This window comes from Carassius carassius, chromosome 18 (assembly GCF_963082965.1).
Source record: "Carassius carassius chromosome 18, fCarCar2.1, whole genome shotgun sequence".
NCBI lineage: Eukaryota > Metazoa > Chordata > Actinopteri > Cypriniformes > Cyprinidae > Carassius > Carassius carassius.
In genome coordinates this window covers 3,542,793-3,643,902 of record NC_081772.1, presented here as the reverse complement: position 1 = coordinate 3,643,902, position 101,110 = coordinate 3,542,793, and the positions used below count along the sequence as shown (strand labels likewise).

General features: G+C 37.5%; 2 protein-coding genes across 7 annotated transcripts in view; both read right to left on the bottom strand.

Annotated features, from left to right (window-relative positions):
- Positions 1–10,171: 10,171 nt before the first annotated feature.
- LOC132092129 (DNA (cytosine-5)-methyltransferase 3A-like) lies at positions 10,172–69,003 on the bottom strand. 3 transcript variants are annotated; one of them, XM_059498218.1, is made up of 23 exons: positions 68,761–69,003; positions 66,345–66,523; positions 54,584–54,691; positions 44,608–44,848; positions 44,195–44,238; positions 42,679–42,828; positions 34,246–34,479; positions 33,019–33,177; positions 32,834–32,941; positions 32,593–32,749; positions 18,302–18,451; positions 18,165–18,209; positions 16,949–17,028; positions 16,759–16,871; positions 16,508–16,691; positions 14,896–14,980; positions 13,376–13,521; positions 13,195–13,285; positions 12,930–13,078; positions 11,833–11,918; positions 11,618–11,687; positions 11,370–11,488; positions 10,172–10,634 (listed from the first exon to the last, which is right to left on the bottom strand). In XM_059498218.1, the coding sequence occupies exons 2-23, from the start codon at positions 66,453–66,455 to the stop codon at positions 10,493–10,495; spliced, it is 2,772 nt and encodes a 923-aa protein (XP_059354201.1). In that variant the 5' UTR covers positions 66,456–66,523; positions 68,761–69,003; the 3' UTR covers positions 10,172–10,492. The 3 variants fall into 3 exon arrangements, with proteins under 3 accessions (XP_059354201.1, XP_059354202.1, XP_059354203.1); XM_059498219.1 differs by lacking the exons at positions 54,584–54,691; positions 66,345–66,523; positions 68,761–69,003 and adding an exon at positions 50,041–50,112; XM_059498220.1 differs by lacking the exons at positions 42,679–42,828; positions 44,195–44,238; positions 44,608–44,848; ... (1 more) ...; positions 66,345–66,523; positions 68,761–69,003 and adding an exon at positions 40,211–40,275.
- A 7,128-nt stretch (positions 69,004–76,131) lies between these two features.
- Positions 76,132–101,110, bottom strand: part of LOC132092127 (dystrobrevin beta-like) — a 32,100-nt gene continuing 7,121 nt past the window's right edge. Inside the window, exons 2-21 of one of the 4 annotated variants that reach the window (XM_059498214.1) lie at positions 95,830–95,894; positions 95,648–95,728; positions 94,691–94,904; positions 94,331–94,416; positions 93,890–94,044; positions 92,391–92,496; positions 92,117–92,283; positions 89,868–89,992; positions 88,276–88,347; positions 85,403–85,489; positions 85,222–85,312; positions 84,891–84,964; positions 84,663–84,776; positions 83,965–84,061; positions 83,317–83,337; positions 81,914–82,085; positions 81,500–81,589; positions 80,560–80,613; positions 77,363–77,393; positions 76,132–77,268 (exon numbers count right to left, since the gene is read on the bottom strand). In XM_059498214.1, coding sequence (XP_059354197.1) covers positions 77,389–77,393; positions 80,560–80,613; positions 81,500–81,589; positions 81,914–82,085; positions 83,317–83,337; positions 83,965–84,061; positions 84,663–84,776; positions 84,891–84,964; positions 85,222–85,312; positions 85,403–85,489; positions 88,276–88,347; positions 89,868–89,992; positions 92,117–92,283; positions 92,391–92,496; positions 93,890–94,044; positions 94,331–94,416; positions 94,691–94,904; positions 95,648–95,728; positions 95,830–95,893 — 1,875 coding nt within the window. In that variant the 5' untranslated portion in view covers position 95,894 and the 3' untranslated portion in view covers positions 76,132–77,268; positions 77,363–77,388. Of the gene's footprint in view, positions 77,269–77,362; positions 77,394–80,559; positions 80,614–81,499; positions 81,590–81,913; positions 82,086–83,316; positions 83,338–83,964; positions 84,062–84,662; positions 84,777–84,890; positions 84,965–85,221; positions 85,313–85,402; positions 85,490–88,275; positions 88,348–89,867; positions 89,993–92,116; positions 92,284–92,390; positions 92,497–93,889; positions 94,045–94,330; positions 94,417–94,690; positions 94,905–95,643; positions 95,729–95,829; positions 95,895–101,110 lie in introns of those variants that run through there. The other 3 variants (XM_059498215.1, XM_059498216.1, XM_059498217.1) reach the window with 3 other exon arrangements.

Sequence of the window (101,110 nt, the reverse complement as noted above, 5' to 3'; positions counted from 1 at the left end):
TCTTTAGCGGAAGCAATACAATCGGGTTTAACATTCGGGGGAGAGGGAGAGGGAGCGCTTCAGAACTCCTGACCTGATATTTAGATACTATATTTCAATAAATATATTTGTTTGACAGGGAAGCTGTGTGCAAACAGAAATATATATTATTTTTCAAAAATAAAAAAAAGCATCCCAGAAAAAAGGGCACTTTCTTTTCAGGAATAAAAAGGGCAGGTGCTCAAGCCCCTTTTCATGTCTATGGCCGCGTCCGAAATCGCATACTTCCATACTATATAGTAGGCGAAAAACAGTATGCGAAGCAAGTAGTATGTCCGAATTCTTAGTATTCGAAAAACAGTAGGCGAAATGTACCCGGATGGCCTACTACTTCCGCCCGAATTCCGTAGCATGCATAGGATACTCTATCCCATGAGGCCACGGGAGAGGACTCGTCATACTCATATTCGAAAATAACGGAAAATCGTGACGTGGCTGTTTTGAAGTGTAAGTACCTTATGGATAAACGCTGTTCATTGTGGTTAAAGTGTACTTGTTTAACATAATCCAAGTAATCAACTGACTTGTTAAAGTTTTACACATTGTTTGTAAATTGAGTTTAAAAATATGTTTAATAATCATTATCGATCAGACGGCTCGTTAAGTAGGCTAATTTAATGAGATAAAGTTACAAAATTTTTAGTGTTAATTTACATTTTACTAGTGTTGATATTTTGATATAAAATTGTTGGATAACTTACATGGCAAACTATTGTTAATAGGTGCCTCAGTTGATCATAAATCATCAGTAATGTGTAAATCCTGTTCTGATGTTACAGATGAATACACTCTTGTTCTCATCCACTGATGAAACCCTACTCACTGGAAAGCATAAGTCAGTAAGTATATAAATTAAAATTAATCTTAACTACACACACTCTTTACATGTATTTATGTTAGGATCATCACTGATTTATGCTGTTTTTTTATTATAATATGAATTTCCAGGTATTTCCAGTTGCTATTTTGTCAGTTGCAAAGTGCTTAATAGCAAATAACTTTTGAAGCACTTGTATGCATGCACACTGATTTTGTAGCAGTTTCCAGTTGTTTTAAAACAAGCAACATCTTAACATCTGAAGAATGTTGTCTTGAGAATGGGTGCCACACTTTAGAGAAATACCCATACACCAGGTCACATTTAAATTATTTTCTTTATTTATTTATTTATTTTTCATTTCTACATGGATAAGAGCACAAAGCTTCAGACAAAACCACATTAACATTTTCATAAAGTAGTATACCTGTAATAGAGCTTAAAGCAACACCAAAAGGGAATTTCTTAAGACGTTTCTATAATAATGTCAGGAAAATAAACTTCAGCAGCTTCAGTTCAGTAACTGTATGTGTAGATGAGGACTTTACATTTGGGTATCAAAAATGAGTGAAAAACAGTGGAAATCTAAAATTTACCCCAGGGATAAAGTAATACATATTGTAAAATTAAACTTGTTGTAAATATGTTGGTATGATATGTTATGTGATATGTTGCTAGATTTTCAAATAACTGTAATATGATTTCCCAGTTATGAGTGTAATATACTTATGTGTATATATAAAAACACACGTTTAGATTTAAATATTTACATGTGTATTTATACATATTTATGTGATTTATAGTATATATATTTATATGTATATTTCTTAAGTAATATATGTATATCTCGATTTGACAGTCTTAAAATTACCTTCATAACTTACAGAAGCTTAAACAATAGCACTATGAGAACATGAAGTGATTTGCAGAGTCTTAACCTGTTCAATTGTCCTACAGGTAATCCTGCTCTTGAAGAGCTGCACACGGTCATCTGGTGTGACACAGCTGTGCTCAGATTGTCCCACACATGCTCTCCTGTGCTGGCTTCTGTGTTTTGGGGTTCCAGTGTATCATCGTCATGATCCTCTACAATTTGTGGTTCCGCAATGTCCTCATTCAGAAGACGGAGGTTGTGGAGCACTGCACAGCATGCAACAACATCTGGCACAAAGACAGGACTCACTTCCAGGGCCTTGAAGAAGATGGAGCACAGCTTGTCTTCATCATCCTGAAGGCTCTCTCAACAATGTTCTGTGCATGAGCATCATTGGTGTTGAATCGAACCTGTGCAGGATTCTGTTCTGGCTCTCGGTCTGCTGTGATGAGGCAGATGTGTGCACTCAAACAAGGACACACACCATCTCCCAGGATGTGTTTTCCTGCAGGTGGATACAGGCCTCCAGTGTAAATAGAGCTGTTCTTCAGCACCCTGGCATCATACACAGACCCGGGATACTCAACAAACATATCAAGGTACTTCCTCTGGTGGTGACCTGCAGCTGAACACAATGAAACCGCTTCCTGTTGAAAAAACATTGGGCTTCACTTGCTGGTGGTTCAGTTTGTATGTGACAGCCATCTATTGTGCCAGCTACCAGAAAAAAAGCTGCTTCCACTGCCTGTCATCTGTGGTAGTGAAGACAATCAGCCTCCTCAAAATCCCCATGACAGACCTGCTCATTCTGTGCACTATGTTATGCAGCTCTTGGATGTCAAAGGCCAGTGACAAAAGCCTGTATGATGCTGTTCACAGTCTGTAAATATGTAGTTTTTGTTTTTTAGAATAGAATTTCAATAGGTTACACATTTTTGCTGATATATCTATATATATATTTATATATGTGTGTATATTGTCTATAATGTATATATTATGTATGTATTTATGTATATATTGTATATATATATATATAAGTTCAACTCAATGATTCACTGATTCACAACGGCAAAGCTCACTGGAAGTAGAGACTACTCCGAAAGCTTCAGTAAATATATAAGATATTAAATCTACAGCGGTCATGAGGGTAAATTATAACAAAGATTTAATTCTTGAGTGAAATATCCCTTTAAGGAATTGTCAACTATGTTTTCAGAGGATGTAGTAGGCCTTATTTTTCCTCTGAAGTGATCAACAGTATTTATTCGTCCACTTGTCTTCTTTGTTCTTCTAATTCCTTTCTCTCTCTTCTGTTCTTTCTCCCATTCATCCAAAAAAAGCATTTTATTTTGGAGATAATGAGAAACAGCGCCGCCTGCAGGACGTGTCTGACAGCGACACAGAGTCGACAGAATCGGAGAGACTTCCAGAGTAAACACACTCCTTCCAGCAAATGAACAGAGGCTTTTATAAAACACCAAAAAAGATACCTTGTGCACTCCTAATTAGTACAATATATTGACGTGACGTGAATATATTGATTTGATAGCTGTATCAAAACCGTCAAAACATATTTTAATTAAATGATTCAAGTGTTGAGCGGCATGACACAGGTAAACTGCTGATAGTTTTTCCTGTTAATGAGAGAAAAAAAGTCACAAACAGACAAATACTGTAGGTATATTTGTCCTTATGTTTTTATTGATGCCTCGCCTCTGCCTGATAAACAATAAAAAATAATTATGAGATAGTAAAAATAAATAATAGTCACAATTGTGAGATATAAATGCACTTTTTACTCTGATGAATAGATTCTATTGCTCTTTCAAAATCCATCTGAAGTAAAAAATAATTCTAAAATACTTACCATCCACAAAAAAATGAATGACCACCATGCAGAATTCACATTTTGAAAGTTGACATTCTCAGACAAACATGAATGTGGAACTTAACAAACACCTTCACCACATCGCCACAGTACATTATCTCTTACATAAAGAGCAGTGTGATGATGAGGTCATCGTCTCAATGTCTCTTAAAAATGTGTCTCTTTACATTGTTAGTGTTTAAGGTTTTGTTGACTTTGGTGTAGTTTATTAGGCTTGTTTTAATTATGTTTAATCCAGTTTCAATCTAGTTTAATCTGGTATAACTACGTTTTATCTTCATTTATGAGAGCGATATTCCTGAAGATTCTTTGAATCTTCAAAACATCCAGTCTTTAATATATTTTAGATTTTTTTTTTTCCTTGGTTATGTGAACATTAAGGGAACATTCCATTTTATCATCAACTTACGAAAAGCATTTCAAATCATCATCTACCCAAAAAAGGTAAATGTTACAGCCCTGACCAAATTCAATCAAAATTGAGTTGATGTTAATGATCTTCACTCGCACCTTAAAAGAGACACACGACAAGATTGATTTTAGCACAAAAACAGTACATTTAATTCAAGTGTTCCCCAGCACAAGTGCACAGGAAAGGAGCCGCAGTGTTCGGCCATCTTTCCTTTCACTGCGTACAGAGAGAATTATGGAAGGATGAACTGCTACTATAACACTCCAAAGACCGTCGAAACACAACAGAACTACAGCCACACCGAGAGAGAGAAAGAGAGAGAGGTTGAGGATAAATGTGTTACAGTGGATGAAGAAAAAGTATAAGAGAGAGACCTGTGGACTGATCAGATGGACAAGGCTGTAGGGCAATAAATATTGAGGCAACGACAATCATAAAAAAAACATTACAGTCTGATCTTAGCAAGAGTACATGGAGGGAGTCAGTGGAAAGGAATATTGGGTAATGTAGTTTTGCCATCACTTCCAAGCAGTTACGTAACAGTGTACAGTAATGCTGCCTTCAAGTCCTCTGAGGAAGCTCCTACTTACGAGTTTGAAAGTCGATGCAAAGTGGTTGGAATAAAATGTATTTCATATTCCTCTTCCTAACAAACACAAGAAGCATTTCAGCAGAAAGAGTACAAGAGGTGCATTAGGTGCATTTTTTTTACACAACTGCAGTGATTAATGGGAAATGTAGTCCCACCCACCATTAACTGGTGACTTTAGTATTTTCCGATTTGCTAGCTTTCACACCATATGCATACAAACTAAATTATGCGGCCGGTCAGCTATTGCAATGAAAACCAAATTATGACCAATTAGAGCGGCAAACTGACACAAAACCCAAAAATGAAAGAAAACCCAGAGTTTCTCAATGGTAAGTGCTCGACTCGTAACTATAATTGTTCCGTTGGACCTGAAGGCAGCATGCGAATACAGTATGAATGAATGTTTCTTACTGAGAGGCACCCACTACAGTAATGTCTAAGCTTAAACACATGAATCTGTACATTTGATTTTGTCTTTTTTACTTTGACATTTTCATCAAGTACAAAGTTAAAATGTCTTTTGTTAATATATTCATAAAAGAGTAGAATAATATGCTTTTTCAAGACTACACAACATAAAAACAGTCCAAATCACTTCTCAATGATATATTTTCATGTCATTCTTTTCTAGTTTATCATTTAAGAATAAATTGTATAGCACCTTTTTGAAACAACCTTCTCCTATTCCCAATATATTCATAAAATAACCTCACGCAAGACCCCGCCTCCTTTAAAGCTGACAACAGGTTACTGGTCGGCTCTTGAGCGGATCACAAGTCAATCATCTTCTCCAATAAATAGAAAAGAGTTCTCTGGTAATTGCATTAATTGGCCACACCCATCACTAGCTCACAGCCCCGCCTTCGACCCATCCCCTTTATTATAACAGCCATGCATATAATCATACACTAGCCAATAATCACATCAGTATTACTTTAAATGAATTTTAAAAACACCCAGCACACAAAACGCAATCAATTTCTAAAAAAAGAGGCAAACTTATCAATGTACAGTTAATTTACCACTGAAGGCTTGACTAAAAACAATCAAACCTCACGCTGCGTTACGAGATTCACCAGCCTTCACCAAACAAATACAAACAGACTCTAAGGCTACGAGCGGTTCGACCCAGCACAGTGCCATGAAGATCCTGCTAAAGGAGTCAGATTCTACCAAGCCAACCTTAAAAGGAGAACATCCTGCATTTTAGATGTTCCTTTTCAACATCAGCCGAATGTTCTGCCTATAAATGATACTGGAGCGAAATTAAAAATCCGATATTATTGGGTTAGCATTAAAATAAAATTTCCTCACCCTCAGGCTTTCCAAGATGTAGATGAGTTTGTTTCCTCATCGGAACAGATTTGGATAAATGTAGCATCACTTGCTCACCAATGGATGCTCTGCAGTGAATGGGTGCCATCAGAATGAGAGTCCAAACAGCTGATAAAAACATCACAGTAATCCACAACCAATCCACACCGCTCCAGTCCATCAGTTAATGTCTTGTGAAAAGCTGCATGTTTGTAAAAAACAAAAGCTAAATTGAGTTTAGGGTAGATTTGTCTAAAAAACTAAAAAGACATCATGCTGGTCCTGGAAGTGCATGTTCCTCTGAGAGGTTTCTGGAGAGGGTTTTCATTTTTGACCAAAAAAATAAAAAATTATCGACTGTCTCTCTGTAAGTAATTTCTAGACATTATACACTGACTTGTTTTGCATTTAAACTTGTTAAATGGATCTGAGAGATCTCAAAACTTACTGTATTCTGAAATTAGATAAAAAAAATGCCTGAAATACGATAATGTATAATGCATCATGTTTGCCCAAAGTGAATTACTATCAAACAACAATCCAATCAAATGATTAAATAGCAGGATGTTCTCCTTTAAGTTCAGTTTCTTAGCAGAAGTTTATTATAAACTGTGGGCCATAAGCATATTTCAACATAGACTGTGATATAACCATTTAGATCTGAAATCTAAACTGCAAATAAAACCATCATTCAGGTAATGAGTTGGTTGACCAGCTTTCAACACATCAGTCAAAAGTTCGAAGAAATGAGCAACCCCCAAATAAGAAGTAGTCCAATGTGCTAGTTTGGTTAGAGAGAAACCAGAAAAGTTTTCTTTCACGGTTGAAATGTGATCTGTATAATCTCTTCCCTCCAGTGAGGGCCAACTGAATTATCAAATTCGTACAAAAGTCCTCGATTTTCGAAGCACATCTCCGTGAGCACCAGAGTCCTGTTTATTTCAGATGCAAAACAGGATTAGAAAACAGCACACATAGTAGAGTTTTACAGTAATCCAGTTTGCACGTAACCCAAGTGTGAACTCTCTGCTTGCACCACGAGGTCTCTGGATTCTGGGAGCACCATGTGACCAGCTTTTATGACATCACACAGATGGGCCACTTTCCCAGAATCCTGAGCGAAGGAGCCCTCAATATGTCAAGACTGTCAAAAACCAGAATGGCAGAAACACAATATTAGTCAGCCTGTAGATTAGCATGTAGGCTGATTCGTACGCAGTTCAGCATGAGAGAGAAAGGCCATGTTCGCATCGCAAGAGCCTGATTCAGAATCAGAAATATTTTTCAATTAATTTTGTAAAAAACTTTTTTTTTTCAAAATCCTAAAAATAAATCTGCTTATTTTCAAAATACACTTTGAATCCCAGATTTTCAGTGTGGCCCGACTTTAGGACAGCAGTTTTTCTATAAAGATATTTGAATATATTTCATTTATCTACATATTTTATGTAAATATTACAATCTCCTCATAGAATAGAACTGAAAAATTATTCAAATTTACACCAAGGTTAAATCAATCATCGCAATTCAAAGTTTGTGTTCGGGCAAATTCTTCTATCATTTTAAAAGTCTCTTATGCTTACTAATGCTGCATTTACTTTATCAAAAATACAGTAAAAACAGCAATAATGTAGACTAGCATTTACTTGAAATACTGTTTAAATCTTATGTAACGTTATAAATGTCTTTTTTGTCACATTTAATCAATTTAATTAATCCTTGTTGATTAAACATATTAATCTTAAAAAATATATATAATCTTATTGATCCCAAATGTTTGACCAGTAGTGATGTTAACAACTGGATGAACCACTGCATGTTTCCGTGATTAATTTCGACATATGATAGTGCCTCAAATGGAAGATGATAACATGATTCTTCATCAAAATCATTAAAAAACAGATCTGGGCCAATAATCACGCAACTGCGGTGTGAACGTAGCCGAGCTGAACCTGAAGCAGAACGCAAGGCAGGAGAGAGTGAGAGAGAGAAACAAGCACCATGAAGCTGCACCATGGAGTAAATGCGGCACCATTGAATTTCTGCACCAACAGTAGAAACACATGCAGGGGCTAAAAACGACACAACATCCCTGATACCTGACTGAACACATACAAACCCAAAATACAGTAAGAGTGGTGGAGCTGGACTGAAGTGTTGAGCAAAAATCTGTCTGAATCGGATGCAAGTAATTCTATTTCTACATGCTGAAGATCGGTGTGTTGCATCAGAGATGACAGCAAACAACATGATCTTATTAAGAAAATAAACTCCTCTCACAAAAGAGTAGTCCACCCAAAAATGAAACCTACGTCATCACTTATTCCCCCTCATCAAATTAATACTACAAAGTAATAGTTTGTCTAGTTGGATTAAACAACTGCCAACAGAGCAGTCGATGGAAGGCTAACTTGCAGATCACGCTCTTTAAGGGTTGTCCAATTATTATAAGCAATGCTTATTAAGCGTCTTTGGTCTTGTCTTCACTCATAAAGTGATTCAGATTGTAGAGTAAATAAAGCAGACAGGTGCATGTCACAATATCTTGGTATATGGCTTATTGACAAGATTTACAAGCATTTGTATGTGAGCTCATTACATTGTTATTTGCTGGTTTTCTAGGAAGATCTGGCAACATTAATGAGTCCAATTGTACCTCGTTCACTGTGATTTCTTGCATTACACATAAAGAAAATACACAGGTTTAAATACTTAATGAACAACTATTTGTTGAGTTTGGTTCTATAGCAGTGTTGCCAACAATGCAAGGAAAACCGCAGAAAAAAATGGGCCAACTGGCTTGATTTTACAAGACCTGACAACCCTACATAGAATTTTTGTAAATTCGGCTGAATTTTTCATGAGTTAATTTGGTTGTTAATGACTTAACTTTGTATGTAGAGAACAGGATTAAGCATTAAAATGTGAATTGACAACCAAATTTACCTGCAGCCGGAAAGTCAGGTTAGGAATGACATGAGGGTAAGTAAATGATGACAGAATTGTAATTTTTGGGTGAACTGTCCTCTTCAGGTGTATGAGTGTGTTACACAGCTCTCAGCTTGTGTGTCTGTGCGTGTACTGGGACACAGCTCTCTCATATGTGCCCGATAGGCTCCAGCAGAAAGGCATCATATGGGACTGTGTGCTGTGTGTGTATTGCTGAGAGCGAGACAGGGAGACTGAGAGACCACCACAGTGGAGTTAGTTGAGAGTGAATAGTTGTAGTAGTTTAGTAGTACCATATTAAGAGCACAGGCTGTAAACAGTGTATTGTTGATTCTTCAAGCACATCTTCTCTCTCAATGGAAATGTGTGTTTATGTTTGAAAATGATGTTTGTGTAGATGTTACAGACACGCATACTAAACCAGGCACAACATGACAAAGCAATAAGTGATGAACTGCATTTCTGCCATGTAAATCTGACACTTCATCCCAACTAGATGTGATTTACCTGACTTCTATTTGTGTAATAGTAGAAATAATGGGTAGCACTGCTTAATCAGTCTCATGAAAATACACCCTTAACCAAATTTCATCCAAAGAAGAAATTTCCTTTTTCCTTAGCCCATTTTAGGACCTTTATACTTTTATATCAGAGTAAAATATGACCTAGACATATTTTCTTTGAGATTCATTGTACATTAAACATTAACTATGATTTAATGATTTTAGCTCTTCACCACAGCATTTCAGGTTCACTGAAACCAGAAAAATGACTTGCTTCCATATCATACCTGGTTAGTTCATGGCGTAACACGTTTTAGGGTCGAGGGATGGGATTTGCTGAGAGCGCCTGCTTCTGTTTCACACCTGTTATCCAGCGCTTTGTGCTCTATATTTTCATGCTCGGACAAACATACACTTGCAAAGTGATGAATTGCACACACACACATTTAGTCTCTGTCATTTCTGTGAGAGAGAAAGAGTTGTCACAGTTGGAACATGACAAAAACAATTCTAAAATCCAAAAAAATCTGGAGCCAGTTACGTTTTAAAATAAATATCTGAAGTGTGGCTGTCTAGTGGGTTGAATAATAATATTAGGATAGCACCAGCCGTTCACAGGCCATGAGCAAAAATGAGGAACACAAGAAGGTGGAGCTTATTGGGTTAATCAGGAAAGGAAGAGGAGGGACGTCACGATTAGGGTTGGGCGATGTCTACCAAATTGGCATCAGATGATGTCTACAGTGAAACATCGCGATGGACGATGACATCGATGACGCTCAGGTATACTTCAGTTTCCATGTTCCGCTCTGTCCACGCAGCTCTTATAGTATGCTCAGCTGCTGATGAGCGAGGACGGATGAGCAGTGTCACCTACTTGATTCGCTCTGTCTCAACATTCACCTCGTGCCTGCGCTGTTGTACACGGACTGTCTGCGTGGTCACAAAAAATGGACTGCACGCAGAGGGGAGGGTGGGTGGGGGGGTGAATCACGATTCCGGCTCAACATTGTGATGTCTGTCAGTCATCGGTGATGGATGATGACATCGTCTATCGGCCCAACCCTAGTAACGACGCCATCACGTTGTATGGTGGGCCGAGCTTCAGTAACAGGCAAAGTATTCCTTCAGTGGAGCGAAGAGGTGGCGAATCACAGGAACACTCCACGACCTTCCCAGAAGCCTTTGCCTGGCGAGACGACTCATGTTGGACATGTCTGTGTAATGGACGGGGAAGCCGAAAACTCTGTAACACACACACAGCAGTGGATTTTACATATAAGTACTGTACATACAGCTGAATCTCATGAATTCAAAAGAAAACAACAAAAACCTAATAAAATAAATGGACTATTACCATTTTTTTTTGCATTGTGACGTTTATGATTTTTAATTATATTATTACTGTATAATATATTAAAATACATTAAGCATATTTTCTTTTAAAAAATCTGATTACTTTTTTTAACTATAATTTTTTTATTATTATTATATCTTTTTATTCATTTTATTATTAAACTACTTATTATTTCAATTATTTAACTTACTAAAATTATTGACATTTAAATTTACATTTTATATTTCCCATTATGCTCAATGGTAAGTGTAATACAGTATTTTTTTCTTTTACTGTATTAATGTAAAATGCACATTTCATTATTATTAAGTCCAACACGATACCACGACACTAAAATTTCACACATTTAAATTATTTTTACAGGATTCTTTAATGAAAAGAGCGATTAAAAAATTATTAAAATACAAAAATATATATATTTTTTTTAATTCATGTAGTAGGTTTAAAAATAGTTTTTATTGTTAATCATTTTATTATTTGTTTATAAATATTTAAAAATTCAAATTGTCTTTATGGTATTGAGAATTCAGGAGAAATGTGCATAAGTTTAATGAAAATTATTTGTCATTCTGAGAAAATCTCCCAAAAAATACATAAATATTAATACTATTCGAGGGCCCTCACCTCTCCATCTCCGTGCACCACAGGATATCCTCTTTATTGTTCATGTAGACAGGAAAGTGCTGGTCTTTGCCCTGTTTTATTGAGTTTGAGCGAGTTGTGATGGTTCGCACTTTAAAGAACTGAAAAATAAAGATGCATGTGAATTGAAGTCTGAATGGAGTCAACAACAACTTTCAAACAAAACATCAGGACAAGCTATCCCAAGACTTTTCCACACACAACAAAACCTCCAAAATGATCCCACACACCTTAGCTGTGCGTCCATGTTCCAGACATTCTTGCAGCTCGAGTTTATCATTTGCCATGGCAGTCAGCGGCCTGAGAGAAAGACAGAGAGAGAGTATGCTCCCTTGTTTTTCTGATGTTTTTCAAATCTGATGTTCACTCTTCAGGCCTGTTTCACATGTAACTCAAACTATAACATCTAATCTCACTCAAATAGCAGATTTCCAAGCAGTCGTACCGGTTCATTCCAGGTAAGTTTCCCCAGAAGTATCGAGCTCTGTGTGCGGCAGACACCTCCTTAGCGTCGATCATTACTGGATTACACTGAACACAGACAGACCCATTATATTCAGCATTATACTGTGATTATAATGTGATTACAAGTTAGAAGAACTGTTTTCTATATGAATATATTTTAAGATGTAATTAATTCCTGTAATCAAAGCTGTATTTTCAGCTTTCCAGTCGTCAGTGTCACATGATCCTTCAGAAATCATTCTGATATGCTGATTTGATGAACAAGAAACATCTATTATATATTTATAATTTTTATCAGTGTTAATAAACAGTTATAATATTTGAATGATATTTTTGTGGAAACCGTGATACATTTTTTTCAGGATTCTTTGATGAATAGAAAATTCAAAGGAACAGCATTTATTGTAAATAGAAATCTTCTGTAACATTATAAATGTCGTTACTTTCACCTTTGATCAATTCATGCATTCTTGCTGAATAAAAGTGATCTCTAACCTTTAAAAGATGTGTGTGTGTGTGTGTGTGTGTGTATATATATATATATATATATATATATATATATGCAGTGTGTGCAGAGACTCTAAAATGTATTTAGACAGTGCCTGAATGTCACTGCATTAGACAAAACTAACAAAATAATAAATACTAACATTAAAAATTTTTGTTAACTGACAAAATAAATGAATAAATTGTATATTTTTATACGGTATAATCATTAAATATGTATTATATTCTAAATAAATATAATAAATACAAACATTTAAGTGAGTTGATGAGAAGTTAAAATACACCTAATAAAATAAATATTAATATAAGTTGCATTAATATCATTTATGCGACACAAAGCAAAACATTTTACAAAAAAGCCTGGTTTTAAATGATAAAGCAATAAATGTTGTGTTGATAATGAAGAAAATAACTTTGTGTTTGTCAGATTTGAGTCGAATTCAGACATTTTTTAGTATCAAAATCCAATATATATGTTACACGTTGAACCACAAGAGGGCAGCACTGATAACAGCACGCATGATTTACTCTGTGCATGTGAGAGTGTGTTTGTCTTGTGTGTGTTCACACCTCCAGAAAGCGTGAGATGTCTCTCTTGTCACTGACTCCCATGGCGACAACATTTTCAAACAGCCAGAAAAACGGTCGTTCCTCTCCTTCTTTGGGTAGCGTTTCGTGAAGCAGCCGGTAGAACTCAAAGAACAGACGCCCGGTGCCCTCTACACGCGCACACACACACACACACACACACACACAAACACTTAATACAACAAACGAATGCATCAGAATGCACACATAATTTGTGGTTGTTGCTGCTGGAGAGTGAGTGTCGTACCATACAGGCCTTTCCTGGCAGGATTGACGATGGACAGATCGTTACAGGGGCTTCCACCGATCACGAGATCAAACGGCCCCCAATCCTCAATCTGCAGGGAAACGTGACGCAGACAGAGAGACGTCAGAAGTGTGTCAAAGAGAAAAGACACTGAGGGACAGAGAGAAAGACACAGACTCACGTTCTTGCGTGTGACGTTTCTGACGTCTCCCACATAACTGATCATTCCCTCGTGTCGCACCATCCCCACCGTGATGGAGTCCTCGCACACTTCTGACGCCACGTACCGCCCCACCTGAATGCCCAAATCCTTCAGCACCAGCAGCCCTGACAGCAAAACACACACACACACACACACACCTGGCTTAATTACACTGCCATGTGTGTTCAATTAAAGCGGTAGTTCACTAAAAAAATAAAATAAAATAGAAATAATGTTTATCAAAATTTAATAGATTTTTTATTAATACATTTATATATATATTTTCCATGTGTTGTTTTTATTTTAAAGGGATAGTTCACCCAAAAATGAAATCATAGTCATTTAGACCTTGGATGGTTTGAGGGTGAGTAAATCATGGGGTCATTTTCATTTTTGGGTGAACTATACATTTAATACTATTTTCAGAATTACTGCAAATTTCTGTTTCATTTGCTCAAATTACTCCATGATCATGCAAAAAAAATTACTAAATACTGACTGAATTATTTACTTATTTATATTAGTTAGCATGTTTCTTGCAGTCTTATTTTTCATTAACTTTAATATATAGTATATTTCAATTAGATGTTTTTAAAACAATTGTTTTCATCAATTCACTATCAATTCAATACTTTTATTGAGACACGTGACTCCATAATCATTTGAAAAAATTCATATTTATTTATTTATTTGTCAGTTAGTTTTAGCTTTCTGTAGTTTTAAAGTAATATTTATTTTACTTCAATTTACGAACAAGTAAAATAAACTGTGAAACTGTTATCATTAATTCGCTTTAGATGATTGTGACTACAAAACTATTTAAGTTACTTATAGATTTTAGTTTTTTATTTACTTTGATTCTTTTTTATTTCCTATTTTTTAAATCAACTGTTTTAATCAATTTACTTTAAATTTCTATCAATCTATCAATCTATCTATCTATCTATCTATCTATCTATCTATCTATCTATCGATCGATCTATCTATCTATCTATCTATCTATCTATCTATCTATCTATCTATCTATCTATCTATCTATCTATCTATCTATCTATCTATCTATCTATCTATCTATCTATCTATCTATCTATCTATCTATCTATCTCAATTAGTTATAGGTTCTTGTCTATTATTATATCTCATTTCTACTAATAAAACTTTTAAAATAGGGTTTTATCAATTCACTTTATGTGACTACAATGTGATTATTTATTTATTCCTTTAAAAAATTTATTTCAGTTAGCTGCTGAGGCAACTTTTCTAATTTTAGTTTAGTTTATCTTGAAGGACTAAAATAAATAAAACTAATAACAATTCATAAAAAAACTATGAAGACATACATTTTTAAAAAATGACAAAAAACACAACAGAATGACTCAAACTTTTAGCTAAAATGAAAAAGAATACAGAAAATACAAAAATAAAATCTAACTCAAAAGTATTAACAAAAACTATAACAGTATCTCAGTGATATTAAAATAAGACAGGTGTGATCTCACCTGTAGCGATGCCGTCAAATAAAGAGAGGACTCTGATTGGCTGCCTCCTCTCTGCTGCTACTGGTGAATACAGCTTCAGCGGTTCCTGAGGAAGAGAATGGACAGATTTTTCTTTTTACAGTGGTCAAGAAATGCACTTTTTTAATTATATTTTGTTTCCTGAGGTGCAGTTTTAATTTAGTTATAAATGGCCATTTTCTACCGTGAATTCAGCCTTTGATTTGGATGCTCTATAAGAAGGGGTGTGTCTGCTGTAAGACTGCTATAGTAATAATAATAATAATACGTTTTATTTATATTGTGCATTTCCAGTGTTCAAGGACACTTTACAGTAAAGATACAATTCAAAAAAGAAAAACAGCAATATGATAAACAAAAATGACATATTAGAATGAAGCACAATGAAAAAACAGGATGCAAAATACAAATGAAAACATTCAGAAAAGTGAGCAGGAGAATTTTGTATTTAATATAATATATATTTGGTATGGGGCAGATGGTTGTTTGTAGGTGTTGTTAGCAAGTATGCTATCCATGGTACCTGCGGTTTGGAACAGCTGGGTTGGACTCTGTAACAATGTTCATAGATCGAGAAGAAGGAGGCGGGAACCGACGAATATTTAAAGACAAAACTTTAACCCCTTAAGTGTCACGCTTTGGAATACAGACTTAAGGTTGGACTCTTTTTAAATAAGACAATCAGCATTTAATTGTAGAAGTGGAAATCATTTTAAAATATATAAAAGTATCAAACAATTATATGTTTAAATTAACTGTAAAAAAATGCTCTGTACAACTTTTATTTTATTTTATATAAAATAAATATTTTTCATAACAGGTTTGACTCTAAAAAATTAAAGCCTTATGTCTAAATAAGTCATGTTCCAAATTTGAAGGTGATATAAAAAAAAAACCAGTGGTATGTGAGATTGTTTTTATGGCATTATACCACAAACAGCCACTGTGTGACACCCGAACTCCATTTAATTTTTTTATGCATTTTATTTGATCTATATCTCTTTGTCTCTCTCTCTTTGTCTATATCCGTCAATATTACTTATATCACAAAATAACCACCAAATATTAAATCTTTAGACTCAGACATTTCCAACGATTTGTATTGTGTCAAAATTATAAAAAGATTTGATTGTAAAATACTGTTTTACATTTTAAATATGACACCACCCACTAAGGAGGATAAGACTGTCAAAAGATTTTAAAGTACCATTTCCATGGTAGAGCAATGTCCAGTAAGTTTAAGTTTGAATGAATGAATTATTTTAACTAGTTTATCTTAGATTATAGACCGACTGCAACCAGTTTATCCACTACCCCGCTACGAGCCCAACGGCAGATCACAAATACATGAGGGAATGAGCTCCAACACGTTCCCTTTTCAAAGTCTGTGGTTAAAGCACCACTTAGTGGTAAACGGCAGCAAAAACTCAATTCTAATAAAGTATTATTCTGGTAAGTAACATCCGTATGTGTAAACATCAAGATGACCTCTTTCACTTCCATTTGTGTTATTAGTTAGTCTTGATGATTGCAGCAGATCAAATCTTGTTGAATTTGCATCAAAACTGCTACGACACACACTAGATGCACTCACAAAGTCCTGGTCGTGGTTGTTGGCGAAGAACAGCTGCAGTCGTGAGGTCCAGTCATCTCTGCGTCTCAGGAGGCCGAAGACGTTCCTGCTGCAGCACATGTAGCAGTTCCAGGGGTCTTCACGAATAGCGGCCTGTGCGGATCCGGCCCCGACGAGCAGATCGACACACTCCACGCAGTAACACCTACACAAACATAGAGTTACAGCTCACAGATCTCTCTCAGATAGCGAAGGAGCCCGCACACACTCACCTGCAGCAGTTGTTGTTCCCACACATGAGCACTTCTCGTCCTCCGCAGCAGATGCTGCAGTACGACTGATAACCGTCATCGTCATACTGATACGCGCACTCCAGGAAACAGTTCTGTAGGGGAGGAGAACACCACCTCAAGCACCAATCAGAAGTCAGAACAGGTTTGATTGACAGGTGTGCATGTGTACCTTGCAGCTCTGGCACATGGCTCCGACAAACAGAGGATGCTCGAGCGATACATTTTGACTTCCACAGGAAATACAAATATCTGCACACAAAACAACTTCATGGTGATGTTTGGAATAGCATGTGACTTTACCATATTATTTATGCAGTATGCATACAGTGCACAGTATGCATGTTTTAAACTATGACACACTGACCTACTACACTTGCCAGAATGTGTGATATACTGTATCCCATAATGCAGTGTGCTCAATTTTACCTTTTAATAACAATTTAATAAAAAATGTTATAAAAAAAATAACAATTTAATAAAAAATATTTTAATAATTAACAAATAATAATATACAGTATAAAATTATATTTTAAATTTTATATATATATATATATATATATATATATATAATTGAAAATATAATTTTATATATATATATAAAAATATATATTTATATATATATATATATATATATATATATATATATATATATGTTCACAAACTTTCAAACAGCACTAGATATATATATATAAAATGATTTTAATAATAATATTAAAATATATTTAGTATTTAAAAAATTATATTTATGTTTTTTATATATATATATATATATATATATATATATATATATATATATATATATATATATATATGTATATATATTTGTATATTACAAATGTATATATTTAAATATCAAAATAAGTATATAATTATATATAAATATGTATGATTATAATATATGTGTGTAAATAAATATATTAAAAAGCTAATTATATTATTATTATTATATGTGACCCTGGAGCGCAAAAGCAGTCTTAAGTCGCTGGGGTATATTTTTAGCAATAGCCCAAAAAAAATTGTATGGGTCAAAATTATCGATTTTTCTTTTATGCCAAAAATCATTAGGATATTAGGTAAAGATCATGTTCCATTAAGATATTTTTTCAATTCATTTGGACAACTTGAAAGGTGATTTTCTCAGTATTTTATTTTTTAGCACCCTCAGATTCTAGATGTTTAAATATTTGTATCTCAGCAAAATATTGTCCGATCCTAATAAACCATACATCAATGGAAAGCGTATTTATTCAGCTTTCAGAAGATGTATACATCTAAATTTCGAAAGATTTACACTTAAGACTGGTTTTGTGCTCCAAGGTCACATTATTATATTTAATAGTACATTTTTTTTTTAATTCAAAGGTCAAATTCAACAGCAAACTCACCTTCAATATTGCGACACTTTTGTCTGACTTCATACACGAGTCTCTCTGAGCAAAACAAGACACAGCGTCAACGATCATGAGAAATATGAAGCTGGCTTGCTTTGGCACATATGTGTATGTGTGTTTGTTTGAGATACCTCGTGTTCCTTCATCTATAATCTCTTTGATTTTGGGTTTCTCGACACTGTTTTTCCTGGGTTTCTTGGCAGGGGGCGGAGCCGTGTACGCAGCGGCCTCAGGCTCCACCCACATCTCTGGATACACCTCAGTATACGGGTTCCGCTCCGCTAAAGGACACATAGAAAATACACAAACACATCTCTTTAATATCGCAGTTGTTTCTTTTAAACAGCAATGAAATTTACCGGAGATCAAAAGTATTTTGCTTGTTATGCTTCTATTGAGAATAGGACCTCAGATATTCATATTTTGTCTTCTACAAAGTTTTGGAAGAGACCTCAACAATGTCTCAACCTGTGCTCACATCTGTCTGCAATCCAAAAAATCTTTCAAAGCCAAATGATCAGGTCTATGCTATCCAAAAAAATAATTTGAGCAACAGAATAAATAATCAATGAAATTAAACCAAATAATTAAATTATTTTTAATTCTTTAAGATGTATGTGTGTGTGTGTGTGTGTGTATATATATATATATATATATATATATATATATTAAAAATGATAATATATTAATCTAAATTAATAATAAAAATGTATAATAATATAATAAAATGATAAAATAATAATAATAATAATAATATAATAAAATATGAAATAAAATACATAATTATTATTAATATAATAAAAATACTAAATAAAACACTAAATAAAATTATATATATATAAATACACACACACATATATAAATAACTTTTATTTATTAATAAATCTCATCAAATTCTTCCAAGGTCAAATTATCAGGTTTATGCTGTAAAAAAAATATCCAAAATAAGAATAATAAAGTATATTATATTATACTTAAGTATAATAAATACTTTATTAAATGAATTAAAATGAATTAAAATGAATTAAAATATCATTCATTTAAAAAAAAATAAAAAATTAAATGTATCAAAATGTAATTAAAATCATTAATTAAAACAATGCAAACTGATAAATTAGATGATAAACCAATGAACTGCACAATTAAATACATTTACATAATTATATTTGTAGTAGTATTTAATTATAGTGATAAATAATAAACAAACTCTCAATGAACAATAACAAAGATACAGTAGGAGGACAAGCTAAATGGGCTTTACCGCTGCGCATACCGCCGCGGCATTAACTGAATTCAGTCGCGTGTTAAAATAATTCGCTTAACTACCGCCAGGTGGCGCAAAGGGACGAATTTTGAACTGACTGTAATAATAAAATGACGGTTTGTTAACTAAGATGAAAGGACAAGTAAACATCAATAGCATTATATTATAACAGTTTAACATCCTTAAAAACCATTAAAGTAAGAGTTAATTTAAAATTGTGGGATAGTCTTAGGCTACAGTAACAATGTAAAAGAAAGACCTTTACACAAAGTCTTACTGTATGCTATTGTCATTAAACAGTCATTACTATATATATATAAACAAACCAGAATAAAAATATAAAATGTTCTAATCCATGTGTGTGTTCCTATATATATAAAAAAAAAAAAAAAAAATATATATATATATATATATATATATATATATATATATATATACAGTACAGACCAAAAGTTTGGAAACATTACTATTTTTAATGTTTTGAAAGAAGTTTCTTCTGCTCATCAAGCCTGCATTTATTTGATCAAAAATACAGAAAAAAATTTATTTTGTGATATATTATTACAATTTAAAATAATTGTTTTTAAATTTATTATACTTTAAATTATCATTTATTTCTGTGATGCAAAGCTGAATTTTTAGGATCATTATCACATGACCCTTTAGAAATCATTCTAATATGATGATTCATTATCAAAGTTGGAAACAGTTCTGCTGCTTAATATTTTTTCAGAACATGTGATACTTTTTTAGGATACTTTGATGAAAAAAAAGCAAAAAAAAAAAAAAAAGAAGCTATGTTTTTAAAATATAAATATTTTGTAATAACAATATACACTACTGGTCAGTAATTTGGGGTCAGTATTTTTTTTTCTTTTTTTTAAATAAAATCAATACTTTTATTCAGCAAGGATGTGTTAAATTGATAAAAAGTGATAGTAAAGAAAATATATTATTAGAATATATATTATTAGAATTTTTTTTTTTTTTTTTAATAAATGCAGTTATTTTTAACCTTTTATTCATCAAATATATTAGACAGCAGAACTGCTTCCAACACTCATAATAAATCAGAATATTAGAATGATTTCTAAATGATCATGTGATCGACTGGATGTTACATGTGACACTGAAGGCTCGAGTTGTCACACACCTGGACTCATTTTGTGTGTTTTTGCCCCTGTGACCCAGTTTCTGTCTCTATGTGGTTTGATTAGTTCCCAGGTGTGTCTAGTCATTTCCGCATGTGTTCCATGTCCCTGTTAATTTAGTCATTCCATCCACCTGTGTTTTCCCTATTATCCTTTGTATATAAGCCTTGTCCTTTCAGTTCTGTTTGGTCGGGTCTACTCGTCTACTCGTTACTAGTTACTTGTCCATTTGTCACTTGTCACTTGTCACTTGTTACTTGTTACTTGTTACTTGCAACTTGCCACTTGCCACCAGTTATTTGCTACTTACCTTGCCTATGTTTGATTTAATAAAGCCTTGTTTCGTTTATCCTTCGGCTCCGTGTTCCTTCCAGCAGCGTAAGCCGTGACAGAAGACCCGACCTAAAAAGTTAAAAAAACTGCGTGTTTTCCCTCCGTTTTGTTTTCCGTTTTTTCACAGTCTTTTTCTTTCCGTAGTGTGTCATGGATCCCCTCTATCGCCCCGAATACCTCCTCCTCCTGCTGGAGCAGGAGGGACTGTCTCTCGAGGACCATACCAGACGGTTTCTCTTGATAGCTAATGCCACCAGCTACCCGGACCACGCGCTCTGCACCTTTTATCACGCCAGCCTGAACTCCAGGTGCAGAGCGTTGTCGCCCGAAGATGGTCCTCGGGAGGATTTCGCCGCATTCATAGAGTGGAATCTGGTGAGAAATGGGTCACCTCTCACGGTCGGCCCAATGGAGGATCTCGCCAGGTCCACTCTGGACCCAGAGCCCAGCCTACAATCTCCCCACGGTACGAGGCATAAGCCCGAGCCCACCGATGACGGAGAGCCAGAGAGCAACCCGTCAGACCAGGTGCGAGAGCCGGCGACACTGCCCACCACGAGGGAGCAAAATGTGGAGCGCCAATTGGGTCAAAATGAGGGGGTTTCCAATTCACCTATGCCAGATCCTCTGTTAAGCCCAGGAAGGGCTCCTGATCTTCCGTTAAGCCCAGGACGGGCTCCTGATCCTCCTGTAAGCCCAGGACGGGCTCCTGATCCTCCTGTAAGCCCAGGACGGGCTCCTGATCCTCTGTTAAGCCCAGGAAGGGCTCCTGATTCCCCGTTAAGCCCAGGACGGGCTCCTGTTCCCCCGTTAAGCCCAGGACGGGCTCCTGTTCCCCCATTAAGCCCAGGACGGGCTCCTGATCCTCTGTTAAGCCCAGGACGGGCTCCTGTTCCCCCGTTAAGCCCAGGACGGGCTCCTGATCCTCTGTTAAGCCCAGGACGGGCTCCTGATCTTCCGTTAAGCCCAGGACGGGCTCCTGATCTTCCGTTAAGCCCAGGAAGGGCTCCTGATCTTCCATTAAGCCGAGGACGGGCTCCTGAACCCCCGTTAAGCCCAGGACGGGCTCCTGAACCCCCGTTAAGCCCAGGACGGGCTCCTGCTCCTCCGTTAAGCCCAGGACGGGCTCCTGATCCTCCGTTAAGCCCAGGAAGGGCTCCAGCCCCAGAGCTTACTCCAATGCCTGCTCCTCCAAAATTCCCACCCTCCCACCCACTCCTGCCTCCTCCTCCGCTGTCGTCTGGCTGCCCCTCTGCTCGCCCTCAGCCTACCATCATTGTGGTGCGAGCTCAGCGGGACCGCCATCCTCCAGCGACGCCTTGGTCGGCGTCTCCCTCACCTCCGCCTCCAGCCTCTGAGGCCTGGACTCCGCCTCGGTCCGTTGACCCGTCGGCTCCACCATGGCTCCTAGCTCCTTCCTCTCCGCCGTGGCCCGGCAGTCCGCAGGCTCTGCCTGGCTCCCTCGTCCCTCCGGCTCTGCCTTGGTCTGGCGTCGTCCATCCTATGCCTCGGGACTCCACTCCTCCGGCTTCGCCTCATCCCTCCGTCCCTCCGGCTCCGTCAGGCTCCTTCATCCCCTCGGCTACACCTCAGTCCTCGGTCACTCTGGCCTCGCCGCGGCCTTCCGGATCCACATCGCCGCGTCAGTCACCAGAGCCATCAGTTCCGCCTAGGACCTCCGGCTCCTCCCCGTCACCCTGGCTCTTCGGCTCTCCGTCTCCGCCTCGGGCTCCTCCTCCACTTGCGCCGTTGCCGTGGGTCGAGTCCCTGGAGTCGGTGACCATTCCTCCTCCATGGCTCCTTCCACCGTCGGCCCCACCTTGGGCCGTTATGGCTGTGGCCTGGGTCCTGCTGGGTACCTCCTGCTTCAGATCCTTCCTGTCTCCTCCCTGGCTCCTCCCTCCGTCATCTCCTCCCTGGCTCCTTCCTCTGTAGTCCCTGTCTGCTGGCCCCCTCCTGGGAGGCTGTCCTCCACCGGAACCTCCTCCCAAGTTCCCACCCACGCCTCCCTTTGTTGTTTCTACGGTGCGAGGACGCACCTACCGGGAGGGGGGAGTACTGTCACACACCTGGACTCATTTTGTGTGTTTTTGCCCCTGTGACCCAGTTTCTGTCTCTATGTGGTTTGATTAGTTCCCAGGTGTGTCTAGTCATTTCCGCATGTGTTCCATGTCCCTGTTAATTTAGTCATTCCATCCACCTGTGTTTTCCCTATTATCCTTTGTATATAAGCCTTGTCCTTTCAGTTCTGTTTGGTCCGGTCTACTCGTCTACTCGTTACTAGTTACTTGTCCACTTGTCCATTTGTTACTTGTCACTTGTCACTTGTTACTTGTTACTTGCAACTTGCCACTTGCCACTTGCCACCAGTTATTTGCTACTTACCTTGCCTATGTTTGATTTAATAAAGCCTTGTTTCGTTTATCCTTCGGCTCCGTGTTCCTTCCAGCAGCGTAAGCCGTGACACGAGTAAGGATGCTGAAAATTCAGCTTTGCATCACAGGAATAAATTTTTTTTTAAAGTATATTCAAATAGAAAACTATTATTTTAAGTTGTAATAATATTTCACAATATTTCTGTACTTTTGATCAAATAAATGCAGGCTTGATGAGCAGAAGAAACTTCTTTCAAAAACATTAAAAATAGTAATGTTTCCAAACTTTTGGTCTGTACTGTATATATATATATATATATATATATATATATATATATATATATATATATATATAGGAACACACACACACGGATTAAAAAAATATATATTTTCATTCTGGTTTGCTCTTAGCAAAAATAAATAAATAAAATCCTTCAAGTTCCATATGAGGAACGAAATGAGAACGGTCCAGCATTAAGACCCCACTAACAGCAATAATTCTTATTAACTGCTATTGTTCTTGATTTTTCAAACTGTCTCCAATTATGCCTTAACTGTGTGAGCAAAAATTGAGTATGGTATATTTCAGCTGTTTTATGCGCTGGTGCCTCACGCGCACATATTCATTGTAAACAGCGCAGTTCAGCATGAGCAGCGGTCTACTGTGGCATATTTTTGCTCATTATAATATTTTTCCGTCGATACTGAAACACACGTGAACCACAAAGCCTATTTTACCTAATAAATAATAGTTTAGCTGCAAATACGCAACATCACGAATATAGAAACATTTGGATGTGTCCAGAATGAGAGCGGTAAACCCAACAGGTAAGCTAAGTGGATATACTGTATATAAATTTATTTATTTTATTTAATTATTTATTTTGTGTTTATCCCATTTTTTTTATTGCATATTAAAATTTAAGAATAAAAAAATCCTCCTACCCCCTAAAATTCTCTTCACATTCACTTGTGCGCTCTTGCGCAATATACCTTCCTCTCGCGTTGCTCAGTTGTGGACGAAGTGTTTGATATAAAGGTTGCTGTCCCATTTTATACATGAATTGTTCATTTTAAAAAAATCGAATTATTTTGTTAGTTTCATGGTAACATGCAATCAAGGTCTTGTTATTTAGGCTATATTTAACATTCACTGTGGCATTTTCACCCGTTTAAACTTAAAATTCCATGAGATTTTAAATTCAGTTTAATAGTATTAAAAATTCAGATTTAAACTAGAATAAAAACACATTAAATTGCTTAAATTATTTCTATAAGTTAAAGTAGCCGACCTAAAAATGTGTTGTCATGACTTTTTCATCGTATTTTTTTACAATCTGATAACGAGCTGTATGCGTTTTCCTTTTTTGGTTTATTATTATTTTTGTTTCAGTTTATTGAAAATAAATTGGCTAAAATAGAAGCAGATAAGTTTAAATTAAAACAACCACAGAAACATGACTAAGTCTTGAGGGAAATATAGTTTTTATTATTTTTATAAATTGCAGATCTCACAGACGAACGTCTTAATATGATCGCACATTAGAAATGTTTAGTGAGATAAAATGTGCACGATAACATTAAGCAAATCTCTTCGCCATCGTCACTCTTTATTATTAAGCAGGAGTTTACGTACAGTTAATGCATGTGCGTGCGCCACGCTCGTTGTGGTGTGTGTGTGTGACTGACAGACAGCCTCTGCGGCGCGCATGAGAGATCTCGCAGATCTCACAGAAAAACGTCTTAATATAATCACACATTAGATATGTTTGGTGAGATAAGATGTGCACGATAACATTATTAAGCAAAAATACATAGTCCATTAATTTTTTTCCCTTCCAGTACCGAAAGCAGAACCGATAGCGTTAGATCTTACTGATACTATACGGTCTTTCATAATTTAGCACCGGGGCCAGTTTAATACCAGGTTTCGGTACACATCCCTATTTATACCTGACTTATATTTTTTCCTCTCACAAACTTTTTTAGCGTGTTTAAAAAAAAAAAAAACATGCAGCAAGCAGAAATTAGGTGATGAATCCGTAAAAATGCAACCTATAGACGACTTATATATTTTTTCCTCTGACAAACTTAATTTATTTTTTAGCATGTTCAAAAAATAAAAAATAAAGAAAACATGCAGCAAATGAAAATAGGCGATTAATCCGTTAAAATGTTATACTTCAGAGCAGAGCCTGGGCCTAATCTAGGCTATCCAGGGTTTTTTTTTTTTTTTTCATTGCATCTGAAAATGACTTTGTACATCACATTCACTTCACGTGCTCTGGCGCAGATCAGCCTCCCGCGATGCTCAGCTGTGGACGAATTATATTAGATTATATTGTTAGTTCTAATTATATTGTTAACACAAGTTCATTTAGACTATTTAACATGCACTGTGACATTTTATCCTTTTTTACTTATAAACTCCTTGAGAATTTAAAGTTAGTTTAATAGTATTTAAATTCAAGTTTTAAAATAAAGGTTTTAATTGCTTAAATTATTTTTATTAATTAATAATATGATATAATGTTTATTCTTGTAGAAAATACGTGTTTATTCTTTAAGAAAATAAGGGGAAAAATAAGTGACGATCCGAATATTTGTTTTGCTTCACCTATTTATGTAGGTTACAATTATTAAAATAATAATAATAATAATAATAATAATAAAATAATGTCATTAAAAAATACCATTGGCCTGAGTAATTTTGACCATTATAGAATTGTGACTTTAAAGATTAGTGATTTAGGTGGTAAAAATACTGTGAAATTACTAATGGCATGGATTTTAGAGCATAACAACTGAAGGTTTATGAAACATTAGCCAATAAAGCATTTTTTTAAACAACTGTCACGGTTGGTAAACCGTGATCTCTGGGTTTTGCACTTTGTGGGTGAAGTCTGTGTGTTACGCGTCAGCACTGATTAGTTTGTGGGCGTCTCCGTTAATTGTCATCAGCAACCGCTGTCACTCATTACTCATCCCTATATATTGGCTTGTCTAGCGTCTTGTGTTTGTGAGAGCGTTGTTTCATGTTTGTAACCTATGCCTTGCTTTCTTGTGTGTTTCTGCGTTGGATGTCCGTGTCTCCCCGGAACCCTGTCCACTCTACGCAACCCACGACCAAGCAACACCACTTACCTTCGGCTCGCTTCCCCGCAGTTCCTGTGTCACCCTCTCCTGCTGCCAACTCACCTCCGCCTTTCGGATTCGTCATTCCTCACCACCATCTTGGACTGTGCATTCCTTCCAGCGTTATTTGTGTCTCAGTTTTGTATTGTCTCATTGTCTTCATTAAATCTCATTAATCTCGCACTTGCTTCCTGCCACTCCTTCACCCAGTCGTTACAGAACGCTCTCACCCAAACATGGATGCAGCGAACACCACTTCACTGTCTGAATTCATTCACCACAGCGTCAACCGCATGGATCAGCAGCAGGAGAGCATCGTGAACACCGGACGCGCGATCCAAGCGCTGGTGACACAGGTGTCCGAGCTCACCCAGCGGATTCATACACTCACCTCTACCACTGCGCCCACCGCACCGCCTGCGCCGCCCGTCCCCCGGGAGACCTCCCAGGACTACATCCGGCCAGAGAGTTACTCCGGTGAGCCAAACTTTTGCAAGACTTTCCTTAACAAATGTTCCATGCATTTTGCACTGCAGCCCCGCACATTCGCGACAGAGAAGTCCAAGGTTGCGTTTGCTCTTACCCTACTCTCTGGCAGAGCTGCCTTATGGGGGACGGCGGTGTGGGAGAATCAACATCCGTGTTGGGCCTTGTTCCACTCCCTCTCCGAAGAGATGAAACGGATCTTCGATCGAGCCGCGCCCGGCAGGAAGGCCGCTCACCAGCTCTCGGACCTTAAACAAGGAAAATCATCAGTGGCGGACTATTCCATTCAGTTCCGCACCCTGGCGGCCGCGTACCAGTGGAACGAGGCGGCGCAGTGGGATCGATTCCTGCATGGGCTGGCCGACCATGTTCAGAATGAAATCTACCTCCTCGAGCTGCCCCCAGCGCTCAACAGCCTATTCGACCTGGCACTCCGGGTGGACGCTCGGATTAACCGCCTGGGTAGACAAGTCAGTCCTACACGCCATTATGTCTTTCAGGAAAGGGGCCGCTCGAGTCGAGATACATGGTCGGTCCCGTCTACGATCACGAACCCATGCAGGTGGGTAGAGCTCGGCTTTCCCGGAGGGAGAGAGAGCGGCGGAGGTCCCAAGGACTATGCTTATATTGCGGTGGCTCGGAGAATTCTATCCATTCCTGCCCGGTAAAAAGAGCCAGGTCGGTAGTAAGTTTGAGGCTACTATCGGGTGAGATCTCCGCCGGGATGTCCTCAACCACATCATTGACTCTCCTTCCGGTGAAACTGCAGTGGGAGAACCACACTCACGACTGTCACGCCCTTCTGGACTCTGGGGCCAAAGGTAATTTCATTGACTTTCTCCTTGCACGTCACCTGAACCTTCCAGTCCTTCCTGTGTCTCATCCCATTCATGTCACCACACTCAATGGCCAGGAACTGCCACAAGTCACCCACTACACTGAACCCATAACTCTGCTTACCTCAGGCAACCACAGTTAAACCATATCCTTTTACCTCATGGACTCCCCTGTAGCTCCCATTGTTTTAGGTCACCCCTGGTTAATCAAACATAATCCACAAGTGGATTGGGGTTCCAACACACTCACCTTGTGGAGTGAAAGTTGTCATGAGTCTTGTCTGGTTTCTGCTTGTCCTGTTGTGCCTGTTTCTGTCTTTCAGAAAGAGACCATGGTGTTATCAAACGTGCCCGTAGAGTACTTGGACCTGAAGGAGGTGTTTAGTAAGTCCCGTGCTGCTTCTCTTCCTCCGCATGGTCCCTACGACTGTGCTATAGATTTAGTGCCAGGTAAGTCTCCGCCTAAAGGCAAGCTTTACTCTCTTTCTATTCCGGAGAGGGAGGCCATGGAGAAATACATTTCTGATTCCTTGGCATCGAGGTTCATCCGCCCTTCCTCTTCTCCAGCGGGGGCGGGATTCTTTTTTGTGGGTAAGAAGGATGGTTCTTTGCAACCTTGTATTGACTACCGAGAGCTGAACAACATCACGATAAAGAACACCTATCCGTTACCATTGATGTCTTCAGCTTTCGAGAGGTTACAGGGAGCATCCGTATTCACAAAATTGGATTTACGTAATGCTTATCATTTGGTCCGCATCAGGAAGTGGGGTGAATGGAAAACCGCCTTTAACACCCCTACAGGGGACTTTGAATATTTGGTGATGTTGTTCGGGCTCTCCAACTCGCCAGGGGTTTTCCAAGCATTCGTTAATGACGTGTTGAGAGACATGGTAGATCAGTTTATATATGTTTACCTGGATGACATACTGATTTTTTCTTCATCTCTCCAGGAACATGTTCAACACGTCAGACGAGTGCTCCAGAGATTACTCGAGAATGGGCTTTTTGTCAAGGCGGAGAAATGCGTATTCCATGCACAGTCTGTCCCCTTCCTAGGGTATATCGTCTCGTCCGAGGGAATACGTATGGATCCTGATCTCCGCCTAAAGGCAAGCTTTACTCTCTTTCTATTCCGGAGAGGGAGGCCATGGAGAAATACATTTCTGATTCCTTGGCATCGAGGTTCATCCGCCCTTCCTCTTCTCCAGCGGGGGCGGGATTCTTTTTTGTGGGTAAAAAGGATGGTTCTTTGCAACCTTGTATTGACTACCGAGAGCTGAACAACATCACGATAAAGAACACCTATCCGTTACCATTGATGTCTTCAGCTTTCGAGAGGTTACAGGGAGCATCCGTATTCACAAAATTGGATTTACGTAATGCTTATCATTTGGTCCGCATCAAGAAGTGGGGTGAATGGAAAACCGCCTTTAACACCCCTACAGGGCACTTTGAATATTTGGTGATGTTGTTCGGGCTCTCCAACTCGCCAGGGGTTTTCCAAGCATTCGTTAATGACGTGTTGAGAGACATGGTAGATCAGTTTATATATGTTTACCTGGATGACATACTGATTTTTTCTTCATCTCTCCAGGAACATGTTCAACACGTCAGACGAGTGCTCCAGAGATTACTCGAGAATGGGCTTTTTGTCAAGGCGGAGAAATGCGTATTCCATGCACAGTCTGTCCCCTTCCTAGGGTATATCGTCTCGTCCGAGGGAATACGTATGGATCCTGACAAGGTTAAGGCTGTGATAGATTGGCCATCTCCAAATTTCCGTAAGGCCCTACAGCGGTTTCTGGGGTTCGCCAATTTTTATCGACGTTTCATTCGTAATTTAAGCCAACTAGTCTCACCTCTGACGGCCTTGACCTCCCCCAGTACTCCGTTCAGGTGGTCGGATGCAGCCGAGACTGCATTTACCAACCTCAAGAGCCGCTTCATTTCGGCTCCCATCCTTGTAGCCCCTGATCCCACACGGCAGTTCGTGGTGGAGGTCGACGCATCAGAGGTGGGGGTAGGAGCAGTTCTTTCCCAACGTGCTGCCTCGGACGATAAGATGCATCCCTGCGCATTTTTCTCTCATCGTTTATCTCCTGCTGAACGCAATTATGACATTGGTAACAGAGAATTGTTGGCCGTCAAATTAGCTTTAGAGGAGTGGCATCACTGGTTGGAAGGGTCAGGGGTACCTTTCATTGTTTGGACCGATCACAAGACTTTAGAGTACATTAGAACTGCCAAAAGACTCAATTCCAGGCAGGCTCGGTGGGCACTTTTTTTCGGCTGTTTTGATTTTACTCTGTCGTATCGCCTGGATTCCAAGAATGTCAAACCCGATTCTTTGTCACGTCTTTTTGATCCCTCCGCCCGCCCGGTGACTCCCAAATGTATTTGACCTGAGAAAAGTTGTCTCAGCACTCGTATGGGAGGTCGAATCGAAGGTCAAGACGGCCTTAGAAGGGGTAACGCCTCCGCCCGGTTGCCCACCGAATCGTTTATTTGTGCCGGAAGAGTTACGGTCCGAAGTTATTCAGTGGGGTCACTGCTCTAACGTTGCTTGTCATCCAGGGATAAGCCGAACCAAGGGGTTAGTTAAACAACGATTCTGGTGTCTAAAGTTATCTAACCGGCCTCCTGATGGGCTTCTTCAACCGCTGTCTGTCCCTTTCGAGACGCTGGTCACATATCGCACTAGATTTTGTTACCGCCCTCTAATGGCATGATGGTCGTTTTGACCGAAGTGGACCGGTTCTCGAAGGCGGCACATTTCATTCCCTTGCCCAAATTACCTACAGCCAAGGAGACAGCGGTCACTGTCCTAGATCACGTCTTTCGGTTACATGGCCTCCCGGTAGACGTGGTTTCTGACAGGGGATCCCAATTTATATCCAAATTTTGGAAGGAATTTTGTAAATTGCTAGGAGCGACGGTTAGTCTGTCTTCGGGTTATCATCCCCAGAGTAACGGGCAGTCTGAACGGGCCAACCAAGATTTAGAGAGAACGTTGCGATGTTTGGTCTCCAAGAATCCTTCTTCCTGGAGCCAACAACTCTCTATGGTGGAGTACGTCCACAATTCGTTACCAGTGTCAGCCACGGGCCTCTCTCCGTTTCAGTGCAGCTGAGGTTACCAGCCACCAGCTTTTCCTAGTCTGGAATCGGAAGTCGTGGTCCCCTCCGCTCACGCATTTGTCCAGAGGTGCCACCGCACCTGGATCAGAGCCCGTGAGACTCTGCTCCGGATGCGGGAGCGCACTAAGGCCAAGGCCGATCGCCACCAGTCAAAGCCTCCCGTTTACATCGTGGGTCAAAGGGTGTGGCTTTCTACGAACAATATTCCTCTCCGTGCCGTTTCTAACAAATTAGCTCCCAAATTCATTGGCCGTTTACTATCACCAAGATCATTACGTACAAGGAGCGTACAGGAGGATACATCCCGCCTTCCATGTGTCCAAAATTAAACCCGTGTTTAATTCATGTATTAATCCGCCTACCCCGGTTTCCCCGCCGCCGCGTCTCGTAGATGGGGAACCGACCTATTCGGTTAATCGTATTCTGGACTCGAGACGGAGCGGACGAGGATTCCAGTACTTGGTGGACTGGGAAGGTTACGGTCCGGAGGAGAGGAGTTGGGTACCTGCTATGGACATACTGGATCACTCACTTATTGATGATTACAATCAGCAGGTAGGCCCTTCTGGGAACTCCAGGAGGTGTTCTTATAGGGGGGGTTCTAAAATAAAAAAACAATCTGGGATTTTTTTTTTAGGCCATATGATATTGCCCAACTTTAAAAGCAAGTAAAGAAGGCTCCCTTTAAAATACTTAAGTTGTCAATTACTAAAGCTATTTTTTACATTGTGTGAATTTTGTTGATTACAATGAGAGAACTTGAGTTTAATCGTGAGGACAGTTTATTAATCCATCCATTTATTAGAGTTTCAAAGATTTAATCGTGCAGGTTTAATTTTATTCGTTTCTTGTTTTAGGCTAATTAGGCATAAATAATGGGAACGAAATTATACAGTGCTTCAAGTTTAAACATGCAACAATGTCTTAATCAGTTTACAGACAAATGTTTTTTCCCCAATAAGTTAAAGGACAGGTAACGAATAACAAAAATGCATGTTGTTTTATTAAAGGAAAAAATATATTTATATTGAAAATGTAAATTAAAATATAGGCATAATATATGAAAATATTGACATTTTGCATATTAATCCATGTAGCCTACCCCCCTAAAATAGGCTACCACTTTTAATGCTTCGATGCAAAGTAAACCACAATTTCTTTTGAATAATATAACGCATAATTAATATAATATAAATAATACTACACACCTTTTAAATGTGTCAAATCTAAAATATGGTTTAATACCATGTAGCTTAGAGAAAATATAAGCACAAGCACAGGCTTGACATTTATCCTGCTTGAATTCATTCTAAGAAATGCACATTACTTCATAAGTACCAAACTTTCGTCTGTGGATATTAAATATTAAATATATTAAATATTTTAACTACAGTGTTTTTCTTTCATTTTCCCTGACTGAAGCCATCAAATCTAACACATCAGTGAGGCAAAACTGACGTCTATTAGCGAAAATGTGCTTTGATGCGCTTGTTTGATAACTTGTGGTTAAAGCGCCACTCAGCGGTCAAAGGCTGCAAATGCACTTTATACCGCCACGGCGGCGGTACATGCGGTGGTAAAAAGGGCCTTTTGAATGTCTACTTAGTGTATTGCTTAAAACTTGTTATTTAATAAAAAATGGTTTCTGAAATAACAAAACTTTAATCTGGGCAGGTGGTTGTGAGTTTGTTCGATTCAGTACCTGGTGGCGGCTCCAGGCCTCTGGCACCAGAAGGGAGGAACCCAGAGTTGGCCCAATCAATCATCTGCTGCGTCTGCACTTCAACACTGTTCCCTGAGTCCGAGTCATCAGTGGACGCACACGCAGGGAACGGTTTCCCGGCACGCATACTCGCCGTCTGAACAGAGATCCACATAAACAACATGAGAAAATGCACACAGACGTATACAACAACACACGATAGAGAAATATCATGACTTGCCTGTAAAACTTCATAGATGGCTTTTCTGTACATGGGCTGTTTGTTGTAGGTGGGCTGATGAAAAGACGTGCAAAATGTACTCAAGGGCAACAGCTTTTCCACACACACCTGAAAGAGAAGAGGATGTTCATTATAATGTCTGTTATCAGCACTCATGAAGGATCCTGATTGGTCAGAAGACTCACCACTGAGAATTTGCCATCTCCAAACCACATGACCCAGCGGGTGCCTTCAGCGGCACGACTGCGGCTTGTCATCCACCACGACACGATCCGGCCGGGCCACCAGGAGAATCCCCGCAGCTTCCCCCAGACCAGCTCTCCGATCCCGAACCCACGGCCGTCCTGAGGAAGCCCACAGAAACATCAGCTTCAGTGTCAGTGAAAGTTAAAGGACAAGAAGAGGCACATAGCTGAATCTAACGTGCTGTAAGGGAACAAAATAAAGCCTGGAATTATAAGTCATTCATAAGTTATTCTTCTTTTTCAGCAAATAATCACTGAAAAAAAGCAGCTGCATAACCTTAAAACTAATAATCAAGCTCAGGAAGTCAAACTATATTTAAGTTTTAATTTTTATAATTTTCTATGAGGTTTGCAGCAGGACTGCAAATTAATAAGAAAAATTTAAATTAATCAATTGTAATCAATTTATTGTACAGTTTTCTGTGATTAATCGCAATATTTTTTCTTTAATTTAAATTTACAATTAATTAATATTGTAAAAATTATTATATTATAATATATAATATATATATTATAATAATATATATATATTATTAGTGAAACACAATATTAATTTTAATTCATGTGCATTAAATTCAATCATTACGCATAAAATAATAGTAAATAGTCAATATTATTTAATTTCTAACAGTACTGTTTAGCATGAAACATTAAATCCTGAAATTAATGTAGAATCAACAACTGAAGTATATTTTTAAACACTGCTTGTTTAATGGCAGCTTTTTAACCTAAACTTGAGATTATCCTGATAAATGCAGCCATCTACATCAGTTTGCATGTATTAGCTCTGGAACTGCACTGGCAATAAAGATTGAAACACGAAACCACACAAATTGGGGGAAAAAAAACATTTGTGTGTGTTTTAAAAATTTAAAAAAGATTTATCATTATTTTTTTTATTAATTTATCTAAAAAATAAAAAAAGTTAGAAATGTTTAACAGTTAATTCAACAGAAAAGTTGAACAGCCTTAGCTTCAGATGTTAAATGGAAAATGTACAACTTTAAATTAATCTACTTTTAATTTTGTTTTAAATATTAGTTAATCTTGCTTATCTAATAAAAACAAAAATAACTCATGTCAAGTCATAGAATACAAACGTGTACAGTATTTAAACCCATGAAGAGACATTATTTTTAGGAGTGATCCTTCAGGACAGGGATTCACCTCATACTCCAGATTCATCTCTGAGGATCTCGCCATCACTTTGTTGCCGCAGGCGACAGGAGGCGGCTCAGGCGTCGTGGCGACCGTTGGGGAGGCGGGGTCAGTGTGCTGCTGCTGAGTTGTGGGCATGGATAGGAGATTGATGGCTGGCTCCTCCCCCTCCTTTTGAGAGCTGACAGTTGATTGGTTGTCCATTATGTCACTCATGATGGTCACCAGTTGGGCCTTATCCTCCTTAAAGACACGGAGGCACACAAACACCGAGGTGAAATACAGACACAAACACACAGGGTCTCACAGGGATTTTTACTAATATTGCTCAAGCAGAAACATATTTTTTCCAGTAAGACAACAACCTAGTGTGTGTTCAGGTAAATATGGATTTGAAATCGCTGTGGAAATGGAGCCTGCAAGTTTTTACTGACATATGAGGACAAACTCTGAGTTAACACGAGACAGGATGTGTCTCTCGGTGTATTAGACTTCTAAACCCTCAAGAATTATTGGCATCCTGGCAGAAAAGTCAGTGTTTGATGTTTGTTTACATGGATTGTAGCAATCCAACAGTTCAGACTGTTCATAGAACCGCTTCATTCATATTCCATATACAAAATCTAATAATAGTCCTGGCACTGTGGATCATGAACGTTGTTGGCTCTTTGACAAACTGCACTGGATAAAAGCATCTGCTAAATGTATAAATTTAAGTGCAAACATATGATTCTGAGTGGATCACATCTTCATCACGTGGAGTTAGACTAGCATTCAAAAGCCTGCGGTCAGTACATTTTTTAATGTGAGAAAGAAGTCTCTTCTGCTCACCAAGGCTGCATTTATTTGATCAAAAACAGTTAAAACAGCTAAACCGAGAAATATTATATTGTTTAATTTTTTATTGAATTTTCAGCATCATTACTCCAATCGTAAGTGTCACACAATACTTTAGAAATCATTTTAATATGCTGATTTGCTGCTCAAGAAAACAGATGAAACCGTGATGCATTTTTTTTCAGGATTCATTAATGAATAAAAAGTCTTTCGAAACAATTTAAATCTTTATTGTAATTTTTTATCAATTTAATGCATCCTCGCTGAATAAAAGTATTAATTTCTTTCAAAAACATCTTACTGACCCCAAACTTTTTCAGTGGCAGTGTATATGTCTAGTCAAGATTCATTATGTGCAGATTTGAAGCAATGCTGTGGATTTGGCAGGAGACATCTACAGTATCCGATGAGACCACGATGTCAACAAGATTCACATGACTCCGAATACAACATTACAGATCCAGCACCGCTGCCTGCAGGAAAGGAAAGTTACAAACAACATCTCTTGAACAGCTTCCACTAGCCAGTCTTTATTAAGTGTTTATTAACTTTATTAACATTTGGAAAACATTATAGAGACACAGGGTTCTGCTCTTTTGAGTCGGTCAGACATTCAGTCTATTGTTTTCACCCTAGTAACTGTCTAGCAACACCCTAACAACCATTTACAGTAACCTAGCAGCCATTTGGCAGCATAAATAAACCTCATCTCAGCACCAGAATATCATATAGACACAGGGATTGGCTCTAGTGTGACACACATCCAGTCTCTAAGTTTTGCCATGGAAACCTTCTGGCCGTGCTCTTCAAATCTGAATGTCATAAGCCCCTTTCACACTGCACGTCGGACCCGGCATATTGCCGGAACATTGCCGGGTCGCCTTCTGTGTGAAAGCAACCACGTCCAGGGGAATCACTGGCAGTGTGAAAGTGCACAATATAGCGACCCGGGAACAATTGCCGTAACACTTTACCCGTGTATTTGCCGGAATGGCAGTGTGAAAGGGGCTCTAGAGAATGCGAGTTGGTTTATATTGTTCATACTAGCAAGCATAATTGCCAAACCAATACCTAACAACCAAACTAAGTACCCTTAGCAACCATTTAGCAATATCTCATCATCAGAACATCATACAGACATGGAACTTGGTTCTTTTGACTCATGCTGGCAAACAGGACTTCCAAAATGCTACACATGTTAGCAGTGAATAGCTACATGCTACCAGTGATTAGCCAAGTTTTAATACATTCTTAAAAATCCTAAATAATTGTTAAAACATTTAAAAAGACCCTAGTAACTGCCCAGTGCTGAGTTTTGCCATGGCATGCACCACACACAGAATGTACAAAAGAGTACAAAAAAGTAAATTTCTTCTTTTGATGATTAACATACTAAAGCACATCTAAAGTACTTGGACTGTAGTATGTTATTCGGTATTACATTTCAAATGTACTCAACTGCAACTTTATCATTAAAAATGTGTAATTATAAATTTATTTAAATGCATGACACATGTTTCAATAGAAGTGATGTCCAAGTATATTTCCTTAATAAAAGTATATTCTAAAGTGTAGTTTTTCACAAGGGTACACGATGTTCCTGACATTTGCACAGTTTCATTTTCAATGCTTCGGCTTCTTTTGTTACTACTGTATGTACTGTAAGACCGTGAAACCTTGATTCCTTCAAGCAGCTGTTAGTTTCTCTTGTGTGACCTTTTGCAGGAAGATCACAAGTGCCTCATATGACCTTCAACCCCACTAAACGGCCAACCGCAGAGCAGCTAATCACATGTAAAATACAGAAGACAGGCTTGTTTGACGGGTCAGTGGAGACACATAAACTCACTGCAGTCATACATATCACATGAGGGATGGAAACAGAAGATGGACATCCGTCTCCAGTGCTCAGTGCTAAATACAGGTTTAAACAGAATGCAAATAATTTAGCAAGCTAAACACAAAGCTCAAATAAATAAATCACCACATATGCAAATGTATGTCATGTTATTGGCGTCTGTTGTGCTGATTACAGACTTGTAGTTAGCTTTACAATTTTCAAGTTCAAGAACATTATCACACACACATACTCAAACACAAGTGAGCAATCTCACTGTTATTTATTTCTTTTTTTAAAGAAATCAATATCTTTATTTAGCAAAGATGCATTTAATTGATCAAAAGTGTCACATACTGTTAAAAATATATTTCAAATAAATTCTGCTCTTTTTAACTTTTGATTTAATAAGGAATCCTGCCAAAAAGTATCATCGTTTTCACAAAAATATGAAGCAGCATAACTGTTTTTCAGCATTGATGATAATAATAATAAAAGTTATTTGGCAGCAAATCAGCATATTAGAATGATTTCTGAAGGATCATGTGACACTGAAGACTGGAGTAATGATGCTGAAAATACAGCTTAGTATAACAGCAATGCATTAAATATTTCAATATATTAAAATAGAAAACAGTTATTTGAAATTGTAATGTTTCACAATGTTACTCTTTTCACTGTATTTTTGATCAAATAAATGCAGCCTTGAAAAGCAGAGAGACTCCTGATTTGGATTCAAATCAGCAATAACATCTGACAATGCAATAATAATTTTACGTCTCTATTACAAAGTCATGGCTTTAAGTCATATTGAGCATTATGATTTCTTTTATCCATTTTTATGTGATTGTTCTGTCTTCTTGAATCGTTTCTGATAAAAGAGTTTGGCATTAGCATGTTGCAACATAACACAATTATGATTGTGTTAAACACATAACACATACAAATATTGGTCAAAAGAACCCATTTTCAATTAAATTAATCTGTTTTTTTAATCAGAAATGTTCAATGAGCAATGCATTCTGGGAGTGCATCATTCATGATGAATACATGCGATGCTGCCTTAGAATTTGGCCAAAATTTTAGAAGGCAGCATAACTTTTTGGAACCTTTTCTTCATTCGAAACGGAAACCATCTTGAAATACTGCCTAAATTGGCAGCTCACTAGGTTTTGGAACAGATTTACTGTTTGAATCAGATTGTCTATTCTCTTCTAGCTGTGTCTCCATGACGTTATAGTGGTTGTGTTGGTGGTTACCCAGCATCTCTTTGGCAAATGGCCCAGTGCACCCTGGGAAATGCAGTCTTTACAGATTTACTAATTTCCTGCTGTAGTTCACTTCATTGGCATGTTATAAATGGCGACAGTGTTTCTATGTGCCGATACATAGAAACTGTTTCCAGTCTTCTCACGTAGTGTGAGATCGTCTCCCAGTTTGACCTGAATGCGCCCTCTGACCCCTCGGCCTCTGCGACGACCCTTAACTTTATGACAAGTTTCAAGAACTGAGAGCTTTATGATCATGAACGACCTCTGACTCTGACCTCACCGTGACCCTAAAATCTCTCAGGCTCATTTCTATACAAACTTCACTCCTTTTCGTAAAGCATTCATATAATTTATCAAACACAGTTTGGGGTCAGTTAGAGTTTTTAATGTTTCTGTAAGAATTCTCTTGTGCTTACAGGTTGCATTAACAAAAAAAAAAAAAAATACAGTTAAAATAGTAATATTGTGAAATTTGTACAATTTAAAATAAAAATTGTTTATTTGAAAACACTTTAAAATTAAATTTATTATGTCATGTAATTTATTTAAAATGTAATTTATTATGTAATATTTAAGAACAACATTTAATTAAAATTTTAATATTTAGTATTTAATTACAACATTATAACATTCTAAATGTTTTTTTCTGTCACTTTTGATCACTTTGAGGCATCCTTGCTGAATAAAAGTAGTAATTTCTTTCAAAGAATATAAAAATAAAATCTTACTGACCCCACAATTTTGAAGGTTTTTATAAAAATATGCGTATATTTCTAACTTACTCAATCCAATATAACGAGGTAACCAAAATTTATATATATATGATTTTTCCAGGAAGGAAGGTCCCTTGAGGTTTATTCATTACACACTGCAATACATTTTTATTGAAAATTCATTCCACCACCAAGAAGCACAGTAAGAGAAAGCTTATTTTCCATACTCTGAATATACCCCAGGTTCTTCTAATTGAATCCCGTTTGATGATCTGGTGATATATTTCTTTCTACGCAAGTATAAAAGACTAGCAATGTAACTTGGAAGCATACTCAGCAATGCCTTTACAGTATTCAATAGAATGTGATTTCTTTCTTTGATATAAAGAGGACCAACCTTCATTGTTGTACAATAACATTTATAACATGTAACATTGTATGTGAGCAAGTAATTGTTCTAAATCACAATGCAGCCTGATAAACACCATCCAACCTCTATAGTAAATATAAAGAAGAAGCATGTATGTAAATAACATTATAATACCACAGTACAAACAAAACCATGCAACCAGTGTATACAGATCTATATTTCACTCAAGTCCAATAACACACAACCTCTCTCTCTCTCTGTTCAGGATGGGATACTACTAATACTGTTTCTTAAGTATGCAGTTTATATACTGTACGCAGTATGCAATTTTTACTACCACATCCGTCAGTACACAGTACAAGTACACAGTATACAAAAGCATGCCATATCTTACAATGCAACATGTTCGACTTGACCTTCCATATCTATTGTGAAATGAATAGATTTTTGACATCTTGACACATTATTTGATCTGACTGCCAAAATGTATGATTATATGCAAAATTACATTCAAAATAAACATAGCAGCATGCTAGATAATATACTTAAGTCATTATTTAGCATATAACAGTACAGTTTAAAATATCTATCAGTGCTACATCCCTAAAAATAAAGGGTCTTTATTGGCTTTAAAGGTTCCATAAAGATCCTTTAACATCCATGGAAACTTTCCAAGACATAAAAGGTTCTTTATAGTGGTTCTTTATAAGGTTCTTAAGGTTTTAAAAATGTTTTTAAAACCTTTATTCCAATAGCACTGCACATGCTATTGTTTTTTTTAAATAATAGGCAGTATATAGTATACACACACATAAATGCAAACAGCCAAATCAGCATTTTCTACCTTCATTCTCTGTTACATACACACACACACACACACACACACACACACACACATACACAGAGACATCAGTAAATGTGTCTTTTCCACACAGTGCACACGTACCCACACACTCCGCTGTGTCTGATCAGCAGTCCCGCTCAGGTAGCTGTGTGTGTGCATGTGTTTTCTCAGGCTAAAAGACACTTTTAAAACAGAAAGGGGGGAGACACACACACACAATGTCTTTGTTTGGGAATTGCGAGTCACATGACTCCGTGCTGATTGGTCACAGAGTGTTTGCATATATAGGGACCAGAAGGGCATCCGCCATAAAACGAGATGCTAAACGAGAGCGAAAAGCGCCGACCAGAGAAAAGAGAGAAATATGAGTGTGTGCGTGTGTGTGTGTGTGTGTGTGTCGGGGTGGGGGGGGGGTAATGACTGAGAATAGGTAATGACTTTCTTCACCGGGAAGGATTTTCCTAGACATTTTGACTGTCATTGTTACTGAGAAACATGGAAAGGTTCAATTAAGCCACAATTTAAATCCTTAGAATGAATGAAATAGAGAGCAACACACACACACACACACACACACACACACAGAGGAAACTCCTTAAGCAAATTTAAAAGAAAACACTATTACAAATAATTACACCATCCTTTATAGTGTCTTCATAAACTAGCCTGCATCACACACCATGTGTGATTCTCTCAAACACACACACACACACGCACACAGTTGTAATCAGGTCTTTGTGAAGCGCCATAGCAGCGCTTCGCCAGAGTTTGATGAGATCCAGAGGCTGCAGTGGGCGGGATCTCTGCGACCCAAGAGAAACAGCCCTCGCTGGGTGAGCCGAGGACACGGCAGCCCCTGAAAACCCCCGAGGCCCCGGATAAACACACGCTTTTATGCTTCATCACACAAAACCCTCATTCAGACAAACTTTGTTTTGAGCTGTTTTGAGCTTTTGAACTAATATTACCCATTATCAGGCCACCATAACATGATGAAAACCGAGCTAAAAATAATACACTCTTTAAAACAAAGTGGTATTGATGGCTCCATGAGTAACCTTAAACATCCATGGAACGTTTCCAGTCCACAAAAGGTTTTTTTTTTTCATAAATAAAGGGTTCTTTAGAATTCTAAACTGTTCTTCACATTTAGAAAAAAGTGATTCTTTTTAGAACTGTTCACTGAAAGGTTCTTTAGGGTTCTTAAGGTTCTTTTTTTCTATAGCATCCACTGCAAAAACCCCATTTGAATACACATACCACTCAACATTGTACTAAATAGTTTTTCCATTCCTTATAAACACACTCATTTGTATCATTCAGCAGGTCTGACTGAACGATGTGAGTTTTCCATACGTCCTTAACTCAACTCGTATCAAACTTCAACAGCAGCCACTGAACACATTCCCTCTTTGTCTCTAAAGGAATGTTCTGGATTCAACACAAGCGTTTGTGGCATAACATCCATTACAACAGAAAATTATTTTGACTTGTTGCTTAAAAAAAAAAAAAAAAAAGCTAACTGTGGTTACACTAATGCACTTACAGTGGAAGTACATACTGCAATGCAAAAAAAAAAACTAACAAAAAAAAACATAAAAATATATATTTTTTCAAATCTATAAACACAAGGAGTGGGGGTTACAGTACAGCATACATCATTAGAGGGAAGTCAGAAAATCGAGTTATGATTTCGGAAGATTATAAGGTCAAAATCTAAAATCAAATTGAAACATGCACAGATGAATCTTTCATGATAAGATCTGTAGAAAATAGAGCGCATTTCCATAAATGCCGACTGATAAGGCTACCATGATAAAATCGCCTATTAACCCTTCCTGTTTCAAGTTACCTCATAAAGCAAGCAAATCTGTTAATGTTTGCACAATAGTCATGCAATACTTCAAGAAATACATTTCAGATAGCTAAACATGATTCAAACACACACATTATGTGACATATAACCAATTCATCCACTTGCTAAACGGATGATTTTCACAACCCTCCTCAAATAATACACCATTTTTAATTCAGAATTCATTCAAATACATAAAAAACCTCCATATTTCAGCATTTGAATGAGCTAGAAATAGTGCTAATTTGTTTCCTCACCGTTTAATTATTTCCTCCGATTTTTTTTCTTGAGGTACAACACATAGTCATTATTATTAATTATTTTCATATTTCTTCTCTAGTATTTTCTCTGGGGGTTGGGGGAAATAAAGTTGTAAAAGGGGAATATCATTTATCAACACATCTTCAGTGCTTCCTCCAATATAGATATTGAATATTTTAAAAAATCCTGAAGTGCACAGCTCTAATTGGCTTTCCCGCAAATGCTGTTGATAAGCTGTACATTTATATATTTATTAGTTAATTTTTACTGCCATTCCATCATCTATGGCTATTTTCATGGCAAGATCAATGTATTTTAAAATAAACTTATGCTAATAACATAGTAGTAATGAAAAACAACAATTGACGCCCAACTCAACATCAATGTAACAAACATTACATAAGATTCTGATAGAGTGTAAATAACTGTAGTGTACTTCTGGAGTCTCTCTAACCTTCTCTTTTTTCCAGCGGGCGAGCAACTCCTCTTTCTCTCTGCGGCTGATGTGGTAGGGGTCTCCGGCCTGGAAGGTCTCTCTTGGTACGGGACGTCTCCTCAGACTGATGTCCCAGCCCTGCCGGCCCCTCAGACGACCCCCGTCGCTCTACAAGACAAACACACACTCTCTGTGAATGCACACTGTGAAGAACAGACTCAAAGAGCACATGCTTTCATGACCTTTACATGTTTTTGAGGTGATCTGTAGGCTCAAGAGTGCTGAAGTGATACCGAAACTCATTTAATGGATAAGAAAATGCCACGATTTGCAGCATAAACCAGTTTGTAGGTGACTTTATTTATTCTTTATTTGTTTGTGAATTATAGTGCATACGTAGCCCTAATAAAACACCTGTAACATGTTTAACAGCCTGTTAACACATATTTTGGCATGTTATGTCTCTCACATAAACACAGCCTGAAACGTTCCATCAGCATGTTCTCATACGCTGAGCGGGAAAAGATTAATCAATCACAGATGGTCAATTCTGTGTGATGTATTAACTAGACCTTTCTGAACCACCCGAATGGTTCCAGATAACCCAATAGTTTAAGTTTAAACCAGTTCTCCAAGCAAGTCCTGCATACGAAATAAAACGAAATCGTGATATGACTTAGTTTGGTTTTCAAGTTGCAAAATATGCACTGCACGTATCAGAGGCAAGCGCAACACTGTGCTCATGATCCAGTCATTTCAGTTTCTCATTTCACAGTAAATTTGCTTTAAGAGTGCGGGTCAATTGTAACATTTGGGAACTCAATGTGCGCTAACAATCTTTCCAAACTTGTATTAAGAAACGCTTATATACTGTCTGTTGTCAGGAAGCTTTAAAGGCTTAATACTTTAACATTTGAAAGCAAAGAAATTAAGAAATATTAGTATATTACACACTTAAACACTCCTTTTTATTTCGCAGTGAAACATTATAATAGCAATATTTGTTATTTTGTTTCATATTTTTGTTTAGTAATAATAATGATAAGAATAATGATAAGAATTCTTATTAATATTATATTTTTATTACCATTTAATAGTAATATTGATAATTAAATCACAAATTTGCCAAAATTGTGCAACCCTATAGCCTTGCAAACTTGGAACAAATAAAAAGAATAAAAATTAATGAATAAATAAATGGGTTGGAATTTTTCTGCGGTACTGTAAATATAATTTTGCTAAAAATCCTTTTTATTTTTATATTATAATAGCAGTATTTTTATTTAGTAATAATAAAAATGATTATAATTATATAATCACATTGAGATATAAACCACAATTACTTGGCCAAATTACTGCAGAGCAAACTTGGAGCTTTTAAATAAATACCTAAAATTTTTCATAAATGTATTATATAAAATGCAATTAAATCTTTGCCTAAATGATGCAGCCCTATTCCTATACATTTTTGAAACGTGATTCTCAAAATGTATTATATTGTTTTTTTGACTAAATTTGTGTTTTGATCCCTCACCTCTCCTCTGCTGGTGTCGCTGCTGGTGTCGTCCTCGTCAACGTCTGAAAGACAAACACAGAGGTCATTTAGAAGAAAATGGTGCTAAAAGAAAAAAACGGGCACAGATGGAAAATACTTGGCCAACACACTGATGCAAACCTTCATTAATGTGGAGGTACTTAAGGGGGCGATATAGCTAATGTCAAATGTTTCTGCCATTAAACCAAATATTTATTATTCAGCTAGCTATTTATAAACGTTGACAGTTGAAGAGTGTTACTGCATTTACTAAATTGTTCCTGAAAGATGATTCTAAATGGAGAATTAATGTATGCACCTCGTGCCATTGCTTCATCGCATTCTGAATTGAATTTTCTGACACATTTCACACAAGTCAATAAGGCTGACTGAACTATAGACAGGTGACTCACGTAGCTCTGGCTGCTTGAGTTTCCGCCGCCCTCGTTTCTTCCGTGGAGTTGAAGGGGTGGAGTCTCCTTCCGCACTGGGGGGCGTGTCTGTGCCGTTCTGGTGGGTGGATTCAGGGGTGGAGTCAGGGGAGGAGTCTTTCTGCTCAAGGTTTTTCTGTGAAACCGGGCTCTCTGCTTCACCGTTACACCCCGCCTGTTTCATACAGGTCACGCCCTCAATCACACGCTCACAACTATCCTCCTGTCAGAAGACAGAGAGAGAAAATGACTCGGCGCATGAACAGAAATATACCTGTGTGAGATGTGTGTGTTATAGAGGAAATAAGAGTAATTATTACTATCCTTAATTATAACAATTATTTAATAATTATTAGTGGTAATATTATACATCATTGGCTTTCGTATCATAAAATGCATGATACATTTATGTTTAATGTAAATGTGCACAGGCACATATATTGAGATGCAATGAAACATTATTGCTAATGGAGTCACGGATCAGCTAAAGATCACGGTCTATGCTTTCTGCATTGCTCTTTAAAGATGCATTGCAAATGCTTCATAAGCATTTACTTCTTTATAAACACTTAATCAACATGAAACAGCATTCAAAACCATTTTACTGCCATAATGTGATGCAATTCTGAGTGAAACAGGATATTCAATGAGACAAAACATGATTTTATCTTACAGGAATTATTTCTTCAAACAGGGTTGTGGCTGATTTTATGTCGAATCTATTCATGAACAAATTAAGCAGGAAATCACTCAAATGTTTGGGGGCTGCTGGGACGTTCCTACATCGTGACGTTGTCTGTTAACTTTATGTCTGTGAGTTAATATAAGCCAAACACACTTGCATGCACATATGAATCAGTGGAGTCGCACACACATTAGTGCCTTCATTAGTTTGATTGGCGACTCTCTTTCAGAACCGCTTTAATCAAGAGGTGAGAAACTCTATAAATGGCAGGTGTTTCAAACCCAAGCGCACACACTTCCTGCACTCAATTTCATAGAATAAAGACTTCAAATAATATGCTTCTAGTCACAAAAGCTCAACCTCATGCATCCAAAATGGGTCAAAACGCAAACTGAGCAGGTTGCAAGCGTTCATCAAAGCATTCATTGCGCTTGCGTACTTGTGTGGAGTGTTTCTGCCTGAAGCAGAATATATTACACAACTAAAACTCCATGGTCAGGGAAAGATCCAGGAGATGAAATGGATCAAATCGTTCAGAGGAGCAACTGTTTACAAAGGAGTGTGTTCAGCATTCATTTACTGAATAAACACTGCAATTCCCATAAGCCTTCTGTGCATTTAGATCAAGATACGGCTATGATAGCTTTATTAGACATCTGTACATTTTATAGTGGCACTTTTTGTCCGGAACTTTCACAATTTTGTTATTAATTATAACATACAACCAGTCTGTTGATATGATAAATGCATATGTGAGTAGTATTGCATTCATCAAAACAAAGATAGTTTTTTATTAAAACAACAAATATCTGCAAATGGCATCAGAAAAATTACCTTTTCAATAGGAAAATAAGTTCATTTTCCTGACCCCGTTAGCAGATATTTGTTCTTAATGTAAGCATAAACTCTCAAATGATATATTATTAGGGGCCAAGCACCGAAGGTGCAAGGCACCTATTGTATCCGTTAGCGTCATTTTTTTCTTCCGCCGCAAGTCTATGGCAGCCCATAGAACCGATTGTGGGAAAGTTGTATAATTTGGCACACTGATAGAGGACAGTCCCATCATTAACTACAGCAAATTTGAAGTCCCTAACTCCAACTCTCTAGCGCCACCACTTGTCCAAAATTTCAATATTTTTATGCTAATATCTTTTGAACCGTAAGCCAGAAAATGGAAATTCCTCTGAATCCTTGGCTCATGCCAAGTCGAATGAACCCCAAAATTCAAAAATTGCAAGGTTTAGTTTTTTCGCTATTTTCGATTGTTTGAAAAACCTACTTTTTCGAACTCGTCCTAGACAGTCCGAATTTGACGAAAATTGGCTCAGACCATCTTCAGACAATGCTGGCTAAAAGTTATGGAATTCAGGTTGATTCGTCTAACAATTCTCGAATAACACGTGAACAAATTTGACGAAAAGCACGCAAATATGCATGTGAGGCTATATCTCAGCAACGGTTTGGTGTATTGAGACCAAACTTGGTGTCTGTTATAATAAGCATGACCTGAGCATACCTGCAGTGTTTCGACGCAGTGCCACCTAGTGGTCAGGAGATATGAAAAATGTATATTTTTGCTTATAACTTCAGAATGGTTTGGCCAAAAATCACAAAACTGGTCTTTTTAGATTCGGTGGGTCATGTTGAGTCGAATGATGTCCAATTTTCCCGTGTCAGCCATTTTAGGCGTCGGCCATTTTGAATTATGTTTTAAAATGCTGTATTTTTTGAACGCATTACCGTATCATTACGAAAATAATTACAAAAATATTCAGCTCCATGCCCTGAAGGTACTCAAAAAGTTGAGTGGCAGCGCCACCTTGTGGTCAAGAGTTATAATGAAATATCTAAAAAATGCTAATAACTTTTGAATAAATTAGACTATTGAAATGAAAATGGTATCCCTATATTCTTTGTGACCTGCCGAGAACATATAATCTAATTATTCTAAAATTGGCCATACTTCCTGTCCACTATTTTGAGTAATGTTGAAAATCTACTTTTTCGAACTCCTCCTAGACCGTTAGTCCGATTTTCACCAAATTTGAGGTGGATCATCTTCAGACGCCACTGGCCAAAAGTTATGGATTTCGTGTCGATATACGAAACGGTTCTCATTTAGAGCATCAACAAATTTGCAGGAAGGATGCCAAAATGCATTTGAGGCTGTATCTCAACAAAGCTTTGACATATTTGCACCAAACTTTGTATGTGTCATTGTCACCTCACACTGACCATGCCACATCAATTTGGTAACAGCGCCACCTATTGGCCAAGAGTAATTAACCATTCATTAACCTTCAATTATGAAATTTCCAAAAATGCTAATAACTTTTGATTGCATTAGGCTATTGTAATGAAACTGATCTCAAAATATTCCTTGGGCTCTGCCGACAATAGACATACCAATTTTTTAGTAGGAAATCTGAACGCCCTGTCCGCCATTTTGATTAACGTTAAAAATATACTTTTTCAAACTCCTCCTAGACTGTTAGTCCGATTTTCACTAATTTTGAAATGGATCATCTTCAGACCATGCTGGCAAAAAGTTATGGATTTCGTGTCGATATACGAAACGGTTCTCATTTAGCGCATCAACGAATTTGATGTAAGGGTGCCAAAATGCATTTGAGGCTGTATCTCTGCAATGCTTTGACATATTTGCACCAAACTTTGTATGTGTCATCCACACCTCACTCTGACCATGCCACATAAATTTGGTAACAGCGCCACCTATTGGTCAAGAGTAATAAACCATTCATTAACCATGAATAATTACACTTATAAAAATGCTAATAACCTTTTAATGCATTAGCCTATTGTAATAAAACTGGTCTCAAAATATTCCCTGGCTTATGCCGACAACATAGATATCAAATATGTCAGATTAAGCTGAACTTCCGGTCCGCCATTTTGATTTATGTTGAAAAGCTTCTTTTTCAAACTCCTCATCAACCGTAGGTCCGATTTTCACCAAATTTGAATCAAATGATCTTCAGACTGTGCTGACAAAATCTTATGGATTTTGTGTCGATAGACAAAACCGTTTTTGCATACCACAGCGACGAATTTGAGGCACAATGCCAAAATGACGCTTGAGGCTGTATCTCTGCAATGCTTTGGCATATTGACACCAAACTTTGTGTGTGTCATTGACAAGTCACACAGAGTACACCAAATTGATTTGATAACAGCGCCACCTGTTGGCCAAAAGTGATAGGCCATTTGATCTTATTAACTAGTGGTTGTATTTATGCTTTTTCAGCCATTTCAATTACAATCATCCTAAAACTGCTGTAACTGCTCACTGTTGCATTTGATGTGGTCCTCCATGCCATGTTACCTCCTAAATTTGCCGTTGGAGTGCTTGGCCCCGTAATTGCTGCTTGCAGCTATATTTATTATTATTATTATATAAACAAGACTTAATATCTTCATTTTGAATCTCAAGTAAATGTATCTTGACTGTTTAGATATTTGTACTGGAAAACAAGACAAAAATAATGGCAGACAAGCATTTTTACAGTGCATGCAATGTTTAATGATTTCATGAATGTAAGACTTTCTGTTCTGATTTTTGTGTAAAGGTTAATTAAGACCCTTTTAAGACCCACAGATATTCAGGTATTGAACAGCACATTCGTAATAGTACACAGCGCAACGTATGAGATGAAAACCAAGATGATCAGTCAAATGTGTGAAAACATCATGTGTCCTTCTGCAGCATCAGTGAGCGTTTGAACTTTTGCAGTTGCATTAAGTCCCTCAGTTGTCCTCAGTGTGAAAAGATGGATCTCAAAATCAGTCATAGTTGCAAAGGGTTCAAAAAACCAAAAAGAATGGAAACCCAAAGAATTTGTGGGTCCTGAAGGATTTTTATGAGGAACAGCAGGCAGTTTAATGGTTCAGGATAAACAAGGGACTCTAAAAAAAACTATAAAAAAAAACGGTGTCATTTTTATAAATTCAACTATTCTTTTATCTTGTGAACTATATGTAAACGTATTTTATCTGAAATATCTTATTCAGGTCAGTACTAAATAAAAAATGCAATGCATTTTGTATGATTCCTCTTATTTTTATCAAATAATTAACATTTGCAGATGCTGAAAGTCTATTTAAAATTTTGACACGAGGGTCAGTATATGAAGCTGATGAATTGAATGAAAAGTCCCTTTAAAGGTGACATAACACACAGCTTCTGCCAATCTCATGATACGCTTGAGTACCTATAGAGAATTACTACATTCTTCATATTTCCAAAAAGTCTTTAGTTTTATCAGATTTATAAAAGACAGATACAGCTTTATGTTTCCCTCCGAAAGCAGTCACGCTCCTGGAGGCATGCCATGGGCGGAGCTGAAGAATCAAAAAAAAAAAGTGTGCAAAACTTTTGCATAGCGATCGTCTGCAAGCTGTGACATCGACATAAATAAAACAGGAACAAAAAGTTTACAGAATCCCCAGCCCTTTATGATGTAATACAGGGCCATAAGTCAGAATGCATGAAATAGTATTGGACCTCCACTTTAAGATCAAGAGAAACAAACTCAAGCATATCTGCACGTTTGACTGGCCGTGTATGAGGATGTTTCCTTCCTATCAAACATTCAGCCTCTGTTTGACACATTAATGCTCAAGCCTCGCAGATCAAACCCTGATAGTTGTGATTATGATCACCGTGATATTCATTTAAAACAATTAGCAAGACATTGATGAGAACTTACCATCATCAGAGACCTGCAGGCTACAGCACCTCGTCTTTCTCTCTCTACCTCCCACTGAATCTGTCTCTGAAACTTCCGCCTGCTACAACTGTAGTTTCCTGTTCCTCAAAAGTCAGAAATAGCTTTATTGCCAAGTATGTTCATACATACATTGAATTTGTCTTGGTGACAGGAGCTTCCAGTGCAGAAGTGTACAGACACAGTGCAATCATACATGATAGTGCAGACATTCAAAGGAATTACACAGTAGACATGAAATATAACACTAATATAAGAAAAACTGAAATTTAAATAATGCAACATAATACAGAAGTAGAAATATAGAGAAAAACATATACAGGTGCATCTCAGTAAATTAAAATGTAGTGGAAAAGTTAATTTATTTCAGTAATTCAACTCAAATTGTGAAACTTGTCTATTAAATAATTCAGTGCACACAGACTGAAGTAGTTTAAATCTTTGTTTTTTTTAATTAATTTTTTTTTAATTAATATTTAATTTTGGCTCACATTTAACAAAAACCCACCAATTCACTATCTCAACAAATTTGAATACTTCATAAGACCAAATGTTGGCCTTCTTGAAAGTATGTTAATTTACTGTACATGTACTCAATACTTGGTAGGGGCTCCTTTTGCTTTAATTTCTGCCTCTATTCAGCGTGGCAGGGAGGTGATCAGTTTGTGGCACTGCTGAGGTGGAAGCCCAGGTTTCTTTGACAGTGCACGGCCTTCAGCTCATCTGCACTTTTTGGTCTCTTGTTTCTCATTTTCCTCTTGACAACAGCCCATAGATTCTCTCCGGGGTTCAGGTCTGGTGAGTTTTACTGGACAGTCAAGCACACAAACACCATGGTCATTTAACCAACTTTTGGTGCTTTTGGCAGTGTGGGCAGGTGCCAAATCCTGCTGGAAAATGAAATCAGCATCTTCAAAAAGCTGGTCAGCAGAAGGAAGCATGAAGTGCTCAAAATTTTTTGGTAAATGGGTGCAGTAATTTTGGTTTTCAAAAAACACAATGGACCAACACCAGCAGATGACATTGCACCCCAAATCATCACAGACTGTGAAAACTTAACACTGGACTTCAAGCAACTTGGGGGATGAGCTTCTCCACCTTCAAATTTGTTGAGATGGTGAATTGGTGGGTTTTTGTTCAATGTGAGCCAAAATCATCACAAATAAAAGAAACAAAGACTTAAACTACTTCAGTCTGTGTACTCTGAATTTATTTAATACATGAGTTTCACAATTTGAGTTGAATTACTGAAATGAACTTTTCCACGACATTCTAATCTACTGAGATGCAATTCTATAATTGTTTTAATGAATGTACAGATATGTACAGTAATTTACAAGTGTACTGTTTAATTAGTTTACAAATGTACAATTTTCAGATGGTATATATAATGTCAGTTTTAATAGACAATGTATAGTTATGGCCTGCAGGAAAAAAAACTTTTCTCATGCCTGGCTGTTCTGGTGGTTGGTGCTCTGTAGCGCCGACCAGAAGACAACAGTTCTAAGAGAGAGTGAGCTGGGTGTGTGGGGTCCAAAGGGATTTTCATATCAGTTTTCCTCACTCTGGAGGTGTAAAGATCTTGGAAGTTAGCAGTCCAGACTGTTCGCTGTTGTCTCCTGATGTCTGATTTGGTAGCTGAACCAAACCAGACAGCTTTGGATGAGCACAGGACAGACTCAATGATGGCAGAGTAGAACTGGTTCAGCAGCTCCTGTGGCAGGTTGAAATTCCTCAGCTGGTGAAGGAAGTACAGCCTTTGTTGGGCCTTTTTCACAATGGAGTCTATGTGAGTATCCCACTTTCAGGTCCTGAAAGATGCCCAGAAACCTGAATGACTGAATGCAGTTCATGATGATGAGTGGGGGGAGTGAAAGGGGGTCCACAATCATCTCCACAGCGTGTTGAGCTCCAGTTTGTTGTGACTGCACCAGGAAGCCAGCTCTTTAACTTCATGTCTCTGTTGTGTATAAGGCTGATGATGGTAGTGTCATCTGCAAATTTCAGGAGCTTGACAGAGGGGTCTTTTGCAGTGCATTCATTTGCATACAGGGAGAAGAGCAGTGGGGAGAGCACACATGCGTCGTGGTACTCTCATGAACGCGTGTTGAAGACTGACACGGAAAATAAATTGTTGGATAAAATACTAAAATCATTCAGCTATGTCTCTGACGATGCGCAAGCCCAAATTGAGTTCTCTTGCATCTAATTGCATCTAATTGCGCTTGAACAGACAAATATACACATTCAAGAGATTTTAAAGCATTCAAGTACAAGACGACATGAATATCCACTCCATTCAGTGATCTGTGTACAGCGCACACATAGAGGTGCATCACTTTAGGTTTATTCTGTTTTACGTCAGTGAAGAATATGCAATGTTATTTTCCAGTTGATTATTTAGTTTCTGTGCCTGAACACCTACAAACCCAAAAACCTAAAGCACTGTTTAATTTGTATCTTTGTTCTGTTTATTAATTTGTTCTTATTTACTGACTGTTCCCTTGTCTTTAATAATGTTTGAATTTGATATTTATTAGGCTAGTAGTTTTGGCTGTAGTATCAAAACTGGAATCTAAAAGTTTGGTATCAAAAACAACTTCCTTTTTTTTTTGTAGGGCAAGTGAAATTTTGAACCTCCAGCCCGAGAGATTCCATCTTTCCTTTTGTTGTTTGATTAACATCAATGGCGCAGCAGGTGTATTATATTAAGATCTAAATCACAGATCTAACATGATGTAAGACATACACATCTATGTTTACTCACCAAGACAGAAATATTTTGAAGTATTTCAGTGCATGCTGTCTGAGAGGAGGCTTTCCATGCGAGCGTTTTGGGAGGGTGTCAGACAGTGCGAGTAACACATTGAGATCTTTTTTTGTGGCTTAGCCTACTTTTAACATACAGCATTATTTTCTCATTCATGTAGTTCTTTTTGCTTGCTCAACTATGTTAAGAGTAAATTCCTTTATTAATTATAGTGTACTGTATTCAGATACTGCCAGGACTTGCATCTGCATCTTCTCCTAGGCCTGCATTAAAATATGCTGTGAGCTTATTTTTTCAACAAATTTAAACTGACTTTCCACTATGTATTTAGCAGTTTTCTCTTTTGTGATCTGCTTTCATGTTTGGGAGCATTTGACTGATCCTTCTCACGCAGGACGTGCAACACCTGCACGTGCATTCAAAGCAAAGCGATAGTGTACTTTTTTTTTTTTTTTTTTTTTTTTTTATAAAAGTCACAGTAACTGATTATAAAATGTGGTTACAATATTTTCTGGCATCACCGGGTGGGGCCCCCTCATCCTGTAAACTCGTGCATTAATGCAGCCCTAAGCATTGCAGGTTCAGTCATAGATAGAGACTGCACAGCTTTTGTGGGCAGAGGGACTGTCCCTGACACTTCTGAAAAAATGTCATGAGTTAATATGTGTTTTGTGTTGGGTATAACATAATTAACATCGTAACATGAATTAAATCGTCTGAATTAGTAGAATTAAAACAATTAAAACTTTTAACACTTATTATTAGTCAAATACATGATGTGTGTGTCTCTGGTTGCTTTGGAACTACTGTAGTGAAACAATACTCATGAAAATACTTAAAGGGATAGTTCACCGAAAAAATAAAATAAAAGAATTAAGATTAAATCTCATATAGGGGTGGAACAACTTGAGGGCGAGCAATAATTTTCACTTTAGAGTGAACTGTCCCTTTAAGACAAAGACAAGTCTTGCCATTAAGGGAACATTTCAGACAAAAATGGAAATTATTAATTGTCATGTCATTCGATACGTATGTGACTTTCTTTTTTCCGTTATAGACAAAAGGCGTTTAGAATAAATGATTTAAATGAAAGTAAAAAAGAACTCATAGTGACCAAACTCACACACACACACACACACACGGTGTATATATATATATATTGAAAACCATTGTGCTGCTTCATATTTTTTGTGGAAACATTTTTCAGGATTCTTTGAAGAGAAAGTTCAGAAGAACAGCATTTATTTGAAAAATACATTTTTGTAACATTAAAAATTTATTTACTGTTACTTTTGATCAATTTAATGTGTGCTTGCGGAACAAAAGTATTAATTTCTTAAAAATCATAATACATCATAATCATACTGGACCCAAATTTTAGAACCATAGTGTCTGGAAAAGAGCTTTGAAAAGACTCTTCAAAAATTTTCCATGGAAATATAACAACATGTAAGTTGAATGACATGAGGGTGAGTAAATGACTGGCTGAACTGTTCCTTTAAATCAGGACATGACGAGCACAGCCACATGAGACTAAAGCTGGTATCTCATGCAGTATTTGATCAGCTGCTCATTTTTCAATCATGTCCCATAGACATTAAAATCAGCTCAGAAGCACACCAATGAACTACTGCCATACAGAAGACAAGGCAATGAACGCTATGCAAATACATTATTTATCCACTGAACACGCAAGTTTTCTAAAGTTCATGTGTGTGCCACAGATGTGCATATAGTATGTACAGAAGTACTCACTCCTGGTGCTTTGCGTTTTCGAGCGGGTCGTCCAACTCTTCGTATTGGTGTGTCTGTCACTCTCTCTTCATGTGTGACCTCACACACTTCCTGTTCTGCCTCTGGACTCTAAAACAAACAAACAAACACACAAAAACATTTTTATTTTAAGGACTTTGATATATAAGTGATATATAAAATAATATTAAATAATAAAGGAATTTTACTTTAATCTATGAGCGTAAAATAAAATAAAACAAACAAAAATAATTTAACTAAATTAAATTGAAGGAATTATGTTTATAAGCATATAATAAAATAAAACAAAGGAATTTTTATACAAATGACTGATCTATGAGTGCATAATAAAATAAAATAAAATAAATTAAATTAAATCAACACATTTAAGGACTTTTTTTCAATGTCAAATTCACACACACACACACACACACACATGCATGCGTCCAGAGATGATCCGTCTGGACTCTCTCAGTGGGGATACAGTCGGATGAGAGCGGTTACTAAGGTGAAATTACTGCTTAGCAACTGTCTCCAGCAGGTCATGATGCTGCTCTCCTGAACAAAACCATGAGGTCATTTCCCTGGCAACAATCCTGGCAACAATGTGCCCACTAATGTTATTTATCCACTTCACACACCATGAACCATGACACCACAACACACATTGTGCAGATCTAATTCATGAACACTCCTGTCTCTCTCATAATTCGTTTGGTTGTAACCTTTGAAACAACATCAAGTTTAATCAGTCCCCACGGGTCAGGGGTCACCAGGGGAGTATTTCTGCAAACCAGCGTGTGTGAAACTGCCTGAGTAGATGTTAATAGTCATTAAACATTAACCTCAAGTCCATGAGAGATATGAAAACCACAGATAAACATGACATGAACTCTGATCTCTGCTGATCTGTGCTGAATCATATTAGTCGACTCAGAATGTTTTCAGCCTCGATCAAGAAAGACGTGATGAACCGTCTGTGAGACATGCAAAATCATGCAAATGTCAGCTAGATACCAAATATATCTGACGAAACAGTGTGAAAGCTAAAGGTAATTTTTTTTTTAATCGCTAGATTTTTTGTATTTATAATGTTATACAAGATTCCTGTTTCAAATAAATGCTGTTTTCTCTATTCATCAAAGAATCCTGAGAAAGATTTACTGTTTGTTACTGATTTTAAATATTGATAATATTAAGAAATGTTTATTAAGCATAAATTGTGCATATTAAAATGATTTCTGAAGGATCATGTGACACTGAAGACTGGAGTAATGATACTGAAAATACAGCTTTGCATCACAGGAATAAATTACATTTTAAAATATATTCAAAAAAATGTATAATATTGTAATATTTCACAATATTACAGTTTTTACTGTAGTTTTGATCAAATAAATGCAGCCTTGATTAGCAGAATTTATTTATTTATTTTTATACTGCAATGTATAACTGCAATTAATAATGACCACATGTTTTCAGTTTTTTTATTATATATATATTTTGATATATATATATATATATATATATATATATATATATATATATATATATATATATATAGTTAGTTAATAATTATTATATATATTTTTAATATATATTCTCCTGGGGAAAATGTATCTAGATTTTCACAGCTAAAAAATGTATTTCAATACTAAGCAACAAAAATGTATGATTCATTATATATATATATATATATATATATATATATATATCACAGAAATAGACCATATTTAACAATCATATGATTTATTGCAGTCTTTCGGTGCCTTATAATAATCTATAATAAAATATGGTAGTAACTGTACTAATGCAATAATTATTTGTAATTGTAGATGGTTGGTTGTATTGTAAAAGTACAGTATAAACACATGACTCAGTACATCAGTGTTTAACAGTATAGCAGAATATTACATCAGAACATCAGAGCGCAGAGACATTTTGTGTCTGCTTTTGTCATCTTCAGATTATTTCGGTCATCAGCAGGTTATTTTGGGCCACTGCTGTTGCCAAGCAACGTGACTGGGCCGAGAACAAGAGGAAGTTCCCTGGTGTAACGTTTCTGTTGGGTCCAGCACCTCTCTCTCTCTCTCAATCTCTCTCTCTCTCCGATCCACACACTCCACTCTCCATCTCCAGGTACAGTACACACTCACACATAGATAGATAGACAGAATATCTAATGTTCCATACAATACAGAACATACATGTTTAAATTAAATAATTAACCAGTATTAATATACAGTTCCCTTTCATAGGTCACTTCGATGCTGCGGTGACGTCACCACGTATGGGAACACCTTCGGTGTGACGAATGTCTGAAGCCCTATACCATCCCGCCAATCCTATTGGCCAAATAGCGCGTGGCACCGCCCAGCATGCGTAAGCATATATATACCTGGTGCCGCGCGCCATTTACCTCAGATTTCATTCCTTCATTACGAAGCGAATCTTCTGTGCCCTATTGTCTCGCGTTCTCAGCGATCATCTACGAGCAGTATACTCCTCTCCGCGGACGCGATGAGCTTCAGAAAGTGCAAAGACCCGTGTACCAGGTACATCGTTAAGGGGGACACTCATGACAGGTGCGTAGTTTGCCTAGTCTTACACCACGCACAGGAGGCGCTTAGCGGCCTTTCTTCATGCCCCCATTGCGATGGCCTGCGGCTCAGGGTGCTTCGCTCTAGGGTAGATATGTTCTCCGATGTCGCCGTGTCTAACCCCCGCCACACCACTTCTGCGACAGCCGAGGCACCGCACGAGGTGATAGCTTGGGGTGACACGTGTGACATGGAGTTTGAGGACAGTTCAGCGATGGAAAATTATTCTCCACATCGCTCGCTCTCCCCTACCCTAATACACAGAAAAACTTTTGAACCTGTCGTCTTTTCCTGTGAGGATTTACGGCCCACACCGGGGGCATGTAGTGCCATCTCCTTCGGTTGTGACCGCCATGATGATGACGTTGTTTCCACTGCGGCCTCGGCGTCCGAGGACTTCACGGCCGACGCGAGCCCTCTCCCTCCTAGTGGACAGGAGAGGCGTGTTTCCCCCTCCTACAGTGAGCTGTTGGAGGTGGTTTCCCGTGCAGTGGGTACATTGGGGCTGGAATGGGAGGTTGAGAAGGCCGAGGCCCAACCTTCTTCGAAGTTGGACGACCGTTTCCTAACTAGTCGGACACCTGCGCAGCCCCGGAGGCCTTTACCCTTTTTTCCGGATCTCCACCAGGAGGTTTCGAGGTCCTGGAAACAGCCGTTTGCGGCGCGCATCACGAACGCTGCGGCTGCGGATTTCGCCACCATTTCGGGCATGGCGGGCCATGGCTATACAGCGGTACCGCCGGTGGAAGAGACTCTCGCCGAACATCTTGCGCCTAATTCGGCCGCGGCGTGGAAGTCCCGCCCCCTCCTCCCCTCAAAGGCGTGTCGAGTCACGTCTAGTTTAGTGGGAAAATCCTATATGGCCGCTGGCCAAGCGGCTGCTTCGCTTCATTCTATGGCGGTCCTTCAGGCCTACCAAGCGGAGCTGTTAAAAGGATTGGACGGGGACGGCATTACACCTGAGGCGGTTAAGGAACTACGGCTAGCAACTGATTTGGCGCTTCGTGCTACCAAATATACTGCTCGAGCAGTGGGCCGTTCCATGGCTGGATTAATTACGGTTGAGCGCCACCTCTGGCTTAATCTCACCGATATAAAGGAAAAGGATAAATCTTTCCTCATGGATGCCCCTGTGTCTAAGGACGGGTTGTTTGGAGAGGCTGTCACTTCAGTGGTGGAGAAATTCAGAGCAGCGAAACAGCAATCAGCCGCTTTCCGCCAGCTGATTCCCCGCAGACCCAGGGAGGTTGAACGCCATCAGGCGCCCGCGCGTTCTCGCTCAACCTCCTCTCACCGCCAGCGAATTCCCTCTCGGGAAGAGCCTTCACCTATGGCGCCCCCTCGCAAGGATTGGGGCCCTAGGGTTGTTCCACCAGCTCAACAACGCCAACGAAAAAGGTTGAACCTGAGTTCGACGGCCAATGCCTCTCGTTCTCGGGCACCGAACAGCAGCTCCTGATTTTTTCGCTGCCTGCCAGGGACTGTGCCCTCCGCTAGAGAGCGCTGTTGGACCGCTTTCGCGCATCCAACACTCTCATTGCAGTCCCCACGCTCAAACCCTGACTGTTTCGCCGCAAACAGCGCCTCGATCAGCATTGGAACGAACTGTAACACCAATCGCGTCCTCAGACACTCTGCACGATCCAGTTTTCAGAGCTCGAGGAGCGCTTCAAAGGGTCGTCATCGAACGGCCCGTCATGACGGCTCGCACAGCCGCCGCTATTTCACTAGCGGCAGAGCCCGATGCTCAATCTGTTGGCCTAATTCCTGCCGTGGACACGTTTCAGGATTACGTACAACGAGATGCAACGGCTGCTATGCATATACTTCCCCTGTGCACGGACACCGTGAGTCTTTCGTGCCCGGACATCTCTATGTGTGCATCAGCGTTGCAGGAAACGAACATTTTGAAACCGCTAATATTGTTTCGGGCCGCGTGGGAACGCTTGCCCGGCATTTCTCAATGGGTGTTACGCACAATTTGTCACGGATACACCATTCAGTTTCGGAAAGGCCCGCCCCCTTTCCGCGGAATTCTCTCCACGGTGATGAAACCGATGGACATGGCGGTGCTGAGACAGGAAATGTTAGCTCTACTGAGCAAAGGGGCTTTGGAAGAAGTACACCCCTCTCAGATGGAGTCAGGGTTTTACAGCCGTTATTTTGTGGTACCAAAAAAGGACGGCGGATTACGACCCATTCTGGATTTACGCCGTCTGAATCTTGCACTCAGGTCGAGCAAATTCAAAATGTTGACGGTAAAGTCTATTTTGTCTCAGATTCAACCAAACGACTGGTTTGTCACGATTGATCTGAAGGATGCTTATTTTCATATTCAGATCATCGAGAGACACCGGAAGTTTCTCAGATTCGCTTTAGAGGGCAAAGCGTATCAGTACTGCGTTCTTCCCTTTGGCTTAGCGCTAGCTCCCCGTACGTTCTCAAAATGCATGGACGCAGCTCTGGCCCCGTTGCGGCTCTGGGGCGTCCGTGTGTTGAACTATTTGGACGATTGGCTGGTGTTAGCGCAATCTCAGACTCAAGCACACTCTCATCGAGATATTGTGCTGATTCATTTACACAGCCTGGGCTTACGCACGAACTTCCAGAAAAGTGTGTTAGTCCCCTCTCAACGGATTACTTTTCTGGGAATAGAATTGGACTCTCGCGCGATGACAGCAAAGCTTTCTGTCCCGCGCGCTCAGTCGATTACGTCATGCGTTCAGCACTTCAGGGCGGGTCACACAGCGACAGTGAGACTGTGCCTCAGACTGTTAGGTCTAATGGCGGCGGCGCTTCCCGTGATTCATCTGGGTTTGCTTTACATGCGCCCGTTTCAGTGGTGGACGAAACGACAGAATATTTCACCCCGTTGTCCTCCGCATCGAACGATCTCGGTGACGCGAAGGTGTGTGATGTCGTTAAGACAATGGACGTCAGCCGAATTTCTCCTCACCGGGGTTCGGCTGGGAATTTGTGCTTCCCGAGAGACTGTCATGACAGATGCGTCTTTGACCGGGTGGGGAGCTGTTTGTCATGGGCACCCAGCCCACGGAGTGTGGACAGCGGCACAACGCAGCTGGCACATAAACAAATTGGAATTACTGGCGGTTTTTCTGGCTCTCCAGTATTTTTCGAGTCTACTGATCGGCCGTCATGTGCTTCTCAGAATGGACAACACTGCGGTCGTGGCTTATCTGAACCATCAGGGAGGATTGCGTTCTCGCCCCCTGTGCAGGCTGACGAGGCGTATTCTTTTTTGGTCTCACGACAGATTTCTGTCAATCCGGGCTGTTCACATCCCCGGACGACTGAACTTCGGAGCGGATTTACTATCCAGACAGGCTCTGGAACAAGGGGAATGGAGATTACACCCCCAAACGGTGAATCACCTATGGCAAATTTTTGGGGAAGCGAAAGTGGATTTATTCGCGTCGAGCACGACTACGCATTGCCCGCTATGGTTCTCCCTATGTCCTCCATCACCCCTGGGTCTGGATGCGCTAGCTCACAGCTGGCCCAGGACCAGTTTGTATGCGTTTCCTCCGATTCGTCTGGTCCCAGCGGTATTATGCAGAATACGGCGGGACAGAGTGGGACAGCTGCTGCTGGTGGCTCCGCGATGGCACACACAGCCGTGGTTTGCGGATCTTATCAATCTGTTAGCGGGCTCTCCGTGGGAGATTCCCCTCAGACGGGATTTATTATCGCAAGCACAGGGACGGATCTGGCATCCGAGGCCAGATCTGTGGAACCTGTGGGCATGGCCTCTGAGCGGTGTGAGTTGATATGTCCCGGTCTTTCTGCTGAAACTACCGAGACCATACTGAATTCTAGAGCAGTTTCTACGAGACGCTTATATGCTTTCAAGTGGAAACTGTTTATGACATGGTGTGAAACTCATGATGTGGATCCAGTTTACTGCCCTATGGCTTCAGTACTGGAGTTTCTTCAGGACCGTTTTTCGGATGGATTGACACCAGCCAACCTGAAGGTTTATGTGGCAGCTATCTCAGCTCACCATGAGCATATAGGTGGTGTTTCAGTGGGTCGTCATCCACTGGTTTCTCGCTTTATACAGGTGCGCGACGGTTGAGACCTTTCCGCCCTGTGCGAGTTCCTTCATGGGATTTATCCATTGTGTTACTGGGTTTGTCAGGGCATCCGTTTGAGCCCCTGGAAACTGTTTCGGATAAGTTCCTGACTCTGAAAACACTTCTTCTCATGGCTTTATCCTCCCTTAAGAGAGTTGGGGATTTACAGGCTCTCTCTGTCTCACCCTCGTGCATGGAGTTTGCACCAGGCTCTGTGAAAGTGTTGTTGCGACCTAGGCCTAATTATGTTCCTAAGATCGCATCTAATCCTTTTCATTTTCAGCAGGTGGTCCTGGAGGCTTTTTCTCCTGCTGCGGCAGAGTCTGGAGATCTAAGTCTTTGCCCTGTGAGAGCGTTAAAGACTTATGTGGAGCGTACTGCCCCATGGCGTGAGTCTGACCAGCTGTTTGTCTGTTTTGGACATAAGAATAAAGGCCATGCAGTTACGAAACAGCGCATGTCCCATTGGCTGGTGGAGGCTATTTCCTTGGCCTATGAGGCGCGCGGGCTCACTTCGCCCTTAGGAGTAAAAGGTCATTCCACGAGAGCAGTGGCTTCTTCTCAAGCCTTTCTCAGTGGATCTTCTTTGGATGATATCTGTGCTGCGGCAGGCTGGTCCTCACCGAGCACTTTTATCAGGTCTTACAGTCTGGATGTGAGGATGGCTCCTGGCTCCCGGGTTCTCTCCGCTTGAGCAGATGCTTCCTTGGATCCAAGCTATCAGGTACGTCAGGCGTGATGGTATAGCGTTCCCATACGTGGTGACGTCACCGCAGCATCGAAGTGACCTATGAAAGGGAACATCTCGGTTACGTATGTAACCTTGGTTCCCTGAATAGGGAACGAGATGCTGCGGTTCTGGCCGTGCCATACCTTGATAGCTTTCTTCTCTTCTTCGTCATGAAATCTGAGGTAAATGGCGCGCGGCACCAGGTATATATATGCTTACGCATGCTGGGCGGTGCCACGCGCTATTTGGCCAATAGGATTGGCGGGATGGTATAGGGCTTCAGACATTCGTCACACCGAAGGTGTTCCCATACGTGGTGACGTCACCCCAGCATCTCGTTCCCTATTCAGGGAACCAAGGTTACATACGTAACCGAGATGACTTAAATATTGCACAAGGTCCCTTAGAGTCCAGTAATAAAAATAAAATTCAATAAATCAATAAAATAAAATAACTGAATATATAAAACATACAAAGCACATATAAAAAATATACAAAACACATAAAGGCTGAAATGACTGAAGAAAACACACCTGCACACTGTCCTATAGACACTAAATTAAATCAGTAAAAATATATTTACAAATATTCACAAATATAAAAAAAATTATAATATTTAGAAATGTATATTTGCTTTATCAAAAGAATCGAAGTACCATAATTAAACAATTCCACAATGTTAAACATCCAATTTATAAAGTGTTGATGGTCAGATCCATGCATAAGAAATCTTTTTAAAATTCTCATGTGAAAACTTCTTATTAGGATTCACAATAAGAACACAAATGTGTAAACTACATTTTTTCAATAATAAAGCATATCGAGGACATACACTGAATGCTTGTGTGTTCCTGTATGCAATCACAAGCATTTAAATGGGTCAATTTTCTCGGCCAAAGCAAACACTGATCTGATCACTGCCATAAATACTATATCAGCCAATAAACAACTTCAGCTGGGTTCACAGAGGACATCTGAATGAGTAAAGCAATAAAATTTATCACAAACAACACACACACACATCCAAGATCTCAAACACACCTTTTGCCCTGTTCAAGATCGATTACTAAAGCTCTAGTAACTGATTCACCTGCTCAACAGAGCAAAGTTGGTGCAAAGTTAATGAAAGCCAATGAAAACACTAGTTAACCAGCTCACCCTACTAACACAAGCAGTAATAAAATGATTTTCAGTACACATTAACACAGATTTTTAGGTTGGAAATAGCTCATATGAGCACTTTTGTCTAGATTTAGGTGTAAACTGACTTTCTTCACAACAAAATACACAGTAAAGAAAAAAAATTCACTCACTATGTTGCATTTAAATCTACCACTTGCCTCACCTCACATGACTTCCAGCTGCATACATCAGTTAGGCAAGGCTTTCTGAACACTGTAAGGCCAGCGTACATAAACTACCATACCAGTGTGCTGCTCCAATATCTGAAAACAGATTTATAATAACTGAACGGCCATTAAAGTGTAAGAGGAGCAGAGCAGGAAAATGAAGAGTTACGGAGAATTACTAGAGTGTTTCTACACACCCAAAGTCATAACCTCAATGATACTGCAGCGGTTCTCTTGAGATTCCTGAGTTCAGTAAGACTGTAAAATCTCTCTCTCGCTCTCTGATGGGCTCCAGGTTAATGCCCATCAGTGATTTTAACGAGTTTCACTAATCATCCATGTGGTTATTTCACCTACTATTGAGTCCAAAGATGGGCCATTTCAGTTAAAAAGAACATTTGACAAGCACAGAGGTGAGATTTGATGAGTTTAAATGTGTTAGTTCTGTCATTACAGGGCCCTACACAGGTTTAAAACAAACAAATGCTACAATAATATCAAATTAAAGAAATAACATTAGATTATACTATACTATACTGCTCTATAGGTCTCTGTGCCGCTGCAGGGAGCTCATATGGGTCGATATTTTGGATGCCTGAGAGCTTCTCCAAACACCGCTGTTTTGCGCTTGGTGTGAGCTGGTTCCTGTAAGGTCCCCTTTCTTTCGCCTCATGTTTTTGCAATGCTTTACTTTCTTCCTTTTCTTTCTCGTATTCGTAGATCCGTCTCGATCTGTTCCGCCGACAAAATAAATCCGCAAAAATTAAAGATCTCTGAAATGTTTAGTCGCGCCTCTGTGAAGTTCTGAAGGCATTGCCCCTGGCAACCGATAGCGTATCCTGGCATCATGGCCGACCGGCTCAGACCCCTCCCAAATCAACCCAAATCGGCACGTGACTCCTCATTCTCAATAGGCTAAATGAGTCTATACCTAGGGCTATTTAGAGTTCTGAGATGTTACGATGTCACAGAGGACTTATTTTATTTCTTTGTTCAAACCTCCAAGTGGCCTATTACGTTAGTCATGTATAAATTATGTTAAAACATGTATAAATGACTCATTCTTGACAAAAGGCAAAAGAGCTGTGTGCGTGCGTACATTTGAATAATGTCGGGCTGTAAATGGGTTCGGGCTTTTAAAAAGCAATCAATCAAAATGTACTTGTCTGGCTCGGGCCGAAATCTGTCGGGCTCGGGTCCTGTCGGGCCTAACTTTTAAGGCCCGATTACAGCTCTATTCTAGTGTCCGATTAACAAACGCCGTGGGCGCACCGCTTCACCATCTTGCTTGGAGTCAAAGTTTGTCGGAACTGCCTCACATAGTAACGGTTGCTATGATGTGTGATTGGACAATGGCCGTTTTGGGGGAGGGGCCGGCGAAAGGCTAATTATACATTGTAGCATTTTTCAGTTTTTTTGGTTCCTTTTCACACCACACTGATTGCTTTGGTCCGAACCAGTTGAAACGAACCAAAATGCAGTCACATGACAACATCCACATCACTCATTGGCCATGACATATTTCCTAAACTGCTTTTCGATTGGTCAGAATTCACATGCGGGAAAATTCCAGCATAAGAGGAAAAGCCAGCAAACAACACGGAGACAACACAACTATGGAGAGACGACTGCGTGGGCTGGTTTTGTCCCTGGCCATAATCTATTACATTGTTTGTATACACCACAATATGCAAACAATACATTTCTATAATGAAGCGCAGATGCGGATTGAAAACAATGTTTTTAATGCCCTGCAAACGGCGAGCGGGCATCGCTCGTAACTTCAAGCGGAGGTGTGCATTAATTCTTCTTAACTCTGACATGCTCATGGTCATCAGACCAAATTTCGATGAGGCTCCGCACCTCCTCACTACTTCAAGTTTGTCCACGAGCTGCCATGCTAAAGTGCAAACTGTCAACAAACACTTCCTCATCCCATAATGCACAGTGCAGCTGACTACGGCAGCTGGGCTTGGTCCAAAAATGATCAGTACTTCTTGCAGTTGGGTCTGTTTGAGGTCGGATCACGTTCTCAGCACAAACGAACCGCTCCAGAGTTCGTTTGAAAGCGTACCGAGACCACCTCTTCAAGCAGGTCTCAGTACGCTTGTTTGGTCCGCCTTTGGGGCGCACCAGAGTGCGATTGCTGCTTTCTCACCTACCCAATCGAACCGCACCAAACAGGGAAACAAACTCTGGTACGGTTCAACCGAACTAAATGAGGCAGGTGTGAAAGCACCCTTTGACTTTCTTTGCACGTTCGCTTTGTAAACACTAGGTCGGTACTTCCACCTAAGTCACGCATGACCTTTCTAACGTGATTACGTAACATGTTGAAGTCGAACTATAGTGCATTTGTGGGTAAAAAGTATATAATTTTTTATTTATTTTTTTAAGAAAATGACTCATCGTTTAGCTTTTAAAGCGATCCTTTAACACTGCATTTATTCTAAAAGCAAGTGACGTAAGTTACGTAAAAAAAGGTTATAATTGACAAACGCTTCGTTGATTTTTTTGCATCTTATATTGCTATAAAATCAAGATGTGTTCATATCATAATTAATATAATTTATTTTTAAGATATAGCCTAAACACAGAAACTGAAGTATTTCGTTATATGTTGTGAATAAAGAGTATTTGTTTTCTCAATAGTTCGTTTCTTAAACTATTTTATGCAGTCCTTTAGTGTAAAACCATTACAACTGCATGCCAGTGACGCGCCAGAAGTAGAACGACGCGTCATATTCAAAGAATTCGGATTAATTCAATTCGATTCAAGTTTATTTATACAGCGCTTTTCACGATCTTTAACACATAGTCTAAATAACTGGAGGGCGCTAGTTTAGTCTCTTAGATCTCGTAGACACGGTAAGGAGGCGTGTTTTACTCGCAGCCTGGTTTGTCCTTCTCACCTTGCACGTGTCTGCCGGCTTCGCGCACACAGACACACACACACACACACTTACACAACTTGAAATGAATGGCTCTTACCGTTTTGTTCGTCGCTGCGTCACAGTCCAGCTCGAGAGGCATGATGAAACAAAAACACACTACTGGCCTGATCGATGCATTTGAAATCAAACCAAATGAAACAAAAGACATTAAAATGCTGAGGGACTTTTGTGGCGATGAAACTGATCCACCTTCAGACCATCAAATCCTACTCCTCCCTGCGAAAAAAAACACAACAACGATTGTATTCATTTATTTCTTGAGTGAAACAGATATTTATACACTGGTAGCGTATGGTTGTTGGAAATATGATTATTTTATACTAAGTCTATGAAATGCGATACATTTTGAAAAAGCACAAGAGGAAACAAGTGTCTACAGTGTTTCCCTCATTATAAAACGAGGCAATATTGTCTTATCACATCACGAGAATCAGTAAAAAGCCTTGATTTGTGTCCACAGAAGACAAACAAACAGCAGCCAGTTTGTGGTTTAATGTGGAAAGTCTGTAACATGGCGGGCGTTTGAATCCCTGCCAACTTGTCTTTGCGCTTTATAACGCGGCCGCGTCGCGTCCACACGCGTCAATTCCGTGACGCACTCAAAAAATGAGCGCATTTCTCGTTTATTTATAACATCTCAGTCATTTTCAGACATATCATTAGAAAATCAGTAAAATGAGCTTCTACTGATGAAGAGCGAAATGACTTTGCTGTCATCTTATTCACGAAGAAATTGATTTGAGGGAGAAATTGGGAAGAACCTCTATCACGCATGCAAAGTTGAATTTAAAAGATGACGTTTTAATTAAATGTGATTCGCTGGTCATCTGTAAAAACTGCTCTTTGGTAGCCTTTTTCAACATGACCTTTACAGACTCATATTTCTGCCAAGACTGATCTTCAAGAAATCTTGAAATACATTTACATTTATTCATTTTACCCAAAGCGACTTACAGATGAGGACAGTGGAAGCAATCAAAAACAACAAAAAGAGCAATGATATATAAGTGCTATAACAAGTCTCAGTTAGGTTAACACAGTACACCTAGCATGGGATTTTAAATAATATAATATAAAGAAAACAGAATAAAAAAAGAATAGAGCAAAATACATTTGATTGAGGATACCTCTAATGCTTGACAGATCATTAGTTGACAGAAATTAGTTACAAGTAGAAATATCACAAATTTTACAAATTTTAAAACTATTTTGTTATTTGATTCATTAATGACATCTATTTAAATTAAATTCATAAAGTATTTTTAAACACAATGAACCATTAGGAAAAGGGAAATTGGGCCTGACCTCTATTTTAGATCTATAGACACACAATCGGCCATTTCTGATGTTAAACAATGAGTAAGTGGAAGAAATGAAAGGCCTAATGTGGAAAATCCAGAATACACTATTAGAAAAAAAAAAGGAAATAAAAAAGGTTTTGCAACACCTTCAGGTTCAGCACTCATCTTCTTATCAAAAAAAGAAAAAATATATATAGGTCTATTTATATACTATATTTATTATATACTATATTTTACTCTTTGTAGACAAAGTTCTTTATGCTAATTTAAATGTTCTTCAGATCAACATTTTAAGCACCAGCTATACTTTCTATTTTTTGTTCTCCTTTGCTGTAATTTATTTATTTAGCCTATTTCTTTATTATTATTTGTATTTATTAATTTTTTGGGTTTGAACATTTATGAAGAGCTCAAGGTGTTTATAAAGTTGCATGACAGTGCCATCAGAAGCATGACCTGCTGAGGGTCACATTGAAACCCCAGACACCTGACACAGGTGTGAATGGACAGACCTTCATAAATAAACACAATAAACAAAAAAAAACGCATATTTTATTACAGTTAATGATACAGTGAAGACACCATGAGCATAATACACATATATAGGTCAAGAGCTTTCATGCTTTCTAAATATATCTTTAGATATTTTAAACCCCAACAACATAAAAAACAATGACTAGGCTATAACTTATATCGCTATGTACATGATATTTGCATAAATATTCCTGAAAGAGGCCTCACTGAATTAACAACTAAAGATCATCCAGAAAAGATTCGTCTTCCTCACAATAAAGGCTTAGATTATTTGTAACCTTTGATTTTCACGTAAGAGGAATAGTTACAATCTAAGTTGCGATAAAGTGTAAGTTATTGATAGATATTGCATTAAATCCTGATGATGATGATGATGATGATGAAGTGTAATGCCGGTTGACAGATTTCAGCTCGCTTCATTAAAACATTCAACTGAATTAACATGTCATATGAACCCACGCAAGCGGACAGATGGAAAACTCTTTAAAGGCAGCAGCTGCTGGATTTTATAACGCACATCTGCGCAGATCTGAATGCATTTTCTTCACCTCCACCTCCACCATTCTCATCCTCATATGTCAGAGAGAATCTCGGTGTGTATATATCTGTGTGAATTACCCGTTTAGCCATGCAGCCCCGGGCCTGAACCCTCCGGTGGTCGCGCACAGCCCGTCTTCCCTCCGCGTCTCTCCCCGTCCTGACCCTCCCCGGCACCGGCCTGCTCCGCTCCGCCGTCTCGGGCTCTCAGACGCCGCAGAGGCCCGTCAGCGGGAAGGAGTTCGCGGGGTCCTAGAGCCCGTAAATCTAGATCACCAGTGACGTCACAGGCAGATCGATTTAGCACAATAGCAGATTTTTTTCTTTCAGTCATCGTGAACTTGCTTCACCCTCTGATTAAATATATCGGTGTTATGTTTTTGTTTTACTTTCATGATGGTTGCAACAGCTTGATTTTTACAGCTTATGACTCTGTGAGGGAAGCACCATATAAGGTTATTTAGCGTCTTTTCGGCTATAACAAGCTAAATAAGGATTGTTCAAATTAATTCAATAAAATATATAGTGTACCCAGATTCTTTTGTGTATGTGTGCTTTAATTACAAAATTACCAGAAAAAAAGTAAATTAATAATAATATTGCCTAAATTTATCATTGTACATATAAACATATACATTCTATCTTTCTATGCCAAGGTTTCCCAGTTGCCAGATCTTGTATGAAACACATGCTTCTTACTAAATCGATACATTGAAATTTCAACCCATTTGTCCCTTCAACTTGGCAACCTACAACAGTAATGACCGCGGGGAAGGAAAGGATCACTGGTAGAAATGGGAGGAGAAAACTCAGGTCGTGCTCCGGTGAAAATCAAATAAAAAATAAATAAATAAATATATACACACACATGCAAATTGAAATATAACTTACACTTCAAAAGGCTATGGTTTTAATTGAATAAATATGAGCGCTGCAAGTTGAAAACCAGGTGAGCGCGCTACACTCTTAGAAGAAAAGGTTCTATCAGGCGCTACGTATTTCGAACCCCTAAAAGGTTGTATCTAGAACCCTTTTTAAGGGTTCAATCAAATGTTTTATATGGAACCTTTTAGGAGTTCATTTATGATTATTTCTTTTGTCCCTTCTGGATTAAAAGGACAAAAGGGGGAAGTCGTGGCCTAATGGTTAAAGAGTCGGGACTCTCAATCGAAGGGTTGTGAGTTCGAGTCCCGGGCCGGCAGGAATTGTGGGTGGGGGGAGTGCATGTACAGTGCTCTCTCCACCCTCAATACCATGACTTAGGTGCCCTTGAGCACTGCTCTGTCTGTGTGTGTGCACTTCGGATGGGTTAAATGCAGAGCACGAATTCTGAGTATGGTTCACCATACTTGGCTGAATGTCACGTCACTTTCACTTTCAATATTTCATATAATTGACAAACATCAAGACCCTAAAATATAAAAATGTAATTCACATAAAAAAGTCACCCATGAATGCTGAAAAAAAGCACACCCAAAGTGCATAGAACTAGTAATTTATTTATATTAACAAAATTAATTACTATTACTGAAAGAATGCTACTGTAATTTCAAATATTCAAGGCTTTAAATGTACAAATCAACCTTAAAACACCAACCATTTAAAAAATCTCATAAATAATGAAAATAGTTTCACCTACATCTACATATTACAAAATAAGTCCATTATAAAATTACATTAATCTATCACTAATAAATAATGCAAATATACAGATTCATCTAAATTCCCATCAGGGTTAGAACAACATCAAGTACCTCAAAACTACAAATCCATATTAATATAACTTACAATGGAAATATACAGATATAGAAGTACTTCAAATCTACAAATTCATATTAATATCACTCATAAAGAATGTGAATACATAGATTAAAATTCAGATCAACATTTCAGAACATCAAGTACTTCAAATCTACATTTTAATTTACATTAATATTACTCATAAAGAATTGTAATTACAGATTCAAATTCAGATCAGCATTTCAGAATAACATCAAACGTCTCATATTTACAAATTTAGATTAGCACTATTCACGAAATATCAATGTATTATGATAAATGATTATACATTTTGAGCACTGGGACAGACAGTGTTTTTTTTTTTTTGGCTTCTGGAGAGTTTAAACAGGTATTGCTCAACAAAATTCATCATGTGAGTGATGTGCTTGGGGTATTTCACACTGAATATGAAATAAGTAACAAAGAGGCACTCATCCATTTCTGCGCTCACAATGTTGACACCCTCCATATTGATGCTGGCTCTTTCTGCATGGAGGGGGTTTGAAGCTTCATGAAAAACTATAGACAGAGTTGTTTTTACTGATTCCTGCAAGTTGGAAAAACATATAAATTATTTGTGAAATAACTTAGAATCTTGCATACTTTCTTCCAAACAATTAGGGATGTGACTGACCATTTTTTACCACAGTGGAAAGGGGCAATTCACTGGCTAGGTTGCACACGCAACTCACAAACAATCATGACCACAGAAACTTTGTGATCAATGCAATATTCATTAATAAAATAGCTTGGATAGCATACTGAAAAAGTAAAAAGCAACAATGTATCTGTTTTTGATTTAACTAAACTTGCAGCTTGATTATTGAAGAGACACTACACAAACATTATTCACACATGCAGTTTCTCACTTTCTCTCTGTTGTTAATTTAAATAAAAATGCTATTCATTCAAGCTACATCATTGCTGTATCTGATTTAAAGCATGCAGAATGCTAGATCTAAAGGCCGGTTGCTAAAAAAAAAAATGCATCAGTGATTTATTGCCTCCACGTCTTTCATTTAAATTGTGCAAATGTTTTTGTGAGAAACTGAGCAGCCCTCTCTCAGTTTTAACATCTTTGTATTTCTCCTGATATTACAAAACGACATCTACATATTACAAAATAAGTCCATTATAAAATTACATGAATCTATCACTAATAAATAATGCAAAACAACTGTCAATAAGAGTAAAACATTCTTCATTAGAACATTATTCTACAAGAGCAAGACATTTTTATTAATTTTGTTATCACATTCACAGAGCTACATGCAATCAAGTGATCGTGGCTGTCAATTTTTAAAATGATGGCATCTCAAATATCTGCTCATCACAATGAACGTCATACAGTTTTCTGAACCCCCCCCCCCCCCCCCCCCTACCAACACAAAGACATGACATATCAAAACTTACATTGTCCAGACAGAAGAGAAACAGGATATTGGTACACATTATATTTTAGTTGTGATGGTTGTCTGTTTACATTCACAGTGTTTTTGGAAACCCTGTAAATGTGAACAAATAACAACATCTAAATAATAACATTATTATTTTGCTTATTTTTTAATTCAATTATTAATACATTAAGACTGAAATATTACTGTAATTACTTAGTCAAATAAAATATTTATATAATTTATTTTACACTTCACTTTCAAACATTAATCATTAATTAGTATGTGAGCAGAGCAGCATCCAAAATCAAAGTACTTCTGCTGAGATTCTGAATTATGCTTACAATGGACACTTTACTACTCCATGAGAACACAGGAGAGGATTTATGAATGGCAGTGAAGCAATGCAACTGAGGTTGTAAAAAATAAAAATTAAAATTAAATGCAAAATGTCTCAGTTCACATTACTTTAATCTCCGATCTCCATGTGCAAGTGTTTTGTTTGCATGTATATCTTTGCAGCAGCACATTAAACTTTAATTGTAATTAAACTGACTGGAACTACCTGTGAATCAAATTATTTTAATGCACACCTTTTAGCCAATCAGAATCAAATATTCAGACAAACCATGGTATAAATAGATTTACTAGAGTAACCATTCAACAAACCACGCAACTAATGGTTGTAAGGAAAAAAAGAACACTTTTTGTGTTTGTGTCAATTTGCTGAAGTAAACAGTAATGTTCCTGTAGCTCAATTGGTAGAGCATTGTGCTATCAAGCACTAGGTTGGGGGTTCGATTCCCCGGTGAATACATGATTGGTTAAAAATTGATAGCCTGAATGTTAGTCGCGTCTGCTAAATGCATAAATTTAATTTAAACTGTTCAGAACTTGAAGAGCAGTCTCTAGATTAAGATGAAGGTCCTTCCCAAACCGCATCTTCACTTTATGCAACAGCTACCAAAAAAAGAAAGAAAAATTCATTAAAACAATTTTGATTTTTTATTCATACAAAAAAAAAATTGAAAATGCAGTGGAAATACTAAACTCAAAGGAAACAACACTAAAAACAAATACTCACAAGATGTGGAACCCCAAGAAATGGGACCATGTCCATGACCTCTCATGCTGATTTTGTCATTAAATCAACTCTTTTAAAAAGAGCGCATCTCATTAGATTTTTGATATATTAGTGTAGTCAGGTTGTCTTTTACATAGTTCAGCATTTATCACAGTAATGTGCTCCTGAAAACTTAATTGATCTTCTCCAATATTTTCCAGGTTTAATATAATCTGAAAAAAGTAGTAAATAACAAAATTCCTATTGTATATCTACAATCTCCTAGCATCACTGGTCAATAACCAAGCAATTTTAAGACATTTTAGTGAAGAGAGATAAAACAGACAAACCTCCTGGGACTGGGTGGAAACCGGATTATCAGTACACAGAAGTACTGGAAAGTTTGCAGTCTTGCATCTTTTTGTTTGCTGAAATGAGCAAGACAGTTCATATAAGGAAAAATATTTAGAATTAACATAGCAAAAATAACTGAAAATCAATTATCAGTAGAATTAAAGCATTCATTCACCAAAAAAAAAAATTCGAATCATTTGAGTCAGTTCGGGAGTTCGGAGCTGGTTCCCGAATCATTTGAGTCAGTTCGGGAGTTCGGAGCTGGTTCCCGAATCATTTGAATCAGTTTGGAAGTTTGGAGCTTTAGGCAAATCATTTGAGTCAGTTTGGGGTTCGCGAATCATTTGAGTCAGTTTGGGAATCGCGAATCATTTGAGTCAGTTTGGGAGTTCGGAGCAGGCTTCGCGGATCATTTGAATCAGTTTGAGAGTTCGGAGCGGGTTCGCGAATCATTTGAGTCAGTTCGGGAGTTAGGAGCGGCTTCGCGGATCATTTGAATCAGTTCGAGAGTTCGGAGCGGGATCGCGAATCATTTGAATCAGTTCGGGAGTTCGTAGCGAGTTCGCGAATCATTTGAGTCAGTTAGAGAGTTCGGAGCGGCTTCGCGAATCATTTGAATCAGTTCGAGAGTTCGGAGCGGGTTCGCGAATCATTTGAGTCAGTTCGAGAGTTCGGAGCGGCTTCGCGAATCATTTGAATCAGTTCGAAAGTTCGGAGCGGGTTCGCGAATCATTTGAGTCAGTTCGGGAGTTCGGAGCGGGATCGCGAATCATTTGAGTCAGTTCGGGAGTTCGGAGCGGGATCGCGAATCATTTGAGTCAGTTCGGGAGGTCGGAGCGGCTTGGCGAATCATTTGAGTCAGTTTAGGAGTTCGGAGCGTGAATCATTTGAGTCATCTCAGGAGTTCGGAGCTGGTTCGCGAATCATTTGAGTCAGTTTGGGGTTCGCGAATCATAGCTGTATATGGATAGGCATTTTTGACTAATTTAGTAGATAGTTCTTCTAATTACGTTTTCCACGCGTGTTTAGGTGTGATATGTGAACTCGTATTTTTTGTTTTAATGATGTGCCTTTTAACAGTATCAAGTATATTCAAAAACTAAACAAATCGTGCCTAAAAAATGCACGCATCTAGGCTAATGTAATTTTTCGTGTTCATTTTTCAGTGCGTTCTTTCACTGCATTATTCGGTGTATTCAAATGCATTTATGAATGCATGTGAATGATCACAAAATTCAAGATATGGGGGTTAGAAAATGTATATATTTATATCACTTTATGTAGTTAATCAATATAACACGAAGAGTGCCATTTCAGTTTTTCTCCAAAAATCAGTTACTACAAACAGTAATTTAATTACAAATAAAAAATGTTGCAGAATAATGTAATGTATGAATGAATAATAGCCTAAAGAACCTTTGTGCCAAAAGGGTTCTTTCTTGTCATTATAGAAACTTTTTAACATAAAAGGTTCTTTGGAGTTGAGTAAAGAACCCTATGGTTCTATATAGAACCCCAATGAACCCTTTTTTCTAAGAGAGTACTTTGTTTACTGCGGTTACTGGAGAAATGGCAACATTCCTGGCGAAAAGCGAAAGAATGAAGAGAGAATGAATTTGGATTTTTCAATAAGCCCTTCTGTGCTTTTTGTATTAATCCAAAGCCAAAAACGTCCCTTATTTTTACTCAGAAAACACAGTTTTATAAACACGCAGTTTAAATAATTGTTTAAATTAATATATTAACTCAATATAGCCTAATAATATAATATAATAATTGATACTTTTCCCCCGCCCTAACCCCAACCCCCTATATTAGAAAATCATTTTTTTAAATTCATTATACACTACCTTTCAAAAGTTTGTGGTAAGACATATACTCACACAAACACACACATTTTTCCACATTTATCACGGTGTTCTTTAAAAGTACTTTAAAAATGCTAATTGTAGTACCACTGTATACATCAAAATATTAACATTTGATACCATCACTGTACTGGAAGTCCACTGTCCCTCACTGTAAGGGCCAAAACACCACTAATAGAACTGCAAGAGAGCGAGACAGACGAGCAATGGTGTCCTTGAGTGAATCTCTGCAGCATCTTATTCTGTCACACACAGATTTCCCCCAGCGTACACATCTGTTCATGCTGCTCTCATTCAAATTCACTCCACATCATGCCTTCCCACGCTGGCAGAGTATCAAGACCCTCTTCCTGGCCGTCTCTGTCTGTCACACAGGAACTCAGGAGTTTACAGCTCTCAGATCTCACTTCTCTGTGACAAGAGAAGAACAAACGTGCCGCAAAAACTAATGCAAACAGGGAAGCATCTGGGTCTTGGCATTCTGTCCTACAAATACTGTGTACATAAATGTATATATACTGTCCCATCCTCAGAGAAGCGCATGATTTTAGTGCATAGAAGTAGTATGCAATTTTGGCCGAAAACCACTGAGAGCATCATATTACACTGAAGGCCTTTAAGGGACCTGAAGGGAAACTACACAAACAAAATTAAAGAAACAAATACAAAGCTAAAGTATGGCAAACCTCTGTTCGCACAATCTTGACTTCTTAGAATTTCGAGTTTATATTTCACAATTCTGAATTATCTTCTTATAATTATTATTAGAAGAAAAAAATAAAGTCATTTTTTTAATTCCATGGGGGAAACTGGCTTTTATATTAAAAGAAAACTTAAAAGAAAATACTCCAGTCTTTTATGTTTTTGTTATAATATCATTTATTCTGAACACAACAAACCCTATTTTCAAAAAAATATGAATAATTTGTTTGGTGGAAAGAGCGAAACATTGCAGTTACCGGCACTGTAATGATCACCTCCACCAAACTAGCCAGCTTTCACAGAAGAGCTCACAGGAAGTGATGTCATTAAGTCTTGTGTACCGCAGGTAGAATCATACGACACAGAGGTCTAGAAACAGATGTGTCCATGAATGGATTTGGCACGAACTAAAAACACAGCAAAATTTTATAAGAGTAAATAACAAGATGAAAGACTTCAAACAAACTAAATTAACAAGTCATTTTTGGCAGATATCGAAGATTAAAATGAAATGAAGGCATCAATTTGATTTACATTCCAGCTTTCCACAAACACACAACTATAGAGAGGCACACAAATACACACACACACCTCCAGAAAAACACAGCAGATCAGACGTGTGTGTGCAATGTTTGTAGTTAAGAAATATCTGTTCACAGGAAATATTGACTACAAACACTGCTTCACAATTAACAATGGGAAAAACTCTCCAGTAATAGGAGCACAGTACATAATCTGCCTCTTTATTAAAGTACCTGTTCAAAAATCTATAAAACTAAATCAATTTGTTCTTAAATATATGTAAATGCTTTATTGGACTTGAAAACCTGAAATCAAATATTTGAAAATATTTCCTCAAATGTACACTGAAAGCTGCTAATATGCGGTCTGCCTGCTGAAAATAAATAAAAAAGTGAATCGAATATAAATTACAGTACTGAACAGGACACTTTTCTTTAATTTAGTTCCTTTAGAAGGTCATTTATACTATACCCCATTTGCAGCAACTGTGTCTTTGAATTCAACATGACCACACCCACATCGAACAAACCACGCCCACATACCTCAGCCAGCCAGTCAACTCATCACACTCGTCCTTCAATCATGCATCACTTTCTATTGCATTCCGTTCCCACCTCAGTCTCATTCTCGACAGATGTTTTTCAAAAGCTTTCAAACTTGAACAAAATCAGCTACAAAATCAAACGAGCATTGCTAGTCAAATTAGCAGGTCTGCAACACAGACCCCTTAAAACGACATCTCTATCTCAAAACAAAGAAGCATAAAAAACACTAAAAACAACAAAACATTTTCCTTCTCAAGCAATCCACAGGAACTCAAATCCCTGAACTCTCTCTGATTGGCTGAGTCTGGGTTCAGAGGTCATTGTCTTTTTGGTGATGATGCGTTTGCATAGTGACGCCACACCTGAAATAATGCAAGAAAAAAAACACTATTCATTTGAATATTCAAAATGAACAAAGCAACACCTCTAATGGATATTATGCTGTGTAAAACTCACATGGCACGGCTTGCTTCATATTTGGCTTAACCTGGAAAACAAAAATACAAAATTTTCATTTTAAAGTCAAAGACTCATTTTAACCCATTAAGCCTGACATATGAAATAATATTCTTAAAGATCTTGAAATCTAACAGTATATTAAACCTTTAGACTAAATAAAAAAAATCAATAAAATCCATGTGTCAAAACCATTTTATGTTTTGTCATGTTTGACACATCAGGCTTTTATGGCTCATATAATATGATATAGTGAGAATAAGGAGCGCAAACTCATGGAAGTGTGAAAAACAATCTCAGCAAATAAGGTGCTGATATTTAAAAAAGTAACGTGAAACTCTGATAGTTTGTAATGTAAATCAATGCTCTTTACAACAGTATAACAGACTGCTTACATAAAATGCATTTAAATATCAGTTGCTGTTATTCTATATCTCCATATAATATGTCTAAGTGAGATGAAATTTAAAGCATATCATGAAACTAAATCATATTTGAGATTCACTATCCTTCTAAAAAAGATATGCATGGATAATCAAGTAAACCTAAGTTGCTTCAGTCAAGTGTTCAATACTAACATTACTGACCATGTAAAAGAATGCTTTTTTACTTGCTAAAGAGTATAAACTATCAGTCAGGCAACAGAAGACGTGCAGATCATGTACAACAGGGTTTTCAGAAGTTTTGAACATTTAAAGGCCTTAGAAATGTGCCTATATATGTAAATAAGATACAGTAGGCTTTAAAGGCTTAATAAGAAATTATCTTGCATCAGACGTCTGCTAACATACTGTAAAAGCTGTAATATTTAGACACACAGACAGATGTTTTCTGGTGATCCATTAATACTCTTATCTGGAATTAGTAAAGCTGCTTCAGCTCAGTACACTGTAAAAAATCCAACTCACAAAAGTTAGACTAATGATTATATTTTAGTTAACTGGACAATTAAATGCAAAAATGTTGGCATAACTAGTGAAAAAACGTTGGTTCAACAATCATTGGACCAACCTAGTATTACTTGTAAATTCAATTTGTAAATTCAAGTTAACAAGCATACAAGTTAGGTTGGAGGTTGGAGCATGTGCACTGTAATGACCATGAAATTAGCCCATGTGCAATGAAGCGCACCAACACCGAACAGACAAAGGAGCCTCACCCTAACTGTGGTGGATACGGTGAATAAGCTAAAGCCCCAAAAAGTCAGCGTACTCCTTTAACTTGCACTTATATTGCTCGTTTTGTAACATGTTTTGTGTTAACAATTTAAAATGTTAAACATAGAACAATTGAATGAGCTAGCACTTTGAATGTTTTTTTTTTTGCCTACTCAATTACTTTTTTTAAGAATGAGTATGGCTAAAGTTACCAATGTGTTGCTGCTGGTTTGAAATAAAACCTGGACCAAAATATCAAGCATGTAGTAGTTTGTTTTTTTTTACCTTGTGATGCTGTTTAAAAACCAATTTTTTTGTCAACTGAACGTACTTTATTAAGTCAAGTGAAAATAACATTAAAAGTTGAAATTACATAACAAAAGTTTTTTTAACTATAAAAACTCAATCATCTGAACAAAAGATCTTAAGTTGGGAGACATGTGACCCTACTCAGTGAATTGAGTTAAGTGAACTAATTCGTTTAAAAGTTGAGTAAACTCAAAAAAGCTGTGAAGCAAATTACCTTGTAATTTTAAGTTAAGTCAACTTTTCTTTTTTACAGTGTACATAACTAACAGAGTAGATACCACCTACCACCTTGTTTCCTCAACCTTTGTATAACCTACACACTGTTCTTAATTAAACAGACCTACTATACTTTTTATGCAGTGTAGAACAATTGTGCATATAAAACAGCTGGCTTTTGTGTCCCTCGTTAGCATTTGCATAAATAATGACAAAAATAAACTGCGGACACCAGCTTCATTAACCAAATACAGCAAAAATACAGTAACTTTTTTCTTTACCTTTTTATGTTACCAACTGTGATTGCCGCCCATTTTGAGGTCAGTAAGATTTTTATGTTTTTAAAGAAATTATTTCTTTTCTTCATCAAGGACGCATTCAATTGATCAAAAATAACAGTAAAGACATTTATAATTTTACAAAATATATTTCTATTTCAAATAGATGCTGTTCTTTTAAACCCCAGCTCAGCCGTTTTCAATATTGATAATAATCAGAAATGTTTCTTGAGCAGTAAATCAGCATATTAGAATGATTTCTGAAGATCATGTGACACTGAAGACTGGAGTAATGATGCTGAAAATACAGCTTTGCATCACAGAAATAAATTACATTTTAAAATGAATTCAAATTGAAAACTGTTATTTTAAATTGTAATAATATTTCACAATATTACTGTTTTTACTGTTTTTCTGGTCAAATAAATGCAGGCTTGATGAGCATCAGAGACATTTTTAAAAACATTACAAATCTTGAATGGCTGTCTGTGTGTGTGTGTGTGTGTGTGTGTGTGTGTGTGTGTGTGTGTGCATAAAATAACAATTGATAACTGAAAAATGGATGTATCAAGTTTAAAGTCTCTTTTAATTTTAGCTCGGGATGCTCCAATACAATTTTGTACTTTTTTTTGTCTAGAGACATTTATTTCAAGTGAATGCTTTGAAAATAAAATGATCCTGTTGATGCAAGATACCGTAAGTATACATTAGGACATTTTACTATGAGGCCTGTTTTAAGTGCTGCTCTCCAAAAAATATTCACTCAGAAAATTATTCCAGCTACAGCAATTTTAAGCAAACGTCTGCTCAGTTTAATTTGACTGATGGCGTCTGAAACTAGAAGAAAGGCCATCAGAAGCAGACCAATAAAACACGAGCGGTGGAGCTGGATGGAGTTCGGCTCATAAAGGTTCAGTGAGTAGGACCCCTCTGACCCTACAGGAAGTGGTTAAAAATACATCCAGCACCCCTACACACACTCATAAACAGCCTCCTTGTTAATACTAACGAGTAATTAAGCATTAACGAGCCCCCTCAGACAGCACAGACACACGCCAGACACACACACACAAACACACACACACCCCAGTAAAACATTATAAGCTTTGGTTGTTTGCAGGAAGGATTAATCTAATGAAATCATTGATGTTCATGTAACGAGAGCGACTGAAAGAGGTCTGCATTCAAGAGGACAGATGCATTCTGGGAAACGTAGTTCTGATGTGATGAGTTATACCTCTGTCTTTGCCATTCTGCAGCAGTCTCTCCTCCTCCTCTCCTCCATCTTCTACTGAAGACAACAGAAGAGAATATATACATATCATGTTTGTATATAAAAAATACATGAATTAAGAATCATTATACACTCCAATACAGTTTGTAACAATTTTTTGTCTAGAGACCCTTTAAGTGTTGTTTTTGCTTACTTAAACTTAAGTTAAACTGTTGCTTTAATATTTATTGTTTAATATTTTAGTTAATAATTTAATACAAACTGTTTTCATACATTTAAAAAAGCTGAAAAAAGTAGTAGTAATAGTAATAGTAATAGTAATTACATTAAATATAAATTAGAAATGTTGCCTTGGCAACTCACTGAAATAAAATGAGTTTAATTTAGAAGTACTAAAATTACTAAAACTAAAACTGAAAACTAAAAAAAAAAAAAAAACATTGCTAAAAGCTAAATATTAAACAAATGTTTTTTTTAAAAATACAAAAGCACCTAAAAGAAATGTACTTAAATGTAAACTGTGGAAATGAAAACTGAAAATATATAAAAAATTTAAGCAAATTAAAATATTTTTTAATATTATAATGGTGAATAAATAACACTAAATCGTATAAGTGATGTTTTAGTATAATTGAGATACTTTCATGGTTTTTTATTATGGTAATATCTTCTATATTTTTTTCAGCTTTCCTTTTAATTTTAGTTAAAGTTTTGTTGTATGTTGTTGTAAGTTTTCTTAGTTTTTTTATATGTAAATAAGAATGAGAAATGTTTGTTTGGCATTTAGCAGAAATAAAATAATTTTTAAATATATTTTTTGTCAGTTTAAAGCTTATTTTATTTCAAGCAACAATAGTTTTTTTTAGGTAACCTGAAATTCTCGCAGCATTTCTCTGTCACAGCTGTGAAAACACAAACTACCCACAATGCATCATGATCGTACCTGAGTTGAGCTCTTTGACCAGTGACGAGACGGTGTTTGTGATGGAGTCTGCTGCCACTAGGAGATCATTTCGCAGGTTTCTGCGAGGTCCTGTAGGATCCAAACACATAGAATGTCCAAATTATGTAGATTTATTGAGTTAATAAATGCTAAAAACTTGATAAAATCATTGAATTGCTACACCAACATGTGTGAAGTGTTACATGTCCACAACAAAATATCACCAAAATAACATATCTAATGTTTCATATACAGACTATTTCAGACTAATGAGATGTCAAAATGGGCGGGGCTACCCAGTTCAATCCCCCAACAATCTGAATCATGTGACCAACAAAAATTCTTGTTGCTCATCAGAAAAGAAAAAAGAAAGCCACAATAGTCTATGTATTTATTTGTTAATGAAGATGTTACCCTGAGCAAATGCTTCCTGAACATCTCCACCCACTCCAGCTAAAGAGTCCTGGGGCCCGTGGGTCGGGGTGTGGCCTGCGTATGTGGGGGTGGAGCCTGAGGAAGGAGAGCGAATGGGCATCGAAACAGAACAAGGGGAGGCGTGGCTGGGGGAGGAGCCAGCGGCTTGAGCCTGAAGAGAGAGAATATAAACTTCATATTGTACAAGATACACCTGCTAAAGGTTTCTCCCAGCACTTAAAACTACTGACTAATTCACTACATGTTTACATGTAAACTCCTATTCACATAAAGAGAGAATTATCTCTGAGAAACTAAAGCCAGATTCATGAAAGAACGGAGACTGAGAGAAAAATACAGCTAATGGCAAAGATAATTGAAATGATCTAATTATTTAAAATAATTTCTGAAAACAAAACAAGACACCTGTTAATGGAAATCTTAAGTTTTAAAATATGTGCTACTCCAAAAACGTGAAACGATGCATTATTATTTTGTGAGAACTTACAGCAGACACTGGAAGTTAAACATCGGGAGGAAAAGAAAGAGATAAATACATCTAAATGAAAATAAATGAAAAACAATGCAAAAGAACTTTCATATAAACACTGAACAATTTCTTTCACATGCACAGTAACTCATACACACAAACAGTCAGTGCATTTTCATATCCCCATATTCATGTCTTGATACACTGGCTAAAATATTACAAACATCATTTTTAAATATGGAAATCACATTAGTTATGAATTTCTTTTCCCCTGTAATATTACAAATAAGTGAGCATAAGTGTTAAGTATTATTTATATACTATGATAAGATAATTTAATATTTTGAATTAGCTTTTATTTTGATATTTTCAGTTTTTCATTTTAATTTTAGTAATTTTATGTTGAATTTTTATTAGTTACATTCTCATTCAGTTTTACATGCTTTTCTTATTTTTATTAATTTCGGTTTTTTGATAATTATATATATATATATATATATATATATATATATATATATATATATATATATATATATATATATATATATATATATATTTATTTCAGTTTTAGTTTTAGTAATTCTACTTTAACATATTTATTTCAGTTAGCTGCCAAGGCAACATTTCTAATTAATTTTTTTAAGTAAATATTTATATTTTATTTGAGCTTTATTTCACTTAACCTAATTTTTTGTTTTATAAAAGCCTTAGTTACTATACATTATGGCATTGTGATTCTTTACAAACTTATTACCAACTTTAACTTTTAAGAGCAATATGAGATTAATTCTGTAGAACCTTATAACCATTCTATTTATCTACATATTTATTTGTGTAAGAGACCTTTAAATGTGCAAATAGCAAAATCACACAGTCATTTCTCTGGCATGCACAGTGAAACACACACACTCACAGCTTGTCTCTGCTCCTCATCCTGCAGGAACAGGACAGAGATGGAGGAAAAGAACAGAGGGAGTGAAAAACAGATAAGGAGAGCACGTATTAACACTATAATCTCTAATCCATAAAGAGATGAAATTAAAAGTGGAAGATTAGATCAAGTATGTAAGAAAAGACAGCCGCAAAGAGAGTGACGCCCTCCAGTGGCAGAAACATTACAATGCACTCATGAACTTGCTTTTTTTTAATAAATATATATATAAAGTTGTCTAAGGTCCACTTATGACGTTCACGTGGTTTTTACATTAAAAAACATCAAAATCAATAAGTAATAGGCTATTTTTGTAGTGTGATCCGGTTTAGCACCACTTTGTCACATGTTATTTCCCTGCTATGTCATGTGCCAATCAGTGGGCGGGGCTACAGAATAAGGAGGTGTTTAAGCTATCTATTACATCAAGCACATTCCAGGATCTGGCGTTCGCTGGGCCTGGTGTCAATAAAAGCTTTTATTTCAGTAACAAGGATGTTTTCAGTTCCGCTTTTTTGGTACGATGACCTCTTATATATCAAAAGCTCAAGTAAGAGTTGATTTCTCAATTCATGACCCCTTTAAAGAGCATTTGCTTTCGTCCCGTTGTGGTCTGTGTGTCTGGTGTACCTTCAGTAGTTTCATGAGTCCTTCCAGCTGCACCATGAGCTCTCTCCTGCTCTCCTGAAGAGACGACATCCTCTGCTCCATCTCATCCTTCCTCTGCCTGAAACACACAAACAGAGACCTCTCAGACACAACCATTTCTGGATGATGATGATTATTAGAGCCAAACCCTGAAGTCAAACCGTCTAACAGATGTAAAACAGGATGTTTCGGAAGATCTTTTTTGACGTTGTGAGAAGTGTTTCAAATTGCCTCGTAAAGTAGTTTTTTGACATATTTCGACAAAAATGTAAAACTCAAAACTTGCAGAAAAATTAAACTTTTACACAATTTCGACAAGTTAAACTGGTATAATAAAATCTTGTATAACATTTAACAAGTTATCTTTTGTTAACATTAAAGAATTAACATGAACTAACAACCAAAGGTCGCCACAAGGATCACAAAACCTGAATTATTTTACCTTGTGGAGACAACTCTTTGGTCCCTTTGAGGAAAATTACTTATAAATCATACTAAATTATATATTTCAAAAAAAAAATTAAAAATGCAGAGTTTTCTGCGAGGGTTGCATTAATGGTTAGGGGATACAAATTACAGTTTGTACAGTATAAAAACCATTGTCTATGGAACGTCCCCATAAAACGTGAAAAAATGTGTGTGTGTGTGTGTGTGTGTGAGTGTGTCTGTGTGTGTAGTACCTGAGCTGTCTGAGTTCTGCCAGCAGGGTCGGGTTTTGTTGGACTCTCTCTGGAGTCGGCTGACATGCCTGTTCATGCTCTGCTCGCAAACACTGGATCTCCTGCAAAATCTCCCTGAAAACACACACACAGTTTTCCTTCACACGCTCACTGAGACTAAAATCCAAAAGCAAAAACTGGATGTAAATCTTCATGAAAACCTCTGCATATGCAGCTGTGAGTGAGTACCTGTTCTTGTTCTCCAGCTGCATGATCAGTTCTCTCTGCTGTTTGTTCATATTGTAGCTGAAGTCTGAAGGTCTCTGTGATTCACAAGAGCAGCAGGAACAAAGAAATATGACTGTTCTACTGTGTGCATTTGCGTAGCTATAGTTTGGAGACAAAACTGTCCTAAAAAGAAAGCTAAATCTGACTTAACGCTTCATAACTGTTTCTTTGGGGGTGAACTTAAAGGTAAAAATGATTAAGTCAAAAGATACTTTTTTTTAATGCAAGGCGGCATCTTGTATGTCTGTAGTGAGCATAATCTGAATGGAGATAGTAAACGTGTGTAACTCACTCCTGTGTGTCCAGGATCCGTGGCCAGACGAGAGGCGTAACGAGCGATGAGTTTGTGCTCTTCATCCGTTCGGCTAGGACTATCTAACGTACTACAAACACACACACAGAAAATGTTATTACATTTACAAAAAACTAAATAACTTCAGCTGACACACACACACACACACACACACACTCACCGTGGGCTGCTCTGGAGTTTGTTCACATACGCCGCGATCAGAGCGTGCTCCTCATTCATACGCTGAGCTGTGGCTAAGGTCGGCGGTCTATACACACACACACACACACACAATTAAATACAACATTATATCAAAAATTATATTTGGTGTCTGAATAATTTTTGGTTTGACTGTGTGTGTATATATATATATATATATATATATATATATATATATATATAGAGAGAGAGAGAGAGAGAGAGAGAGAGAGAGAGAGAGAGACTGTATTAAACTATACATAAAAATGTAATTAAAATATGATCTTTAGGTTAAAGGGTTAGTTCACCCGAGAATGAAAATTCGTCGATCTTCTACTCACCCTCGAAGCATCCTAGATGTATGAGACTTTCTTCTTTCACAATAATCCAGTCGGAGTTATATTAAATATTGTTCTTGCTCTTCTAAGTCTTTCAATGGGGTTACAGGCGGGCGTACACGGTGCGAATTCGGATGGTCGGAAGATCGTATTTCCACGCACACGGCACGAGTGAGTTTATCTGAAAATCGTACGGACGAGATGATATACGACACGATTTTACAACCCGCGAATTCCAGAAGCAATCGCACGAAGTTGATAGACGCTCTAGCTTGAAGCTCCGCTGCACGCACAGAAGGATCACTGTATGACATTAAAGTACCGCGAGAGCGCTAAGAGAGCACAATGCATTCGTATCGCTCTCGCGGTAGCCTACTTTGATATCATACAGGTGATCATTCTGTGCAGCGCTGCTTCAAGTGGAACGCGCCTAATATTACTGCTCTGCCTCTCTCATAACTGCATATCAAATATTGATACGAGCTGTGACTGTTTCCTACACGTATAGGTTATTTTCAGCAATAGGAAACCAGGACCTTTGGTCACCCTGTGTGTGTTTGTGTTCTTGTATATGGTTTATAAATATCTGAAATAGGTATTACAATGTAAACATGGTTTGTGAGGACAATTCCTGTGCCATCGTAAACCAAATGGCTTTAAAAAATACTATACGGTATTTAATAGAAATTTTAAACATGCATTTTCCGTGATGGATAGAGGTAGTGTATGGGGATATACAGTATAAAATACCGGTTACGTCTATGGAGAGTCCCTGTAAACTACATATGTACTACGTGTGTGAGAGAGCGAGCGAGAGAGAGAAAACTAAAAAGCATGGTACACGTTGCTAGAAACATCATACTGCGCTCGCTGTTCCTGTCAGACTTCAGCGAGTTTATCCTCCTGGTCAATAGTCCACATTCGCCGTGGCGCTGCCGTCTTCGTCTTTCTTCTTCTGTGGTTTTCCTAGTTTGTGATTGGTCAACTTCAGATAAATCAACCAATCGACTCGTTCAACCGCACAAATGGCACGAATTCAAACCGATAGCTCACAAACTTTTTAGACAGGTTTAAAAATGATCGGGAGGTCGGGAAGTGCTCGTAAGCCACTCTGCTCGGCTCGTAATTCATCGCAAATGATACGAGCCGCGACCATACGAGCATATGCGATTTCCACACGATTGAAAAAAAAAATCGCATGCGAACTCGTACGACAGCAAAAATCGCACCGTGTAGGCCCGCCTTAAGCGGGTGTTTGTTATCAACAGTTCAGAAGACGTGAAATAAAGTGAGCGCATCTGTAATAAAACGTCCCTCACACGGCTCCGGGGGGTGAATAAAGGCCCCCTGTAGTGAATCCATGCGTTTTTGTAAAATAAATAATCCAGATTTCAAATGTAATAAACACTTTTTTTCTCACTTCTGCTGACTGTGGTATGCTGAAGACGTGCAGGTGGATGTTGTAGTTCGTCAGCGCTGCGTGGTTAGTGACGAGCGCAGAGAGAGAAAAAAACCCTGGTCACAAATTAGAAGCACAAAACGAGGATTTTTTTTGGAGACGAAGAGGAGACGAAGAGTGGTTTTATCTTACACCTGCACATCTTCAGTCAGCAGAAATGAGAAAAAAAATTGTTTATTACATTTGAAATCTGGATATTTATTTTACAAAAACGCATGGATTCACTACAGGGGGCCTTTATTCACCCCCCGGAGCCGTTTTATTAAAGCTGTGTGTACTTTATTTCACGTCTTCTGAACTGTTGATAACAAACACCTGCTTACCCCCATTGAAAGAGCACAAACAATGTTTAATATAACTCCGACTGGATTATTGTGAAAGAAGAACGTCACATACATCTAGGATGCTTCGAGGGTGAGTAGAATATCAACGAATTTTCATTCTCGGGTGAACTAACCCTTTAAATCTTCCAGCCTTACACAAAAGTATAACTTGTTTTTTAAACATTTTATTAAAGCCATTTTTTCCCCCATTCAAGACGTAATATTACAGCCAAACCACCATGATGTGATCTTCTATTGCAAATTCATTTGAGAGAAAAATGTATTGGAAATGAAACTGTACATAAAATTGCTTAAATTAATACCTGTTATTTGGTCAAACCTTTTTAATTAAATAAAAAATATTATATTTTTAAAAGACAATATACGCAATGTCTTTATTTTTACACTTTTTTTTCCACAGCAAAATTTGAGTAACAACACCTGTTTTTTATATTTAACAGTAAAATATTAGTGTTGTTGAGAAACTAAAAGACACTAATTATTAAAATAAATAGTTTGTATTTTATAACATGATTGCAGGCATCACTACATGATGTACAGTAAGATATTGTTACAATTATTTTGAAATCTGTGTGTAGAAGAAATTATGAAAGTTTTAGCTGAATGTTCTCTCTCTAAATTTATGAATTTCTTAGAGATTAAATAAAACTTCTCACACATCAAACACTATAAACTGACTGCTCTAAAAGGTCAAAGGTGAAGAGCAGGTGCTCACCTCTTCGTGGGGCTGGGGCCTGCAGACGGGGGCAGAACTGGTTCATTCATGTTTCCTATTGGACGGGGAGGACTGGACGAAAAGAAATACACAATAATATTGTTATCTATATGTAACAAAACAAAACCACCCTGCATCATATTTGCAATCCAATACTTGTTTCTCACCAATTCTGAGGTTCTGAATTCAAAAATAGTATTTTGTATGTCACACTTTATCACAAAATCTGATCCATTTAGTAGCTTTTTTTTTTTACTTTTGACAACCATTTGTAAGGTGAAGAAGTTTTGTATTATCCCTTAATCACCAGAAAAAAACACTATAAAGACCAAAAGACATAATTCCTAAGCCAGTTCACAAATATCTGTATATCTATATAATTTCATTTTGTTCACTCCTTTGCAAATTGCAGATTAAATGGAAACTTTTGACATTTGACTGCTTGTTAATTTTTCTGATTTGTGTTGCTGATTCATACACATATATTGTATGTATGTATATATATGTATATATATATATATATATATATATATATATATATATATATATATATATATATACACACACACATACACTAAATATTAACCAATTTAACTAATTTAATAATAATGATTTTTTTTTACATACTGAGAATGAAGACATCTCATTCTTAGAAAGAAAGAGAAAGAAAAAGGAAAAAACAACAAAAAACTATGCAATTAAAATATATAATTGAACTCAGCACCATCAAATTAGGTAATATTTAATAATATTAAAATTAGTGATATTTTAGCAAATTATCAGATTGTTTTTCAAGATGCACTTCTGTGTAATATGTAATACCTACATAATTTAATATTAAGTAGTAATTCATAATATAAGATAATATATGTCAATAACTAGATTAAACAACATTTTGATAAAATAAAAAAAAATCATTATTCATGCATAGTTTCACATTTATTGAGAGATGGGAAATATATATGCAATTAAAAAAATCATTATATTTGCAGTGAACTACAAAACAGCTAAAAGATGATAAATTAGAAAAGCATCAAATAATTACTAACAAATCATAACACACACAGTCATTTTCCATTATATGTGCATGCATACTTTAACCTAACATCTTGATTGATGTAAATAAGTTCATAGACACCTTGAAAACAATCTATACATACTTTCTCTCTATCTCTCTCTCTCACACACAAAAAAAATCCATGCATTCATATTAAATTGAACATTATACTGTTCAACTGACCCAAACACACACACACACAGACACACACACTGGTAAGTCATGCAAAACTAAGAGACTGAAGCAACACAGACAGAACAGAGAGAGACACAGAGCAGGATTCCTGGGAAAACAGACAGATCGAGACAAACAGACAGCAGAATGAAGACAAAATCATAACTGACCACACGTCTGTAAGCAGATAATGAAAGCAATCTCCTCCTCTGTCTCTCTCTGTCTCTGTTGAGTGTTTCTGTCTGACACTCATCAGTGTGTCAATGTGATCATGTGATGCTTGCTGGGCACCAATAGAAACAATCCCAACAGACAGAGGACTGTGTGTGTGTGTGTGTGTGTGTGTGTGAGACTGTCTTACACTATATTGGACAGGTTGAGGGGTTTCTCGGGGTATTCTGGGTAGATGGGGTGGGATGGCTCTCTGCTCGGCACACAGCCAAAGGTTTTACTGATGGCACGACCCAGCTTCTTAGCTGGAGATTTCTGGAACAAACACACAGATATAAGGAACCAAAATTGAAAGCCCAAAGACATGAAAAGTTTCCGCTTGTATTTTGTTGCACTGTTTTTGGATTGAGTAACAGATCCATTTGCATAAAGAAATCAGTTTAGTATAGACATTTCAATGGTTTTCCAGCCTGTGGGAAACCTGCACAACATAAAACACCATGAAAACATTAAAACAACCATAAAAGATTGGGGTTAGTCAGATTGTTTTAAAGAAATTAATTATTTTATTCAGCAAGGATACATTCAATTGATCAAAAGTGACAGTAAATACATTTATAATGTTACAAAACATATTTAACAAAAATATTAAGCAGCACAAATATTTTAACACTAATAATAATAATAATAATAATAATAAATGTTTCTTGAGCAGCAAATCAGAAGAATGATTTCTGAAGGATCATGTGACACTGAAGACTGGAGTAATGATGCTGAAAATACAGCTGTGCATCACAGGAATAAATTACTTTTTAAAGTATACTGAAATCAACAATTGAGTACAAGAGCTTTGGTTTGAGGCATATATATTTTTTAGAGTATATAAAGTTTTGTACTCATATCATACAACTCCTTGTGTTCCAAAACTAGTGCGATCTGTCTACCAGCTATCTTCTCCTTTCTCCTCTCGTTGTTTTTGTTATGGAAATGACTCGTCACTCGCTTGTCATTGGTCAGCTGTCAAAGAGGCGCTTAACGAAAGGCGTTTTTTTTTTTTTTTTTTTTTCAGAAAAGTTGAATTTTTTTCAAATTGAAAAGATGCTCTAAACTGCAGAAAAAGACCCAGCGGTGACGTTTTAAAAAGCACTCAAGACTTTTTTGAAAACACGATTTACTCCATAGGGTTAGAATATAAAACAGACGCCGGCAGCTTCGAAAAAGACGCCAAGTGTGAACATAGCATTGTGTGAACATTAGAGACTTTTTAAAAATCCTACCAACCCCAAACCTTTGAACGGTACATTTGAACTTTTAAAAGAAAACTTTTATAATTTTATTAACTTCCATGATTTCATTTTTTTTTTATCAATTCCCATACAAAATTCCATGATATTTCCTGGTTTTCCATGTTCCTAGATGGTGGAAAGTGATATATCTAAATTATGCAAAAAGTGCAAAACTCTGTATAAGTATCGTAACATTATAAGTGTACAACTAAAAAACATAAAACTATATATATTTATTAGGGGTGTGATGAGACACTTATCCCTTGAGAACAAGACGAGATGAGATTTTTAGACTTTTTGAAGAAATCCTTAATGATGAAATATATAGTAAAAATAGACTCTTATTCAACTGAAAAACACAAAATGCAAAAAATTTAGGTGCATTTTGAAATCAACTTACTTTATAAAATTACACTTATTTTTTAATGAATTATATGCATCAGTAAAACAACATGTAAACTACAGCTGCAAGATTCTGGATAAATTGAGAATCATGTTTATATATATATATATATATATATATATATATAAATAAATATATACACGCACACATTCATTTGAACAAATAAAAAAAAATTAAGTCAGTGTCTAATTCATCAAGACCGGTTTCTCAATGAGAATACTTTGAATGAACAATTCAATGAAAAATACTTTTTTTAAACGGGCAGTTTGTCGCCACCTCGTGGCAGAAGAGGATATTGCGTTACAATCCATACACGTGTTAAGATATTTTCGTTTTGATCGCTACTGTAGAGTTCTGTTATCTAAGTGTATGTAACACAGAAATAATGATGTGTGGTTGAAAAAAAAACTGTTTGTGTTGCTCTTTCTGGATCACTTAAATAATGATTTATTAACATGGGAAGCAAGAAAATGTGCTTCTCACGCTCCACTGACACTCGCAATGTGAACCAGTCATAATAGACATAGCTGAATCGTTTGCGTTTCAGATTGCGTGTGTGTCTGAATTGAGATCACCATCTTTAAACGATTAATCTTGCAGCTTTTATGTAAACATTGCCAGTCGGACCAGTGAGATCTCACAAGACACATCAGATCGCTCAGGTCTCATCACATCCCTAATATATATATATATATATATATATATATATATACACACAAGTGTGACATGACAACTGTAGCTGATCCTCACCCAGGACGAATGCTCCTTCATCTCGTGCTGGTTGTTGTGGTTTCCGCTTGCATGGCCTTGCCAAAAACAGTTCTGGCACAGCTGATAGTTAAAGCACTGCTTACAGCGATAACGGAATCCCGTCATGCCCTCCGACCGACAGAAAGAACACGCCACCCGATGATGAACTGAGAAAGACAGAGATTCAGTGTGCTGGAAAAAATGTTCATGGAGTTAAATAAGTCTGAGTAATATGAATAATTGAAGCGTATATTATTCAGTGTGTGTTTGTTACCGTTCTCCACGTTTGCCAGCCGATGCAGCAGAGGAAGCCAAATGAGACACTGAGGAGGAGAATCTGACATCAGAGTATCCAGAAACATGTTCAGCATCACCTTCTTCTGTTAAACACACACACACACACAGATAAAAAAAAACATTGATGACAAACTATGGCACATTTACACATTCTTCATGTTCTGACAAACATTTGACTGGTACTTTTCTTGTGCAAAACCTGCTGTCGCTAGTCGAGGGTTTTGCTATATGATAAAAGGTATTTTCTGAGAGTTAAGGACACTGATATGCTGTAGCTAGGGCATCTCTACATGGTTGCTAAGATACTCTGGGCATTTTGGACACTACTATGCAGTTGCTTTTTAGTTGCAAAGATATTCTGATTGTTTAAAGCTCTGCTATGCTGTTGTTATGTGGTTGCTAAGGTGTTCTCAGTGTTTTGGGCACAGCTATGCTGTTGGCTAGGGTATTGCTAAGGTATTCTTAGTGCTTCGGCCACTGCTATGCTGTTACTATGGTATTCTGAGTGTTTTGGACACTGCTATGCTGTTGTTAGGGTGTTGCTAAGGTATTCTCAGTGTTTTGGACACTACTATGCTGTTGCTAGAGTGTTGCTGTGTGGTTGTTAAGGTATTCTCAGTTTTTTGTGGACTGCTATGTCATTGCTAGGGTGTTGCTAAGGTATTCTCAGTGTTTTGGACACTGCTATGCTGTTGCTAGTGTATTGCTAAGGTATTCTCAGTGTTTTGGACACTGCTATGCTGTTGCTAGGGTGTTGCTAAGGTATTCTCAGTGTTTTGGACACTGCTATGCTGTTGCTAGGGTGTTACTAAGGTATTCTCAGTGTTTTGGACACTGCTATGCTGTTGCTAGGGTGTTGCTAAGGTATTCTCAGTGTTTTGGACACTGCTATGTTGTTGCTAGGGTGTTGCTAAGGTATTCTCAGTGTTTTGGACACTGCTATGCTGTTGCTAGGGTGTTGCTAAGGTATTCTCAGTGTTTTGGACACTGCTATGCTGTTGCTAAGATGTTGCTAAGGAATTCTGAGCATTTAAGGCATAATGTATTTGCATCTAATTTTGAAACATTTTTTAAATTTCTTTTTCAGCTAAATTATAATTGACATTCAAGTAAACCGACTGTTACAAAGACAATAAAAAAGTTCAATAAACGCATGATCTGGCTTTCCAAAGTCAATGAGCAATTGTGTTAAATAACGCTTTTTACTGACCAAAATAATTTGATTTTTGAAAATGATTTTTCCATAATTGAGAACCCTGCACCAGGTCAAAACTGTAAGTCTGATCACTTCATCAGACTGCATGATATGAAGTACTACTACTCCCTTACTAATTCTGTAGCACAAATGATCAGTCGTGCAGTCTATCAGTCAATGTTCTGGGTTTGTCCAGATTACTAACCCTATATGAGTAATAATAGTAAGGTTTAGTAAACACCACTAACTAGACAAAGTTTGGAAACGTGTGAAATCGTTACTTGTTGAGGAAAGCAGGATCTGGCAAAGTGATCCATGTAGCCGAACGACGGCCCCTCAAACACGGCAGTGGGCAGCTTCAGCCCCTCCTGCAGGAAGTGGTCAAACCTGGACATCACCATCGCACCATGTGTATCTGATATCTGAGAGAAAATATCTAACACACACACAAACACACTTGTTATATAGGCCAAGAAATTTGCATTTAATTGTCAACATCCCTGCACTGAATAATGACACTGTTGTCTTCTGTAGAGCAGAATTTGAATTTGTCTCATATTTGAAGATGTGCATCATTGATTCTATTATTTTCATGTCTATAACTGTGAAGCTGCTTTGGAACAATTTGTATTGTATAAAGCACTAAATAAATAAAGATGACTTGACTTGATTTTACTTGTCCACTAGTGGGAGACACTGCTGAAATCGATGAATGAACTTACAGCGAAGTTTATCAACCAGTTTCCCTCCACACAGCACTGAGAGCATCACTTTCACTGAAAACACCATCAGCCTTCCCTGAGCATCACTGCAAAACACACAGTTTCACCCTCAAATGATCTGATGCTGATTTGCTGATCAAGAAACATTATTATTATTTTCAACAACATTAAAAACAGTTGTGCTACTTCATATTTTGCGGAAACCATGACACATTAGTTCTGAAATCTTTAATGAATAGACAGTTCATAAGAACAGCATTTATTTGGAATAGAACTCTTTTGTAACATTCTAAATGTCTTCAATGTTACTTTTTGATAAATTTGACCCAACTTTGGCAAACACAGCACACACACTTTCACCTGTTGTGTGCCGCCAGCATGAAGTTGAGCAGCAGGCTGGTGTTGTGCTGGACGTTGATCTGGTGTGTGGTGGGCAGCCGTTTGTTTAGCTGCTGGTAGATGCAGGTGATGATGGTCTCCAGCCGAGCCACGCTGATCTCGGTGCAGACGTCCAGCGTGTTCAGACCGTTGTCACGAAACGCCTCGACCATGTTCCACACATCCACCAGATGCACTGAGAGAGAAAACACATGAAATAGAGAGAATTACATGGTAATAAAACTTCCAGATTACTCTAAACGTGGAATGAAGAACTTACTTTTAAACTTGAAACTGGAGAACAATGTGATTTTAAATGATGGGGTCAAGATTTTTTATGTTTATGAAAGAAGTCTCTTCTGCTCACCAAGGCCACATTTATGTAATCAAAATACAGTAAAAACTGTAATATTGTGAAGTATTTTTTTTTTTTTGGTTTTCTATTTGAATATATTTTAAAGTGTAAATTATTCCTGTAATAAAAGCTGTATTTTCAGCATTATTGATCTGGTCTTCAGCGTCACATGATCCTCAGAAATCATTGTAATATGAAGATTTGCTGTTCAAGAAACATTTCTGATTATTATTGTCAAAAACAGTTGTGCTGCCTAACCTGAATTTTTTTCAGGGTCCTTCGAGGAACAGAAAGTTCAAAAGAACAGCATTTATTTGAAATAGAAATCTTGTGCAACATTATAAATGTCTTTACTGTCACTCTTGATCTATTTAATTCATCCTTGTTTAAGAAAACTAAGAAAATCAGTTTCTTTACAAAAAAAGAAAATCTTACTGACGCCCAACTTATGATCAGTAGTGTATTTCTGGTTATCTTAGGTTTCTTACTAGTTTTATAGAGCTTATATTTGAACTCACAAACAACACTGAAAATGCATCTTTTGCAACATCAGTCAGTTGTGTTTTGATGTGACGGATACTCACGGTTGCATTTCTTCTGAATGAATCTGAGCTTGCAGGCGGTGCGGTACGTAGACAGCCGGATGGTGTCATAATTCTGTGTCTCTGAAGAATCAAAGTCACACATTTATATTCAGATGCACTAGCTAATGAACACATGCAATAGGGGTCAAAGGTCATGTGGTGGGTGTGTGGGTGGCACTCACTCATATCTGTGAAGATCTGCTTCCTGTCGGCCATGACATTCCCTTTCCACCTGTCCTCTATCATCCTAGAGACACACAGAGAGAAATTAACCACAGGTGGGTAATTATTAAATTAGAGGCACTTTTGATATCTTGAAACAAATGATTGCTTTCAAAAATTTCTAGAACGTAAAACTGTCACATCAAGGCCTTGATCAACGTTGATCAAGAGGATTTTTTTGTAACTAAATTAACGGAGTGAATGAATGAGTGAACAAATTACTGAATGAAAAATCCATAAATTTTTGCATGATATGTAACAGTGTTAGGTTTTTTTAAACCATGCATGATGGTAATGAAATATGATGGTAATGAGATTCTTGTTACATAAAATAAAACATCAATTATTTATGAATGATCTCAAATAAAACTAGTTTAGTAATGGCACCCAATAAAGCTGGATTTAGATGAGGAAAAATTATGAATTATACATTCTGATCTTAACCAAATTTTAACTAAATAGAAACAAATAAAATAAAAAAATTTGGAAAAAGAAATGCACTGGATTTTCTCTAAAATGTAAAAAAAAATAATAATAATTCACAAATGCAAAAAAACATGAAATTAATTGTAAATTCATATATTTTTTTTATTTTAAACAATGATTTTTTTTATTATTAATACTCAATTTAACACTATTTTATATTTAATTGTTAAATTATTATAGATTAGAAGTTAAAAAATCTGAATGGGAAAAAAGTCAAAACAGAGAATTTTCAAACCTCTTAATAATTAGAAAACACGGTGAGTTAGATATTTGCAGAGCAAGTAGCAACCACCCAGAAAACCCCAGCAACCAGATGTGCCAAAAACCTGTTAAAAATGACTTTGTGACACTCATTGACAGCTTCCACATAAATGAATTTCAGTTTCACTTTTAAGAACAGAACCAAATCTCTCTCTGCTTACTGCAAAGCATTGAAGCATGTGTACACACATTCCTGCGGGTATTTGAGGGTCTCCAGAGATTTACCCATAATGCCCTGGGACACTGACAACAGATATGTTTAACAACTAAAGCTGACATCCAAACACTTGGTAAGAAGTCATTATGTTCTTCATTCACGGTCTTCTTCAACTGTTCTGTCTTCATTACCTTTAAATCCTTTTATTTGAACTGTTTTCTGTGTGAACTCACACTTAAGTAGGAATCATTTCTCAAACAAGTCGATCCAGACGCACAGCACCTCACTGCTAAAACATTCCAGAGTCCTGAACTCACATTAACACTCATCACACAGACACACTAAAGATTATCAACACACCGACTTCAGCATAGGACTGAAACTTTCATAAACAGTTTTAATCACAATGACCTTTAATGAAGAAATACAGCATCACAGGCTGTGACGTTTTTAATGTTAGTTAGATTGTAATGTTGCTGTTTAAGCATAAACAATATCTGCAAAGTTGCGGCACTGAAGATTCGATGCAAACGGAGATAGTCTTTTAAAATTCTGGCAATTTAATACCCACAAAAACGGCGCGTGGGGACTACAACAAGTTACTTCCCGGGTTTGTGACATCACAAACCCTGATAACCCCCGCCCCCAGGAACATGCAACAAAGTGGGCGAGACCATGCTATACTGCTTTAAAGAAGAGGAAGAAAAATGGTAATGCACATCAAAATCTATTCATATATGAATCACGATTCTGTCTTCTAACAATTCTAATGGATTCACAAGATTCAAAATCAATTTTCTAAAACAGCGGTTCTTTAATACTATTCCTCGCATCGCATCGCCCTGCTCTCTCTCTCTCTCTCAACAATGAACTGTTTGATTTATACACACGCATTTTCACATAGCTATGAGGAGCATTAAACATGGATGTGCGTGCCGTTGCCGTACTGTATTAAAGGTTAAATCAGGATAAAACCATATATTAAAAGCAAACAGAAGCAGTAGCATTTACAAATTACAGCGTATCTAAAAGTCTGGACAACACAATACAACCGGAGCACATGCCACTGAGGTGAGGGACGGGACATTTAGACGCGCACTAGAGGCGGTTGAGCCAATCACAACACACTGGGCTAGCTAACCAATCAGGGCCCATTGTGTATTTATGAGGGAGGGACTTCATAAAAGCAGGAAATGATCAGTGCGTTTATAGGAGAAGGGAGAGAATGGTGTGGAAAGGTAAATTATGTGAAAAATAATGTTTATTTTTTTAAACTAAGCCCCTTTCACACTGAGATTTCGGATAATACATGGGTAATGTAGCCGGTTCTCTAATCAGCGGTAAATTCCCTCAGGTGTGTGATTTCACATAGAGCAGCTGTTACTACACAGAGCCGTTGTTAACTGAGAAGATGCGCAAATAAACTCTGAAAATGAACGTGGATTTGCGCATCTTCTCAGTGAACAATGGCTCCGTGTAGTAACAGCTGCTCTATGTGAAATCACACACCTGAGGGAATTTACCGCTGATTAGAGAACCGGCTTTACTGACGAGATGCGCATAACAATCGGCCGATCGTGATCAGAGCAGCCCTAATCAAAAATGTGTGTTTACTTCAGTTTAGTCACACACACACAAACTTGTGTCACATTAATCACACATTAATCAAAGCAACAGTCCAATACATCTGACTCCTACACGGTTTAAAAATCTAGGTGCAGAAAATATAAATAAAAAACTAATATATAAACCTATAATATATAAAATTTGTTTACAATATTTCAAATAAATGTAAATAATTAATAATACAAACATATTTATATATTAGGCCTTGATACACACACACATATATATTTGCATTTTATAAAATGTTTTAATCATATATATATAGCATTTATGCAGATGCTAATATCTAGTAGTTTTTTTGTGCAGACACTTTTAAGTAACTTTTAGATCCATGCATTGTATGCATTCAGTGGGAAACTGGTGTTGAAAACTGGTGTTGCCATACATGAGATACAGGGAAGAGATATTCTATTTCTATTTTAAGGCGAATGACTAAACTGACATTTGATGCATGACTCCACAAACAGCACACAATTCTCATGAGAAAAGGGCTGAGGTGAAGAAACCAAGCCATAATGCCAGGTGATGCATCACAGAAACACACCCCAGTTGTCTAATGTAGTTTTTAATTCTTTGATCCATTTCAGCTTCACTTCAGTATTAAACAGCCGCTGGAGTTTACTATTAATTAACTCACCGTCTCTGTCTCTGCACAAGCACAAACACCCTCAAAGTGGAAGAAGAAGAGGAGTCACACAGGCGGGCGGCAGTGACTATTCCTGTCAGCCGCCCAAACACATGACCTTTCCGTCACACACTATAAGTGGAAAACAATTATGTAAAGGCACCATATGAGGCATGTGTGTGTGGTCAGACAGATTTTAGCTTGTGCTGATGCAGTTCATTCTCGAACCTCCATTCATACCTGCATTCAGTTCAGAATCGAAGCCAGAGTTGTGCTGCTCAGCTCACTTCAGACATCATGGCCCCTTCGAGACCAAACCAGAACAGAATGCTGCTGCTATACTCACACTGACTAATGCTCTCAGATATTAATATTACAGCCAGATATTAATAATACAGCCAGATAGATACTATTGGTTCACTGCTTATGTGCAGTTATGAAACAACAGCTACAGTCCAAAGCTCAACAAAAATGTTTATACTTGACATGCCAACATTAATAGAGCCAACACAAACAAAACATTATTATGTTTTATATAACTATAACACATTTCCTTATTTGTATCAGAAAAATATACAGAAAATATATTTAAAATAAATATTGTACATAATATAATAATTTGCTCCACATTGGGTGTTTTCTTTGTCCCCACGTCGTGCATATACCTTACATATATTATATACATATATATATATATATATATATATATATATATATATATATATATATATTTATATATATATGTGTGTGTGTGTGTGTGTGTGTGTATACGTATACATATGTATGCATATATTATGTACCAATTATGTTTTCAATATTTAAAAAAGATTTAAAATAACTGCATGAGTGTGTGTGTGTGTGTGTGTGTGTATACAGTGTATATATATATATATATAAAAAAATTTTATTACTACACAAAAATATAAGATAACAATCTGAATACATTCATTTTTAAATATTTAAAAACAAATTTTTTTTTTTAAATCCAATACATCAAATTGTTTACAATTTGCAATGACTCCATGACAGATGTAAATTTGTAAATGTTGCTTCACAAAAAATTGCAGGTGGTGCAAAACATTACTGATTTGTTTATAATGATCAAACCATCTTAATTGATGCTTGCAAGGCTTTCACAACAATTTTAGCAATTTCAAAACCTCATCTTGCAGCTAGATAACATTACATTGGTGTCAAACTGTCTTCAGATTAGTGGTCGACCGATATATTGCCAAGGCCGATATATCGGCCGACATCTGGCCAATGTTCAAGGGACTTTTATTTTGATGGTCCATAGTAATTGAATGCTTTAAACTCGTGATTTCAAATTATGCTGCGCTTTATGCATTTGCCCACTGTCATATTCATGTCATTTTATCTGTGTTCTGTGTACACAGTATTAAGCGCCCTGTTGGTTAGCGTTTACTTCCTTTTTAATTATATTTTTATTAAATATTTTATTTATGAAAAATACTTTGTCATCTAAAGTGTTTATTTTACACATTTATTTGTAATTAATTTTCAAAGGATTGCTTTGCAAGATATCGGCAGTCAAAAAAAAAACAATATCGGTCGACAACTACTTCAGATGACTGTAGTAATGTTGAAGACACCACAGAACACCAAGTGTTTAAGTTAGCAATAAAAACACATTTACATAATCAATAAAACATTGGATAGCAAAAACGCAAACGCTCGCCCAACATTAATATGTCAACCGGCCTGAAACAGGTTTTCACCTGTTAGAGTAAGTGTGTGTGGCATAATATTTAAAAGGAATAATTACTATTAATTCATCAGCTGGTTTGTAACTCTCTACAGTAGCAGCGGAGTATGACTGTGTTATGGAAACATTTACCACAGTAACCTTTTCTATGACGACCACAACTGACAGCTCCATCTGCCTGTTTAAACACCACACATGCTTAAATACTATGTGTATATTTAGCATCTATTAAGTGTCTTAATTAATCATCTGAAGATATTTTTTATTCGTTTATTTAGGAGTTTGTGTTCTTTTCTTCGTCTGCCAGCTCATATCAGTTTCTCTCTGGCGTGATGTGAAGCATATGATTGAATATCTACT

Bases quoted from the DNA above. Each gene is read 5' to 3' on its own strand.
- LOC132092129 (XM_059498218.1), bottom strand. From the start codon at position 66,455: ATGTCTTTTGTTTCATTTGGTTTGATTTCAAATGCATCGATCAGGCCA. The intron at 18,452-32,592 runs GTACTGAATCGA...TGTGTCCTTTAG, and splicing joins AGGCCTGGAGCCGCCACCAG to CGGAGCGGAACCCGTATACT. The intron at 11,688-11,832 runs GTACGACTGCTT...TCTTTCTCTCAG, and splicing joins AACTTACCTGGAATGAACCG to GCCGCTGACTGCCATGGCAA.